At 37.5% G+C, this 144,179-nt stretch overlaps 1 protein-coding gene across 13 annotated transcripts; it reads left to right on the forward strand.

Moving 5' to 3' along the window:
* Positions 1 to 11,315: 11,315 nt before the first annotated feature.
* LOC147914484 (uncharacterized) lies at positions 11,316 to 119,283 on the forward strand. Of its 13 annotated transcripts, none has more exons than XR_015555207.1 (9): positions 11,316 to 11,451; positions 58,387 to 58,520; positions 77,949 to 78,116; positions 80,330 to 80,434; positions 82,133 to 82,179; positions 96,959 to 97,021; positions 102,769 to 102,878; positions 116,166 to 116,276; positions 117,306 to 119,283. XR_015555207.1 is itself a non-coding variant. In XM_087443780.1 (6 exons), the coding sequence occupies exons 2-5, from the start codon at positions 43,558 to 43,560 to the stop codon at positions 116,266 to 116,268; spliced, it is 339 nt and encodes a 112-aa protein (XP_087299906.1). In that variant the 5' UTR covers positions 11,316 to 11,451; positions 43,537 to 43,557; the 3' UTR covers positions 116,269 to 116,276; positions 117,306 to 119,283. The 13 variants fall into 13 exon arrangements, 4 of the variants coding, with proteins under 4 accessions (XP_087299906.1, XP_087299904.1, XP_087299907.1 ...); XR_015555211.1 differs by lacking the exon at positions 11,316 to 11,451 and adding an exon at positions 55,653 to 56,763; XR_015555208.1 differs by lacking the exon at positions 77,949 to 78,116.
* The last annotated feature ends 24,896 nt before the right edge of the window (positions 119,284 to 144,179 follow it).

Here is a 144,179-nt window from a genome sequence, read left to right on the forward strand (position 1 = left end):
CCTTTCTTGGTGATTTACTCAAATACTCTGAAGTCTTTTTGGATCTCTGTCTTGCTCCATTATAAAAACTATTGCTCTTATGCAAAATTACAGTTTTAAGGAATAGATATCATGATAAAGGAAATGGAGATAGCTTGTAGAAGAGACATTCTAGATGGATCAGCCCTTAAATATTTGAATGATTGTCATTTGGAAGAAGGATTTGTAATCCAGCTAGCACTCAGTATTTGGTTATCATATGGCAAGTATTGTGCTCAGTGCCTCCACACTAACCGCCCCATTTAAGTTCAAATCAACATTACAATGCAGACACTACTGATGGTATTATCGCATTATCCCTGTTTTTCAGATAGAGAAATCCAGGCACAAAGCAGGTCAGTAATTTTCCTGAGGACACTCAGATACTAAGTGGTGGGGCCGGAATTTGAATCTGGGTATTCTGACCCCAGGACACTGATTTAAACACTCCATCCAACTCATTACTTCCTTTGTTTTATATGCCTCTGGTCAAGACAAGACACACTGACCAGTGGAAACCACAATAAGGCAGATGCAAGCTGAATATAAGGAAGAACTTTCTACTGATGAGATCTGTGTGGTAGAATGGAACGCTTTAGAAATGACAGATGTCCCCTTGGTCGATATTCAATTGGAGATGGAATGAAGACTCATTGGAAATGTTGCAGTGGATATTTTTACCTCGGGCCAAAGTTAAGCAATTTTTAAACCTGTTTTTTGTTCCTGTCCTGGAGTCTACGATACTATAAACAAAGTTTACATAGATATGTTTATTTCTAAACTTGCCAGCAAGAGTAGTTGTCTTTTAAGTGTCCTGCCACAAAGTGCCCCCTCTGCTCATCTTAACAGGATCTAGCCCTCAGTTTCTTTTATGAAAATCCATATTAGGCTAGCAAATGGTGTCTGAGCACGGAAGAAGAAAGATAGTGAACTTTAAAGCATGAAAAGAAGATGGAGAAAGAGAAGACTAAATGCAGAAAAATGAAAGAAACAGTGGATAAGCTTCTTCTCTTTCCAAATTAATAATTTAGAATTTCTTCTAAATTTATTAATTAAAATGGGTTATCTATATACAGATGCTTCTTAGTTTTGTCAGTCTTTAAAAATCAGAAACTAGTTCAAGAGGCAAAGTTTATTTGGGGACAAAGAATTGCAATTTGGGGAGCACAGATTCAGGTAGAAACCCAAATAGTGTCCCAATTACAGGAGACGTGCTCAGGGTTTTTATGGGAAAAAGGAGGAAGATTCATTGGTGTTGACAAGCTAAGCTACTCTTGGCTCTACATGATTGGTTATTGATTCTATCTTCAGAAAACCGCAATTGTCAGTCTTGTGATCAGGATGTCTGTTGTTCTGCTGACTTCTCAAACAATTGCTCATAAAACAATTGCTGTTTTGGCCCAGTCCAGAGGTTTGGCTCAGTCCAAGGTTCAAGAAACAAGACAAGCAAGGCTGTTCCTCTGGAATGGCTGCTCTGGCTCTGTTTTAAAATGGCTCCATTTATGTCAATTTTTCACATTTTCCCCTTTTGATCAATATGTTTCTCTGAAAACATTGCTGATCAACCATTTGAAAGCATTGTTGGTTGACTACTGGAATGTATTGTTGATCTGCCGCCAAAGGACCCTTGGTCCCTTGTCACCAGGAAGGCTCATTCCTGGTATGTCATATTTCACATAGGAAGGAAAGTGATTTCCTTAAGGGCCTCAGGTCAGGTTTGAGCAACAAGAGTGCCAAAACAGAGGAAGGCTTGTTGTCAAGTCTTATGAAATAAGCAAAGATTCCTTTAACTGGCCAAATAAATATTAGAAATCAATTCAAAATGTTGGGGTATGATCATTTGTGTGGAGTTTTTATAGCACCGTAAAAAGCAATAGAAACCGAGTCTTATAATGATGACAATTTCAAGAATCACAAGCAAGACACTAATTCCAAATTGTAGAATAGTTCTAAACCATGAGACTATACCTGAGAGTAGCCAACTAAACAGATTAAGATCTTTTGAGCCTTCTGTTTCTTAAAATAATTAGCATAAAATAATCCTCATGCTAAAGAGAGATGTTTGGGGTGGCAAAATTTTGTTTCCCCACGGTCCACCTTTGAAACTTCCTCAAGAAGTTTCTCAGTCCAGAAATTGAGTTGGCAGATTGTTCCATCTCATTGAACCAGTCTCTTCATCCTGACAATAGGTCAGTTCAGTTAAACTCATTTTAGCAAGCGGTGATGCAGGTGAGCTCCCAAAGTTAGGCCTATATTGTGTTAAGCAAGCAATCAATTATTTAATAAGAGGCATTTCTACAAAAACAAAAGAAAAACAAAGGTTGATGGTTAGAGTAAATTATAAATTAGTTTCTGATCCCAAGGGACAGCCGGTCAAGATTTCTAGATGTCAAGGTCAAAGCATCTTTTGTAATTTGAAATGTCTCTGATGATGTCATCAGTGTTCAAGTAAATTTTCTAAGTGGCTCATATAGCAAGAAGCATGAATATTGTCCAACAAGGGCTATTGTGGCAATTTCTCTGAACTTCATATCAAGTCATCTAGCTTTAGTTTACAGGGCTTCAGGAGGAAGAGTGGTTTTAGTTCTCAATGATTCCCAGTCAAAAAGATGAAAGAAAATTGGAAATGTTAGTTTAGAGCTTTGTAGCCAGGTAATGGAGGAAACTAGAAGAATCCAGAATTCAGTCCAGTTTACAGGTAGAAAATAAAACTTTAAAAATAATGAACAGCACTAGAATATAATATCCACAAAGGTGTATTATGAAACATAATTTTTCTCTAAAATCATCCTCATTTTTACCAAAGATAGCCAAATTAAGACTAATTTGTTTGTAAAATAAGTCTAGTATCAGTAAACTTGGCCTGATATTTACATAAGTAAAGCAAGAATAGCAATTGATCATATTCTCTTTTAATCTGCTTTGCTGGAACATTTCATAATGAATCTCCAGGTTGAATTTCTAACAGCCTCTTGAGGACAGGAAAGCCAAGCCAAGGACTTGTCATCTGACTCTGCCTGCAATACCTATAGATTTGGATAAATTTCTCTCTTCTCAAGGTCCTCAAAATATCTTGAGGTTCCTGGCCCTGCCAGGAAGTGACCTTCCTTATTCACCTGGTTGGGCTGTTGGATACCCTGTAAGAAAGGTACTAGGTCAGTTTTTCCAAGGGTCTCTAATAGCTCCATAGAGTAAATCTTAGTTCCTTAAAACTTTCTGGTCATATGTGAGTCTATGCATATCCCTCTCAAATATGATATTTCTGTCAAAGCCTGGGTATTATAACAAATATTTCCAATTGTATCCTGTTACAAGGAGAACAGATTCTTAGTGAACTTAGGTAAATAAATACATCACCATGAAAATAAGAATACTCATTAAGAGTTTCCAAATTCTGGAGGGATCAGGTAGGGAGAAAAAGATAAATGTTTTAAATCTGTTTGCAAAAGTATAATTTACCAAATTGCTCTAAGTCGTAGGTAGCTTAAGAGAAAAAGTGTCCTTAAATCTGGAAAACAAAACATTAAAAAAATTCAGCAAAGTTTTAAATAAAAAAAATCATAAAAATTATAATCATTCTCATCATTTCATTCCGTCCCATGTTACTGATTCTTGTTCTGCTTGAATTTAGTTTTTCCATTAGTTCTCTCAAGCCTTCCTGATGATTGGGGATAGTAGGGACAGTGATAATTCCAAGAAGTTTGCAAGGTCTTTGTTAAGAAGGCTCATATGATTTGCCCAGTGTAATGGATGTCTCGATCACTGGAGACAGTGGAAGGTATACTCCAAGTGGGAAACACATTTTCTAACAGTTTCTTGGCCACTGTGAGGACATCAGCTTTGCGTCAGGGGAAGGCTTTAATCTATCTAGAGAACATACGTATAATAACAACATATTGATAACCCATATTGTCAGTTGAACGAAATCCAGCTGCAGATGCTCGAAGGGTCCCGAAGGAGGCAGTCTGAGGCCTTCAGGGACAGAAATAGTTCTTAATGCACTATGGTGGGTAAAGGAAAAAATCTTTGCAAAAACCAAAAATTGACAGTGTTTTCCTATGTAATTTAACATGCCAAATAAGCCTAACTAGTTTAACAACTTTATTTAGAATTTGATTTTAGGAGTTTGTCAAAAATATCAGGAGGTTTTAAAACACTTGGTCAAATAGGATCATAGGTCACTGTGAAACAATACTTGGTTATGCATTTAACCATGGTGACAATTAAAGACTTTCAGACAAATACAAAAAGTCAAATAGTTGTAAGAAAAACCTCAGCTCTTGTAAGTAAAGACCTGATAAAGCAATATAGGAAATTATTTTCATAAAACATAAAATCCCTGTTTTTTTTTTTTAAAGATTTTATTTATTCATTTTTTTGCCCCCAAAGCCCCAGTAGATAGTTGTATGCCATAGGTTCACATCCTTCTACTTGCTGTACATGGGACTCGGCCTTGCGTTGGACAGAGAAGTGGTGCCTCGGGGCGCGCCCGGGATCCGAACCCAGGCCACCAGCATCAGAGCACGCACACTTAACCGCTAAGCCACGGAGCCGGCCCCTAAAATCCCTGTTTTTAGGCAGACTATTCAAAGGCAAAGAAAAATCTTTCATAATCTCTTTATCAAGATCATACTAAAAGCTCAAGAATTTGTCCTTTTAACAGAGAGAAAACCAAATTCTAATTTTGAACCAGCTTACTTTTGATGTCAAAACTCATTTACTTAACTAAATTCATTTCAATCTTAAGTGGCTTGACTGTGTAAAACTTTTTTTTCCAGTGTTCCTTTTTTACAAACCTTCTATAACTTTCTTTCTTACATTCAGAATTTGTCCTTTCCTTTTTTTCCATAACCAGTTTTACTTTAGGACAAAGTTACTTTCTTTTCCCTTAACAAAAACATCTCCATTCTTTATACCTTCTTTTACTGAAAACATACATTTTCTTGTGATATAAAGGTCTTAATATGGCACAACACATGTTTACTAATTGATCCAAACCTCTTTTAGTTTTTATGTAATAAGAAGCCAAAAGTAGATAAATGTGTGTTTAATAATTAGTGATCAATATTTTACCTTATATGGAAATGGTCTAGATAGTCAATAAATTTCCATCATTTGACTTAATTTAGCTAAACTTTAAGGTTTCAAGTTACTAAAAGATTTGGAAGTTATTTGTAAGTACATATATGACACATAATCATTTAACCTAAAAATTTTTTTTAAATTTTTTTGTTTATTGCAGTAACATTGGTTTATAACATTGTATAAATTTCAGGTGTACATCATTATACTTCTATTTCTGCATAGATTACATCATGTTCACCACCCAAATACTAATTACAACCCCTCACCACACACATGTACCGAATTATCCCTTTCACCATTCTCCCTCCCCCCGTCCCCTCTGGTAACCACCAATCCAATCTCTGTCCCTATGTGTTTGTTTATTGTTGTTATTGTCTACTACTTAATGAAGGAAATCATACGGTATTTGACCTTCTCCCTCTGACTTGCTTCACTTTGCATTATACCCTCAATGTCCATCCATGTTGTCACAAATGGCTGGATTTCATCGTTTCTTATGGCTGAGTAGTATTCCATTGTGTATATATACCACATCTTCTTTATCCATTCGTCCCTTGATGGGCACTTAGGTTGCTTCCAAGTCTTGGCTATTGTGATTAATGCTGCAATGAACACAGGGGTGCTTGTACCTTTACAAATTGGTGTTTTCAAGTTCTTTGGATAAATACCCAACAGTGGAATAGCTGGATCATATGGTAGTTCTATCCTTGATTTTTTGAGGAATCTCCATACTGTTTTCCATAGTGGCTGCACCAGTTTGCACTCCCACCAGCAGTGTATGAGAGTTGCCTTCTCTCCACATCCTCTCCAACACATGTTGTTTCCTGTCTTGTTAATTATAGCCATTCCGACGGGCGTGAGGTGATATCTCATTGTAGTTTTGATTTGCATGTCCCTGATAGTTAGTGATTTTGAACATCTTTTTATGTGTCTGTTGGCCACCTGTATATCTTCTTTGGAGAAATGTCTGTTCAGGTCTTTTGCCCATTTTTTAATTGGGTTGGTACTTTTTTTGTTGTTGAGATGCATGAGTACTTTATATATTTTGGAGATTAAGCCCTTATCAGATGTATGATTTACAAATATCTTCTCCCAATTGTTAGGTTGTCTTTTCGTTTTGTTGATGGTTTCCTTTGGTGTGCAGAAACTTTTTAGTTTGATGTAGTCCCATTTGTTTATTTTTTCTATTGTTTCTCTTGCCTGGTCAGACATGGTGTTTGAAAAGATGTTGCTAAGACTGATGTTGAAGAGCATACTGCCTATGTTTTCTTCTAGAAGTTTCACAGTTTCAGGTCTTACATTCAAATATTTAATCCATTTGGAGTTAATTTTTGTGTATGGTATAAGGTAAGGGTCTACTTTCACTTTTTTGCATGTGGCTATCCAGTTTCCCCAACACCATTTGTTGAAGAGACTTTCTTTTCCCCGTTGTATGTTCTTGGCTCCTTTGTCAAAGATTAGCTGTCCATAGATGTGTGGGTTTATTTCTGGGGTTTCAATTCTATTCCATTGATCTGTGTTTCTGTTTTTGTGCCAGTACCATGCTGTTTTGGTTACTATAGCTTTGTAGTATATTTTGAAATCAGGGAGTGTGATACCTCCAGCTTTGTTCTTTTTTCTCAGGATTCCTTTAGCTATTCGGGGTCTTTTGTTGTTCCCTATAAATTTTAGGATTCGTTGTTCTATTTCTGTGAAAAATGTTGTTGGAACTTTGATAGGGGCTGCATTGAATCTATAGATGGCTTTAGGAAGTATGGACATCTTAATTATGTTAATTCTTCCAATCCAAGAGCACGGAATATCTTTCCATTTCTTTGTGTCTTCTTCAATTTCTTTCAGAAAGGTTTTATAGTTTTCGGTGTACAGATCTTTCATCTCTTTGGTTAAGTTTATTCCTAGGTATTTTATTGTTTTTGTTGCAATTGTAAATGGGATGGTATTCTTAATTTCTCTCTCTGCTACTTCGTTGTTAGTGTACAGAAATGCAAATGATTTTTGTATGTTGATTTTGTATCTTGCAACTTTACCATATTCGTTTATTACTTCTAAAAGTTTTCTGGTGGATTCTTTAGGATTTTCTATATATAAAATCATGTCATCTGCAAATAGTGGCAGTTTCACTTCTTCCTTTCCAATTTGGATCCCTTTTATTTCTTTCTCTTGCCTGATTGCTCTGGCTAGGACTTCCAGTACTATGTTAAATAGGAGTGGTGACAGTGGGCATCCTTGTCTGGTTCCCGTTCTTAGAGGGATAGCTTTCAGTTTTTCACCATTGAGGATGGTATTAGCTGTGGGTTTCTCATATAAGGTCTTTATTATGTTGAGGTACTTTCCTTCTATACCCATTTTATTGAGAATTTTTATCATAAATGGATGCTGGATCTTGTCAAATTCTTTCTCTGCATCTATTGAGATGATCATGTGATTTTTATTCTTCATTTTATTAATGTGGTGTATTACATTGATTGATTTGCAAATGTTAAACCATCCCTGCATACCTGGAATAAATCCCACTTGATCATGGTGTATAATCTTTTTAATGTATTGTTGTATGCCATTTGCTAGTATTTTGTTGAGGATTTTTGCATCGATGTTCATCAGTGATATTGACCTGTAATTTTCTTTTTTCGTGTTGTCCTTGTCTGGTTTTGGTATCAGGGTAATGTCAGCTTTGTAGAATGAGTTAGGGAGCTTCCCCCCTCCTCAATTTTTTGGAAGAGTTTGAGAAAGATAGGTATTAAGTCTTCTTTGAATGTTTGATAGAATTCACCAGGGAAGCTGTCTGGTCCTGGACTTTTATTTTTGGGGAGGTTTGTGATTACTGTTTCAATCTCCTTACTGGTGATTGGTCTATTCAAATTCTCTACTTCTTCTTGATCCAGTTTTGGAAGGTTGTATGATTCTAAGAATTTATCCATTTCTTCCAGATTTTTGAAGTGGTTGGCATATAGCTTTTCATAGTATTCTCTTATAATCTTTTGTATTTCTGAGGTGTCTGTTGTAACCTCTCCTCTTTCATTTCTGATTTTACTTATTTGTGCCTTCTCTCTTTTTTTCTTGGTATGTCTAGCTAAAGGTTTGTCAATTTTGTTTATTTTTTCAAAGAATCAGCTCTTGGTTTTATTAATTTTTTCTATTGTTTTTTTGGTCTCTATTTCATTTATTTCTGCTCTGATTTTTATTATTTCCCTTCTTCTACTGATTTTGGGCTTTGTTTGTTCTTCTTTTTCAAGTTCCTTTAGGTGCATTGTTAGATTGTTTATTTGAGATTTTTCTTGTTTGTTGAGATAGGCCTGTATCGCTATAAACTTCCCTCTTAGAACCGCTTTTGCTGTATCCCATAAATTCTGGCATGTCGTATTTTCATTATCATTTGTCTCCAGGTATTTTTTGATTTCTTCGTTGACCCAGTCGTTGTTCAGTAGCATTTTGTTTAATTTCCAAGTATTTGTGGCTTTTCTAATTTTCTTCCTATAGTTGATTTCTAGTTTCATACCGTTGTGGTCAGAAAAGATGCTTGGTATTATTTCAATCTTCTTAAATTTATGGAGACTTGTTTTGTGGCCTAATATCTGATCAATCCTGGAGAATGTTCCATGTGCATTTGAAAAGAACGTGTATTCTTCGGTTTTGGGATGGAATGCTCTGTACATATCTACTAGGTCCATCTGTTCTAGTGTGTCGTATAAGGCCAATGTTTCCTTATTGATCTTCTGTTTGGATGATCTATCCGTTGGTGTAAGTGGAGTATTAAAGTCCCCAACTATTATTGTGTTCATGTCTATTTCTGTTTTTATGTCTGTTAATAATTGCTTTATATATTTAGGTGCACCTACATTGGGAGTGTAGATATTTACAAGTGCTATATCCTCTTGTTGGATTGTTCCCTTGATCATTATGTAATGTCCTTCTTTGTCTCTTTTTACAGTTTTCGTTTTAAAGTCTATTTTGTCTGATATGAGTACTGCTACCCCAGCTTTCTTTTCATTGCCATTTGCGTGGAGTATCTTTTTCCATCTCTTCACTTTCAGTTTGTGAGTGTCTTTAGGTCTGAAGTGTGTCTCTTGTATGCAGCATATATATGGGTCTTGTTTTTTCATCCAGTCAGCGACCCTATGCCTTTTAATTGGAGCATTTAGTCCCTTGACGTTTAAAGTAGCTATTGATAAGTATGTACTTACTGCCAATTTTTAACTTTTTGTTTTTTCTCAGTGTTTTAGTAGTCCTTCTCTGTTCCTTTCTTCTTCTATGCAGAATTGATGGTCACTTTAGTTTGACCTCTGTCTGAAAGCTCTACTCTTTAACTCCCCTCCTCCCTCCTTTTATGTTTTTGATATCACATCTAACCTCTTTTTTGTGCATTTGTATCCATTATGTTCTTATCATGGAAATAGATAATGTTTCCTATTTGTGGTCTTCTCTTTTCCCCTTAAATCAGTCCCTTTAACATTTCTTTAGCACTCCTTTCTTGGTGACAAACTCCGTTAATTTTTGCTTGTCTGGGAAATTTTGATCTCTCCTTCCATTTTGAATGATAACCTTGCTGGGTGGATTATTCTTGGCTGTAAGTTTTTTCCTTTTAGCACTTTAAATATATCATGCCATTCTCTTCTAGCCTGTAAGGTTTCTGCTGAGAAGTCAGCTGATAGCCTTATGGGGTTTCCTTTGTATGTAACTTGACATTCTCTTGCGGCTTTTAGGATTCTCTCTTATCTTTAATTCTGGACATTTTGATTATGATGTGTCTTGGTGTGGGCCTCTTTGGGTTTATCTTGTTTGGGGCTTTCTGTGCTTCCTGTACCTGGATGTCTGTTTCCTTCCTTAGGTTAGGGAAGTTTTCATCTATTAGTTCTTGAAATAGATTCTCTGCCCTCTGTCTCACTCTACTCCTTCCGGGACACCTATAACATGGATGTTAGTGCACTTGATGTTGTCCCAGAGGTCCCTTAGACTGTCCTCACTCTTTTGAATTCTTTTCTCTTTTACCTGTTCAGCTTGGGTAATTTCTTCTAGTCTTTTGTCCAGCTCTCAGATCCGTTCTTCTGTATCCTCTACTCTGCTTTTGAGTTCCTCTAATGAATTTTTCATTTCCACTATTGTATTCTTCATTTCTGATTGGTTCTTTTTTATATCTTCCATTTCTTTGTTGACATTCTCACTGAGTTCATCTATTCTTCTCCCCAGATCAGTGAGCATCGTTAACACTCTTAGTTTGAACTCTCTGTCGGGTAGGTTGCTCATTTCTGTTTCACTTAGTTCCTCTTCTGGGGTTTTGTTGTGTTCCTTTACTTGGAATGTATTCCTTTGCCTCCTCATTTTGCCTCTTTCCCTGTGCTTGTGTCTACGTATTAGGTAGGTCAGCTATGTCTCCTGCTCTTGGATAGGTGACCTTATATAAGTGATGCCTTAGGAGGCTTCCAGTGTGCTTCCCTCAGTTCTCAATGTTCCAGGGGTGACCCCTCTGTGGGCTACGTGTGTCTTTCTGTTGTGGCCTGTTTGCTCTCCCTGTAGGCGCCCAGGGAGGCCGAGTTATGCCCCTAGCCAGCTGTTGTAATGCTCAGCTGCTTGTAGTTGTTGTGGGCCCTTCAGTCTCTTTATCAGGTGTGGGGAGCCCCAGCACAGTTGGCTGCAAGTTCTAATACCACATTTGTGTTGCAGTATTTCTTTTAAGTGAGTAGGCCCCCACTGTGGCAGGTTGTTAGGCTCAGGGCCTTACAATTGCTGTAAGCCTCTAGCCTATTAGGTCTCTTGTCAGCTCTCTGAGGATTGCAGCTGGGTGGGGCTGGCCTCAGGCACAGGAGCACCCAATTAAATTTCAGGCTTTGGAAGGTGGGGCAAACCCCCTATGCGGGTCTTTGAGAAGCACAAGTCTTCTGCAGTTGACAAGCCCTGCCACCCACAGGTCCACACACACAGTCAACACAGTCCTGCCCCATGTGAGTGCCCCGACCTCCCCAAGTGGACCCAGTCTCTCCACGGCGGGAGCCCCACACACTCTGCCACCGCCCCACACTCTCCACCCGCTCCTTGTGCACACCCTGCCCTGCTCAAGTCAGCTCAGTTGCCAGGCTGCAGAGAATCCAGTCACCAATCTATGCAGGCCCACAAGTTGCCTGAGGGCTTGTTGTTGGGTGGGGCCAGTCTCTAGGGTGGGCTGCCTGCCCTGGCTGAGCTGGATTAAATCGGTGCTCTAGCAGGTGGGGCAGACCCTGGGCTAGCAGGCTCAGGGAGAACTCCAATGGCGTCTGTGTCAGCACGCCCATACCAGTCCCCAACAATGGCTGCCACCAATGTCCCAGTCCCTGGAGAGGTCTCACCTCTCACCGAGATGCACACAGGGACTACTAGGTGAGTCTCTTTTCACCACAGCACTGTGCACCTTTCTTTCTGCTGATTTTAGGATGCTTTCTGAAACGGGTGAGTTTGCGTGGGGGCCCTTTAAGAGCCTGTTTTAGTTTCTTTGTGAACCGGGTTTTCTGGGGGTGCTCCCCAATGTTTTAGTAGCAGGCACAGTCAGATATTATGCCTCTGGTCTCGATTGTGCTGGGCCCACACAATGCCCACCGCGGGGGCGCTCCCCGGCTCAGGGCCCCGCGCCTCCAGGGAGGGTGCGTACCTGTGAGCTGCTCCCGGCGGCCGTGAAGCTGGCGGCTTGTGAAGGCGGCGTTTTTCCTCTCCAGAAGGGAGTCTCTGCCTCTTCCACCTCAGTTAGGATTGTCCGTTGTTGCAGGAGTTCCTCTTATGCAGTTCTCAGTTCTGTCTCAGGGGTAATTTTTCCACGAGTAGTTGTAAATTGGCTGTGTCCACGGGAGGAGGTGAGTTCCGAGTCTGCTTACGCCGCCATCTTGACTTCCCCAATCTAACCTAAAATTTTTTATCTTGCATCTTACTTATTAACCTAAAAACTTTTTATCTTATATCCATTTTTTTTACTCATTCTTAATAATCATGTTTAGATTTAAAAAAACTTCATGAGACATTAGACAAAGTTAGCCATTAATTTCTTTTTTCTGACTAATTTTGTAACAGAGATAACATGAATTTGTTTTACTTTTAGTACACCTAGATAGAACAAAAATTTTATATTTAATGCTGATAACTCTAAAGATAGGTCTATTTTGATTAAACCGACAAACTGAAATTAGCTTTAATATCAAATATTTTCCTAGATCACATGATCCTGAAGTTCATTTGGGTTAGTTGCTACTATACTTTTGAGATTATACTTAATTTATGTAGTGCTTGTTTGTTTTTAAGCCAATTAAATAGATTTCTCTACAAATTAATTTTGATAATACTATCCAGATGTAGAAAAATATCACACATTTTCATCATACACATATAGAGACACACATACACAGAGACCCCACAGCTATTGTTTTAAAATTACTGCCATTAATCAGATACAGTAATACAAAACTTACTAGTTATGAAAGAATAGTTGGATCCAAATTTTGTTTTGGCAGCTGGAATAGAATGTACTTTATATTCTCAGGTGGCTAAAGCTTTTTACTATTTGTGGAGAAGACTTTTAAGATTTATATTTGCTCTAGACAAGTAATCCTTGGGCAAGAGAGCCTTTCTAGCAGCTTGTATTTTTAACATGGCCACTTTCTCCTTTTTTCTTGGGAATCTAGGAGGGTTTTGGATAAGAGTTCCCAGGAGGAGACATGGTAAAACTTTTACATCTCAAAGGCACAGGGAAGGAATGCAAATGCCTCCAAAAAGGACTTTGGTTTCTTAAGTCCTTGTAAGGTTTCTTACAAGCCCCTTGAGATGAATTGGTGAGGTTAGTTGTTTATCAAAGGACTTGACATATCTATCCAACCACATTTTCTCCAATTTGTGTCTTTCCCTCTGGGTACATAGTTTTATTTTAAGCCTAGTGGAGGGAAAGCCTAAAAAAAATTCCTGTCAGGAGTGGACTTTTGTTTACTGTGGTGTAGTCTTTTCTTTTAGGTACCTCTTATATCTTTAATTTTTCATTAGCTTTTTCCAACACGACTTTCAATGAAGCTATTTTGGAATTTTGAAGGCTTTGCTTTTAAGTGCACTTTTTAAATGCTCTTATCTAATGAGAACATTCCTTCTGATGGCCACTGTAGTTCCCCAGAAGGCTGGGAGCAGTTTGGTAAGACCCTAGCTGCAAATGGGATACAACCCACATTTCTGTCTGATCACATTTTGGGCCCACAACCTGATGGTCACCAAGCTAAACTTTCAGGACATGAAGCAAGCTTAGTGAGATTTTGCCATTTTTGTAAATATTTACAGCTTCTGGGCCCATAATTTTTAAACAGGTGTGCTGGAGGGTGGCACGCTTGACTCTTTAGAAATTAAAGATTGCATTCAATTAGTCTAGTCTGCAGTTCCCAAGTCTAGTGCGCAAAAAAGACAGGTTTTGAGTGTTCAAAGGGCCCCAAAGTGGCCACCGTAATTGTAAATTGTCTTTGGTATTGTTGGTTCACTGGGATAAAAATTTACAAAAGGAAGGACTATAGTTCTTAAACATAAAACCAGCTGGAGTTCTCAAAGGAGGGACTAATCCAGGAATCTTAGAAAATGAAAGTTCCATGTTAAAGAAGAGCGAGCAGCACAAGAAGACAATAGGGATGCTCCTACCAAGGGAAGCCCTCCAATTTAGTCAGAGCACTCACCAACCAGAGCACCCCCTGCCTGAGGGAAGCCCCTCAAAAACAATCTTGCTTTGAGACAACCATCTCTCAGGGAAACCCCTGTCTGATCCCAAAGGAAGGTGACAGACCTTAACCAAAAGGAGGGAGATCGAGACTAAGAGGACTCATGGCCAGAGGAGACAGCAGTCCATGGAAGCAGTGAGCACAAGGGGTTCATGTAGGTGCTGGAGGTGGGGGGGTAGTACCTGGTTCCAGGGGATGCTGGTCCACGAAGATGGGATCGCTTCTGGTCCCTTTTTCTGACACCATGCATGTTAACCTATAAAAATCAGAAACCAGTTCAACAGGAAAGTGTTTGTTTGGTATCAGAGAATTGCAATTTGGGGAGCACAGATTCAGGAAGAAATCCAATTAGTGTCCCAGTTACAGGAGAGGGGCTCAGAGTTTTTATTTAAAAAAAAGGAGGAAGATGAGATAAGATGTTTTTAAGAAGATTCATTGGTGCTGACAAGCTAACCTACTCTTGGCTCTACACGATTTGTTATTGATTCTGTTTTCAGAAAACCACGATTGTCAGTCTTGTGATCGGGGTGTCCGTTCCCCCTCTGATTTCTCAAACAATTGCTTGTAAAATAATTGCTGTTTTGGCTCACTCCAAAGCTTTGACCCAGTGCAAGGTTCAAGGATCAAAATAGAGCAGGGCAGTTCCTCTGGAATAGCTGCTCTGGCTCTATTTTAAAATGGCTCCACTTATGTCAATTTTTCAGTTTATAAACATATTAGCTTTCAAAAAGCAGTTTAAGTTCATTTGTTTTTAAGTTCAAAGTGACTAAGTCAGGTTCAAGTCAAGAATATATTTTTATGAAATAGGTTAGTAAATGAGTTTTTCAAAGGTTTAGAATTTTGCATATTTCATCCCGAGGATGTCTTTTTTATCAGGGATCTTTTTATAAAATAAATCAGTTTGTGCATTTTGCTGCTAACACACACTGCTACATACATACACTACTTGAGCCCATGATACCAGATACCAGTTATACTTGTGACGAAAATTTTATCAATGGTATTATACCTGATCAGCTTTAAATTTCTCTAACTCCTATATTTCTCCCGAATTAACAATAGGTTTTTTCATTTTGTGAATTGCTATCACTTGTGATTGTCAATTGCTTGGACACAGAATTTTTCACAAGTGATATGATTTGCACTTTATCCTTTAGAAATATTCTTACAGTTGAAACACTCATCCTATATGTCTGTACAGTATTTTTCATTTTCTTATCACTTTCATTTAAAAATATATCTATTTTTATTTTCATCATAATCATATGTCCCTTTTTTTTTTTGGTGAGGAAGATTAGCCCTGAACTAACATCCATTGTCAATACTCCTCTTTTTGCTGAGGAAGATTGGCCCTGGGCTAATATCCGTGCAGATCTTCCTCCGCTTTATATGGGCCGCCACCAGAGCATGGCTTGACAAGTGGTGCGTAGGTCCGTACCCGGGATATGAACCTCAGGCTGCCAAAGTGGAGTGTGCAAACTTAACCACTAGGCCACCAGGACAGCCCTCATATGTCCCTTTGTACTGGCATTTAAGCCTCTCATTTCCTTTTTTACTTAATTGGAACAGATGGTGGATCAGTCAAGATAGTTCAATTTATGTTGTAGTAACAAAAAATGTCAAAATCTCAATGATTTGACACAACTAAAGTTACTTAGTTGCTCATGTTACATGTCTCTTGTGGGTCGATGGTGGAGGTGGGGATCTGCTCCACCATGTCATTTCTCACTATCCTCCACTGGCTCCATTTCACATGATGCTTCAGAGGAAAAGGGGGAAGAATTGATCACTGGCAGTTAAATTCTTCCCCTCCAAATGGCATGAGTTACTTTCCCTCACATTTTATTGGCCAAATCAAGGCACATCACCACTCTTAACTTCAAGGAGGTGGGGAAGTCCAGTCCTTTGTGTACTTATAAATAGAGAAGAACAAGCTCTCGGTAAACATTGATAATAGTCTACCATACACTGGGATTTTACTTTTCTTAAACACTCAAATCTAAGCATGAGCACATAACACATGCATTGGCAGGTAAACATGCAAGGTTATGGCTGGGACTAAAATGACCACACTTACAATCTGTGGATGACAGGCAGAGTTGATGTACTTTGCTCTAAATGGAGACTTGGTGTGTATCTGTGAGGGTACTTTAGTTGAAAATACATTGTCTTCAGTAACACGAGGCAGGCATGGCCTCCTCTGCATGACCTTCAGATTTCCCGTGATCCACACCTGTCTCAGGAGAGCTGGTTGGTCAGGTCAGCGTGACCTCAGAGAAACTTCCCTGCTGCTTTCTGGCTGCTCAGAAGGGTGAACCTAGGCCCACTCTGTGAAGCTGACAGGAAAGCAATGAAGAAGACATTACCGATTTTACTAAAATAATAATTATTTTTAAAAGGCTTTGGCCCAGTGGCATGAGGTTAAATTCTTGGCCTTAACATCACAAATTCAGAAATGGCTGCATTTACCTTTTGTTAGTTTAAAATAAATAATCCTCCAGACCAATGTTTAGGGGTGGGTCAAAATGGTGTTTATAGAGCCTTCAAGGGCTCTGAAAACTTCCTGTAAATGTGTTTATTTTAAAAGTACTTAAACTTAGACATTAGTTGTAGCCCTACCCCATTTTCCCAAACATTCAGACACTGTTTTCATACAATGTAAACCTCTAATTTGCTGAGATTGTTAAAAGTTAACAAGCATGGAAGAGATAAACTGTGGAAAGAAGTTACCTCACTTTTATTTCTGCAGAGATTTGAATATTGTTTCTGAAGTCCTTAAACACAGGGATGCCCAGTTAGAATCAAGCTCTCCTCCCTCCCTCCCGTCCTGTTTTCTCACTTCCTCTCTTGCTTTCTCTCGCTTTCTGTCTCTCTCTTTCTCTCATGCTACCTTTCTCACTCTCTTTTTACTACTCTTGTTTTCTTTTTATCTTCTTTCATTCTTTGAATTAACAAGAGATAAACAGCTCTTTCTGAAGTGAAATGTTTAGCTTAGCATCCTAGCACTTAACCTTATATTATTTGACTAATATTCTCTGGAGAATGATTTGAGCATTACAGAAATATATGGAAGGTACTCACACTAAATTGTTCCTGTCTTTAATTAGATAATGATTATGTGATTTGTAATTTGAAAAAAAACTTGAAATGTAAGCAATAATTAATTAAAAGTTTACTATTTCTTTTTTTTTCCTTTGAACTTCCTATTTCTTGGGAAGGAGATAGGATATAATTTTGTACTGTTAAATAAATCCTGGCGGGAGCTGGACTTAATATGAAGGACAATCACGTAGGTTAATCAAGTGACACTTTGTAAACTCCTCTCACCAGGTTGCCTCAGCATCCTTGCTGATTCAGGTAGCCCTTTTCTATGACATGACTGCTTTCTCAACTTAGTCTTCTCAATTTCCTAATCTTTCTGGCATAAAACAGATCTCACTGAAGGTTAACTTTCTTTCTCTATGTAATTTCCTAAAAGAATTTTTTTTTTCTCAAGTTATACAAATAATTTCTGTTCACTAACAGGAAGTAAATACATTTTTAAAGCGAAAAGAAATACAGCTTCTGAATGGCCCAATTATAATCAAAATAAATTCTAGCACATTTCCACCAGATGGCACCCGCCTTTTGAACTTTGGAAAGAGACTCTGAAGGCTGAGGAAAACCACTCTCATTTTAGAATTGGGATTGGTTCTACAAAACTTCCAGTCAATGGAAGTGAATCAATAGAAGATAATACTTAACCTATTCAAAGATGCTTCCAAAATAAAATGCACAATTAAATAATATGTTTAATTTGGGAAAAATTAAGTCTATGCAAATAAAGCCAATCCCAGTTTAACCTGAACTCCCCAGGACTTAAGTTCCACTAAGTTTTAATTTTGATATGATCTTTTTAACCAGCTTTCATTCTGAGTGCCTCCTTTAACTTTTAAGAATGCATAGCAATCAGAGTATATTTAGCAACTAAGTGTCCTAAATGAAGACTTGATTTAATTTGTAAATCAATCGTCAACTTGCCAGTCAAAAATTCCTTGGTAAACCCTTTAACATGTTGTCTAAAACCATGGGGTTGGCTGTGTGGGTCTTCCAGGCTAAACAACATGGGGCCAATCTTCCTGTCCGTGAAGATTTTAGAATCTCTAACTCTCACACTGTCCTTGCTGCTCCTCTTCGGTGGCCTTTTCGTGTGGATCAGAACACAACATACCCTACCAGATGTTACCCCAACACAATCAGTCAGCAGAAAAGCATCCGGTTTCACTAAAGACATTAATTTTTACTGAGTAGGATCAAAATTTGATGATGTCTTTTGCTTTCTTTGGAGTTTTATTCACTGATGATAAACAAGCATGCGGAGAACTCAGGAAGAGGTCTTTGACGTTTCGAGAGAACAAGAGCAAGTGAGAGACATCCATCTAAAAATATACATTTGAGGCTACAAGACAAGGCTTCTTGTAGTTCTTGCTGCTCATATGTGATAGCCTATGTCTCAAGGTTGGTAAATTCAGTAAATGTATTGAAGACTTTTGGGAGGGGGGAGTATAAAACATTCTAACTTAGCTGGAGCTAGGAAGTTTTTCAAAAATCACTTCTTGGGCCGGCCCCGTGGCTTAGCGGTTAAGTGCGTGCGCTCCGCTACTGGCAGCCCGGGTTCGGATCCTGGGCGCGCACCAACGCACTGCTTCTCTGGCCATGCGGAGACCGAGTCCCACATACAGCAACTAGACGGATGTGCAACTACGACACACAACTATCTACTGGGGCTTTGGGGGCAAAAAAAAAGGAGGAGGATTGGCAATAGATGTTAGCTCAGAGCCGGTCTTCCTCAGCAAAAAGAGGAGGATTAGCATGGATGTTAGCTCAGGCTAATCTTCCTCAAAAAAAAAAAGAAAAAATCACTTCTATGACACTTACCATATACTTGCTTAAAAGTGAGATCTTCATGTTTTCCCACGATCCTCTACACATGGATGCTGGGTTTGATAGTAATTTTTTCTCATCTCTGAATTTGCTCAAGACTAAAGTAATTAATATCTCATCTTATAAGATGAAATGGAATGAAAGAAATTTATGGTTTTTGTAGTGGTATTCTTTCTTCAACTATTAAGTTATTTATTTTCTCCTAGTATAGCTCATATTTGAGAAAAATGTCACAAAATTTGATTTCTAAAAGGAAAGTATCAATTGTAATATTTGATGGGCTCATAGAAGATGTATTTCTGATAAAGTACCTAGAAAATTCTATGGGAAACATTATTTGCTTCTGCCATAATAAGAACATCTTAACAATCTGTCCACATGATTGCCAGATTTAACAAATAAAAATACGAGATGCTCAGTTAAGTTTGAATTTCAAATAAGTAATACACAAGTTTTTAGTATAAGCATATCCCAGGCAATATTTGGACATACTTATATTTTTAAAAAAGAACTATTTGTGGTTTATCTGAAATTCAGATTTAACTGGGTGTCCTGTACTTTGTCTGGCGACTCCACCTGGTCGGTGACTCTTCTAGGTGTGATGCTCCTCCACAGTTGCCACAGCAAGGACTGTGGAAAACCTTCCACACAGACGTGTCCCTCAGACCATTTGACCTTTCTGTTAGCATCTTACCCTCCCAGTGGGGGCTCCTAGTCTTAAGAAATGAACCACTGTAATTTGCTGTCCTTAGGAAGATTCCATGCTAATTTCATTTGGAATCGTGGAGCCAAAGTGGTAGAAAGCTGCCGGAGTGGTTCCTGGATTTCCCTAAGAGTGTCCCCAGAAGAAGAGTTAGTGCCTGCAGTAGCTCTCCAAACTTCAGCTCCCAGGGTTGCATTAAATACACTCCCTGAGACCCTGGGTTGTGAGTATTCAGTCTAACCTTCATTTTTATCTTACCGAGCAAGAAACAGACCTGGGAAGAAGATAACTAGCATATGTTCATCATATTTTTACCTGTCCCCTCCACACCCCCTTCCTTGCAATGGAGAACGGCTACAGAGAGTATAAATTTATCCTGCCAGTCACAGAGAGTTTGTCTGGGAAGAGTTATGAAACCAATCCTGTATTGTTTCTTTTCCCTATTAGCAGAGGAAATAGCATGGGCCTTAGGCATGTATTCAAATGTGCATCCTGGTTCTCACATCTGTTTATCTCGCTCAAGGTAACCTATAAACCTTCTTTCAGAAATATTGCAAAATAAATCTTTCTTGAGAAAGAGGATAAAGGAAAACTATAGCATTAAAAACCTCCCTTATAGCAGACTTATAAATATTTAACTTTGCTTTAATATATACTTTTAAAAATATCTGACAGTCAGTTATGCGTATAGCATTATATTCAGCATTACTAGGTGTAATGGGTATACAAAGATAGATAATCAGAATTCTTACCTCACCTGAGGTTATGATCTAACAGGAAAGGCTGGTCTATGGATCAGTTAAGCAGTGATGCAAAGTAGTGTATGCACAAGAGTCACTGTCAGTCCTGGAAGAACAAATGTACCCAGTTCACTGAAGCAGGAAGTCCAAGGCTGAGTGGACCTGGAGGGGTGGACTCCATGTGAATCAGTGAGTGGGATGGAAAACAGCATGAAGGAAGCCTGAGGAAGAGAAGGGGCACTTGAAGGTCAATGAGAACTAGGTCTAGATGGAGGAGAGGACCCCTGTTGAGGCAAATGTGGAGAAAATTTGCACAAGAATAATGATGCAATATTACAGCAAGGTAAGGAGTTTGTACGTGGTCCTCTTGGCCATGAGGAGCTATTGGAGATTTTTGAGTTATGGAATGACATGATCAAAGTGCTCTGGCCACAATCCGTAAGTTGCAGAGGAGGGAAAAAGACGGATTTTGTACAGTGTAGGTATGAGGTGGTTGTGCACACTCACTTAGTGTTAGTCTGAAAGCCAACAAAAGATTTCTTAATGCCTGTAAATCAGTAAATGTAAAACACACACAAAGGTACACAGACATGCATATAACATGCGTGTGAAGCGTACTCTCTGCTTCCCAAATTATTCTCCACTATGCTATAGTCCCCAGGAGAAGCACGCTGAAAGCTGAAGGAGTTTCTTACGTTATCTCTGTTCCTTCACGTGACTGCGTCTAGGTTGAGCTGTACATCATGTTCATACTGTTTTCTGATGTTCCATCATCACTGTATTGCAAAGGGGGAGGGTGGGGGACTACAGCCCTTCTTGTACAGGAAGAGTTTTTTATTTTTATTTTTAATTCTGCAAGGCTTCATGATTATAAATAAATTAAAACCAGAAAGAGTGGTCTCTCTTTGTTTGACATAATTAAAAATGTCTTCCAAGTGACATGGTTAAGTGTTAAAGGAAATTCTAGCTGCAGTCAATTCCAGAACAATTCCTAAAGACTTTAGGAATGCAAAACCCATTTGTTGTATGCAAGTGGAAAATAAGTTTTATTTTTTTAAAAACATATGCATTTTAAAGAAAAAGCAAATAAATACAGCATGGTGAGGTCTCTGATGCTTTCAGTATAAAAAGAGATTATATGGTAAATAACACACAGATTTGGAGCTTGGTTCTAACTAGTTTTTCCTGTGTTGTAAAAAATAGTTCCAGAGTCCTGAGAGAAAACAGAATGGGACTAATGTTATTCTTAAAAAATCTTTGACATTCCAAAACAGATTTCCTGTGACTGTAGTACCCATAACTTGTTTTTATTACTGCTTGCAGGTTAATCTTGATTTTTATTGTTGTCTTCACTCCAAAGTCCTCTAGGCTATGTCTCCACAATGAAATCAAAAGTAGAGATGGAAACTGGATTAATCCACATACTTGCCTCAAATCTCTTATGGCTTTGGCTAATCAAGAAGTCTATCTCTGTATTAGTCGGGGTTCTTTAGAGAAACAGAACTCATGAGATATATTGGCACTGGGGGAACCAATGGTATAAGTCCCAGTCCAAGTGGAAAGGTGTGAGAACCAGGAGCTCTGATGTCTGATGGCAGAAAATGGATATCTCAGCTCATTAGGTGGAGAAAGGGAATTTGCCCTTTCCATGTCTTTTTGTTCCATTCGAGCCCTCAATGAATTGGATGACATCTGTTCGCATTGTTGAGTGCAGTTGCCTTTACTCAATCTACAGATTCATGTGTTAATCTCTTCCAGAAATACCCTCACAGACACACCCAGAAATAATGCTTTACCAGCTATCTGGGTGTCCCTTAGCTCAGTCAAGTTGACACATAAAATTAACCACCACAATCTCAATGGCCTTAGCGTGTGAGCAGATAATTCAAATATGGCTCAAATAGTGATCTTTCAGAAGACATTTAACACTCCTTCTGTCCCGAAATAGCATTCAACTGTATGCCAACTTATATTTGGAAGTGGTGTGGAAGACAAAGATTTAGTTAGTCCATTATGTATGTACTTACCATTCTGATACGTGCTATGAAGGAAAATTGTAGAATGCTATTAGAAAATCAAGCAGGAGAAAATTTATATATGCTTGGGGATTCCCTGAGGAAGTGATATGTAAGCTGAAATTGAAAGACTGATCAGTTCTAGCTAAAGAAGATGAGGAGCAGGAAAGGAAGCCTGCCAGGCAGAGGACCTGAAGCCAGAGGAAGCTAGCACATGAGGAATGAGTAGGGTAACCCAGTGCTGCTGGGACTCAGAAACACTAGTGGATTACAGAGTTTTTCACAATTATTCATTCTGTATCTGCCCTTGGATGCCTCCTTGCTCCACTGACTTTGAGTCTTGGCCATATGACATTCTTTGAACCATGGATACGAGTGGACATGACATTTTTTATGTGTGAACTAAAGCTTTAAATGCAATGGTATGGGTTGGCTGGGGCCTTCTTTTTCCTTCTCTCTGCACTGATAACACAGCATGCACTGGAGAGGACTGATCCCTGTGGCCTTCATCCCCAAATGTGAAGACAGTGGTGAGAATCATATTTCCCCCACAGCCTGGAGAAGAGTCACAGAGATTTAGCTGGCCCAGAGTTGACATGTAATGTGAGTGACACCTTTTTTAAGCATTAAGGACCCTTCTATCCAGGAACAAGAGTCAATGGGCAGCCAGAGCACATATCTGCTATTTCTTGTGATGACTAAAGGCAATCACTGTTCTAAAAGCTCAACACTAGGGGCTTCTGTATCCAGTGCTAGTTGGATGGAGGTCAAGGGCCCCCAGGGAGTCGTAACAGATGGGACAGGACCCTTGTCTTTCAACGGCAGTGGAAGGACATCAGATCAAAGTGTTTACACCCTCTAAAGTCCTCAGACCTCACCCAGTTTTTGTCTCTGGTGACAATCAAATCATGAAGTCATCATAATGGCAAATAGTGTCTCTTGCTCAATGAAAAATAATTGGAGTGTATTACCTTTCTGTAATGATATGAATAGGACAAATAAAAAAAAATTGTCAAAGTAGATCTGGCTATTTAGTTAAATGAGAAGAGAAATGTGGAAGGCCAGTATTTTCTGAAAAGCCTTGTTATTCATCAAGTTCCATTTGGTATTCGTTGGCGGGAAGAACAAGAAAGATGTATCGAATTCCCTACTGTTGAACTTAGTGGTATCTCAATAACATCATCAGGGCATGGCTTTTTTGTCTCCACACTCATCTGGCCTGATATGAGGAAGCTACTAATCCATTTTTCATGTCTAAATAATTTCCAAAATGACTTAATATTTTTGTTTATATTCCCAGATTTTCTCAGTCAGTTCCCCTGTATTTCAGACTGTGTGTATATACGATGCCAAAGCACCTAGTAAATTCAGTGAAAAAGCTCCACACATTTGTCCTGTCTTTGAGTGTGGTTTTGACAAAAAGCCTTGTTGATTGATGATGGCTCTTGTTCCAGTCTACTGAGCACTTGTGTAGACATCACCTCTTATCCTGCCAAAAGACAGTTTGGGGAATTTTTTCTTGACTTAAATGATTTTTCAATGTCCACTATGTAGGTATAGACAATTTCCTCATAATGCCTGGCTTGTAGATAATGAAGGAAAAATTCACTCTAATCATCATAATATTTGGAAATATCCAGACAATTTGTTGCATTTTTCTCTTTATATTCAATAATTTTGTATTGATTAGATGTTCACATATTCGTATATAAATTCTTAGTAAAACAAAGCTGTGAAATAAACTAATTTTCTCATAATGGAATAACCAGAATTTTTAAGTATATAGAAATTAAAGCACTAAAATCCATCATCACGTCTAAAATGCTTTTCAAGTGGTAAAATCATCACTAAACCATGAAAAGATACATTCTTAACTGTTGATTATCAGACCTAAATAGGTTACTAACAAAAATGTTAAGATTAACAGCTTTCGGTTTCTGATTTTACATGTAAGATTTCTCCTATTTTTTTTAAGAAAAATAATTCTTTGGTGAGAAATGTCTTCTCTGAAGAATATTAGCTTACTTCCTGAGGATATATTAGGTAGTTCTTAATGCCTTTTTTCATTTCCTTCTCTTGAGTTATGGGGTCTCAAATCTGATGCTTAACATTTATACTCTTGAAATTTGAGGCTAGTGAGATATAATTATTTCTTATCCAAACTCTCTGAAGTTAGTACCTGCTGAGCTTTGTGGGACAATGTTTTAGTGAGGCAGCGATGCACAGGATGGAGTCTTCCACATTGAACTCTGGGGAAGGTGCCCATTCTCCCTAGTTTAGTGGAACCACTGCAATAAACACTTGGGGGTAAGAATAAGAGAGAAAGGATTGAATGGAAATTTCCAAGACTTTGCTAGCAATAAAATGTTTTAATGAGGACATTTTCCAGAGTTATCTGATTCTTGGGTACAGTAAATTCTCTGGTAGAATTCTATGGAAAATAGTCTACAGTAGTAAGGGTTTGTGTTAATGGGCTCTGGAACAGAGGCAACAAAATGTTCTCTCTCTCTCTTTTTGGTTTGTTCCAAGCGTAATCTTTAGTCAGAATTCTTGCTCCTGACTTCACCCCTGAGTCTGTTTTGAGAGTGGGCTTAATGAAAACTTAACATTTTTTTGCTTATGTTTTTGATTGCTGGAGATATCCTATAGATGAATAATACTTGAGGCAGTAAAAATAAAAGTTCTTGGTTCTGTGTGAGCAAGGTAACTTTTCCTCACTATTTTCAGGAATTATTCTTTACCATCTCGAAGTCCATTTTTTTTCCAGAAATGTTTTTTTGAAAATATAAACAAATCATGTCAAGGATGTTGTAAAGTCATGTCTGAGGAACGCAAAAGCAAGTAAGTGTCTTGATTCTGGCTCCTTGGGAATATGAGTAAGAGGGGGAGCAAAGGATGAGTCACTTTTGTCGTCCAAAAAACTGAAAACTTACTGAACATTTTCAAAAACAGCAAGTGTCATTGAAATTTCTGAGAATATGTAATGGAATTTATATGCTCTGGTTTTTTAAGAAATATACATTTATTGCATATATTTAGAAAATACAGGAAAGGAAAAAGAAGAAACTATCCAGTCAAAATCTCACAGAGATAAATAATGTTAACATTTTGGATTTTTTTCTTTTAAATTTTTTTTTCATGAAATTCTTTAAAAGTTTCAATACTTATACCCTTAAAATCCTAGGAGATGAATAATATTAGGGTAATTTTTATTTTATTTTATTTTTTAAAGTAAAACAAACACTTTTTTTGTACCATTATCTTTGGTTTAGTGCTTCTTTGAGAATGATGCTTGATTTATTTCTCTTAAGGGTGGACTTTTTAAGAAGAAACTATACCCAAATTTTTTTAAGTATGCTATTTCTTTAGATACAGAATTTTGAATCTCAATCCAATATTTCTAATAAACTCAGAGCTATGAAGACAGGATTCTCTTGTATTTGTCTTTTTAAGAGGAAGACAACGGTGGAGCAAATTAACATTGAGAATGAAATACGAACACTCAGAATTCTGCATAAACGTTTTTTATTCAGGATTATTCCACGGGCTTCAATATTTTCTTAAAATCGTCATGAATCTTAGACTTCATTGGATCATTCCAGACGTCAGCTTTTTCACCATCAATGTGAAGAATCATTGACCCAAGATATCTACTCCCTTTCCTTTTGGGACAGGTCAGAGGGGGAGGTGAGAAGAGGGGCCAAGTGCTATTGAGTCTAGCACTTCAGTCCAGTTATCACTGTTTTTTTCAGGGACCAAAGAGGGAACTTTTAATTGCAGCCAACTCTCTCAAAATACTTGTTTTGGGTGACAAAGGGAAATAAAATGAGCGTGCATGAGTCACTCTACATTCCTTAAAGTTTCTTGCAAAACAATATTCCTAAGGAGGGGAGGTAGTATCATCTTTATCTTGAAAGAACACACCTTAAGTAATCGAATTATAGTGTGAAAGTTTAAGACATTTCAATTTAATCAGGGGTTCTAGCATAGCCTCTCGTGTAGTGAGGATCCGCCACAGCAAAGTAGCAGAAGTTCTGGAGTTTATGGTACACTCCTGAGAAATCCAGCTGTCGGTGGCAGCTTGAGACTTCTGTACCCAAAGCTCCACTGTCGTGTTGATGCCGTGGTTTCTAAGGGGGAAGAAGAAAGGGCTTTTGACCAGCGCCAGGCACTTTTCCCTTGAAAAAGATGTGCAAAAGTTGGGTTAGGGAGTAATAGAGTTTATTGGAAATGCTTCATTGAGGAGCCTCGTGAACCAAGCCAGAGCCTGCCCCCATCATTTCCCTGAAGAAATAGTCCTCGAAGGAGAGGCAATCTTGAGTTTGAGAAGGTTTCTTTCTATGCAGGCTCAGAATGTGCTCTGCAGGACAGTCATTGGGTAGCTTCATATTAGTAAATTAGTTGTCCGCTTCAGCTGATGTAATTATTTACATGCTTTATAATTGGATATACCAACTATTAAAGAGTAATACAATTGTCAGAGTGTCATGAATTGATTAGAAGGAAGAGATTTAGGAAAACTAAATGATGAGACCCATTTTAGATAGTTTCTGCACAAAAAGTAGAAACGCAATCAAAAGAAAGAAAGTGTGGTTGAAAAGTACCTTGTGCAAGTCTATATAGAATAGACGTTTCCTAAATTGGATGAAAATAGATGTGTCAGTTTCCGTTCCCCATTAGCCTGGAAAAATCAGACATATCACAAGAAAGAAAAGTTTAGACTTTGGGATAGGCTAAAACTCGTAGTATTACAATTTAAATTTTTATTTTATCAGCAAATTTTTTAAAAGGAAAAGGGACAACAATGAAGCTGATCTTTTCTCTTAGGGAATAAGGCTTCCCATACTATTTTTCATAGTTTTGAAAAGGTGAAAACTGTTTTTCTAATATACTTAGTAAATTTCTGGTCAAATTTAATAAAGAGAAAGTATCGTTTTTCTTATTAGACAGCTGTTAGCCATTAAAATAATGGACTTTGAACTTCAATCTTTAAAACGTGCAAATATTTATACATCTGCAACTTAGGAAAAATGTTTTTACAACGCTGCTTAACAAAAACTTTTAATCTTTGCTTTATTTTTATATTATTGTAACATTTCAGGTATCTTTTAAGAGAGAGTTTAAGCTTCCAGCTTACAATAATATTGATTGTGTCCAGCCAAAATCTGAGGTAGCTTAGTGATTAAAGATCACTTAGTCAAAGCTGGCTACTGTGTATTTGACTGTTATCTTTTCGGGCATGTTCTTATTATAGCTTCATTTATTCACAAAAAATTATGAAGTGTTATATTATCAATTGAAAATTTGACATTTTTATATGAAATAGAAAATTTTAAATTATCTAATAATCTTGATTTGACTAGAGAGTCAACAGAGATGGTCCATTAGAATCACATTTTTGTATCACCCATTACTTAGAGTCTATCTTTTCACTCATTTATTAAACCTTCTGTAATGCCCACCAGGGGCCAGACACGATGTTAGGAGATATGCTTACAGAGATAACAAGAAATAGTCCTTGTCCCTAAGCAGTTGAGAATAAATTATAGTAATACGGTATTATAAGTGCTATAATAAGTATCTGCAGAGGATGTCATTGGAGTAGAGGGTGAGACAGAACAAGGGTATTCAGTGCAATTTGGGTACGGAGGTAAGGACACAGTTCTAAGAAAAGATGACAATCTGATATTTGGATGCTGAGTATACAATTTCTGTTGTGGCTGAAGGCCAGACTCATCTTTTCCATGCTAGAACAGGCATTTATACATTTAACATGTGTTTTGTTTACATCTGGGTGCCCTTCCTCTAGACTCTTCCCTTGATTAGTCTTCCTGTTTACCTCTGATCATATAATTAGCGAATTTCAAAACTAACAGGTATTTCATCCCTCATCTATCTCAATTGTTCTCAAATTTTGTTGTGCATCAGGATGACCTGGACAGATTGTTAAAACATAGATTGCTGAGCCCACCTGAAGGTATCTGATTCAGTAGGTCTGGGGTGAAGATTAACAATTTGCAATTTTAAATTCCCAGGTGATACTGATGGTACTGGTTCATGGACCATACTTGGCCCATTAGCAGAATCAGCTGGGAATGTTTTAAAAATGTGGACTCCTGGGGTTCACTCCTAGAGATTCAAATTTAGTTGAACTTGGGTAGTGTAGAGGAGGAAGATAATTCTCTACCCTCTAGGTCCTTCTGGCTGGTCTAAGAATTAAATTGACATGAGATAGAATAACAGGAGAAAAAATCAAACAAAGTTTAATAACATATGTACATGGGAGAAACCCAGAAAAACTGAGCAACTCAGCCGGAATCGCCAAAGCCACCACCTTAAATGCCATTTTCAGCTAAAGACAAAGGAAGATGTTGGGGGTAGTGCTTTGGAGCTTCAAAGCGGAGGAAAGTGATTCACATGGAGATGGAAAAGCAAATGTTTGGTAGACAGAACTTTGACAAGAATGGGCTTAGCAAGGACCCTTACAGTCTACCGATACCCAGAGTTATCTGTGGTCATGGCCTGTCCTGGGCACAGGCCTTCTGTCTTAAATTCTTTTAGACAGTTAGGGGGAAGGTCAAAGTTTCTTTCAGAGTGTCTTGTTCTTAACCAAAGAGACACATTTTGGGGTGGCCAACTCTGATCCCCCACAGTAGGAACAAGGAATCTGTATTTTTAATATATCTCCACAGTCAATTCTGATTATCAATGGAGTTTGGGATCCCCTGACGTAGTCCAGTTCTCTCTTTTCACAAAGATAAAACTGAGATGTAGAAAAGTTCTGAAAATTCAGCAAGATTATGTAATTAACAAGGAGCAGAGCAAGCTCTCTTTCTCACTATACTTCAAATTTCTTTTCCCTTCAAGAAATCATAATGAGGATTCATTCTCTATTGAATCAAGTCAATACTTTTATCATAACATTCAATGTTTTCTAGAATCTCTTCCCTGTAACCTATTGTCCCAATGATTAGTCATGGCTACAGTTAGGCCAGCCCCAAATCAATGAACCAGAAAAAAGTGTCTACTATATTATATTGGAGGGGGTCAGTGCATTCAAACTAGGAAAACTCAGTCCCCTCTCCCAAGGAACTTCCAGATAAGTAGCAGACATCACATTCCCAAGCATGCACAAATCCACACCCACACACAATGGTGATAGGGACAGAGTCACAGTTAGTTCTATTGAAGAAAGATAAAGTATCAGAGGAGCTTCAGCATGACAAAACAAATATTTATATAGATCTATTTGCCAGACAAGACTGCACTAGCTTTTTAGGGATGCAGAAAGTATTAGGACTTAGCTTTCTACCTAAGGAAATCATGATAAAACTATGCAAAACTCAGCTGACTCTACACTGTAACATAATTAATCTATAAAAGTGGCATGAAGAAAATGCTATCAGAAGATAAAAGTGGGAGTGACTAATTCAGCTGGAATATGTGGAAGTGCTCACAGAAAGGGTGGTAGAAAGGGCATTTACACACGTTGTTTAAATTTGGATACTTTTCCTGCAGTCTCTCCTCTTGATTAGTCTTGACTTGGCCAGGTGAAGGAGGAGGCAGAGAAAAAGCACAAAGGTGAACCTACAACATGGACTTTTTCAAAAATAGGGAATAGACTGATAGGTTGAGAACACAAAGCATGTGGTATCAGAATAGTATTCATGAAGGTGAATTTGAGCTTTGAAGGATGCATAGAATTTGGTAAATAATACTAACTTTTGCATACATTATTAATTATACTAATTCTTTTTTGAATTCTTCCCTCTTTATTTCCAAACTACAGAAAATTTGACCCATTCCTCAGGTTCAAATCAAGGCCTTTAAAAGGCACATGTGTGTGGTGATGGATTGTAATTAGTCTTTGGGTGGTGAACGTGATGTAATCTACACAGAAATCGAAATATAATGATGTACAATAAACCAATGTTACTGCAATAAAAAAAGTAAAAAATAAGATAAAGAACATCTATAATAAAGCTAAAAAAAAATATTCCTACATTGGTGTTTTTCAACCCCATCTGAGCATCACAGTTACATCTGGTGCTTAAAAAAGTGTAAAAGCTCTGGCCCCACTTGAGAAGTTTTGATTCTGAAAGAATCAGTTCACGATGCCTGATGGTGGACCCCTGGGATTTCTAACTGGTAGTTTTTCACAGCTCATTCTCATCTGAACCACTGGCCTGCTGAGTGCCCAAACCCAGGATGAGTTAATATATAACTGCTGCATTGAATGTTTCTCTGCAACCTAGATGCTTAAGTGAGGTCTCTTCACAATTTTATTTCATTTATACCAGGAAGATAGTTTTAAGGTACATACTTACTCTGAGATCCTAACAGGTCAAACAAGGGAAGAATTTCCTACACAAACATTTTGGGGATAAAGAAACAATGTCTATTTATCTGCTCATGTCCACGCACATGCTTCCATCAAAAAATGCTATCCTGCTGTACTCATTTGGATATAATAAAACAAGGATTCTAAATGTACACCATTTTAAAGCCAATATTATTCATACATAACTCTAAGGAAAATTTTAACTCATCATCTAAATTGAACCAAATTGTTCAAATTGCATAAATATTACAAAAGACCTTGGGAAATAAAAATGTCTAATTGATCCCTATTGGGTCTTGAGGAATTAGTTGTCATCGAGTGTTGCTGCATTTCTAAATTCTGTGCTTTTGACACTCACATTAGTCATAGAACTTTGTGTAGATGGATATGCGGTTAGAGAAGTTGTTGATGATTTGTTTTTCTTTGACCGTTTAGTAAGCATTTTTAATGAATACAGTTTGAATTATTTGTGTGCCCTCACAGGCCATAATGAACTCATCATTTCAAAATATAAATAAAATATTTTTATTTCTGAGACATGATGTTCTGAAGAGTCAAATCCCATAGCTGTCTATTTAATTAGATCTTGCTGGATTGCAATTTTATTTTTAGGCGTTACGTTAGCTCAATATTCAAGGTCAATATAGATATGACTAAGAAAATGTGTTTTCTCACGGACAAAACATGTGACCTTAGAGGGCAAAACAAAAGATATTCAAAATATGATGAAGTTTTAAAATATTTTATAATTAATTTTCTTCTGAGTACTACAGACACTACACTCCCCACCCCTCCCATCCTTCCATGAAAGAAAATGTAAGCACATATGATACACAAGGACTAATATTTTGGGATTTATATAAAAATAGTAGAGTATAAAATGCTATTCCAAAGTATAATGTTTATAAGCTGTATCATCTGTATGAATCATTTCCTCTCTGTTCATAGTGTGTACCTTTTCATCTTACTATGTGAAAAACATACAACTTGTATATCAGGTATCATATTTCAATGTCATGTTTTTAAAAATGAGATTTAGTATGGTATTTGCATTTTAAAATCAACATAGGCAGAAATGAATAGAGACTAAGGTATTTTATAAAGTGACAATAATAGGCAATATTGTTATATGCAAACTAGAAATACTACCTCATATGTGTGTGGTGATGAGGACTGAAAAATAATGGAAGAATTCTATTCTGACCCAACTCGGGTAATTTATTAGGAACAGCTAATTTGATACTCACCACTACTCTACAGTAGATATTTTTATCTCTACCTTACAAATGAAGAACTTGAAGGACAGAGTTTAAGTAATTTAACTCTGTTGAGTAAGTGGCAGAGCTGGTACTTGAACCTAGGTGATAGACTCCGGAGTTTCTGATCTTAGTCACCATGCTATACTGGGAGAAGAATTTGCATATATGACTCTTGACACTAAGTTTCAGGCTGGGAGTGAGAAAGCCCCTTATAAGATGGAAGGGTAAATTGTGCAGCTATGTAATGTTGAGCAAATTATTTTAATACTCTGCCTGCTACATGAGAAAGTTCATTTGCTAAAGTAGAAAAAAATGTGTTTAAATTAAAAAGAAATAAAATATATTGCCTATGAATTTTTAATATAGTGGAAAGATCATTGAACTTAGAATCAGGAATTCTGAACTCTAGACCCCTTCTATCTTTGTCTAGACCCGTGCTCTAACTGTGCTCAAAAACACCCTGGGACACAGGTGGTGAACTCATAGGGGTACCATGAGGTCTTTGAACATTTTTCAAGGGAAACACAGTGACACTTGATGTCTGTTGGACACTGTACAAACTACTAGCTCAAGGTAGTTCACAGGTTTGGCATTATGTCACACCACATTCCCTTCAATTACGTCATATTTTGTGAATCTTCAACAGTCACTGTGATCAGAAGCAAGTAGCACGTGAAAACCAGTGTGGCACAGGGATGAGGGTGCGGTCTACAACCTGATGCCAAGGTTGGAGAACCATGCAGAGCCCAGATGCAGCACATAGCCCATTAATAAGTCATTTGATTAGGAATGAAATAAAAAAAAGAATGCAATAAAGATGCTATTGTTTTCTTTCAATTAATATGTATAATTTTGTTTAAATGGCCACTGAGTTGTTAGAGCATAAATGATTTATTAAGTTGTTTGGATGTAACTATTTAATAAACAGAACAGGTAGGTATTTATTTTGTACTAGGAGTGTCATAAAAAAAACTTGCTGAGAACCTAAGGGCTCTGTGAACTGAGAAAGTTTAGGAAAGTCTGGAGTAGATATTTGGTTTTTGGTATATCGAAGTATTTTTTTCTTGGCTTCAGTTTTCTTATCTGAGAAATAAAAGGACCAGAGGAGGTGGTCTCAAATTCTAGTCTAATTCTAACACAAGACAGAGGGCAATGTAGGCGACACTTTGACAACTCCATACCCCATTCACCTTCATACTTAAACAATATCTTAAATTGGGAAAAACACAGAATGTAGCTATTCTGTTTAATGATTTTATAAATGTATTTTAAACCAAATCTTTTAAAACAAAATAACAGTTGGATGTAAATGAGTTAATCATTTTACAAATATATCCCACCCACCTCTTTACTCTTTAGAGCTCATGGTTTTTTGTTTTTTGGCTTTAGGTGTTTTCTCCACTTGTTAACATTGAATTAGAAAAGTTCCAGAGTAAGTGAAAATCTGTACTTTTAAATATTGGAAAATCTAGGGTGTCTGAACTATCTAAGAAAATACTGTCCCATGAAAATTTCAAATCAAAAACAAGTAGCCCACTGTTTTCAATAAATATTCTGGCTAATAAACACACCACAATTGTGTTCTTTTATTTTGCCAACTTACACAAGGAAATGCCCATTTAGAAAGTCTTTGAATGTGTTTTTATAAAAAATAATACTTGTTACACGAAAAAGTATTAGATTCTTTTTAGGCCTCTCTCAAATAATTACTGATTGATTCTTTATTTGAGGTGTAATAGGTTTAGATTTACTTGGTTGGCATGCTTTTTGGGTGCTTTTGGCTAAAAATATGGGCAAAAAATATGTGTTATATGACATCCAAACGATCATCACATTTGATTTTATTGGCAACACCTAAAAGAAAGAAAATTGCAAAATATTTGTGAGATACATTCTTGGGTTAGTGAATATAGAAATACAGAAAGAAATCTTTTATTTTGGACAACTGTGTAGTGGCAGAATGGCTCTATGAATGGAATGTGAGCTTTGCATAGTACATGTTTAATGAATGTTTGTTGAATTAAAACAACGAAAAAAAAAATCCCCCAAATTGCCACCCATTGATTTAGTTCTATAGTAACGTGCATACACAGGAACAAGTAATTCAAATCCTTTCTTGGTCATATGGCCACAGAGATGGTTCATAGTTGATTAGTTTAAATAAAAGTTGTGGAATATTTCAGCAAATACATCAGAGTTTCTTTCCTTTTTTAATAGTGAAAGATTTCCTCAATGAATAAATATAGAAAATGTATTTTCTATACATTTACATGGTATCTAAAACATATACCACGTGTGTGTGTGTATATATATATACACACACAATGGAATATTATTTAGCCTTAAAAAAGAAGGAAATCTTGCCATTTGTGACAATGTGTATGAACCCAGAAGACACTATGCTAAGTGAAATAAGCCAGACATAGAAGGACAAATACTACATGATACTGCTTATTTGAGGAATCCGAGTCAAACGCGTAGAAGTAGAGAGTAAAATGGTGGTTGCCTGGGGCTGGGTGGAGGGGGAAATGGGGAGGTACTAATCAAAGGGTACAAAGTTTCAGTTATACAAGATAAATAAGTCCTAGAGATCTACTATATAACATAGTGACTATAGTTAACAATATTGTGTCATATACTTAAAAATTTGAGAGAATAAATCTTATGTTAAGTGTTTGATCACAAAATAAGTAATAAAGAGGGCACAGGGAAACTTTTGGAAGTGATGGATATGTTCATGGCATAGATTGTGGGGCGCTTTCACAGGTCTGTACTTATCTCCAAAGTCATCAGTTACATACATCCAATATATACAGTATTTTGTATGTCAATCATACCTCAATAAAGCAGCTTTTAAAAAGATTTCCTCTAAGTATCAAATAGAACACTTGGTGCTTTAAAATAAAAATGAAAACTTATTTATAAATAGATAAAATGTTAGAGATCATTTATTATTTCCAAACAAAATTTGCATAGGGCCTTGGTGGGATCACAATAAGGGCATCAACCCTGGAGACAAACCAGCAATTGGTTGTTTTTTACAGGTGAACTGAAGTGGCAGTAGCGGTTCTGCCTGTTTCTGTGAGCAGTCTACTCAGGTGTTGGAGTACATTTGTTTCAAATACTTAGATGGCTATAAATTGATTTAAATAAGTGTATCAGTTACTTATTGCTGCTGTAACAAATGACCACAACTTAGTGGCTTACACAATACAAATTTATGATCTTACAGTTTTGGAGGTCAGAATTCTCAGTGGGCTAAAATCAAGGTGTCAGCAGGGCTGTGTTCCTTCTGGGGCTCTAGAGGACAGTCTATTTCCCTGCCTTTTCCAACTTCTAGAGGTTGTCCTCATGCCTTGGCTGTGGCCTTCTTCCATCTTAAAAGCCAGCAATCATCACCTCACTCTGACCTCTGCTTCTGTAGTCACATCTTCTTCTCTGACTCTCCTGCCTCTTTCTTTCCCCTGTAAGTACTCTTGTGATTACATTGGTCCCACCTGGATCTGCACAGTCTCTTTTTCCACATAAGGTAACGTCTTTGGGGGTGGGGGAGGGGTATTATTCTGCTCATCACATTAAGGTATGCCTTGTTTTATCCAACAAAGGATTTTAGGAGGCAGTATGAATATTCTATGAAGGCTCTAAGTTTAGTAGATTATCTCTCCTTATTTGACAAATAATTCAGGATAATTTTGGTAGAATAATTATAAATCATACACTAATCAGATATTAACACATATTTCTTTAAATGCAGTTATAAGTTACAGCAAGGAAGTGAAATGATGAGACTCGTAGTATAAAAAATTTTCTACAATTTGAAAATAGTTTTTTTTTTGTGTGAGGAAGACCAGCCCTGAGATAACATCCGATGCCAATCCTCCTCTTTTTTTTGCTGAGGAAGATTGACCCTGAGCTAACATCCATGCCCATCCTCCTCTACTTTATATGGGATGCCGCCACAGCATGGCTTGACAAGTGGTGTGTCAGTGCGCGCCAGGGAACCAAACCTGCGAACCCTGGGCTGCCGAAGCGGAGTGTGCGCACTTAACCACTTGCACCACCAGGCTGGCCCCTGAAAATAGTTTTTAAATTCAAAGTTTGTATTAGGTTTCTGTTTACCTGAATACCTGAAATAAACCTAAAGAACATTCACAAATATTTTTTTTACCCTTTCTCCTTTTTTTTTTTAATTGATGTTTTAATAGTTTTTAACATTGTGAAATTTTGGGTTGTACATTTTTGTTTGTCCATCACCATATATATGACTCCCTTCACCCCTTGTGCCCACCCCCCTCCCCCCACCCCCATTGCCCCTGGTAACCACAATACAGTTTTCTCTGTCCATGTGTTGGTTTATATTCCACATATGAGTGAGATCATACAGTGTTTGTCTTTCTCCTTCTGGCTTACTTCACTTAACATAATACCCTCAAGGCCCATCCATGTTGTTGCAAATGGGACAATTTTGTCTTTTTTTATGGCTGAGTAGTATTCCATTGTATATATATACCACATCTTCTTGATCCAATCATCAGTCAAGGGACACTTAGGTTGCTTCCACTTCTTGGCTATGGTGAATAATGCTGCAATGAACATAGGGGTGCATAAGCCTCTTTGGATTGTTGATTTCAGGTGCGTTGGATAGATTCCCAGTAGTGGGACGGCTGGATCATAGGGCATCTCTATTTTTAATTCTTTGAGGAATCTCCATACCGTTTTCTGTAGAGGCTGCACCAGTTTGCATTCCCACCAGCTGTGTATGAGGGTTCCTGTTTCTCCACATCCTCTCCAACATTTGTTGTTTTTGTCTTGGTGATTATAGCCATTCTAACGGGTGTGAGGTGAAATCTTAGTGTTGTTTTGATTTGCATTTCCCTGATGATTAATGATGTTGACCATCTTTTCATGCGCCTATTGGCCATCTGTATATCTTCTTTGGATAAGTGTCTGTTCATTTCCTCTGCCCATTTTTTGATTGGGTTGCTTGTTTTGTTGTTGTTCAGTTGTGTGAGTTCTTTATATATTATGGAGATCAACCCCTTGTCAGATGTATGTTTTGCAAATATTCTCTCCCAGCTGGTGGGTTGTCTGTTCATCTTGACTCTGGTTTCGTTTGTCTTGTAGAAGCTCTTTAATCTGATAAAGTCCCACTTGTTTATTTTTTCTTTAGTTTCCCTAGTCTGTGTAGGCATGTCATCTGAAAAGATTCCTTTATGACCAATGTCAAATAGTGTGTTGCCTATATTTTCTTCTATGAATTTTATAGTTTCAGCTTCTCACCTTCAGGTCTTTGATCCATTTTGAGTTAATTTTCGTGAATGGTGATAGCAGATGGTCCACTTTCATTCTTTTGCATGTGGCTGTCCAGTTTTCCCAACACAATTTATTGAAGAGACTTTCCTTTCTCCATTGTATGTTCTTTGCTCCTTTGTCAAAAATTAGCTGTCCGTATATGTGTGGTTTTATTTCTGGGCTTTCAATTCTGTTTCATTGATCTGTGTGTCTGTTTTTGTACCAGTACCATGCTGTTTTGATATCTATTGCTTTGTAGTATGTTTTGAAGTCAGGGATTGTGATGCCTCCTGCTTTGTTCTTTTTTCTTAGGATTGCTTTAGCTATTCAGGGTCTTTTGTTGCCCCACATGAATTTTAGTATTCCTTTTTCTATTTCCGTGAAGAATGTCATTGGGATTCTGATTGGGATTGCATTGAATCTGTAGATTTCTTTAGGTAATATACACATTTTAATTATGTTTATTCTTCCAATCCATTTGCTTGGGATATCTTTCCATTTCTTTATGTCATCATCGATTTGTTTCAATAATTTCTTGTAGTTCTCATTGTATAAGTCATTCACATCCTTGGTAAGATTTATTCCTAGGTATTTTATTCTTTTTGATGCAATTGTAAATGGTATTATCTTTTTGAGCTCTCTTTCTGTTAGTTCATTATTAGCATACAGAAATGCAACTGATTTTTGTAGATTGATTTTGTACCCTGTAACTTTGCTGTAGTTGTTGATTATTTCTAATAGTTTTTCAATGGATTCTTTAGGGTTTTCTATATATAAAGTCATGTCATCTGCAAATAGTGAGAGTTACACATCTTTGTTACCTATTTGGATTCCTTTTATTTCTTTTTCTTGCCTAATTGCTCTGGCCAAAACCTCCAGTACTATGTTGAACAGGAGTGGTGAGAGTGGGCAGCCCTGCCTTGTTCCTGTTCTCAGAGAAATGGCTTTCAGTCTTTCCCCGTTGAGTATGATGTTGGCTGTGGGTTTGTCATAAATAGCCTTTATTATGTTGAGGTACTTTCCTTCTATTCCCATTTTGTTGAGAGTTTTTATCATAAGTGGATGTTGTATCTTGTCAAATGTCTTCTTTGTGTCTATTGAGATGACCATGTGGTTTTTATTCTTTGTTTTGTTGATGTGATGTATCACATTGATTGATTTGTGGATGTTGAACCATCCTTGCGTCCCTGGTATAAATCCCACTTGATCATGGTGTATGATCTTTTTAATGTATTGCTGTATTTGGTTTGCCAATATTTTGTTGAGGATTTTTGCATCTATGTTCATCAGCGATATTGGCCTGTAGTTTTCTTTCTTTGTAGTGTCTTTGTCTGGCTTTGATATCAGGGTGATGTTGGCCTCACAGAATGATTTAGGAAGTGTTCCATCTTCTTCTATTTTTTGGAACAGTTTGAGAAGTATGGGTATTGAATCTTCTTTGAATATTTGGTAAAATTCACCGGAGAAGCCTTCTGGTCATGGACTTTTATTTTTTGGGAAGTTTTTGATTACTATTTCAATCTCTTTAATTGTGATTGGTCTATTCAGTTTCTCCATTTCTTCTTGGTTCAGTTTTGGGAGGTTGTATGAGTCTAAGAATTTATCCATTTCTTCTAGAGTGTCCAATTTGTTGGCATATAATTTCTCATAGTATTCTCTTATAATCCTCTGTATTTCCGTGGTATCCGTTGTAATTTCTCCTCTTTCATTTCTAATTTTATTTACTTGAGGCTTTTCTCTTGTTTTCTTAGTAAGCCTGGCTAAGGGTTCGTCAATTTTGTTTATCTTCTCAAAGAACCAACTCTTTGTTTCATTAATCCCTTTCTACTGTTTTTTTGGTCTCAATTTCATTTATTTCTGCTCTGATTTTTATTATTTCTCTCCTTCTGCTGGCTTTGGGCTTTGTTTGTTCTTCTTTTTCTAGTTCTCTTAGGTGTAATTTAAGGTTGCTTATTTGGGCTTTTTCTTGTTTGTTAAGGGTGGGCTTGTATCGCTATGAGTTTCCCTCCCAGGACTGCTTTTGCTGCATCCCATGTGGTTTGGTATGGCATATTTTCATTTTCATTTGTTTCCAGATAGTTTTTGATTTCTCCTTTAATTTCATCAATGATCCATTGGTTGTTCAGTAGCATGTTGTTTAATCTCCACATTTTTGTCACTTTCCCAGTTTTTTTTTTCATGATTCATTTCCAGTTTCATAGCATTATGGTCTGAAAAGATGCTTGTTATTATTTCAATCTTCTTATGTTTATTGAGGCTTGCTTTGTTTCCCAACATATGGTCTATCCTTAAGAATGTTCCATGTGTGCTTGAGAAGAATGTGTAGTCAGCTGTTTTTGGATGGAGTGCTCTGTATATGTCTACTAGGTCCATCTTGTCCAGTTTTTCATTTAAGTCTAATATTTCTGTATTAACTTTTTGTCTGGATGATCTATCCATTGATGTAAGTGGGGTATTAAGATCCCATACTATTATTGTGTTGTTGTTAATGTCTCTTTTTAGGTTTGTTAATAGTTGCTTTATGTACATTGCTGCTCCTATGTTGGGTGCATATATATTTAAAAGTGATATGTCTTCTTGGTGGAGTGTCCCTTTTATCATTATATATTTCCTTTCTTTGTCTTTCTTAACCTGTTTTATCTTGAGGTCTACTTTGTCTGATATGAGTATAGCAACACCTGCTTTCTTTTGTTTGCCATTAGCTTGGAGTATTGTCTTCCATCCTTTCACTCTGAGCCTGTGCTTGTCTTTAGAGCTGAGATGTGTTTCCTGGAGGCAGCATATTGTTGGGTCTTGCTTTTTAATCCATCCTGCCACTCTGTATCTTTTGATTGGAGAGTTCAATCCATTTACATTTAGGGTCATTATTGATATATGAGGGCTTAATGTCACTGTTTTGTCACTTATTTTCTGGTTCTTTTGCGTTTCCTTTGTTTCTTGTGCCATTTGTTTCGGACTGCCAATTCAGTTTGGTTGTTCTGTCTTATGACTCTTCTAGTTTTCTCTTTGTTTATCATATGTGATTTTGTTTTGATTGTTTACTGGTTACCTTGAGGTTTGTGTAAAAAATCTTGTGTATGAGATAGTCCATTATCTGATGGCCTCCTATTTCCTTATACTAAGTCAATTCAATCACTTTCCTCTTCCCCTTCTAAGTCGTTCTTGTTATACCTTATTCTATCTTGTGTTGTGGGTGTGTGTTTACAGTGATGACGTTAAATTTATTTTTGGTGAATTCCTTCCTTTGATATTTGATTTTGGTATTTAAATGGTTGCTAACCTATTCCAGTAAAGATCTGCTATTTTTCTGAGTTTATCTACCTATTTTTCTCCTTGCTCCAAGCTTTGTATTCCCTTTCTCTTCTTTTTTTCAGGCCTGAGGGCCTTCTTGAGCATTTCTTGTAGTGGGGGTCTTGTGGCCATGAACTCCCTTAGCTTTTGTTTATCTGGGAGAGTTACTATTTCTCCATCATATTTGAAGGATATTTTTGCTGGATAGAGTATTCTTGGCTGAAAGTTTTTGTCTTTCAGTATTTTGAACATATCATTCCAATCTCTCCTAGCCTGTAAAGTTTCTGTTGAGAAATCCGCTGAGAACCTGATGGGAGTTCCTTTTTACATTATTTTTTGTTTTTGTCTAGCTGCCCTCAATATTGTTTCTTTGTCATTGACTCTGGCTAGCCTTACCACTAGGTGTCGTGGAGTGGGCCTCTGCCTGTTGACATAATTAGGTGACCTGTTGGCTTTGCTTACTGGTATTTCCTGCTCCTTCCCCAGATTTGGGAAGTTCTCAGCTATTATTTCCTTGAATAGGCTCTCTGTTCCTCTTTCCCTCTCCTCTCCCTCAGGAATACCTATAATTCTTATGTTACATTTCCTAATAAAGTTGGATATTTCTCAGAGACTTTCTTCATTTCTTTTTAGTCTTAGTTATCTCTCCTCTTCCATCTGGAGCATATCTGTATTCCTATCCTCTAAAATGCTAATTCTTTCCTCCATATTGTCAGCTCTGTTCTTTAAAGATTCCAGGTTCTCCTTTATCTCCTCCATTGTGTTCTTCATCTCCATCAGCACTGATTGGTTTTTCTTTATGATTTCAATCTCTTTTGTGAAGAAACTCCTAATCTCATTGAATTGTTTGTACTGTCTCGTATTTTGTTGAGTTTTTTTATGATAGCTATTTTGAAATCTCTGTCATTTAGGTTATGGATTTCTTTGTCTTCAGGGTTAGTTTCTGGGTGCTTGTCATTTTCCTTCTTGTCTGGTGATTTCATGTACCTTTGCATTGTGGTTCCTGTATTGGCTTTGTTTTTCCTCATCCTGGAAATCTCTGGTTGCAATTTCCACCCTCTGCCACTGTGTGGGGGTAAAGGGCTGTGTAATCTGAGCCCCCTGTGCTCTGCCATGGTTTTTTGCTGCCATCCGTGCAGGTTGCTTGTTCTGGTCTGGTCGGCTGAGCTGCTGGGTCCGGTTTGCGGGGAGGGGGGTCTCTCTCTCTTGCCCACTGGGTCCCTGGCATGGGGGGCTTCTCATTCACCCCTCGTTATCCGCCCTCTGGGGTGCTCAGATGTTGATGGCACCCCGTAGCAGTTCTGAGTCCTCTGTGCAGGAGTTTCCCACTGGCTGAGAGAGCCCAAAGAGCTATGGTTTCCCACAGAGGGCTGCCCCTCCCCCTCTCTGGGAGCCTCACAGACGGGGATCACTGATCTGATGGGGAAGGAGAGGAGTTCTCCTTACCTCTCCTCACTTCCTCAGGTGGCCCAGCACGTTCCACTCTCAGATATGCAGCAGTGTGGATCTTTCCAATCTTGCTTTTCACTGTCTAGGATTCCATTGTTGGTCTGTGATTGTTCCTTTTGTTGTATCTTATAGGGGAAGGGTTTATGGGAAAGCTCACTCTGCCATGATGCTGACGTCACTCCCATTTACAAATATTTTTATAGTAAATAAGCAAGATGAATAAATGGCCCTGATTAGAAGTCAATTCTTATCTATAAAGATGGAGCACATCTTTAGCTTGTGTTCCAGGAAGAAAGCTCTTTTGTACCATTAAAAGGGCTTAAAGTACCCCATCTATTGGCATAGCAGATAGTGCTTGTTGATTTCACATGGAGATTCAGCTGCCGAGAACACAGTACCGTTAGAGAGGACCAGCTGTTTGCTCGCACAAGAAAAGCAGGAGGACAGCATTGTTTAGAACAGAGGCTCTCAGACCTTAACATGGATAAATATTACCTGGGGAATCTTAATAAACTGCAGATTCTGATTCAAATCTGGGGAGTCCTAAGATTCTGGGTTTCTTACGAGGTTCCAAGTGATACTGGAGGTATTGGTCTTTGAACCACACTTTGCATAGCAGGGTCATAGTACATTCTCGAGAGGAGCAAAGGCTACTACAGAAATCTCTTGATAAAAACATGGTTCTTAACACATTACTTTGAGTAAGCACTTAAGTGAAAACCAAAAATTTTGTGAGTACTAATAAGAAACAAGAAATGGACACCTCTGTAAAGATCAGGTGGGAGATATGGTATCATCGTTCTTCAGTGATGAAGAATTGAAGCTCTGTTTAATTAGAATCCTCTGTATAAACTTTCTAGTCAATTGTGAATAGGAACATATGGTGAAAGAATATTGCTCACATTATAATGTATGAATTACTTATTCTCAATAGATCAATTTTTTTTGGTGTAAAGACTACCTTAAATTATTGTTATATATATAGTTGACACCATTGGTTGGTTTTATTTCTGGAATCAAGTTTTGGTACCCAGAGCAGGAAAAAGCAGGTGAGCCCTTGCCCTTAACAATTTCGTTCTTATTTTTGTAGGTTATTACAGAGCTCTGTATTTACACTTGATATTTTTTCTCTCACTTGAAAATAATCACATAATAAACAAGCAAATAATACAGTTTCAGGCAATTAAAATGATGCAGGGAAAAAGGATGGAGAGTGAGGGAATCGTGTTGAGCAGAGATTGGTTGAAGTCAGACAAGTGTCTCGGGTAAAACTTCTAGGCTGAGAGGAAGAGCAGGTGTAAAGACCTTGGTCAAGAGTGCAGCTGGGCTTACTTGAGGAATGATCGAGTTGGTGTCACTGGAGTGGCACGAGTGAAGAGGAGCGTGGAGGAGACAACTTGGAACAGTTGTGGGGCCAGATGATGCAGCACTTCGTGTGCTCTGACGTCGAGAAGGTTGGATTTTATCACAGGTGCGATGAGAAATAGTAGAACAGTAACAGAGGTAAAAGGAACACATTAATGACTACAAATCAATGGCCTCCTGTTATTTGACCTCCTCTCTCCCTGTTCCCCATGAGGGCACCTATCCTTCTATTTTCTATTTATTTATTTCATCACCCATCTCCCCATATGAAATGTTAGGTCCTTAAATTTTCATATTGCTCATCACTGTATCCCCAGTGCCCAGAACACTGCCTAACCTCTGATAATTCCCTATAGGTGAGTAGGACTTGTTGGTTGATGTGTCTGAGGAGAAGATACAAAATGGAAGAATCCAAGGTAACAGGTATTTTTTTATTTGATAAAATGGATAAAAAATGGCACAATATACCACAGCTGAAAAAAATGGTGAAGTCAGAAAGACAAATTCAGTTTAGAAAGAAAAAAAAATGAATTTAACTTGAAATGTATTAAGATGAGGATGATGGTAAAATATTCAAGGGGGAAATGTCCTGTAGCCATTTGGAGAGGCAAGACTCCTGTGGTGAATCTCATTCCCACTGCACACCAGTTCCACGTGGTTTAATAGGTGTTCTGCCAAAGAAAAGTCACGACGGTAGCATCTACTCACAGGATCCTTCTTTCGTCCCTTTCTTGACCTTGGTACTTCTTGAGGTCTTGTTTTAGTTTATATTAGCTGTTTTTAGTATGTCCTCACAGCTGATTTTCTTCATTATAATGATGATTTATTGTAATGATTATCTTATCTCAAAATCTATATATTTTTGTATTCATTTTAATGAATTGTGTGTAAATTTTTAGCATATTCTTTTAACTAATTTCTAATTTTATTTAAAATTTGTGTTTTATCTTTTATTATTCTTCAAGAAAAAGCAAACATAGCACATAGGTGTATGACAGGTATTTGAGAGGAACACCTTGGGAATTACCATATCCTGCAGAACAGAGGTCTGATATTTAGAGTCTCCCATCCCCGCTATGATCAGTCAGCTTTCTGTAGTTCTCCTAGCCTACTAGTTCCAGTCCTGGAAAAATAAATATGAATTATTGTAACGGTGCTGTCTTTTTGTATCTCATCTTTTCTGTTCTAAATAATACTGGGCCTTATAGACTAAGTTCTGTCCCTCCAAAATTTATATGTTGAAGCCTTAACCACAGTGTGCCTGGATTTGGAGATAAGGCCTTAAAGGAGGTAATTAAGGTTAAATGAGGTCATAAGGTGGGCCGTAATTCAACATGACTGACATCTTTATAAGAAGAGAAAGTGACACCAGGGACGCGCACACACGGAGCAGAGGCCACGTGAGGGCAAAGGGAGAAGGCGGTCGCCTGCAAGCCAAGGAGAAAGGCCTTAGGAGAAACCAAACTGCCAACACCTTCATCTTGGACGTCCAGCCTCCACAACTGTGAGAAATAAATTTCCTTTGTTTAAGTCGCATGGTCTGTGGTATTTTGTTATAGCAGCCCTAGCAGACTAACACAGCAGGTTCTAGACTTTCACTGCTGTATGTTCAGCTTGCTGTGCACACATAGCTTCCTCTCCTGATCCAACGGGCAGAAATAGACACACGACTCTGCCTAACATAAGGGGGCCAATGAGTGTAGCGTGCCCAAAGGAGTGCAGAATGGGGTATTGGGCAGTGCTAGTGATGTGTGCCACACGCCCAGTTGTTAGTTGTTTCTCCTAATGGATTACATTGATTCTCACGCTCTTCATATTGCCTCTCTAAGACCCAGGGCTCGCACTGACTTGTACCCACATTTGATTTCACTCTTTCCGCTTGTAGAATGTAAGTTGTTCATAACGGGCTATTCAGTACCACTGTTATATAGGTGACCTGCTCTAGGAAGCCTATTTCTCAACACAAATTTGTTCATATTCAGGAGATTTAAATTAAAATTACTGTAAGAACTTGTGCTTAATTAATAAAGGTACAGAGAGCTACATATTATACACACACACATTTCTCTGTTCTGAGACTGAAAGGGCATAAAAGAAAAGAAATGCCAGTAGCAACAAGCACACCTAGTGCCCAGGTCTTGGTGTCTAACACTATTCTCCAATAAAAGGAACCAGGACTCCTTGCAGAAATTGCTGATTCTGGGGCAGGAAGTATACAAGATGAGCCTGGAGCAACTAACTTGAAAGAAAGAAATCCACAATGATGGGGCTGATGAGGGTATGTCAAAAGAACAACAGGAGCCAAGTGAAGGAGCTCTCAATGGCCAGACGAGAACAGTTTGAGCAACAAAATAAACAAAATAGTTTTAGATTGTAACTCACAGTATAAAATGAATATCTATGAATCCATACTGTTGTAAATAAATTATTAAGTAAATTAATACATTAAGAAGAAGGGAAAAATCTCCTATGCAGAATTCCACATAAATTATGTAGATGCTCTGCCCTAAAGGAGGAAAGCAAAAGTCCCCACTTCTTAAGCGTGGGGTGTGCATAACAACTTTATTACAAAGAATACAACATGGAAAGGGGGAAAAAAGAGTAACTTAATAGTGGAGAAACCTAACAAATACAACCTCAGCCAGGTGATCAAGGTCAACATCAACAATCACAAATTATGTTGATGGTATGTAGCCTCGAGATGATGTGACAAAAATGACACTCTACCTCTGTAATATTCCTTTCCAAAACCTATATAGCCCCAGGCTAATTGTGAGAAAAACACGATTCTGGAGAGGGGCATCCTACAGTATATCTGACCAGTACTCCTCAAACGTTCAAGGTCATCAGAAACAAGGCAAGTCTGAGAAACTGTCACAGCCAAGAGGAGGCAAGAAAAAGGATATTACATAAAAACTAAGGAAATCGGAATAAACTATGGATTTTAGATAATAATAATATATCAATATTGGTTTATTAATTGTAATAAATGTAATATACAGTAAGATGTTAATAATAGGGGAAACTACTATTTTTACTATCTGTACAAATATTCTGTAAATCAAAAACTGTTCTTTAAAAAGTATATTAATAATAAAAAATGATTGGGAGAAGAAGTTTTAACTACTGATTGCATCCTATGCCCTAGGACCATGCTAGGAGCTTTACTAATCTTAGCTCAGAAAACATCTGCCTATCCTAAGTGAATGCAATCTTCTAGAATGTTGCTAAATGAGACATTTATGTTAGGAAACAAAGTCCCATATGTTCAAAGCTTTAGAACTCTTTTCTCTTGCCATACAGCAAATTGATGTGGGTATAGATAAGAACAGGTAAAATAATTTAATCGTACTTAAGGTTAGAACTATGATTTTTAATTTCCTGGCACATGTAAGAGGAACTTTTTTCTTTTGATGCTGATTTAGCGAACTTCTAAATAAATATGGTGTATCATGGCAGTTATATTATTTCTGCCAGAGTGCATGCAAATTTTTTAGATATCTGGTCTCAATTTGACAATCTTTTGAACTTTATGTGTCTTCTCTGCACCATCACCTGACGTAATAATTTCAAGAGATATGATACTTGTATTGGTAATGTTTCTACTATATCTCACTCATAAAAAATAAATCTTGACTAGGGATAAATGTATTCCCTAGGACCATTAATGGGGTATTGTGTAAATCAAAGAGGAAGATAAAAACACCTGACTAAATTTATGAGCTGAATCTACTAATGTTGAGTGGCTGCCAAGTGTTCCTCAGTGTCCCCCATAACACCGCTTCCATGTGATTTAATAGGTATTCTGCTAAAAACTGTGTGTAAGTTTGGGAAAAGCTAGATTTAAGTAAATTAAATGGAATATTTTCTCCAAGACTGCTCATAAGCTACTAATGCATTTTGTGATTCTTCAAGTTGTATAATGTACCAAGCTTTTTTGGCCACAAAACCTATCTTCAAAGAAAACATCATTATTCTAAGAAACTAGTTTCTATGGAACTCCAATTAGGAAACCTTGGTCTAGGTCAATGTTTCTCAAAGGGTAGTCTTGTGATAAGCAGCACTGGCATCAATTGGGAAATTTTTAGAAATGGACATTATTGTGCACTACCTGAGACCTTCTGTATCAGAAACTGTTGGGTTGGAGCCCAGTGATCTGTGTTTTAACAAGTCTTCCAGGTGCTGCTGATGCATGCTAAAATTTGAGCACCATTAATCTAGGAGAACCTCACATCTTGAACCAATGCTGTTGATTGCTTAATGTCTTTACTATGGTGGTTCTCCTTCAAAAGACTGATATCTTCAAATAGGCCAAAAGCCATTACTGCACTCTGACTTTCAAAAGAGCTGTATATGAGTCGTTAGTACTTAGTTGTGAGTTCCAATGCTTAGATATTGGATCAGTGGGATATATTGATTAAAAAATCTAAGATGAACCAAAAGAGTTCTTTGATTCTATAAGTACTTAATTCCTGTTCAGTGTGGAATAAATGAAGAAGTCCTATTTCTTTAGGTAGGACATGAGAGAAGGATGACATTATGGAAAAAGATATAAATACTATGTTGTGAACTGTGAGAAACAGCTTTTATTTCAAGGTCCAGATTTACTTCAGTAAGATAAAGAAGGTAAAACAGAATGGCAATGTAAAGTCTGTATGGTTAGGCATCACATATAGAGTAGTTAAGAGCATGGGCTCTGGGTCCGGATTGCTTGGGTTTGAAACCCAACTCTACCATGGGCAAATTATTTAATCTCTATGCTTTAGTTTTCTTGTCTTTAAAATGGGATAATAATAGTACCTATCTCATAGGATGCTATAAAAATGAAATAAATGAGTTAATATATTTTTTGATGTTTTCTTTCTTCCCGGTTTTATTGATGTGTGATTGACAAATAAAAATCGCATATGTTTAAGGCGTCCAATGCAACGTTTTGATATACATATACTTTGTGAAATGATTACCAACAATCAAACTAATTAATATATCCATCACCTTGAATACTCACGTAGTTACCTTTTTTTTTATGTGTGGTGAGAACACTTGAGATCCACTCTCCTAGCAAATTTCAAGTATTCAACACATTATTTACTATAGTCACTATGCTGTGCATTCAGTCTCCAGAACTGGTTCACCTTATAACTAAAAGTTTGTACCCATTGACCAGCATCTCTTCATTTCTCCCACCCCTCAGCCCCTAGTAACCACCATTCTACTCTCTGTTGCTATGAGTTCAACTTTTCTTAGATTCCACATATGAGTGAGATCAAGCAGTATTTGCCTTTCTGTGTCTGGCTTACTTCTCTTAGCATAATGTCCTCCTGGTTCATCCATGTTGTTGCAAATGGCAGGATTTCTTTCTTTTTTTTAAGGCTGAATAGTGTTGCATTGTATATATATATACTACGTATTCTTTATCTGTTTATTTGCTGATACTCAGGTTTTCCATATCTTGGCTGCTATGAGTAACACTGCAGTAAACATAAGAGTGCAGATATCTCTTCAAAATAGTGATTTTGTTTCCTTTGGATATACACCAGGAAGTGGGATTGCCAGATCATATGGTAGTTTTATTTTGTAATTTTTTGAGGAAACTCCATACTGTTTTCCATTAATGGCTGTACCAATTTACATTCCCATCAACAGTGCAGAAGTGTTTCCTGGTCTCCACATTCTTGCCAACACTTGTTATCTTTTGTCTTTTTGATAATAGCCATTCTAATAGATATGAAATGATATCTCACTGTGGTTTTGATTTGCATTTCCACGATGATTAGTGATACTGAGCATCTTTTCATATACCTGTTGGCCAATTGTATGTCTTCTTTGGAAAAATGTCTATTCGAATTCTCTCATCTTTTAGTTGGATTTTGTTTTTGCTATTGAGTTGTATGAGTTCTTATATGTTTTGAACATTAAACCCATATCAGATATATAGTTTGCAAATATGCTCTAATCCTTAGGTTGCCTTTGCATTTTTCTGATTGTTTCCTTTGCGGTGCAGAAGCTTTTTGGTTTGATGTATTCCCACTTATTTATATTTGTTTTTGTTGCCTTTGCTTTTGGTGTCAAATTCAAAAAACCATTGCCAAGACCAATGTCAAGGAGCTCTTCTCCTATAATTTCCTCTAGGAGTTTTAGAGTTTCAGGTCTTACATTCAAATTTTTAATCCATTTGAAGTTGATCTTTGTGTAAAATAGGTGTCCAATTTCATTCTTCTGCATGTAGATATCCAGTTTTCCCAACACCGTTTATTGAAGAGACTATCCTTTCCCCATAGTGTATTCTTGATGGTGCCTTTTCAAACATTAGTTGACTGTATATGTGTGGGTTTATTTCTGGGCTACCTATTCTGTTTCATGAGACTATGTGTCTGTTTTTATGCCAGTATCATACTGTTTTTCTTATTATAGCTTTGTAATGTAATATGCAATTAGGAACTGTGATGTCTCCATCTTTGTTCTTGCAAGATTGCTTTGGTTATAGGGGTCTTTTGTGGTTCTGTACAAATTTTAGGATTGTTTTTTCTATTTGTGTGAAAACTGCCATTGGAATTTTGATAGGGATTGCATTGAATCTGTAGATGGCTTTGAGTAGTATGGACTTTTTATTCTTCCAATAAGTTAATTCTCCAAACCATGAACATGAGATATCTTTCTATTTATTTGTGTCTTCTTCCCTTTCTTCCATCAACATTTTATATTTTTCAGTATACAAGTATTTCACCTCTTTGATTAAATTTATTCTTAAGTATTGTTTTTGATGTTATTGTAAGTGGGATTGTTTATTAGCTGTCCTTTTGTACAGTTAGTTGTTAGTGTATAGAAATGCAACTGAATTTTGTACATTGATTTTGTATCCCGTGACTTAATTGAATTCATTTATTTATTCATAACAGTTTTTTGGTGAAGTCTTTAGGGTTCTCTCTATATAAGATTATGTCATCTGCAAACTAAGAAAATTTTACTTTTTCCTTTCCAATTTAGATGACTTTTATTTCTTTTTATTGCCTAATTGTCGTGGCTAGGACTTCCAGTATTATGTTGAATAGAAGTAGTGAGATTGGGCACTTTGTCTTGTTCCTGATCTTAGAGAAAAGATTTCACCTTTTTACTGTTTAGTATGATAAGAGCTGTGGGCTTGCTATATGTGGCCTTTACTATGTTGAGATATGTTCTTTCTATATGCAATTTCTTAAGAGTTTATATCATGAAAGGATGTTGAATTTTGTCAAATGTTTTTTCTGTGTCTATTTGGATGATCATATGATTTTATCCTTCATTCTTGTTAATGAGGTGTATCACATTTATTAATTTGTGGATGTTGAACCATTCTTGCATCTCAAGGATGAATCCCACTTGATAATGGTGTATGATCCTTTTAATATGCTGTTGTATTTCTTTTGCTAAAGTTTGTTGAGGATTTTTGCAACTATTTTCATCAGGGATATTGGCTTGTAATTTTCTTTTCTTATAGTGTCCTTGTCTGGCTCTGGTATCAGGGTAATGCTGGCCTTGCAAAATGAGTTTGAAGTGCTCCCTCCTCTTCAATTTTTTGGAAGAATTTGAGAAGGATTGGTATTAATTATTTTTTAAATGTTTGGTAGAATTCACCAGTGAAACCATCTGGTCATGGGCTAGTAATTGCTTCTATCTCTTTACTCATTATTGGTCTGTTCAGATTTTCTGTTGCTTCATGATTCAGTCTTGGTAGGTTGTATGTTTCCAGGAATTTATCCATTTCTTCTAGGTTGTCTTATTTGTTTGTTCATAGTAATATGACCCTTTGTATTTCTGTGGTGTCGCTTAAGTGTCTCCTCTTTGATTTCTGATTCTATTTATTTGAATCTTCTTTTTTTTCTTAGTTTAGCTAAGGGTTTGTCAATTTTGTTTATATTTTCAGAAAAAAACACTCAGTTTTACTGATCTTTTCTATTGCTCTTCTAAAATCTATTTCATTTATTTTTGCTGTGACCTTTCGTATTTTCTTCCTTTTGCTAACTTTGGACTTAATCTTTTCTTCCTTTTCTAGTTGCGTTAGGTGTAAAGTTAGATTGTTTATTAGAGATCTTTCTTTTTTATTAATATGGGCATTTATTACCGTGAACTTTCCTCTTAGAACTGTCTTTGTTGTATCCTATATGTTTTTCAATGATATATTTCCATTTTTATTTCCTTCAAGATTTTTTTTTTTTGTTCTTTTTTGATTTCTTTTTGGACTCTAATTGGTTGTTAAGGAGCATGTTGTTTAATTTACATATTTGTGAATTTTCCAATTTTATTCCTGTTTTTGATTTCTATTTCATACCCTTATGTTCAGAAAAGATACTTAAGGGGCTGGCCCCATGGCCTAGTGGTTAAGTTTGGTGCACTCTGCTTTGGCAGCCTGGGCATGGACCTACAGCACTCATCGGCGGCCATGCTCTGGTGGCTACCCACATACAAAGTAGAGGAAGATTGACACAGATGTTAGCTCAGGGTGAAGCTTCCTAAAGTGAAAAAGGAAGATTGACAACGGATGTTAGCTCAGGACAAACCTTCCTCTACAATAACAACAACAACAACAGAAAAGATACTTGATATGATGTGAATCTTCGAAATCTGTTAAGACTTGTTTTGTGACCTGATATATAATCTATCCTGGTGAATTTTCTATGTGCTTGAGAAGAATGTGTATCTGCTGTTGTTTGGCAGATTGTTCTGTGTATACCTATTAGGTCCATTTGATCTAAGGTGCAGTTCAAGTCCTACACTTCCTTATTGATTTTCTGTCTGGATGATTTATCCATTATTGAAAGGGAAATATTATATCCTCCATTATTATTATATTGTTGTCTATTTCCCTCTTCAGATCTGTTAATATTTACTTTATATATTTAGGTGATCCAATGTTTGGTGCATAGATATCTACAATTGTTATATTCTCTTGATGAATTGACCCCTTTATCAAAATACAGAGACCTTCTTTGTTTCTTTTTGCCATTTTGGCTTAAATTTTATTTTGTCTGATATAAGTATAGCTACCCTGCTCTCCTTCTGTTTCCATTTGTATGGAATTTCTTTTTTCATTTCTTCACTTTCAGCCAATGTTTCTCCTTAAAACTGAAGTGAGTCTCTTGTAAAGAACATATAGTTGTGCCACCGTTTTCTTTTTAAATCATTCAGCCACTCTCTGTCTTTTGATTGGAGAATTGGATCCATTTGCATTTAAATTAATTATTGATAAAGACTTACTCATGCAATGTTGTTAATTGTTTTCTGTTTTGTAGTTGCTTTCTTCCTCTCTTTCTATCTTCCTTTGTAAACTATTGATTATTTGTAGTGGCATGCTTTGATTCCTTTCTCTTTATGTTTTGTGTATCTACTATAGATTTTTGCTTTGTGGTTACCATGAGGCTTACAAGAAACATGTTATAGATATAAGTCTATTTTAAGCTGATAACTTTGATAGCATACAAAAACTTTACTTTCTTCTCCCACATTTTATGTTTTTGATGTCACACTTTACATATTTTTATATTGTGTATCAATTAACAAATAATTATAGCTATAATTATTTTTAATACTTTAGTCTCTTAACATTTATACTAGAATTATAAGTGATTTATGTACCACCATTAGAGTATTCTGATTTTGTCTATATACTTACCTTTATCAGTGAGTTTTATACTTTCCTGTTTTCACATTACTTTCACATTACTTATGTTAGCTTCCTTTCATTTTAGCTTGAAGAACTCCCTTTAGCATTTCTTGTAATGCATGTTTAGGGGTGATGTACTCCCTCATATTTTGTTAGTATGGGAAAGACTTTCTCTCTCCTCATTTCTGAAGAACAGCTTTGCTGATTAAAGTATTCTTGGCTGCTAGTTTTTATCTTTTAGTACTTTGAATATATCATCCCATTCTCTCCCAGATTGCAAGGTTTCTGCTGATAATTCTGCTGATAGCCTTATGGGGATTCCCTTGTGTGTGAAAAGTCTCGTCACCTGCTGCTTTTAAAATTCTCTCTTTGTCTTGATTTTTGACAATTTGATTATAATGTATTTCAGTGAAATCTTCTTTGAATTGAACTTGTTTGGGGAGCTTTAAACTTCAGGTTCCTGAATCTTCCATATCTCTCCCCAGATTTGGGAAGTTTTCAGACATTATTTCTTGAAATAAGCTTTTTGTTCCTTTCTCTCTCTCTGCATCTTTCTGTGACTCCCATGATGTGCATTTTAGTCTTATTTATGATGTCCCCATAGATCATGTAGGCTTTCTTCATTTCTTTCATTCTTTTTTTTTTCCTCCTTTGACTGGATAATTTCAAATGACTTCTCTTCAAGTTCACAGGTTCTTTCTTCTCTTTGATCAAGTTACTGTTGACAATCTTTATTGTATTTTTCACTTTATTCATCATATTCTTCAGTTCCAGAATTTTTCTTTGGATCTTTTGTTATTATTTCTGTCTCTCCGTTGAACTTATTATTTTGTTCATGTACTATTTTTCCAGTTTCTTTGAGTTGTCTATATATGTTCTCTGGTAGATCACTGAGCTTCTTAATACAATTATTTTGAGTTCTTTTTCAGGTAATTCTTGGCAATTTCTTTGACTTCTGTTACTGGAAAATTATTGTTTCCTTTGGTGGTGTCATGTTTCCCTGATTTTTTTGTGCGTTTCTTGAAGTCTTATGCTGCTGTCTTTGCATTTGAAGAAGCACTCACATCCTCCAGTCTTTACTGTAACTTCAGGAGAGACATACCTTCACCAGTTAGCCTGCTAGGGACTCTTAGGCTCTCTCAGACCTTTTGTAGGGGTGCACCCATTCCTCACCTCTTGTGGGGTGGGGGAATTCTTAAGATTGTATGCCTTCTTTCAATCCTGCAATGCCAGGCTGGGTGGTGAGAGCCATCCCATTTGTTTTCCCTTGGGTGGTGCCCTAAAATGCTCAAGTTTGTGTGCTTTCTCCCAATCCTCCAGAATACGGCTGGCTTTCTGTGCTTGCTTTGCAAGCTGTCTGTAAAGGCTTTCACTGGACATCATGCAGGGGCATGCATGGGGAGCTGGCCACAGGATGTGTGAGGCACACACAGCATAGGGTTGTCTGTGGACCAATTGAGGGGATCTGCAGGCAAGGTGTTCCCAGAGGCTCATGGGTGGGCTTCCTTATAAATTCTGTGAAGCAGTTAGTAAGATCCACAGTTATTTGATGGTTTTGAACCTTTTTGCTATGCTTCCAGCTTCTCCCAACCCCTCACCCATGCCTATCACCTCAGTATTGTAGGTGGGGCATGAAAGAAGTGGGCCTCTTGGGCAGTGTCCCGTATGGCTGGAGAAGGTGGGTTCTCATACACTATGCTTTCATTTTCACCTAAGGGAGAAACTGCAGGCAGAGTGGTCTCTCTTGGCACTGAGCTGTGCTACCTTGGAGAATGGATGATGCAGATAAGTAAAACTGTTCTTCTTACCCTCCTCAATGTGTCTATTCACAATTTTTTTTGCTTCAAAAGTGTACTGGCACTTCTCTGCTGGACTCCCAGACTCCCATAAAAGTATTCTCATCCATGGGTGATTGTCAAGATCGATGTTCTGTGGGGGAAATGATGATTAAAAAAACTCCTATGCTGCCGTCTTACTCTAAATTAATAGTTTTTAGTATTTAAAACAGTACGTAAGTTTAGTATTAATAAAATTGTTAATAATTAATTTAATTAATCAAAAATTAAGTTAATAAAAATCAGATATAAATAATATTGATTCCAATCTTCTATCTATGATTACATGAAGGTTCTCTTTTATTATTATAACAAAGATGAAAGTTTTATATCTTTATTATATTTTTATGTATTTTATATTAAAAATGATTGAGGAAGCCATAAAATTGTATGTTGTAATCTGGGTTCCTCATTCATTCATTCATTAACTCCATAAATTTGTATTAAGTGCATACTATTTAAAAGTTAGTTTTCTTGATCTCAAAATCATCAAGACTTGACTGATGTAAACAATTTTTAATCAATTGGTTCAGAACTTAATGAAATGAATTTCTCTTCTGAATTATTTTTATACAATCTGATTTAATATTTTAATCTTTTTTTAGGTAAGTTATGTTTCTCTAAGTATGTTGTTTCCACATTTACTAATCAGAGAAAACTACTGATTTTTAAGAAATAGGATTGAAAAATATGAAGCAGAAAGATAATGAGTTATAATTTAATTAAGAATATGTATGTTTGTTAAATAATAACTTGAGACAAAAAACACATTTTTGGTCAGAAGCTCAACTTTAAAGTGTGCTTGGAGTCACAAAATTCATCCATCCATGTGGAAATCATTTAAAAATTGTGCATCCAGTTTTAGCCAATCATTTATTGAAATCTCTTTTAAGAGCAGCACTAAAAAATAGTTTTAAGATGAAGTTCAAGTAATAAACTAAACATAAAACAAAATTCATATTACTTTTAAATTAATTTTAGTCTTTTATTAGATTCTAAATTTGAATATAAAAATTTACATATATATGCTCTAATTTGATATTCAATGCTAAATGCTTTTATTCAACTAATAATTAAATATGGGCCACACAGCTATAAAAGCAAAGAACACATAAGTATTGTCCCTTAAAATTCCTATTTTTATTTTTGGAGCTTGACTAAGATCTTATTTCCACATTGCCTAGAATAGTCAGTTTGTTCACATTATTTATTATGACTACTCTCTATTTTTTATTTCCTGTTAATATCTTTCATCTTTTTTGTTAAATAAAGGTTTTCCTTTCTGAACACACATCTACCCCCTCACCCATAAGTAACCATTCACCCTACTTTTTAGAATATTTGGTAAAACAGTTACTGTTTACATAACTTTGGGGTTCTGCCTTTGTTGGTGGATATAAAAGTGATTTGTGGGTGTTTTGTGCGGTTTTGACTTTTGTGCATATCTTTCTTGTTAACTCTTTGCCTTTCATGACCAGATCTCTAGAGTTCTATGTTAACTCTGCATTTTTACATCTGCATTTTCATCAATCTCTCTTTGTCAAGTGTAATAATGATTAGCATTCCTTGAAATAGTCTTGCAGTGTTACTTGACTGTTTCAGGTATGAATGCCCCACGTCCAAATGTGTTATTCGGCTGTAAGAAGGCAGAAGTTATACTCTGAGAATAGTCTATGCTGGTCAATTTTGTAGAATGAATGAACTACACTCAGAGTTTTTCGAATAGCAGATGAAAGATAAGAGCATGGCTTTTTGGGGCCAACATATTTCTATTTACCTAACAAACTGTTGAATAATGTTTACTGTATTTACTATGTACTGACTATGTGCTTTATACATGTTAACTCATTTGATTTTTTTTTTGTGAGGAGATCAGCCCTGTGCTGTATCTCTAAAAATGTATTTTTAACACCTCTATATCTTTCATTTATCCAGGGTCTGGGAGAGCTTGCTGATTTGCATAATGGGTTGTCAGTCAAGGTTGATTAGGGCAAGGATGAGAACAACCTAATCTGAAAACTTAAAGTAAAAGTACTGGTGGGTCAACAAGAAAGCCAAAAGTGGCCCAGCGAAGAGAGACTCGGCATGCCCAGAGGGCACAGCCCTAGGTGACGATTAAATCAGTCATGCACAGCACTTCTGCCCCTCACCTCTCCTTTCTCAGATTCCAGCCCTGTAAAGATCTCAAATGGCAGTTGGAGATTCGGGAAATTGCTGAAAGAGAAAACTCTACACCATGGCTCTCTTTCCTAATAGTGTTCAAAGGGGAAGGCAGCCAGAAACGGCATAGGGAGACAATTTAAATGAACGTTAGAATTCTGATATTATGTGAGAATGGACTTTTTATTACCTTGAAAAAAGAGACTCGTAGTGACCAGGAAAGCTATAATACTGCCCCAAATTTTATCTAAAGATAAGAGTAAATCTTGGAGAAGATTTGCAAGGACAGTGGTAGGAAATAACAAAATCGCTTTCTTCTTTTGTACGCTACTGTATCCAACTCATACAATAAACTAGTAGCTTACAACTGAATTAATTATATCCTTATTTAATTTACAATTTCTTTGTAGTCAGAGAGTAAGGTAAATATTACTTTTTACAAGCTTTGAGGTGTTATAAGCAAGGAAGACTTAATGCTCGGAGCAAAATTCATGCCAGGTACAGGGAATTAGCCCTAGTTCTGAGAGTTGACATCTTTCTTTGGTACCAGGGGTTGAAACTTATTCCCATGTATACTATGTCGATATCAAATATATTCATGATGTGTTCATGTTATTAGTGAGTAGACTTAATGGAAATCCAGCTTTTCCTGGGTTAATACAAAAGCCACGTTAAGAAGTTGTTGCAATAATTCAGGAATAAGAGATAAGTACCCAAGCAAAGGTGTAATTAATGAAAAAAGAAAGGAAGAAATATATCCGAGAGATATTTTGCAGGAAAAACTACAATACTCAGTTACCAATTGATAAAGAGATTAAGGAGAAGAAATAGTCCAAAATGACTTCAAAATTTCAAGATTTCGTGGTCAAGTGTGTAGCAAGAAGGCTTGTTTTAGCCTATAAATTCATGTACAGGAAAAATAATAATTTTGTTTCTACAACAGCTTAATTTATATTTCCTGACCATATTATGCTCTGGAGTGCTTTGCAATGCCAAGGGTTTGGGGGTCGAGTGTTATGTGAGTAGGGGCCTCATTCTTGGTCGTCACCTATTGGTGTCAGCATCGGCAAAGGCAACTACATTTCCCTGTGATCTTCTCCCAATCACTGCTATTCCCTTTTCTTTCTGTGTGAAAGACCACCAGGACTAATAGGGTGCACTGCTCTGTTCACACTGTTCTTGGTAACATAAGAAATTAAACTTTTCTGCCTCCCTGTAGCTCAGTAGAATGCACAGTGATGACAAGACTCTATAATCATAAGGGTCCCTACAAGAAACAAATGACACACTGAAATTAATGGATTTCAAGGAGAGTTTATTTAGACAAGAATTCATTACAAAATTGTGGTGAATGTAAAGAGACCACAAGGGATAGTGCAGGTACACAGAGCTAGCAGCAGACCCTAAAAGGGAGGGGATGAAGCTGCTACCAGAACCTGGGAGAAACGAAGGGTGACTTGGAAGGAGGAATGATCATTCAAGGAATGCAGCCAACTAAGGTAACTCTTCAGGAAGGGCTTTAAGAGAATAAATATCCTTATTTCACTTGTTTCCTTCATTTTCTTCTGCAGTCCTTGATGGCCAAACCCCGCTGGAAGCCAGCAGGAAAAGAACAGGACAGAGAAGGGAGAAGAGAGAATCTGGAGGGGCAAATGGACAGTATCTGCATGAGATATCAGATATGTCTGCGAAGATATCACTTTTGGTAATTTTTTCTCTATTGATTTAATACTATGCTGAGTACAAGGTTTGTCTGTTTTATCATACTTGCCATTTGCTAGGCTTTATTGGAGACAAGAGCCCTTTCCTATTAGATTCTTCAAAACTATCTGAGGTTCCTTGTCTGGGCTTGGTATGTCAAGGGTGGTTCATTTCTTCTTAGGGACAAACGAATATCTAAACTACTTTCACTCTGCTTTTTTTTTTTTTTTTTTTGTGAAGAAGATCAGCCCTGAGCTAACATCCATGCTAATCCTCCTCTTTTTGTTGAGGAAGACCGGCTCTAAACTAACATCTATTGCCAATCCTCCTCCTTTTTTTTTCCCCAAAGCCCCAGTAGATAGTTGTGTGTCATAGTTGCGCATCCTCCTAGTTGCTGTATGTGGGACATGGCCTCAGCATGGCCGGGCAAGCGGTGCGTTGGTGCATGGCCCCGAAATCTGAACCTGGGCCGCCAGTAGCGGAGCATGGGCACTTAACTGCTAAGCCACAGAGCCAGCCCCCACTCTGCTCTTTTAACTTTCTTCACTCCCTCTACTTATAAGCTTTTATTTCTGACCAGTTCTTATTACTACCATCTGATGATTATTAAAAAGTAAGCAAGCATCAATTAGCTCCAGATGCACACATTACAATTACACCAGAGAAACATGACAGGGTTAGACAAAACAAACCCAGGATGGTAACAGAGGTGGGGGATCTGAATTGAGGCTACATGGAAAGCAGGGCCTCAAGTCAAAACATCTGAGTACAAAGCCATTGTACTTGGATCTGGCGTTTAAATAATTTTGTTGCTTCAGAGATGCACAGACCTATACCCTGGGCTATGTGCACTGGATCTGTACTGAATTTTAGCAAATACGTTACTTTTCATACTTACTCCCTACCACTCCTTTTCCCCACAAAGACCTCTTATTTGGGTGGTCATCAAAACCACATGTTCTCTGTGTTTAGGACCCAGAGGATTCTCTCATATACCTTTTAGTACTTCAATGTCCAATAGTAAAAATTAGCAGAAAACTCTAGCAATCAACAACAGCAACAACAACAGCAGAGAGGAGTGACCACTGAGAATTAAAACCCATCAGGGATGAAGGTGTATATTATTCTACTGGGTAAAGAATTGAGTCTAGGTGGTTTCCTTCCTGAGAACAAGAGAAACATTGAATGGGTAGTAGAAGAAAGAAATGATAAAATACCAACTACAGCTTTGCTCTGTTGCACACTAGTGGCAATGATTGTGCCTCAGTGCACACTAGTGAAACGTTGATTAAAAGTGGTGTTACCAAGAATTCTTGTCTCTCTTCTCTCTTTTCTAATCTCAGGGGGAAAGCTTTCAATATTTCACCATTAAATATGTTTGCTATAGGTTGTTTTTAAGAAAGTCTTGATCAGATTGAGGAAGGTCTCTTCTATTCCTAGTTTGCTAAGAGTTTTTGAGATAAATGGGTATTAAATTTTGTCAAATATTTTTATTCTGTAAATACTGAGATGATCATATATCTTTTCTTTTTTTTGATGTTTATGTGGTGAATTACATTTTTTGTTTTTTTTAGTGTTAATCCAATCTTACATTCCTGGGCTTATTCCTCATGGTTGGGTTATGTTCTTTTTATATATCACTGCTTTCAATTTGCTAATATTTTGTTCAGCATTTTAGTATTTTTGTTCACATGAGCGATGAGTCTGCAAGTCCTTTCTAATAATCTCCTTTTCAAGTTTGTGTATCATGAAAAAGTTTGGGAAGTGTTTGTATCTTTTCCTGTTCTCTGGAAGAGATTGTGCAAGATCGATGTTATGTTTTTCTTAAATGAAAGAATTACACGGAAGAATTCACCAGTGACGCTATCTGGGTCTAAGACTTCCTTTGTCTTAGACAAAAGGGACTTAAGTACAGATTCTATTTCTTTAACTGATGTCAGGATATTTAAATTTTTTATTTCTTCTTGTTTTGGTAATTTGTATTTTTCAAGGATTTTGTCTGTTTTATCTATGTTTTCTATTGGCCTAAAGGTGTTTATAATATATTCTGATTGTCTTCTTAAATGACTTTCTGAATGAAGAATTTTGTGTTACACAAGAAGACCCAGATGAATTATTAAGTACTGCATTTCCTTTTATTTGTATAAATTAAAACAAATCTTAGTGTCCAAAAAAAAAATGTTTTTTATGTGTAGATATGTGCCCTTTTACAGTTCTGATGATTTCTATCTTTCTCTTTTTCCTGATCAGTCTTGTTAGGGATTTTTCAACATTATTAGTCTTTTGAAAGAACCAACTCTGATTGTTGATTTTTCTCTGTTTATACATTGATTTCTGCTGTTATATTTATTACTTCTTTTTTATACTCTCTTTGAGTTTGGTTTTCTATTCTTTTTCTAGGTGCCTGAGTTGCATGCCTAGAGGATTGATGTTCAACTCTAAAGCATTACCTTTTCTTTTAAGCACTACTTTAGATACATTACACCATTTTCAATATGTCCTAACTTCATTATAATTCAACTCCAATTAAATTTTAAATTTTGCTTACATATATTCATTTATATCTGGACCATTTACAATAGTATTTCTTAAATATACAAATATTTGGCAATTTTCCAGTTATCTTTTTGTCTTTTTTATTTCTAGCTTAATTCCATTGTGCTCAGAGAACATATTAGGGATGATTTCAATCTTTAAAATTTGTCAAGACTTTGTTGAATCCTCATTAACAGCATTAATTTTGGTTAATGACTCATGTGTCTTAAATTGGGTCATTGTTAGATGCAATGTTATATATATGCTAATTAGATGAAATATATGAATTGTGTTTTTAGATTTATATCCCTACTGCTTTTTGGTCTGCTTGTTTCATAATCTGTTAAGAAAAGTATAAAATGTCTCATATGATTTTGGATATGTCTGTTGTTGTTCTCATTCTGTCAATTTTTTCCTTTGTATACTTTCAAGCTAGTATATTTTCGAGAGCACACATAGATTTAGAACTGTTTTATCTTCCTGGTGGATTAACCACATCATGTTGGTTGTGTTATAACGAAATGTCTATCCTTACCTCTAATAATGCTTTATTACTTAAAATATTCATTGTCTGATAAGATAGCTATACCAACTTTCTTTTGGTTGGCTTATGCATACTATGTATTTTTCCATTCTTTGACAGTCATGCATGGCTTAATGATGGGGATACATTCTGAGAAATGCATCATTAGGCAATGTCATCGTTGTGCAAGCATCATAGAGTGTACTTACACAAACCTAGGTGATATAGCCTGCTATGTACTTAGGCTCTACAGCACTGATCTTACGAGACCTCCACCATATTTGTGGGCTGTCACTGATAGAAACATTGTTATAGGGCACATGACTATACTTTAAAAGTTTCTGTCTTTATACTAAAGATTTGTCTCTTGTATGCAGCATATAGTTTTTTCTTAATCTAGTCTGAAAACACTAATATTTTAAGTTCAGCATTTAGTCCCTTTATATTTAATATAATTATTGATACAGCTGGGTATCTATCTACTGTCGTATTATGTGTTTTCTATTTGACCCACTTGTTTTATGTTCTGTTTTCTCTGCTTTGTTTCCTTCTTTTGGATTAATGAAATACATTTTATTTTTTCATTTTTCTACTTAATTTATTAGTGACACTTTTAGAAAACTAGTCTTTCCTTTAGTTGTTACTAAATTATACAACATCCATCCTTGCCCTATAACAAATTACCATTTCTACTTTTATAATAGTGCTAAAACTCTAGAACACTTTAACTACATTTACTAGTATTCTGTTTTTGCATTATTGGCATATGTTTTATTTCTACATATGTTTTAAACTACATTAGACATTATATTATATTTTCTTAATCAAATCTGTTTATATTTACCCACACGTTTATGCCTTCAACTTCTCTTCATTTCTTCTTACATTTCTATGGTTCCATGTACAATGATGTTATTTCTGCCTGAAGAACTTCCGTTATTGCATGTCTGATGGAGACAAGTTCTATCAGTTTTGTTTGTCTGAAAACATCTTTAATTTGTCTTCATTTCTCAAGGATACTTTTACTGGGAATAGAATTCAAGGTGTCAGTTATTTTCTTTCAGTAACTAAAGATGTAATTTCATTGTTTTCTGGCTTTCATTCTTTCTGTTAAGAAATCATTTTAATGTCATACAACAATGTATATTTTTCCTTTTTGAAAAACGTTTTTCTCTTTGGATTTCTGTGATCTTACTATAATATATCTTGTGATTTTATTTTTATTTCTCTTGCCTAGGGTTTGCAGAGTCCCTTGACTTTATGACTTGACATCTAATAACAGTTTTGAAAATTCTCAGCCATTGTTTCTTTAAATATTGCTTCAGCCCAAACCTTGCCTTTTTTGTCCTTCTTTCTAGTACCACAGTTATAGACCTTTTCACTGTGACCCTTTATCTCTTCTTCATTTTCTCTTCTATTAGGTTCTGTGCTGCAGTTTGGATACATGCCGTTCATCTGTCTTGTTCATTAATCCTTTCTGTGGTATCCAATCTGATGTTAAACTTGTATTTTGTATTCTTAATTTCAGATATCTTATTTTTCAGTTCTAGAATTTTAAATTTATTCTTTTTTTATAGATTTCACTGTTCTGTGTAATTATTCATATTTATTTGTCTTTCCCATCATTTCCTCTAATTTTTAGACCAAATTTACTCTAACTTTTTTCAAGTCCTTTCCTACTAACTCCAATATCTTGATCGACTATGAGCCAGTTTTCACTGCCTCTGTGTGAGTTTCTTTTTCCTTTGATGTTTAATCCCATAGTTTTGTTTCTTGGCATCTTTATTAATTTTTTATTGAATACATACATTGCATATAAAAAATTCAGGTGATATTATGTCCAATAGAGAGGATCACCATTTCCTGTACTAGGCACAAGAGTGAGGTGCTATGACTAAACCCAATTTTAACAGTATTGCAGTTTTATAAAGACTCTACCTCTGGTTCATCTCTTGTCCTAGAGCATGCTGCTATAAGACTTGCAACTGAGATCTTACTTGATCTTTGTTTTCTCAGAACCAAGATATTGGAGAAAACTCTCCTTTCTACTGTATAGATTTTCAGCTTTAACTTTTGATTTCCTATCCTGTGCAGCTTTAAAATTCACTACATGTCTAACCGGGGATACTGGCTGTGTGTTTCAGAACTTTGAATAGTACAATTTCATTACACTCATCCCAAATGACTCACGAAGGTCTGTTGGTTTCCCTCTGCCTCATAACAACATCCTTCCAGGGGCAAAGCCTTGATTCTCAGACTCTAGCTGCACCCAGAATCTGCAAGTGACCCAGGAGAAAAACTGGATGCAGTCAGTGTACTCTTCCCCCTAGTAGTTGCATATTTCTCTTCCTCTGCTCACAGAGGTCTCTCCTCCTGAAGGGTATTTGTATCCTCAGAATGAAAAGACTACAGAAATTTCTCCTTTGATTTTCAGAAGTTCTGTTTTAGCTCTTTATCTTTTCATCCTGAACAGCTTCAACTCTGACAAATATTTTGAAGGGGAAACCTGCCTTTGTGCAGAGACCCACCACGCCTCTAGTTTTGTCATTCTGGCACTTGGGAACACAAAAAGTTCTACTGGTTTCTCTATTCCCTATCTAAAGTGCTCTATCAGGGGCTAAATTTAAATTCTCAGAGAACATCTTTGCTCCAAACTGGTGTATGCTTCCGTGGAAAAGCAGCTGTGGATCTTCAGATCACCTTGTAGTGTTCCCTCATCCCTGGATTTTTAGTTCCTCTAGTCTTCAGTGATTCCACAGCTCTCAGGTAGCTTTAAACACATGAGTTTTGTATTTCATCCAGGCTTTAATTGTCCTCTGTTGGAAATGTTGGTCTACCACAAACTACTCCATATAACTTAGCAGTAGAATTTTCCTCTATTGGACTTTTATCTCCCCTAGGGCAGGCAAACCTAGCATCAATTTATCAAGGATTCTTCCAAGGTAGTATTTCCTATTGCTGGGCATGGACATATTTTGGGAGCTATCACCACTGTCTGTCCTCTTGCCCTCACAGATTCACATCTGTCCCACATGAAAAATACATTGACCCCATTGCAAGGTCCCCAAAAGTCTCAACCCATTACAGCATAAACTCAAGTTAAAAATCTCATTTAAGCCTCATTAGTTCCAAAGCACCAAATATCATTATCAATATCATCTAAATAGTGTATAAATGAAGCTCTGGGTATAGTTCATCCTGGGGAAAATTTCCTCTCAGTGTATGGACCTTTGAATCAATAAAACAAATTATCTGCTCCCAAAATACAATGGTGGGACAGGCATAGGCTAACAGCTATTGACATTCACATTAAAAAAAGAAGAAAGTAGAATGAAAAAAAGAAGAAACAGAGTCGTGTTCCTAAGAAATTTCAAAATCCAACTAGGAAAACTCCGTTAGGCTTTAAGACCTGGGAATACTCCTCTGTGGCTCACTGTTCCATTTGCTGGGCCCATGGCTCTCTCCACTGTGTCTGCAGCTCTACCCTCAGATTATCTTTCCTTTTTCATGAAGGGCAACATTTGTTTGAAGCTGATTTTTTTTGAAGGCAATATTTTTATCAGCCTGTTTTCTGCCTGCAGATTTTGGAAGTTTTATAGACTTTTTTAATTTCAACCTTTCTCCATCTTTTTCAGTCCAAGTTGGCAGTGTTTCTGCTGATATATCTTCTCAAAAATCTTGTAGATCTCCCATGTATATCACAGGCAATCACTCATTAGAAGAAAGGATCCTTCCCAGATTTTTCCTGAATAATTCCTTCTCTATTCTTTGATTCTGTTGAGACAGCTGAAGGGATCCATAAGGCATATGCTTAATCTCTTCACAGTCTTCTGTGAGAATGAATATTCTGATACTTTAATCCTTCTGAGGTCACAGTATAAGGTTTCACACTTTTGGGTTTCTCTTGAGAGGACATTTTCCTAACAGTGAATCTCACAATTTTAACATATTTTGCAATCTGGGTGGGCTGAGGATTCCCCAAGTTATCAAATCCAGATTCCTCTTTGCCTAAAAAATTCCTTCCTCAATCTATTTATTTCCTCTCACATTTTATTATAAGCAGCAAGGAGAAAGTGGGCTGGACCTTCAATACTTTGCTTGGAAATCTCCTCAGCTAAATATACATGGCATCCATTACAAGTTCTGTTTTCCACATAACTGCAGAACTTAATTCAGCTAAACTTTTTGCCTCTATATAACAAGGATCCCCTTCCTTCTAGTTTCAAATAACATGTTCCTAACTTCCTTCTGAGCCTTCACCAGCACACTTTTAATGTTCATATTTCTACCAACAGACTGTTTATGATGATTTGGGTATTCTCTAAGATGATATAGGGTTTATCTACCATGCCCCTTACTTCATTCTGAGCCCTCACCAGCAGTGTCTTTAACTATATTTCTTCCAACAGTGTGTTCAATGCAATCTAGACTTTTTCTGTCATGCTCCCACAAATTCTGACAGTTTCTACCCATTATCTAATTCCAAAGCTAATTCTACATATTTAGGTATTTTTCACTCAGTACCAAAATCTGTTTTAGTTTCCTATTGCCCTGATAACAAATTAACACAAATTTAGTGCCTTAAAACAGCACAAGTTAATAATCTGGAGGCCAGAAATCCAAAATGGGTCAGCAGGGCCGCACTCCTTTTGGAGACTCTAGGGGAGACTCTGTTTGCTGATGTCTCCAGCTTCCAGAGGCTGCCTGCATTCCTTGGCTTGTGGTGCCTCCCTCCACATTCAAAGCCAGAAACAGTATCTTCTGGCTCTGAACCTCTGTTCCGTCATAACACCTTTTCTAACTCTAATCCTCCTGTCTCCTTTTTAATCACAAGTGCTGTTGTGATTACATTGTGCCCACCAGGATAATCTTCCCATCTCAAGATCCTTAACTGAGTCACATTTGCCTTTTGACATGTGAGGTAACATATTCACAGGTTCTGGGGGTTAGGATGTGGACATCGTTGAGTGGTCTTTATTTTTTCTAATATATGCACCTAATTTGTGGGCATGAATTTCAAGCCCTGAGTCCTACAGGATTTTGAATTTTTACATTTAAAGCTCTTTTTTTTCCACTTAAGTTATTGTTTATGTTCTGAAATGCTAAATCCAAGGCTGACTTTTTTTCTTAGTGTTTCTGCTGTGGCCTTGCTTTCCTTAGGTAAAACTGGCAGAAAGCCCGAGGTGCTAGAAGGGCCATGGAGTACCATGGGAATGGGGATTGGACACATCTTTCGATACCTCAACACACCCCACTGTATTTGCATTTTTTTTGATGCTGTAATATCCTAATCTTCTCTACAAATTGTCTACTCTTTACCTTTTATATTGAAGAAGTTGAAGTACTTCTCCAGAATAGTGTTAGCTAAACTAATAGAATCATATAGTAGGAGACTTCTATTAGCTGTTGAACAAAATAAAGGGGAAGAATGCTTTCATTACAAAGTGATCTCTGGGGTACAGTGCCTGAAAAAATAGACAAGAAAGGCAACCAAATCTCACTGTCTAGTCTGTTCTGATAACATACTTGAGCAGCTATATGCTTGATGCATAACTTTGACATTTAATATTTCTACCAATTTATGGTACTGCTGGGTAACAGCCCTGTACTTTTACTTAGGTTTAGCATGCACAGCTGGTTACGATGCAGTGAGGTTCTTACACTTAGTCTAACATCTCCTTTTTTCACATAAAAAGTCACTCTCTGGAAGGATTCTTTTTTTAACTGAGGCAAGCTCCTTTGCAGAAAAATGAAAATAAAATTTTGACACCTTTGTGCAAATGATCTAAAAAGATTGCTTAAAATGCCTTTCGGGGGAAATCAACTGTGTAAAGCTACTTAGAAAAAGCATTTTAAGCCTTCTAGAGATTATGTAATTTGGCGCCGATGAGGGAACAGATATGTAAAGTCAGTGGTTTTTTGTGATCCCTGGAGGTCTGAGGATTTCTTGCAGGGGCTTCAGAGATGGCTTCAAAGAGTGAAGGGCCAAGCCAGCAAGTCTTCAACCAGAGTGCTCTGTCTTATCTGATTTATGTGTTGGTTCTGGATACCCTTGCTTGAACAAAGGCTTTTTTTTGGCTAAAACAATTGGATAGGAATGGAGTCAAAAAATTTGACCTAAATTCTAGTCAGTGAGGGGCAGGGCCAGGACTAGAACCTACTCATTTTATTCCTTTGCTTAAACCCCTTCAATGTCTCCCTGTCAACTTCAAAATAAAATATATGCTGTTTTACCACGGCGTGCACATTCCTACTGACCTGACTCTTCTCTGCCTCTTTATTTCTTGCTCTTCAGTCTTCTTAATGCCCTGAAGACTACCCACAAGTCATGTATTATATCTGGAGTGCTTGTCCCTGCCCTCCTGTTACCCGGCAATCTTCGTAACCTTTGAGATTCTTCACTTCCTCCTTCCCTGATTATCTTCTCAAGGTTTAGGGCTCTCGTCTATACTCCCATTGAACCCTGTATGTGCTCTATTACAGGACTTTTAATAATGCATTGCAATTGTTGGTTTGTCTTTTTCACCCAACTAAGTTGTTCACGGTATGTTTTCTAAAGCTTTCATCTCTGTCCCTGGTGCTCAGCATAGGGATTGGGCCAGTGTGATAATCAAACAGGTACATGCCAATTTCACTCTTTCTCCTCTGTACCAGTCTATGCAGCAACATTCCTGGGGCATGAGGAATTAGAATGGTCACCTGAGCTGGCACTAGGAGTCCCTGGGGTACTAGCAACTGGATTCAGAAGGCAGCACCAGGGAGGAAAGAAATGACACCAACGGCATCAAAAAGACTCTATAAATACACTTATTAGTTATTAATTAAATAACTAGGCTCCTGTTTAAGTGTCTTCTCTATAGCTCCAGGCACTATTCTAAGTACTATGGATACAGCAGTGAAACATAGAGACAAATATTTACCTCGAAGCATCCATCCTAGTGAGGGATAGATAATCAGCAATTACTTATATAATATCACAGAAGGCAGTAATAAAACTTCTGAAGAAAAGTAAAGCAGGGTGAGGGAGATAGAGAGTAAATAAGAAAAGAGGTTGTTCTTTTATAGAGGGATATTAAGAAAGACCTCCCTAACAAAGTGAAGGATGAGAACTGAATAAGGTCTGAAGAAAGTGAGATTGAGCCATGCTGGTATTTGTGGGGAGACTGCTCCAGGCAGTTCAAAGGCCCTGAGGCAGAAGAGTGCTTCATATGTTTGAGGAAGAGGAAGGAAACTAGTGTCAGTGTGGCTGCAACATAGTAGACAAATAGAGGAGGAGGAGATGAGGTCAGATAGGCTACAGAACGTGATCTAATAAATCATGGGAAGAATTTTGGTTCTTATTCTGGATGCAATGGGAAATCATTGTGGCATTTTGACCAGAGTTTTATTCTGATCTGATTTTGAGTGTTTAGGGGATCTCTGCATGATAGTAGAATATAGGGAGGCAGAGGCAAAGGGAAGCAGACCAGTTATGAGTCTATCGTAATAACGCAGGTAAGAGATGCTGGTGATTTAAACCAGAGAAGGAGTAGTGGACCTGGTGAGAAGTACTTGAATTCTGGATATACTTAGAAAGTATAGCTTGATCTGAGGTTGGATGGGATATAGAGTGTGAGAAAAGGGAGGAGAAAAATATGACCCTTGACCAATGGGAAGAACACAATTTCCATTACTAAAGTGGGGAAGACTGTTAGAGGAGCAGATTTTGGGAAGAAAGCAAAACTTGTTTTAGATACGTTGTTTGAGATGATTATTAGAAATCGAAGTGCAGATGTGAAAAATGCAGTTGAATACTTAAGGCTTCAGAGGCACATTCAGGCAGCAGTGATAAAGTCAGTAGTCACCAGAGTATGGAGAGTATTTACTGCCATGACTGGACGAGATCCATCTAGAAATAACTGTCAAATGAAGAGTTCTAAGGCCTGAGCCCTGGAGGCACTATATTGTTTAGGAGTCAGGAAGATGAACAGGAACCAGCAGAAGAGATTGAGAAGGAGAGGCCGGTGGGGAAAACTAGAAACAGTGGTGTCGCAGATGGAAAACGAAATAAATTTTCTAGAAGGAGGAAGTTGATCAACTGTTTTAAAAGTTGCTACATCACATAAAATGAGAACCAAGAATTGCCCGTTGGATTTGGCAACTTAGGGTTAATAAGTGAAGTAGTGTGAACAAAAGCTTCATTGGAGTGGATTCAAGAGAGAATTGGAAAGACATTAGGTCCTGAGAAGTTTTTCTATAAAATGTGGTGATTGAAAGGGAATTTGAGGTAAAGAGATTTTTTTCATTTTATTTTTTTAGTAATTTAAGTTGAGAGATAACCATAGCAGATATTTAACTCAGCCAACAGATCCTGATAGGCTGCTGGCTGAAGTCTTTGGTAACTGGATCTCTAAGGATGTAAGATACTGGACAGTTATATGTCAGTAGGGAGGGTAGTACTAGGCAAGCAATGGGGAGGATAAAGGGATTTCTGGGGCAGACACATTTTAAAAGAAATTCTTGGAAGGAAAAGCACTGATGACAAAAAAGCCCTCTGGCTTTTTTATTTTTTTACTTACCACTGCCTTCACAAGGGACCAGATTTCCCTCTATCTAGGTTTTCTAAAGATGCCAGGCTTTGGTGCATGTGAGCAGTGCTCCAGGCTGGACCAGCAGCAGCTGTAGGTGATCCCGAGGCACTCCGCAGGCGCTGCTGCTCTTCAAGCACACCATCAAGCAAGTCTTCAGTCTGAATTGAGGTTGAAAAACACTGGACTGATAGATTAAATCCCACAGACTTTAAATACAACCCACTAGCAGTCTTTCTAGGATTCCCTGATCTCTTTGGAATTTCTGTTTTTAATTAAAGATTTCAAAGACAATATTTTGCTTTTTAAATTAAACTTAGTGTCTCAAAACATTTTGGAAAAGAAAACACAAGTGTAAAGAGTTCACCTTCCTCAAGGTGACTTGAAAGCAGCACCCAGGAACATCTTGTCCTCATGGTAGAGGTGGGACATTACCCATCCCGATCCCTGATACGGCATGTTAGGCAAACGTGGTGTGGTCTCGGAGACTTCTGTGCCTGTCTGCCTCCTCTTGTTCCTTTCATCCTCTGGCTGCACCATTATCTTGGCCTCTTGCCACTTTATTGCACCAACACCTGCTTCTTCCCTCTTGCTTGTGTCATTTAGCCATCGGGCACGTGGTTCCAGCTTTCCCTGCTCTTAACTCACGTCAGCGCTCTGATTTCCTTCTCTAGACCAAGGGGAGACTGGTGCCAGTCTTGGGGTTAAGGGTGTGAACCCGGAATTCTTAACAACTTGTCTGGGATTTCTGAGGTGGTTATGATGTAGGCAGACCAGAGTTGGGAGATATAGACAGGACAAAGCTGAAGGGCCTGGAGCCCTGGAGACAGGGTGTGGGAAGTAGAAAGGCGGGACTCTAAGGAACTTTCTGATCCCACAGGCCCACAGAGCGGCTCCTTTGAATGTGGCTGCCCAAGCCTGCCCTTAGAGTTCAAAAGAACATCTTCAAAGTAAATACTATCAACCATCATTCAACTCTTCCCTTAAATGCCCTAAATTTACCTGTTCTATCATCTTGCTCACAGATAGATGCTATTTTGGAATGCAAAATGATGAAGCAATTTTGCTCTAAGTAAACAAATAAAGTATTTGTCTTTTTAGTTTTTTCCATGTAAAAAAGGATCTACAAGGCATGCTCTCCTTGAAGCAACGCATTTCTAAATATATAATTTTGTATCTAGTTTGCAGCAGACATATTGGGTTACAAATTTACTCTAAAATTAGGCTAGGTGGCTTCTTCAAGCATCAGTAATTGCATCTTACTAACAGTTCTCAAATCTTTTTGACTATGACTCATTTGAATAAGGCAAATAATTCACCAGCTACTTATGTTGCATTGTTTTATTTGCTAGTGAAAAAGAATTGGAGACAATAAAAGTAAAATGAGGCAAAATGATAAAAGAGAAATCTAACAATAATTCTATAGCTATCTAGTAGCAATTGATAACCACTAACAATGGAATAAAATTCACTGATAACAAAAGATTCATTCCCCACATTTTGAAAAATCCTGTTATCTGAGAATTTGAATGCCAAACATGAATTGTGTGGTAAGTGATGCGTGGTGTCAGAATCCTTAGTAGACTACACAATGTGACACCTCAGTAAGTTCTAGTTTTAGTTTATATATAGTTTTTACAACTCATTTAGTTGGTTACTAGTAAGTAACCCTTAGTCTTTTAGTGCCTAGTAAGGTAACCAGCACATACTCCATAAATATTTGTTTAAAGAAATAAAAGAAAGAAAGGGTGAATAAATTAAAATGAAAGTCTTTGGAATTTTTAGTCTTTTACTAGTAAGAACCAAAGAAAAGACTTGGGTTGTATGTGGATTTTATTTTTACATGCAGTTTAGCTAAGTCAGGGAAAGCACTGAATTACAATGTTGATTAAAATATGTCTCAGGTTAGGTTCCTTGGGAAGTGGACTCTGAGATGGACTTGAACACTCAGGATTTTATTCAGGACTAGCCTGGGATCAACACTTGTGATAGGGAGGACAGGAAGCAGGATTAGAAAGAAGGAAAAGTCAAGTTGTGAGGCAGACCCTTGTCCTTACATAGCTTTAAATATCATCTGTGTGCTGACAACTCCCAAGATTTTAACTCTCCAACCTAGAACTCTCCTGTATATCAGATTTGTCTATCCAAATGCCTACTTGACATCATTTGACTATGCAATAATCATCTCAAACTTATAATTTCCAAAACCAAACTGGTCTCTTTTCATCCTCCAAACCTGCTTCACCTGAAGCTTTCCTCACCTCATGTAGTAGCATTCCATCTTTCTAGTTGTTCAGGTAAAGTCTGTGGAGTTATATTTAAGTACTGCTCAAATATAATTCTCATATTCACATTCAATCTGCCATCATCAAATGACATAATCAAAATCCACCAAGAATTTGACTACCTCTCACTACCTCCACTACAACCACCAAGGTGACAACCATCACCATTTCTTGCCTGAATTACTGCAAAAAACCATCTACTATGTCTTCCTGGTTCTACTCTGGCACCCTAGAATCTATTCTCAATAGAGCAGCCAGAGTGATTGTTTTAAAACATAACTTAGATTTTGTCAATCTTCTGTTTAAAAATCTGCACAGACTCTCATTTCGGCTCGAGAGCAATTCTTCAAATACACGTTTGGGCCACTGAATCATCTGGTGCTTGTTTAAATGCAAATTGCTGGGTCATATGCAGCAATTTCCCAAAGGTTTTCTATGCATAAGAAGAAACCTAGGAAAATTTCAAGGACGACGATGGACTAAATCTGTATCTGGAAAACAATGGAAGAGGAGAGCGAGCATCTGCACTTTGGAGGAAGCCAGCAGGTTGTTGTTCACAACCTTGCTGCTGAGAGCAGCAGGTGGCTGTGTGTGCTGGGCAGTCCCCACCTGCTTCAGAAGATTGCATCTGAGACCCTGTAAAGGCTGTGGATGTGCCAAACCATCTGTCAGGAGAATTAGACCTCCACAATGCTGGCAAGAGACTTGTACGACGCAGGCCATCAGCATACCCATAGGTCCATCGTAGGCATTCTTCATCAGTCCCACACAGGGCAGAGCACACTGCTAGGGCTGTGCTCCCCTTGCCCTTGAGGACTTGGAGGTCGAGCATAACCCATGCTCCAATATCTAGGTCAAGCCCACCGACTTGCCACTTTACATTTTTTTTTTTTTTTTCGTGAGGAGATCAGCCCTGTGCTAACATCCGCCAATCCTCCTCTTTTTTTTGCTGAGGAAGATGGCCCTGGGCTAACATCTGTGCCCATCTTCCTCCACTTTATATGGGACGCCGCCACAGCATGGCTTGCCAAGCAGTGCGTCGGTGCGCGCCGGGATCCGAACCAGCGAACCCCGGGCCACCGCAGCGGAGCGCGCGCACTTAACCGCTTGCGCCACCGGGAGGACCCCGCCACTTTACATTTTAACATCAGCTGAATAAGAACTGCAGCTGTTCATCCTCCCCCTTTTACTTCTAAGAAAAATGCTGTGTAAATGTGTGATATTTATAGTTAGTATATAGTATAGTTAGTACAATTTAAATTGTACAATTTGTGAATGACACATATTGCAATATGGTGTATATAGATCAAACCATTGGGTAGACTTGACATTGCTTCAATTTCCTTAGCATTAGAAAATACAGAGATTAAACATGTTGCAAAGTTTCTTTCCCTTCTCTTTCTTTTTCTATATATTTTTTAAGAAAATTGCAACTACTGGATTTTTGGCCATTACACATTCTCCAGTTTTATTTTGATTTTGCCACAATCGTAATTCACATGAGCAGCATATAATACATTGCTCTGAATGGCAAGGAAGTGCAACTTCTGAATGTGGTTAATACAGCAGTTGAAAGTCCTTTGCCAAGAGACATTCCTCAGAGAAACTGTCTGTTCCTTTTCCTTGAAAATGTCTCCCGAAGAATGCTAACTTTAGTATATGCCAAGACCCATTGAAAGTGTCCATACCTGAGGGTTCTTTAGAAAAGTCTAATTAATGTGCATCAAGAGTGGCCTAATGCAGAGATTGTCATAACTAAAAAAATGTAGGAATTATTGGCTTCTTTTTGGAAATGATTTTCAAATAGTTAACTTAAAGGGAAACTTGTTTTACTAGCAGTACAGTTCTATAAGGAAAAACTTCAAACATTTAGCCCCTAAGTTAATAATTTTCTGAAGTTTGAAAGGTTGCATATTAATATAATGTTATAGCAAATAAAGAAGATGTATTCCATGGTAACGTCTAATGTCGAATGTTAGCTATGCATTTAGGAATGCCCTTCCTGGTGCTATTTAAAATATTTAGCTTAATTATATTACTATACATTCTATAGTATTTCATTTAATATCAATTGGTTGTGAGTTAGAAAATTTCTTAAAAATTCTAAACTACATTAGTAATATGTTATAAGCATTTTTTTCTAAATTGTTTGTGTTCTGTGAATTAAATAATACCTAGTTTGTTTTTCTGTAACTCTCTACATAAAAGATATGCAAAATAGGTAAAGATTGTCTCAATTTCTCCGTATATTCTGGAAGCATAGTTCACTTGAGAGTTTTCTCTCCAGCCGTTGTAAAAGCTTTTATTTTATGGGAAAAGGACCTTTTCCATTGTATAGTATAAGATATAGCATTATATTAAAAAGGAGTGTTGTTATAGATTTCCGAGTATAGGTCAGATGCAAAAAATTAAATTATAGCATATAGATACAGCATAATTAAATTATATAATATATATTTAGAATTAAATTATAGCATGCAGCTTATAGCGTGATGATTAAACATGAAACAGAAGCTAAATGACTGAAGCAGACTGTTCACTTCTTCGGCTGGGCCTCACTGCTGATCTGAGTGGCAGCAATCTGGGAGTAATGCTTCTGCTCTACAGTTCAGAACGATCTTAACCAACACAGTGTTGGCTCCAGTTTGTCAAGGGTGTTTAGATAGAAACAATCATCTTGTTTTCTTGGATTGGATTCTGGGTGAGACATCTTAAAGAAAGACGAAGATCAAAACAAGGGGCATTTTACTTCCTTCCTCATCTGACTTTACAGAGAATAAGACTTCTTATTCCAACGGCTATGCCACATTCTGCAAGCTACTAAAACCACAACCATAAACTCTTAAAATTTCATATCACAAGCACAGCAGGTAAAGCTTCATGATGAAAATTTATAAGGAGGCGGCTTGTGTGTTAAAATAACAATAATAAAAACAAAAACAAAACTCTGTACCGCTTTTTTTAGAAAGAAAAAAAATCCCTTTGTGTAGAACCCTTTTTAAAGAGATTCCTTTCAAAGGAAATGTCTTGCACATTGCAGAGGCTAGATAATAACTGTGGTTTGTATAAATAGAATCAGCGTTAATTAGGGCTGAGGAAGTTTTTTGGGCACAAAAAGCAGTGTGGAGGGAAGGACACAGGAGGTCATGTGAGGAGATCTTGGTCCTGGCCCAGACCCTGCCACTAGGCAGCTGTGTATCCTAGAGGCATTCACATAAATCTCTGGGCCTAAATGACTTAAGAAATTCTTTTTATGTGTATCATTTTGGGGATTATAAATTTTTTAGAAAACACATTTCTTATTTAGCTAGATATTTGCATGTGCAAACCAACCAGCTTTATAGAAACTTAGCTTCTTCCCTGCATCAAATGATTTCTTCAGTGGTGGAGGAAGGGGAACCCAATTACTGGAAAACTGCTAACGTAACTGCATTTGAAGCAATTTTGCCAATATCCTAATGACACCTTTCATAAAAAGACCTATACACTATTAATAGAGAATATCTGCAAGTTAAACCATGAATTTTTAAGTTCAAACACCAAAATAGTCCTTTAAAATAAATATATGTGCATATAATGGAAAGAATAGTTGTATGATGATACAATGTCAAATTAGCTTTGAGTACTAACCAATTGGATGAAAACATGGAAATTATCCTTGGAAAAGATAGAAAAAGCTAACTCATTTACTGGAACTGAGAGGAAGTCTATGTACTTGATAATATTTATTTTCACATAAACAATTGAATAGTTGTTTAAGAATTCATATGGTAGTAAGAAGTCCACAGGATACTTGCCAAATCATTAACATTTTTCAAACTTTTCTGTCTTTAATGCTTCCATTTTCTGCTGTAATTTCTAAATCTGATGGCATGAAGAGTGATTTAACAGAAGACTAGATAAAGCTCTACGTACTCCAGAGACCACGGTTCTGAGAAGGAACAGAGCCCTGAATATATAGAGAGCACACATTTGTTGTTACTAAGAAAGAGAATAACTAAAACAAACAACCATTTGCCTGTGTTATATACTTTTATTTTTTATTGTTATTTTCTTCTTATGAAATTAATTAGTAATTGTTAAAAAATGTTAACATCTTAGAAATGTTTGTCACAGAAAGTGAGAGCCCCCTATAATCTCAACCCTTGAAGAAACCTCTTAGCAGATTAGCAGGTTCGTGTACCGGCCTCCCAGAATTTTCCCCTATGCATATATTAACACATACAGTGCATTACTCAATCATTTACATACTGGGCCATGGGGAGAGATGAAAGATAATTGTTCAGGTTAGCTAAACAAATCTGAGTAGTACTTAAAATTCATTGCATATAACAACAACTGCAACAAAACAGATAATTACATGTTACCTTTAAAATACTTTAATAGTAATAATAGTTAACGTTTACTGAGGATTTACTATTTTATTATGTACAGTTATTGTGCTAAGTGCTTTATATGACTAATCTCATTTAATCCTTACTACCACCAGATGAGAAAGGTACTAATACTATCCCCTCTTTTATTTTGGGAAAATGTAATTTGCACATTAGGCACTTGAAATCCTAGGATACAGAAGGACACCCTAGTCTGTGTAGCCAGAGAGCATGGGCAGAGTCTCCATGCTTTCCCACCAGTCTCACACTCAGAGCGCAGAGCTGTTTTGCTTCAGGCTCTAGTCCCATTTTGCAATTCACAAAGTTCATCATTCTTCTACATGCCGTTTCTTGAATAGACTATAAATTTCCTTTGTTGAATCTTCAAAATTTCTCTATGATCTCTCTGCAACCAAATTCACTCACCCGAAGCTCAGATGACTTCCCGCGTTCCAGACAAATCAAGCCGCTCGGCAGCTTAGTGCACTCCGTGGCCTCCAAGCATCCCTCACTCACGTCACCCTCTCATCTGTCCCCTTCTCCTCCCTCTGTCTCCACCTGCCACAAACCTAGTGACTCTCCAGGGACAGCTCAGTTAATAAGGCATTTGCCAAGCAGTCTTTGATCACCTTGATGGAAGTGCGCTCTCTTTCCAGACTCCCACAGCACTTTGCTTTCACTCTCCTATGATATTTATCACACATTACCTTGTTTTAGGATAATTTGTTCATGCCTCATTTATACTCTAGTCTAGAGTCAAGCTTTTTGCAATCCCATCTCAAAAATCCCCTGTTGGTCTACTACAACTATTTCACTAACACGTGCTTGATAAAAGCTTGTTTAATTCCATTGCCTGCCCATAGGTTGTAGAACACATTAGGACAAATGAGTCTGAAGTAAAGAGGAATAATCTTGTCCTAGAGTTTATTTTGTGACATATGAAGACAATTGAATGGTGGAGGAGCTGACGGTGGAATATCTGTAAGGAAATTATTCTTCTAGACTTTTATGATGGTGAACTAGACTATATTGTTCTGGGAGACAATTATTAAGGAGAAAATTTGAGATATTTTGTATGGACACTAGTAGCATGATTAAAAATAGGGAGAAACATGAGATGGCATGATTTTCCTCATATTATATTCAAAGGCGGTGAGCAGGACACTGAAGACACTGAATGACACTGAATGCTGATGGCAACATCTAGAAGTCCAGAAAAGGCTTGTGCAGAGAGGCCAGGAGCAATACCCTGGCCATGTTGAATCATGGGAGTCACCATAAAATTGCTGATCAAAAATGTGCTCTAAACAGTGCAAGGTATGGCCTGATTGAGTTGAAAAGGTCTGGGATAGTGTCATATCAGCTAAAATCAATAGCATAAATCATTTGTAAATGTGGGGAGTGAATGTTTTAAATCACAGCATTTTAGAATGGTAGAGACCACAGCAATCTTCTAAAGCCTTCACCAACAGCTTCAATTGCCTGATGAGGCCAGAGAGGAGGTTTAGTACAGTTCAGGTCAATTCAATTGAGTGTCTGTTCTGTGACAGATGTGATTCTGGAAACTGGGCATATAAAAATGGAACAAACTCTATCCCTCTGCCCTTGATGTGAGACAGGCATATTAACAGCTAAAGTGAAAGCAAAATAGAGTTATGATGAGAGCAAGCAAGGCCTGTTATGGGATTACAGAATTGAAGGCAGGCTCTAGCTTTCGGATGATAGGAGCTGGTGCTCAAGAAAGACCCCTTGGGAGAGCTAATACCTCAATCGGATCTTGAAGTATTAACAGGAAGCAAGAAGTGGAGTAGGGAGGGACAGGTAGGGGGCATAGGCCACATGAAACAGAATCATGGATTTGGGAGACTGTAAGCAGTTCTGTGTAGCTGAAATATACAATGCACAGTGAGCGGGTAGACAGTGGGTTGAGCAGTAGCAGGGGCTAGGCAGGCCTAGTCTGACACCTGATGGCCTGGATGACACTGTGAGGTGACGGCGAAGCCTTACGGGGTTTTAATCTTGAAGATTCATATTTCAGTATCCTACATGGGGGCGATAAATAAGAAGTCCCTGTGCTTGGAGCGTTCCTTCAGTCCAGGGCAGTGTCCTCCGCAGCAGTCTCCCTCCTCCCGGGTCTGTTCTCCTTGGAAGGGGCCCCAGCATGAGGGGAGGTGGACTGCAGTGTGACAAAGTGCTGCTCGCTGTCCGTGAAGTGGCTTAGTTACGCTCGGGGTGGGAGTGGGCAGGAGGCCCGGATGGCGGGCCCTCTGCGTGGGCGTTTTCTCTGCTGCACAGCTTATTCCTGCTGTCCTCTGGAGGAAGGCAGCCTCAGTATCTCAGTCATGGCTCCCTCGCGCCCTGAGGCCCGAGCAGATCTTTGCAACCAGACAACAGCTCTGTCAGGGCCCATGGACAGCTTTGGGGGCAGGCCGGCCCAGGAGGTCTCCACCGGACTGGTCTGGTATCTGCCACCTCACAAACCCCAAACCCTTCAACATTCTCCTCTTGCCACTCTGCTTCCCCTTGGGCTGGGTAGATATTGTTTACACCCGAGATCACGGCAGCCTGATCCGTTCTGCTGCTTCGTTTTCTTCGGCCTGTGCAGTGACGTGTGTGTGTTGTTTGTTATCAATATTTAGAAATTGAAAGATTTTATATAAAAGTCTGAATTTTGGATTCGTTTAAAAAAAAGACAATCTGGCGTCACCTGGCAGCCATTCAGGCTGGAGCTGAGTAGCGGCCACCCTTTACCCTGGGCTTGTGCTTGCCCAGTCACCCTGGCCCCACCTGGACCACTTTACCCTCTTTTTATAGATTTACTTGTCCATCTGATCTCTGAAGACGTCTGAGATTGTGTCCCCTGCTTAATTTACGCCTCCCAAAACCCAAAGGGCTTTATAAACCTGCCCCCTAAACAATCAGGACTGTGTGACCTACCTTTATTTTTCTGAAGAATGCTAGTCTAATTATTTTGAGTGTTTTTACCCTTTAAGGAAGAATATCCATAGTGAGAGTAATACCACAAATACAAACATGGCTTCCATATTGGGAATATATAAATTAATATAATTCACTGTATTAATGGATGCAAAAGAAAATTACATGATAATCTCCATATATGTGGAAAAGTTTGATAAAATTTAATATACATTTCCAGTAAAGAATTTCAATAAAATAAGAATACATTAATACTTTATTAACTTGTTAAAATATATTTCAACATAATAGCCAGCATGATGCTTCATAGGCTACACTAGAAGCATTCTCATTAAGGTGAAGAAGAAGACAGTGAGGTTCTTTATGCCAATTGTATTGTATCCATTCTCTTTTCCTTTCATTTAGTAATAGAAAGCCCCCAAGGGGTCACATGATTGCTCAGCTCAGTCTGCATTTTCTAGCTTCATTGCTAGGTGTGGTTGTGACCGTGTGACTAAGTTTTATCCAATGAGTAGAATGATGTGTCCAATTTCCAGGTAGCCTCCTTGAAGACAAAACTGTTTGTTCTGGACTTGCTTTTCTCTTCCTCTTAGTTGGGAAGTGTTGGTGAATAGAACAGCCCCTTTTGGAAGCAGAGATAGAAGCAACATATTGAGAATAGCCCAGGCCTGGGTCACTCACTTTTGGATTTCTACATGGTAAGGAAATAAACTTCTATCTTATTTAGACCACTGCAGTTTTGCCTCTTTCTTTTATAATAGCTTAGTCTATACCTTTATTAATACAGCCTCTATTATTCAACATTGTTCAGGAGGTGCTGTCTAAAATAAGTGGATAAGAAAAATAGTATAAAATTTTAAGTAGGTAAAACTATCTTCTTTGCAGATTACGTAACTCTATACATGGAAAACCCAAGAGAATCCATTGAAAGATCAGTATAAATGGGACAATTTACTAAATCTCCTGAGTAAAAAATAATATAAAAGTGCCAATAGCCTTTCTGTTTACAAACATCAACAAGTTACAAAATATAATGAAAGTTTCCATTTACAATAATAACAAAAATACACCTAGAATAAAGTTAATAAGAAATACATATGTGTATGTATACACATATATACATATATATACACAGTATAAGCCATGAAATCTAATACAGACTCTGATAGTGACTAGTAAAGCTAATAGTGATTTGATATCTATCATCATCCATTTTAAAAATATATTAAAAATCTCATCTCAGATAATTCATATCACTTCTTTTTCTCTTTAAATACATATTTTCATTCTACTCCTCCTATAAACTTTTACCTGTGTGTATATACTTGACAGTGTTTATTGACTACTTATTATATTTGTCTGCTACAAAATTATGTACGTAAATTGAAATTGTTTAAAAAATATTTTCTATGAACATAAGATTCTAATTATTAAAAATTTTTCTTCTCAATTTGTTTATCACTAAAATTGTTAGGGGTACATAACTGATATAACTATTTATAGATATGAAAGGTAAAAAAAAATATTGGAAATATACCTCCTAATAAGATAGATGGAGCTTTTTTCCCAAATAATTTCTGGATTCATGGATGAATTTTACTTATTTCTGGAATGACTCAGCATTTATTATCAATTTGATTCCAATATTTTCTGTTCACAGTTTCAATCAATGATAAATCTTGTTAAAATAAGCAAATAGTCTGTGGGAATGGAAGTTTTGTTATAGCAATGTCGCTCAATTCTTCAGATGCCTTCTGAGCTTTATGCCAAAAACCCACCAGCTGAGAGCTCCTTAGTCCCTCTGTCAGTTGTGTCAAGGGCAAAGTATTGGAAACTCCTTAATTTGTAAAAGTCATTAGAATCACCATTTTCTCAACACCTATATCAATATTATAAATTGTCTCTTTGGCAACTTTGGGGATTCTTACGCCTCAGACAAGGACTGTGATAAAAATCCAGGTAAGTGAGGAGTGAATGTCTTTTTTTTAAAAAAGTAGGGGGAACCTATTTTGAAAGGAAGCTCCTTGAGTCTTAGACAAATATGTAGGGAAGAGGAGGCACCAGCTATGTACAGGTGGAGGCACCAGAAACGGACTCCCTTAAAACGATTTTTGCATGGGTATTCCTTAGAAAGACTTCAGGTACCCAGGACTACATCAGCTCAGCCTGAAGAGTCTTCTTTTCAATCAAATAATATTTTATATATATCTTCCCATCCCGAATACCAGAAGTTAGAAAGTGCATCTTGGAAACATCTGGAGAAGGCTTATTTTATGTACTATTTTTAGGAAAGCTCTAAGTGTTAGTGTTTATTTCACATTATGTTGTTGTTATGTGCTTTTCTTTTTCTTTTTACCAGTTCCTTCATGTTAGCAAACTTTGCTTCTTTCTTTCAGAGTTATCTTTACTCTTTGTCATATGATGGCACATGGAAAGCTGACAGGTGAAGGAACAAGTACTATTTCCTGATCAACCATCTCCCAACAGGAGCGCAGCTATGACCCCAGTGCCCAGAATGCACAGGCCCCTCCAACAGGAAAGCAGCCAGACCTTTTCTGTTTTCACCATGGCAGTGTCTCAGATGCATCATGTTTCAATTTCAAACCTCTAATTTCTAGATTCTTAGTTTTAAAATTGAAGTCTTTTTTTTTTTTTTAGTTTTAAAACTTAAAAGAAATCACCAAAGCATTGTTAGTATCCCAAGAATGTGTGTGTGTGTGTGATGGAGAAATAAGGGACTTTCTGTTAATAACACCGACATGACTGTTTGTTGGTTGAACAACATGACAGTATTGTTGGCAGAGCACAATACACGTGGAAAGAAATTATGACACTAACACCAGGTGCTGGAAGTGACTTGGTAATAAATGTAGGAGAAAGCCAATTTTTAAATAAAGCCAGAAATAAACATATCATTGTATATGTATCATCTTGAAATACCCAGAAATTCAGGATGTGGATAAAAACTTACAGTCATCTTATATGTCAAGAAGTAGAATAAGGAAATGCAATCTTTATCTCCTTCATATAGGGAGAGAAATCAGATAAAAACAAAACAAAACAATGTATTCACTCTCTTCCAAAGTACTTATGCATTTGACAATACCTAATCTATTTTCTTTCCAGTAGAGAGCAGTCAAAGCCCATGATGCTCTCATAAAATCCATGCCTCAGAATAACAGGCACATGGCTGTTAACACGGGATCATCTCATCCAGGTCCTAGCTGAGTAAGAGCCCTCTAGAACACTGGCCCAGTGTCCTTTCCTGTATACCACATTCCTTCTCATACTCATCTTTTATATTAAGTAAAACATTTACATATCAATTTATATGGAAGTTCATTTGGACACAAATAAAGACATGTGTCAAGCTGTGGTCAATTGCCATGCTTTAAAAACTCTGTAGGAACATCAACTACAGTGTTGGAAGAAGTTGTTAATATAGGGACAAACTCACAGCACGAGGGTAGGGTACCCTTAGAATTCCTGGAAAGAATACCCTACGTGCCACCAGACAAGCAAGCCTCATAATTACCAGCAGCTCACGCATGACATCCTGACAGCAATGTTAGTGAAATACAGGGATTTTGACTGGTAGACAAACTAAGGAAAAATTAAACCAAGAATCACCAACAGAAGATGAGGTGGTGTGAAGGCATATGCATGGGTGCTCACCAAATTCCCTCTCTGTCACCTTCTCTTGTTCTTCCAGTGTTCCCAAGGAGATTAAAATATGGAGAGATGCCACCTAGTTATACAGCTAGAAAGGACATCTCACTGCTTTTCTTAGTTATCTGTCGTTTTTGTTATTGTAAGAAACATTTGAGTGCAGGTCATTTCTGCTTCTCAGATGCAACATGTGCCCAGAAAATAGTTCTGAAAGAGGACTGCAAGAGGCAGCATCTTAAAAATGCACATACTGTCCTGTTCTCTGTTTAGCCTCATTGACAGAACCCAATCTGTGACTGAGTACATGTGACTGGGAACGAAGAATGAGGTGTAATAGGAAAGTGGCCAAATGAAGAATCTTAGTATATATATTTTGTTTGAGGGGGCCCCTGAAAAACATGTCCGTCTTTCTTCTTTATAAAATTAAAGTGCACAAGGGTAGATTCACAGAGTACGTTAAAATGCTGTCTCCATGTGTGCATCAGTGACACTATTGATTCATCGTCAATAAGGCAATGAGTGTAAGGTGATTTTTTCCGGTAGTGATGTTGTCACTGGATGGCTGCACTCTTTGATTTGGCCATCCATACAACCAAAGCCACACGCTTTCACTGGTAGACAGGAGTTAGGTATGCAGTTTGTGGCCAGGAAGCAGACTGGAGCTAACCATCCCACACGTGGTGGGCTTGAAGGCCAGCCTGATGGGCTTGACTCTTGCCACTGAACTAGTACATCACAGAGACTACTGTTAAGAATCATTTGATTCCCACTATTGACAACCTCTTGTACTTTCCTTTAAATGTATGCATTCATTGAAGTTCAAAGTTTTGTCACTGAGGAATTAAAAATATTTGAATTTGGTTGTAATGTTTTTCTTAAAGTATCAAGATTCCTCAACAAATGAAATAAAAGCTATTTTTTGAGTAAGTTGGTAGATATTTTTCCATCTATTATGAAATTTACTAAAAATTTCATTTTCTTGGGCAGTATCTATTAATTAAAAACAATTACTTTTTACAATTATAATTGAGTCATACTCTAGGTTGATTAGTAACCACATTAGTTTTATTTTAGAAACAATACCGAGATACATGGCATCATGTCTCCTTGTCTTTACACTTCAATTAGACAATGTAATATAGTGACAAGAACTTGGAATTTAGAGTTGGGAGATCTTGTTCTCATCCAAATCCTGTAATCTAAGGACCTTTGTGCTCTTGACACACCATGTCATCCACTGCACAAATAAGAAACCTTGGCTAGTATGTAGAGAAATAGGGCAGATTGAGTCCTAAGTATCCGTAGTGACAAGCAGTGGCTTTGGTGATTTCAGCTCCCCTCCATCTATTCTTTGATTTGGATAATGAATAATTTTCCTCTGACTTCGTTTAAAATGCTATACACATGAAGCCTTAAAACAAGTCCTGCAGCCCCTCCTTCCAATCAGATTACTCCCCTGAGCCATTTCTCCAGAGAAATAATTCTGAGCATAAAAGTGATGGTGGCGTTCAACAGGCAAGGCCATATTCCAAACCTCAGCTGGGGTTTAGAGTTAAGCTTTGGGGTGATCAGCCCAACTCAGGAGAGGATGAATGTATAGTCTTGTTGTGAAATGACACGGATCTAGGCCAGGCGGGGGCTCTGAGACAAAGATAAGGAATAGAGCCAAAAGACACCTCAAGGAGGCAGATGGTGGGATTTGGTCCATATGAGAACATATGGCACAGTGAGAGGAAAATAGGCACAATGATTGCACATTTTCTGGTCTATGAAGGGACTCATTTTGTGGAGGAGAAAGAGGAATCCAACTATAGATATGTTGAGGTCTGAGTGGCCCTATGGTATCTGATACAGGATGTTCTTTAGATATCTTCAGACATGGGTTGAAATGCAGGTCAGAGATTAAAACTGGAGATATAGATTTAAGTGTAAATGAAAGATAACATTGCTCATCCTTATCTTTTCTCTTACCACCATATTTGCAAATCTCATTGCTCCTTTTACAACAAGGGGATTTGGATTTTTGCCATTACTTTTAGTTCAATCTGTTGCAGTGTTTCAACAGTTAACAACATTTTCCATAGCTTAGGCCTCCTAAACCTGAACATGCATATGCCTACAGGTGGTTCAAGGAGATATGTTTCCATCACTATCAAGCAGGCTGTGCTCTTCTTTCTGCCCTCAGAAGTTCTTGCAAAGCTTCATGGCAAGTCTGGCTGGTATTGGAAGTTTAATGGGAATAAAATCCACAAAAAATAAACAAATCTCTTTTATACATTGTATAAGCAAAACAATGAAATAAATGAAAGAATTTTTAAAATTTTCCAAAAGCAATTTATGCCACTGTCCAGATTTGATTATATTTAGTCTCCTCTGGGAGTCTATATTTTGCATTTAAGTGGTATGAATAGTTTGTTTATTCTTTCCAGGAAATATTTGATGAGCTCTACTATGTTCCATGTAATTTTCTAAGTGCTAGGGAAAGAGTGGAGAATAAGATAGATAATACCCCAATTTACATAGTGGGGGTGTAGATAGGCAAAACACATGTGAACCAATAAATGGAAGGTGATTTTAGATGGAGTTATGGCTATGAAGAATATGATGGGGTATTGTAATAAAGGGTTATAAGGATGTTGGGTTTAACTTGGAATGCGTAGTCAATGAGGAGGTGAGTTTGGCACTTAGAGCTAAAAGACAAGAATGTATTAGCAATGTGAGGACGTGGGGTCAGCATTCCAGGGAAAGTGAGACAAAGTTAGCTGTTTAAGGAACATAAAGACAACGTGGCTGTAAGAGTGGTGGGAGGAGGAGAGAGGCGGGAGACAGGGCTGCAGAGGGAGATGGAGACAGGTCAGGTGGGGCCTTGTGGGCCCTGGAAGATTGTCTGGATTTCATCCGCAGTGCAGTGGGGATTCATGCACAAGAGTGAAGTGTTGTGATAATTGTAATTAATCACGCTTTCTGTAGCAATACTGTTGCTTTTCACCATGTGTGCTTCTACATGTCTCTTCTTTTTTTTGTGAGGAAGATCAGCCCTGAGCTAACATCCACGCCAATCCTCTTCCTTTTTTTCCCTTTTTCTCCCCAAAGCCCCAGCAGATAGTTGTACGTCACAGTTGCACATCCTTCTAGTTGCTGTACGTGGGATGCCAGCTCAGCATGGCCGGACAAGTGGTACATTGGTGCGCGCCTGGGATCCGAACTCCCGCTGCCAGTAGTGGAGTGTGCACTCTTAACCACTAAGCCACGGGCTGGCCCCCTCCACATTTCCATTTAAATTAAACAGTCTCTATGTTCTAGAATGTTTATGTTAGAGTACCCCAACATCGGGGTGGAAATACACATATTCTAGAATATTAAAGCTACGCAGGAGATGTGGTCGATCCTCACAGTGCATATAAGCTTGCACATGAGTGCATGTTCTGTAGACCCAGCGAGACTGTGTGGGAGAGAGTTCGTCTTTGCCAGGCAGAGTAGTACCATAAAGACAGAGACAAGTCAAGATGAACATGTTTTCATTGAATGGTGTATTGCTGACCAATCTCTCTCAAACACCCAAAGCCATAAATGGGTATTTTTAAAACTATAATCTGGGCATGAATGTGAATTAAATTCGTTTTTTAAAGCTGGCTCTTGGAATATGTAGGACAATTTTAAATGTTGGGAAAACATCAATTCAGTATTTTCATTTGATTTCACTTCATTTAGATGGACTCTAATACGATTTCCACAAATGATTTGACAATATCCTCCCTTTAAAAAACAACAACAAGGGGCCAGCCCAGTGGCGCAGGCGGCTGGGTGCGTGCGCTCCACTGCGGCAGCCCGGGGTTGGCCGGTTCGGATCCCAGGCGCGCACCAGTGCACTGCTTGGCAAGCCATGCTGTGGTGGCGTCCCATATGGAGTGGAGGAGGATGGGCATGGATGTTGGCCCGGGGCCAGTCTTCCTCAGTAAAAAAAAAAAAAAAAGAGGAGGATTGGCAGATGTTAGCACAGGGCTGATCTCCTCACAAAACAACAACAACAACAAAAGAACCACTCTACCCTTTTCTTCTCTTTTGCGTTGAGTTGGAGCTGACATCTTCCATTTGAATTTGGACACTTTCCATTTGAAAACAAACTGTGCAGAGGTTGTGCTCTCTTTTCGGAAGCATAGAGAGAATTTTACGTGTCCATGACCATGCTGAGCATGTATGGGGTTCCTGGATCTTGAGGAATCTGCCTGGTAGCCTCCGTGAGTAGGAAGAATGTTCGTCAGGGCCATCTTCTCACCTTCTTCAGCCCAGACAGGAAAACAAGATGGGTCTTATATCCTGGGAGTTGTATTTATGGAGAGTTCTCTGCTTGGATTCTCAACAACCTTGAGGCGAAAGCATGAAGGGAAGAAAATGACTATTCATTAGGCTCTCTATTCTCAGTAATCAGCTCAGAATAGCTCTGAATGGAACCTAAAATGTGGAGAGTATAATCAGACCAGTCTGAACAAGAATTATATCATAAATAATGTCTCCTAAAATTCATCTGTTAAGTTAGAGCCTTTGTTTCATACATATGTTTGTGTTTGTGTGTGTGTGTGTGTATGTATTTATAAATATATAGATATATTTTTGATTCTCATTATTCCCAGTAGTTATGTTCTGTGGAATTGCTGTGCACACTGAATTGGTGAATACTGAACCACTGTTCCTAGAGGAAACATGGGGTTAGGTTCCCATGAACTTCTGGTTACATTTTTGTTGACTGATCAACACATAATCTTGTTTTATGTGTTTTTCTTTTTAGACACCTTATTTAGTATATATTATTGGTTCATTAACACTGAACTCAGGGCCAATAGCGTTAAAACTCATGCCTTGAATGACATTTGCCTGACACACATATTTTCTCCACAAGGTGCATCACAGTCTCGTTCTACTTGGAAACACTAGATAACACTTCAGTGCCACTCTTGGTGTCCATTTTAAACAGCAGATTCACCAAGGAAAAGCACAAAAATTCGAAAAATATGGCACTAAATAGATCATGAAAAGAATGTTTGTTAATAGTATGAGAGCTGAAACAAGAAGGCAGAGAGAATAGTCTTGTTTAGCCTCAGCTGGGAATGTGCACATTGGGCAACTCAAATTTTTTGTTACTCTGTTCATATATGTGAATGAGGGCAAAAGGGCCAGGAGTATTGATTTTGCCATTACAAATACATTTTAGAGAGGAGGTAAATTCTCAAATATGGAATCCTTGAATAATGAAGGTTGACTGTATATACATATACACATGTAATTCTTTGCTATTGTATCCAATTTTTCCGTTAGTGCTATGTGGGGAAAAGATCTTTTTGTTTTGACACTTTCTCTGCATCATTTTCTAAAAGTAATACTGATAATGATTGTTGTAAACACATAGTCTGAAGGAAACCTTTCATCCTTACTTGGAAGTTGACATTCTATTTTTTCTAATCAAAATGAAAAGTATCAAAAATCAGTGAAAGAAGAGCCAGAAAGTATCAGTTCCCATAAGCAAATGAACTAAGTTTGCAAGAATGTTTTTTCTCATAATCTGGGAGAGAAATATCTCCAGAAGATTTTTCCAGTAGGAAATAAGAGCATATTGATTTTTGAATCCCACTCATAACTATTGAGAATTTAATGCAACTGAAGACAACTTGCTTTTTTTTTGACTTGGTGGTTATTTTTTCTCTTGAAATACAAATATGATTTCATCCTCTATAAATCAATAAAGCTTGAGTTGGTCATTTTTTAAAGCTTTGTAAAAGGAAATTGCATCATAATAGTAGTCTTCAGATAAATAAGAAGTGCTCATTCCTTAATGTCAGCATTTAAACCACAAATTAAATATCAAGATCTCTCTTGTTTTCATTTCATTGTAAAGTTATGAAAAAAAAGTCAGAATGATCCAAACCAAAGAAACAAAAATAAATCCAGAAAACTACATATTCAATTGTTTTTATGAAGACAGTACATGGAAATATGCTTAGGAAGAAATAAGTTGGTGGAAACATGTAATTTTGACTTGTAAATTTGCAAATGAAAACCAACATAGATCATAATCACAAAACATAATTCACTTTAGTTGGAAATAACCATCACTTTATGGGACTATTTGAGCAGAAAGCTTGTACCGTGAAGCATGGTATACTGAAAACCTTGATTGATTCTCAGGGGAGTGGGATCCCAGGCCCGACTCTGCTACTAATTAGCAGTGTGCACTTGGGTCGAACATTTCGGTCCTCAGGTTTTGGCTTTCTCAGCAGTGAAATTTGGAGTTTGGACTATATGTTCTTTAATTCCTCTCTCAGCTCTAAAATTTTCTGAGGCTCCAGTACAAAATACCTACAGTAGGCATTTGTTTATCTGAATTCCAGAATATTGCTCAAGAGTTTATTGCAACCACAACAAAGTCATAGACTAATTCTTTAAAAATTATGACTGTGTCAATCATATAATTTATCATAAAACTGGGACATTTTTGAGAATGCTAAAATAATTAAAAATATATAAGCTTTTGTAATATATATATATATTCATTGACTGACATTGTTTTTATTATATTGGTGGACCTATAAAACAGTTCTTTTCAAAAACTATGTTCAAAAACAAAATTATTTTCTGAAAAATATTTTATACATAAAAGCAATGTAAAACAATTCTTTGCTTACCTTAATTTTTAAAATAGCATAAGTGGAAGAGTTATTCTTGATCCATATTCAACAGCTTTAGTCAGTTTTTTAAAATCTATCTCTAATACCATGTCACTGGCTTTTTCCCCAATGAATGTATTTTTTATTGCAATATAGTCTTATTATTTTTTTCATGAAATTACATGAAGCAAATTGTTGCCAAATTCTCATTTCTAATTTTTTGTATTTAAATATTTCAGTCCAAATATTTTCACAGGTACTGTTTTATAATTTAAACTTTTATTTAGGCACCTCAACAAATATTTTTACAAGAAAATAATCAAAGTAAATTCCTCTATTTATAATCCTTCTGACTTTTGCCCAATTTAGATGCTGCAAAATCATAAGAATATACATGTATCCAGGTGAATATAGAAACTGTATCAAAAGATTTCCTCATGTCAAGATACTCCAGAGTGAAATTATAAAATTTCAAAATTAAATTTTGTGCACTTTTGAGTTGTCATCATTTAATTCATTCAGTTCCTCCCGTGTTTTTGTAGGGGTAAATTGTGATGTCTTCCCAGCTGAAAGCTTAGTTTTCAAGAAATGCAATGCACTAAAAGCTTTCATTGTTATTTTTTTTGGTAATCCATTTATTGAATAATTTGATCAAAGTTTTCCAACTAATTTTGAACATGGTGCAATAGAAATATAAAGGACTCACAAAATGTTCCATCCGAGTTGTAGGACACGGTGGTTTACAGAATAATTCTTCAAAGTTCCAAACATTTTTACCAGGCTAAAGAAATTTTTTTTATATTCAACATCTGCTTTGTAACAAGATTTTGAGGTATTGTCACTCTGCAAAAATATATAGAAATGTTGTAAATTTGGACAACTACAGTTTCTATTTATATTGATAGAACTTTGAGCACAATTGTGAATTATGTACGTGCTTCAATCGATTCCAAGTATATTTCTGCTGTTTTTATTTCTTAGTAAAAGAATAGTATTTGTACTATTATACTCTGCTCCAACAAAATTAATGTTTGTATTATCACTGTAGAAAACAAATAATTTTATCTTCTGTGTTAAACTTTTTAAATGAATTAACAACAGCATTTATAATAATAATGTCAGATAGTTTACCTTTAAGAGAATGAATTTCCAAATACACTGCTTTTGGTCCATGATGACACTGAGTGTTGTTTTAAACTTTTTTTCATGTTTTATCTGTCTGTGAAGGGTTTCCCTCTGCTGAGGGAGCTTAGACATTAATGGCAGTTGTTTCAGTTTCCTGTGGGTAAAAAACAACAAAAACAAACGAAAAAACAACTTAGAATTTGGAATGCACAAAATTAATTTAGAAGAACAGTCCTTTTGATCTGAATGAAAAAGTCATGCTTCTAGAGAAATATGTAAACATATCTTCCACTATGCATATTAAATCATCTTTTGGCCTGGTTACTGTTAAAAGAAACTCACACTTAAAACAGATATCCATGCTTCTTCAGCATATTTGTATCTTTTGGTTTGCAGAAGTGATATTGTTATGACCTTTATGGTGGATAGTAAATGTTAGCAAACGTTTTATGTATGTGACACAATTTTCATAAACTTTCTTGAGAAATAGAAACTCTACACTTAATTTTTCATTTAATATATTCTTTCCTTTTGCGGACGTCATTGTTGTAGAAAAAGTTTATTAAAAAATAAAAACATATTACAAAGAGTAAAATAAAGAAATCATTTTAGATTTGCATCACACAGTGAATGATGAACAGCATAGCAAAGCATTCAGATTATCCTCTCTGTGTCCTCTGACAGCACTCGGCCTCTATTTCTTCCACATGTTTTATGTATCTCCACCCTCTAATTACTCTGTATGTTTCCCACTGACCCTACCAACTGACGGCCTAAGGAATTCATGCACCTGGAAGGATGAAGCACCAATTGTGGCACACCAAGTTCAATTTCCTCCTATAATGACCTGAGAGGAGGAGTGAGTGAGCAGTCCCTAGCCTCTCCTGCACAGTGCACTGGCATTTTATCAGTAAGCACACTGCAAGCTGTCCTGGAAAGGGAGGTGTTAGTTCCTCACATCAGGAAATAGTTGAGAAAAGAAAGATGGTAGATTCTGGTAGTCTTTAAGATCTCTGTGTACTTCATGTGTGTCTTACACACAACTAGAAAAGAGAGACCCTGGCAGAAGTTAGAACTGCCAAGTGGAGTACCATGAAACCCATTAAAGCTGGCATACATCGTTACCCTAAAAATGACTAAGCTTATGGGGACTTGACCTTATTGGAAGTTTGAGAACTATGGCAATTCTTAAAAGCAGTTCTTTAACATTTTGCTCTTTGTATCTGTTTTTGTGTGATTCTTGATCATGGTCATAGGCAAAAAAAACGAAACAACTTACAGAGTAGTGTTCTTACAAGACTGAGGTAAGAATTGTATGTGCAGGAAATGAGCACTTTCTTACACCAATCAGGTCTTAAACAAATGGTATTTACCTTTAAACCTTTCTACCTTGCTGGGTAGTTTCCTTAAATTGTTAGCAATTCATTCATTTATCCAAATCACACTAGAGTATCTTATCCTAAATATAACACTGTAATCCCTCGCACTACAGACCAGACCAAAATTAACCAGACATGGACCTTACCTGCAAGAACCTTACATTCTGGAAGGAAAGATAAAACATATATTTTATATTTACACATGGGCACACACACACAATAGTACCTGGCTCATTGATTTTCTTTTTATCACTACTCATGTCATCAGTTTGCTGTTGGCTGCCTCCTTTATGGTCTACCTGATGCCTTGGTCTCCACAGTTGACTTCCTTTACTCCAGCGACGTTTTTTCTCCAACCACCCATTCTCATGGTATTTCCTGTACCTCTGAATCATTAATGGCTATGTAAATTTCAAAATCTCAGTTTCAGGAATTGAGTCTCTGGCCACTACCTCGTATCCATTTGGCTAACTTATTCTAGTACTCTTTCAACCCCTCCAGGAACCCCACCCCTTTGCCTCTCTTTTTCTACACAGCATCCTCTTTATAGTTCAGTTTCCTCCTTACTCACATTGAAGTCCTTGATTCCATGGTCCATTCCTAGAATCACTTTATGTAAGCAGTCTTTCTCCTGTCTCACTTTACTATATTAACCCAGAGAAGTCCCAACCTTCGACTCAACTTGCTGGAGAAAATAACTCTTTTCAGCGGTCTCACGTTAAATTAATGACCACAAATCCCAGATGGTCTCCGGCACTGCCTAGTAGTTCTTCTTCATGCTTTCACTAAATTTCCCTTCCCAGTTCTAAGAAAGTTATTCAAGACTTCTTTCTTTTCTTTTCTTCACACCACTCCCAATTCTGACACATGACCTCAGACCACACATCACTGATGAGCTGTAGACACACTGACAAGACCCACCTCATCTCACCACCACGTCTTCAAACTAACCTTCATCTATTCCAAGATACTTTGCTTCACCTTCTGTTAAGATAAGAAGAGTCTGTGATCCTGCCCAAGGACAAACACCCACCTCTTGTCTACTCAAGAACTTTGCTCACATCCATATCGTGTCTTGCTCTCTTTCTCAATTTCAATTTCTCCCTATAGTGGGTGGTTTCTAATAGCATATAAAAATGCCTTAGTATCTTTTGCTTAAAAAAATACTTATTTTAAATCCTTCCATCATCCCATAACTCTACACTTCATAGGAAAAACTTCTCAAAAAGATTGCTTACTCTTTTGTTTTCTTTTCTTCCCTCTTTATTTTACTCCAATCAGGCTTTCTTCACCAATCCACAAAATTAGCCATTTCCAAGGTAACCAATGGCTTCTATCTGTCCTGGCAAGTCCATCGATCATGCTCTGTCCTCCTCTTACTTGATTGTTCAACAACGTTTGACACAATGAACAGCCTCTCCTTGAAACATTTTCTTGTCTTGGCTACACCACAGTCTCCCGGGTTCCTTTCTACTCTGCTGACTCCTCCTCTTCATTCTCCCATGCTGTTTCCTTGTTTTTGGCCACACCTTCAATGCAGAAGTGCCCTTTCTGCTCAATTCAGAGCCCTCTTCCTTTTCTGTGTCACAGAAAGAGTTTTTGACATTGCATCAGAATCATCTGGAGCATTTGTCAAACCCAGAGTGTTGGGTTCCACCCTCAGAGTTTCTTATTTGGTAGGTCTGGGGTGAGGCCCAAGAATTTGCATTTATAACGAATTTCCAAGTGATGGCTGGTGCTGCTGGGCCAGGGACCTCTCTTTGAGAACACCTGGTTTAGAGAATAAACTAAGCCAAACACTTCGGAATTGGCTGGGCTTTCAACCGTACTTTCACCTTTTATGATCTGTGCAACACTGGGCAAATTATTTAGCTTTTATATTCCTCGGTTTGCTCATTTGTAAAATAAAGATAATATGGTTGCTAGTTCAGGTGTGGTGAGAGTTAACTGGATAATCACACAGCTACAATACTTTTCCAAAAACTGTTCTTCCTGATTATATTCTTCTCTCTCTAAAATCTATTTACTGAAAAGTGGCAGGGATGTGCTTTTAAAGATACATATCACGTTGGAATCACACTCCTTCCCCCATCTGTCTTTCAGGTGACCCAGAATAAAATGTATGCCCCATTTCAGATTGCAGTCTCCTGGTTCACGCAGTCTTCATGCTCCTACCATACTGGTCTTCTTCTCTAGGGAATGTTCCCATTACCCATTACGGCATAGCAAACTTCTCCAAAATTTAGTGGCTTAAAACAACAATCATCTTATGGTTTCTCACAAGTTTGTGAGTGAGGAGTTCCAGAGCTTGGCTGGGGGATTCTTCTTCTGTCCATGGTGTATTCAACTGGCTGCTGGCTTGCGGAGGTCCAAAATAGTTTTCCTCGTATGTCTGGAGCCCTGAGTGGGTGGGTGGGCAGGAAGACTATGCTCAGCAGGGCCTCTTTCCATTTGCCTCTCCTTGTAGTCTCAGGTCCCCTTCCTATGTCCTCTCCAGGAGGGTTAACAGAGGTTACATGTCTGCTAAGGGCTCTAAGAGACCAGGTAGAAGTTGCCAGTTCTCTGAGAGCCTAGCCTGAAACTGGCACAGCCTCACTTCTAACATACTCTTTTGGTGAAAGCAGCTGCAAGCCTGCCCAGATTCAAGGGGAGGGAAAATAGATGCCACCTTGCAATGGAAAAGTGTCTAAGAATTTTCCACCTTCTTTAATTCCCATAGGAGAACTCCAAGATCATTCCTACTAAGTGCCTTTCACTCTCCTTCTTTCCTTCAGGAATTCTGCCTCCAAATTTTTCCATGGCTGACACCTTCAAATCTCAGCTCAGCCATCACCTCCCCATTTTAGAAAAGCTTTTCTGACCACCTTATCTAAACGTACTTCCTCCCACTGTCATTATGTAGTCCATCACCTGTTTTATTTTCTTCTGAAATTACCTTATTTATGATCTGCTGCCTCCCGCTGGAATGTCAACTCCACAAGAGTAGAAACTTCATCTTCCTTGTCAACACTGTGGTTCCAGAGACCAGAATGGTGCTTGACACATAGAATTTTCTCAATAAATATTTTCTGAATGAATAAATTAATTATGAATATATGATTCATTCATACATGTATAAAGAAAAATTTATAATGACCATAAAACCAGTTTTGGTATTACTATCTGCACTTAAACTTTCTGAGTATAAGGTGTTTATGTATATAAAGACTTATTTTTTTCTCTAAATTGATTCCCTTTTGATTATAGGTAAAACTGACCTATCAGGCAAGATTTTTGCAGTTATATAATGGTACCTTTTTCTCCATTTTGAGATGCATTCATTTGAATGACACTTTTACATAGAATTACTTTCTGCTTGAGGGATAAGGGATCTTTAGGAAAATTATACAAACTTTTACTCCCTTTTCAAAAACAATGTCATAAATTTAAAACCAAGTTAAAATTAACATTAAGAGCCACCTATACCTACTAGGCTTTCAAATTTCTTCTTGCTGTGTTAAAAAAAAACTCATTAGGTTCAGTAAAGAAACTCAGTCTTTCGTTGTAATAGATAGTTCTTGAAAAGCAGTATGAATTAAATGAAAGAGATTGGAAAGTGGCTTCATGTTTTTTCAATATAAATAAGCATTTGATGATTTCTGAGAAAATAAATTTAGATTTCATAGAACCAAAAATGTTTGGAAAACGTTTTAAGTTGCTTAGTCCAACAAGCATCTAATTTCACATTTCCTTTAGTACATCCAACATTTTCAAGATTTTCTAAACAAGCAAGTAATAATTTTCAGAGTAAATTTATAAATAGGAATATTTTTTAAGTTCAAGACCAAACATTGGTAAACAGAGGGATAAATCATTTTTTACTTTGTGATATAGCCAAAGTCATGGCAAAACACTAACCTTTTGTGAGTTTGTTAAAGAAATAGATTCAAAGTTGGGTTTTTGTGGAGTTTTTTTGGCTCCTCTAGTGGACTTTGCCTTCCCTTATTCAATCTTTACTCCATTGTAAGTGCTCACAATAGTCTGCCTTGCAAATGGGGCTCTGGTCTGCACATAGTCAAGACTCAGTACTTATTAATTCAATTGAACAATTATAAAGATAACTACAAAGGTTTATTGTGTTTGTAACAAAACTTATCTATATGCATGTGCCAATACTAGCCAATGTAGCATTAAAACGTTATGTGTATTTTCTTTATTTTCCCCAGTTTTTCCCTGTCTTTATTCCTTTGAATCAGGAAAAGAATGATGAAGTAAAAAGGTCTGAAAGCAAGAAGTATAGGAACAAATGTAGAATAAGGGAAGAGAAAAATTAAAGCTAAGTGCAATAAAAGAAAGTGGGTAATGGGCCTCAGTAGTAAAATACTCATGCCAAATATTCACTTCTCTCTAGGATTTACTATGTGTTGTCTCCATTCATGTTCCTGGTTTCCTATTTTGCAAATGAAGGAGCTGAGTAAGTATTCTTGAAACATCTTTACAGCTGGGGTCCACTCCTGTCATGATTCCTGAGCTTGCTGGTCCTAGCTATTGCAGTTTTAAGGTCCCCAAGAAGAGAATGACGCTGTGTCATCATAGACACATCACGTTAATTTTGGTTTACTAATTATTGATAAATCGACTAGCTGGTTTATGCTAAGTACTGTATTCAGTACTCTAGGAAAAGCAAAATAAATATAATGGCCTCTGTCTAAAGAGTTGTCAGTCTAGTGAAAAAGTAAAGATTAGTTTATAGATACTAGATAATACAGGACATAGTTTGTGGATTGACTGTGGAAAATGAGCATTGAGATTTATCTATTTGGGGTATGGTATATATAGTATATGGGAACCAACCAAGAGGAGAGCACAGTAGGGAGAAATGGGGTACAGGATATTGGAATAAACAGGGGAATATTGGGGAAATAGAAGAAATTGGCAGTAAGAGAGAGTCAATAGGATCCCAGAAAATTCGAGCTGAAAGAGACATTAACAGGCATATAGTAAACTTTCACTCCCCACCATTTCTTTTTTAACAGATCATAAGATCTCAGACTTGAAGGGGAACTAAGTCATCTTATCCTTTCATTTTTCTGATCTCATAAAACATTCTCAGCAAACAGACATCTGGTTATGTTAGTTTGCTAGGGATGCCATGCAAAGTACCAGAGACTGGTACAAAAAATTTGTTTTTCTCACAATTCTGGAGGCTAGAAGTCTGAGATCAAGGTGTTGGCAGGGTTGGACTTTTTCTAAGGCTTCTCTCGGGGCTTGTAGATGGCTGTCTTCCTCTGGTATCTGCACATGGTCTCCCCTTTTTGCCTCTTTGTCTCTTAATCTCCTCTTCTTGTAAGGAAGGACCCCCAGTCATATTAGACTAGGGCCCACCCTAATGACCTTGTTTTAATTCCTTAAAGGAAGGCCCTGTCTCCAAATACAGTCTTATTCTGAGGTACACGGGACATCAACTTATGAATTTTGGGGGGACAAAATTCAGCCCGTAATACCAGTCTTAACTTGATTATGGAGAACTTTAACACTTAGACATGTTTTTCTAATTTTAATGGATCCTAAACTTCCTCTGTGTGGCTTATACTTAGTGATTCTCTCTCTACCATTTCTACAGTGTCCATCTGGGCCAGGTGCCGTGACAGGCATGTCTGTGGGGAGGGATTCTTGTCACAGGGAAATAGAAGTTCATCGAATTGGGATGAAATGTGTTGAGACAGTGAGTAATTGACCTAGAATTTAGATCTGATTACAAATGACGGACATATTTTTTTTTCAAGAACACGTCTAAAGACTTTTGCAATATGATAAGCCCTCACATCTCCACTGAATCTTCTGTTGTTTTGAGTGATTTTCAGGTAAAGAAGATCCTTGATGTTTGGAACTTATGTCAGGATGTGTCCAAATATGAGCAACTTTAAAAAACACACAGACCTTTCTTGCTTACATGGTTTTCTGTTATAGGTTTATGTCGGGCTATTCACAGGAGATGCTGAATCGGCCCAGATTGGGGTCATGGGTACATTCTGCTCGATACATTTAGAACTTGGATCAACCCATATCTCTAATTTTGTTAATATCTTCTGACTTATTTCGCTCTTTCTCTTGGGCTCCTCAGTCTGCTTTTTCCTCTTCTGTTTCCCCCTTTTCACTTCTTTTATAATTTGTCTGTCTTTACTAAGTTACCTTGATGTTTAACTTTAGTTTTAACATTAAATCCTTCTTTTTGATGAGTCTGTGAGACAGATTTGAAACATGACATACAACACAAATGCCAAAAATTCAGGAGATTTCCATAAAAAAATGAGTGAGATGATTTTAAGGCAGATATGACCATATTCTTGAGAGTTATTTCCATAATGTTCAAAAATTAAAGCAGAATTTATAATGAGATTGAAAAAAGCTGTGTAAAAATGATAATAAATTACAGAGGAAAAAATTATCAATTTATATGTAATAGCTTTCTATAAACAGACAAATTAAAATTATTTTCTAAGCTGAGTGAGACTATTTCTCTTAGTACAGAACACTAAGATACGTTGTGCCTAAGTAGCATCTGCTTAGTCAAGAATTAGTGCAAGAAGGGGCTGGCCCTGTGGCCGAGTGGCTAAAGTTCTGTGCACTCCACTTTGGCGGCCCAGGTTTGTGAGTTTGGATCCAGGCACAGACCTACACCACTCATCAGCCATGCTGTGGCAGTGACCCATGTACAAAGTAAAGGAAGATTCACACAGGTGTTAGCTCAGGGCAAGTCTTTCTCAGCAAAAAACAAAAAAAGAGTTATTGCAAGATGATTTAAGCAAATGATAGGATTGTGCACTGGCTACAGAGGCTAATTCAGCTCCATAAAAGATTCCCTGAGCCAAAGCTGGATTCCTCTTAAGTACTGGGCCAGCAGGTTCTTAGATGGGCTTTTCTGCCCTTGAGTTAATTGATATAATGTAATTGATTTCTTAGCCAGAAGCCAAGATTATTTCTAAGACAGGAGACAGAATCATGATCTCTTTCAAATTAATTTATAAATCAAGATTATAACTTTCTCAGTGGACTAAGGATTAGAAGCTTTGAGTTTCTATATGAAGTTTGTAAGTACTTTTCAAAAGGAACATACATCTTCCCTGTATCTCAGTATTTTCATCTCTGGAATGGGCATATTTCTCTAAGGAATGTCTTCTGATCTTTAAAACTTTAAAGTAGCACAGTTGAGGTAAGTGCTTAGAGAGGAAAAATAGGGAAGGGAAGTAGGTGGGCAGGGAGGAAAAAAAAGACAGAGGGAGAAAGGAAACAGGTGAGTTTCAAAAAGAATTTATCTATGGAAATAGAGATTTCTCTAAACAGGGATTTGCACATTCCACTTAAATGTCATCTTTTTATAAAATTAAAACATTTGTCTATTTTCAGCAGCTACCAAGAGAACACTAAATAATTGGATATGGTTGCTTAAAATTCATGAGAAATGTTTAGGGGGACAGGAGGCAGGTGATATAGCGGGCAGTTTGAGGACTAATACATGAGATGAATCAACAGCCTGTAACCCTATAACTCAACTCCACGAAGTCCAGGGCGATCCTTGTTCTTTTCATTCTTGATCAGGCTGAACCTTGACTGCGAAAGCTCCCTAAATCCAGTCTCAGCGAGAAGGGTGCAACCGGGACCTTGAAGGGCACTCTGTAAGCACAAAGGCATGAAGGGCTTGACGCATCAAAACCAGAAAATACTTGAATCTAATTTTCAGGTGTACAAGAGGCCAATGTAACATTAGCATTACAAGAAATGGAAAAAGTGAGATGTACTGCAGAATTCTGGATGGACTTTAAGCATGTGATGGATGAATGGAGAAGGGCAGCCAAGGAGCTGTTCAGTGATGACTGCAGCTGAAGCCAGAATCTTGGCAGCCGACAAGTGAAAACATCAGCAGATTTTGAACAGATTAAACAAACCCCAGTGAAAGGATAGATCTGGTGATAACGTTTCCCTGATACTGGTGATAAACTGGGTCACTCAGGTTCTGGATGTCTGAATGAAGACTAAGAAGGAGAATATCTGAAAATCAGTTATTTGTTTTTGATGTTGTCTTTTTTGTAATTAACAGAGACATGATCATTTCTCTGCTAAGCATCATTTTTCTTGGCTCCCCTGTCTACTAAATTAAAATGAACTTCCTAGCATGCAATTATAAGCCCTCCACGATCTGGCTGCTCTGAGCTGCCTTCCCAGTTCTTCATCTGACTGTCACCCACCCAGCCACCCTTTTCTCCAGCACACGGACCTCCTCGCTGCTCACTGGGGAGCCCTGTCGCTGTCCACCTCTGGCCACTTCCTTGCTCATAGCGGCTGCTTCATTTCCCGTGTCTTCCTGTCTCTTTCTGCCTAAATCCTAATCACCATTTGAGACCTTTTGCACGAAGTCTTCCTTGATTCTTCTCAAAAGAAGATGACGACTCTGATTATAAGACTTTGGTTTCTGATTATAGCACCTTAGAAATGATCCGGCATGCTTCCTACTGACAGACTTTGTGCAGCTGTCAGTCTCTCCAAATGGGCTGTATTTTGCATAAGGCATGACTTGCCTTGTTTCTCTCTCCATCCCCAAATGCATAATCAGCATGTCTGTCTGATTTTTGCTTCAATTGATGTGGAAGGTTTTTGGTTTAGGAGATGACAATTTAAATTGGAAGAACAAGAAGCTCCCGTTACTATTATGGATTTGAGTTGTCATGCTGTAATTGTAGCAAGCGCCAAAATATTAAGCACACATAGTGATAGCAATGTTTCCAAAACCTTGGAAGGGAGAATGGGGTGTATGTGTGCATCTGTAATTTAAAAAATTTATCTTAGCCTTTTTCTTGACATTTTATACAATAAAAATGGTTGTGTAAAGCACAAAATGAGCTGAGCAACACAGATTGACAGTGTTACTGCTTGGGGTGAGCTATGAATCTTCTTGTGCTTCTGTCTCCCGCGCCGTGGGATAAAGCTGCTGCAGCAGACGTGATCCCCAAGCTGCAGCTCGGCTTTGTGACCCCACGATTCCATTGAACTGCAAACTCATTCAAGTAGCAACTTAAGAGTCACATTCACCTTTTTGGTATGGCATCATACATCCACTCGTGTCTATCAGGCATCCTTGATTAGAGGGGTGTGGTGAGGAAGAGTCATGGCTGGACACATGGAGGATGACAAGCAGGCCCCACCTAATAGTCCCTGGGAGGATAAGGGTCATCCTCAGCTCTCGAGGCACTGACTGAGAGACATGCAGGGTGCTCAAGTTAGGCAAGGGAAATGCTCTGGGCTGGCACTAAGGGACGCCTAATTGTCCTATGTCTTAGCCAGCTCAGGCTGCTATAACCAAGTACAATAGACTGGGGGGCTTAAACAACAGACATTGATTTCTCTTGATTCTGGGGGCTGGGAAGTCCCAGATCAAGGTGCTGGCAGATCTGGTTCCTGGTGGGGACTCTCTTTCTGGCTTGCAGAGAGCCCCTTTTCGCTGTGTCCTCACAGAGTGGAGAGAGAGTTCTGGTCTCTCTTCCTCTTCTTGCAAGGCACTAATCCCATCATAAGGGCCCCACCCTTATGACCTCATCTAAACCCAATAACTTCCCAAATGCCCCATTTCCAAACGCCATCACGTTGGGGGTTAGGACTCCAACATATGCATTTTGGGGTGACACAAACCTTTAGTCCATAACATTCCATGATCACTGTTTGGATGAGTCTGAGTCCCAGGGCCAGGGGGCTATAATTAAGACAAACAAAAGCCAGGTTACAGAGGAAGTGTCGTGCAAAGCCAGGAGCCCAGGATGGAGCCGCTTTGTCTTCTGCCCAGATGGCAGTAAGGACGGCAGCAGCAGGTTACCCCCTATCATCCTGAGACTGGTTGCTCTAGCACAGCAACCAGTGAGTCAAGAGGCCGGGTAGGATTGTGGAGGTACACTGGAGTTCAGAACCTCCCCATTCACCTGCCTCACTTTGGGCCAGAGACTCAGCAAGAAAGAGGCTCAACTCTCCAACAAGTGTGCAGCTCCAGAAAGCAAAGAAAAAGGAAAATTGAACTTATTTTTTATTAACTTTTTAATCGACTGATTTGATTTTTCTCCTGCTCAATTATTCATCTGTTCTGGTAGCATTTAGGGACATTAATAAGAGAACGTCATAGAGATGATTTTAAGGCTGCTTCCAGCTCTAATTTTCCATATCTTTACATACAAATAGAATTTAACAGAAGAGGAGCAAAGAGGGAGCAGTTGGGCTCCCGGCAGCAGAGTTAAATGTACTACAGCTGCGCAACTTTGTCTCTACAAGTGGGCCCAGTAACGAGGGAGGTGAGTTAATGGAAGGCTGTACAGAAGAGAAGAGCCTTGTGCGCACTACAGTCTAACACCTGATAGTTATTTGCTTCTATATTCAGCAAAATGTACGTATTTGGAATATGAGTTTTAAAAGACTGTTTTTTTGTTTTTTTTTTAAGAAAGCTCTTATGTACCTGAAAGATAAAAAGACCTCACTTTGGAGGAAAAATGCCTAAGTACCTGCATACCGCCTGCAGTGCGTATGCTTCTAAAACTTAAAAAATAAACAGACTCCCAGGAGATTAAAGACCTAAGGAAAACTCACTTTCCCCCAAAACAACGCAGTGTCATTGTATTTTTATTCTTGGTCCCATGTTTGACTTGATTTGTGATTTACCATTTGTAAAGAATTTAGATGTCCTGCCTGGACGCCCAGAAGTTGTTTTCCGTTTTCTAGAGTGAGCATGTGAAATGTTCTTTAAAGCCCACATTTTGCTTTTAAATCTTACCCGGTGGTTTCAGTTCTACAGAGGTCAGATTTCAACCCAAATCCTTGGACTTCCAGGCCTGGAAACCTTGTAGCAGGCTCTGTTTCTGTTTCCATCTCCTGAAAAAGTTGTCTCTGCAGACAGAGGTTTGGCATCTGTATACCTCCCTCACATATTATATATTACTTATGGAACTTGGAGAAATCTAAAATGCCTCCTAGATGGAAAACAGGGGATGGATGAGAATCCCTGGATATCTGCATTCAAATGTTTACTATTTCTCCATTCTTGAAGTTAAAATTTAGAAATTAAAACTGAAATCAGATGTTTTAAAGAGGGTTAGGACACAATGTATTTACATGGCTAGTGAATTTATTATGGAATTTCTGAACTAATTTTAAGACCTGTGCTACATTTAAAGTAAGTTTTCTGAATGATTAGAATTTTTTGTGGTCATCCCAAGTCTCTTCGAGATATAGTATAGTCCTATATTTTTGCCACATTAGGTCACAACTCAATTTGTTATGGCTATCTTGGCTCTCTGGTGATAAACTACTGGATTCGAAACTCCTCGAGGCCATACCTAGTCGTGGTTGAGTGTGACTTCGAGCCGTAGAGCCTATGCAGCGTATTGCATAGAGTACTTTCGTGATCTGATGGTAAGCCCTGAAAAAGTCAATCGTGTCTATGATCGGAAATGAAAAGAATATTATAAATTATTGCAAAGAGTATATTCAATTTCTTAGAAGGCATAATTTTATTTCCATTTCCTGTCTTTATTAAGTTTTGTTATTTAATATTTTATTTATCTTCAGAATTCTTTACTGGAGAAAAGAATTCAAAATCACTATGAGTCTTACTTTAGGAGAAAGAAAACATGCAGAAAAATAATTCTATGTCTTTTTGTTTCCTTTTTATTCCAGTAAATTAATTTTTATGAATATGTATAAAATAATGCATATTTAGGATAGAACATACATAATGTTTTGTAATAATTTTAAACTTCCAGTATCTGTATTTTATGCCCTTTCTTAGCTCTATCTTAATCTTTTTTAAATTACGCTAATTTAAATTTGTGCATGTTATTGTAAACTTATTTTTTATTCAATGTCTGTGTTCTCAAATTAATTATGTATTCTACTTTTTTGTTTTCAATTCATTTATTCATTCAGTTATCTTTATTCATTCCTTCTTCTTTCTTTACATTTTCTGTTTTATATTTTTGTTATCTAGATCCCAGCATTTTTTAAATAACAAAAACATTTAAGGCTATGAATTTGGTTTTGAGAAAACCTTTAACTATATTTTTTTATATAAAGTGTTTTTTTATAATTATTTTCTAAATATTGTATAATTGCAGCATCATTTCCTATTGCCTCCAAAAGCTCTTTGTGTAAGATTTCATTATTTTTGAAAATTTAGTTTCCATGTGGTTAGTCCTTTATATTCTAATTTATTTTTACACACTTGCTCTGTGTACTGCTACTTTGTTTCTACTGAAATTTCTTGTATTTTTTAATATTATTCCTCAATTTTAATGCTATAGTATCCATAAAGGTTGATCACTGCAGTAGACATATTTATAGGTTTTAATAAAATAATATTTTAAAAATCTCATCCTTGCTTATTTCTCCTGAATCCTGCTTTACCAGTTATTCCTCCTGAGATTCCTGTTTTATTTTAGTGTGTATTTTCTTCATGTGTATTTTCACAATCTTTTACTTTTAAACTTCCAAATAACTTACTTTAGGTGTGGTAGTTTTAAAAAGCCTATGGGGGCTGGCCCAGTGGCGTAGCTGTTAAGTTCACACTTTCTGCTTCAATGGCCAGGGGTTTGCAAGTTCTGATCCTGAGTGTGGACCTATTCACCACTCATCAAGCCGTGCTGTGGCAGGCGTCCCACATATAAAGCAGAGAAAGATGAGCACGGTGTTAGCCCAGGGCCAGTCTTCCTCAGCAAAAAGAGGAGGATTAGCAATGGTTGTTAGCTCAGGGCTAATATTCTTCACCAAAAAAAAAAAAAAAAAAAGTCTATGGTTAGATTTTTTTTTTTTGCATCCAGTCTAAGAGTCTTTGTCATTTGGTAGAGAAATTAAAACATTTGTATATATTGTGGTAACAGATTTATCAATTTTTACCAATATCAGCTTCCATGATTTTTACACTCCCTGTTTGTTCCCTGTATTGTATCTTTAATCTTATGAACTTTTTCTTTTTGAAGAGGAAGATCGTCGCTGAACTAACATCTGTGCCCATCTTCCTCCATTTTGTATCTGGGACGCTGCCACAGCATGGCTTGATGAACAGTGTGTAGGTGCGTGCCCGAGATCCAAACCTGCGAACCCTGGGCCAATGAAGCGGAGTGCACAAACTTAACCACTACGCCACCAGGCCGGCACTGAGCTAAGCTTTTTCTTTCTTACTTTTTATTTTATTTATTTATTTTTTCCAACTCCTACTTTTATCCAATTTTTTTTTTTAATTTTTTGTTTATTGCAGTAACATTGGTTTATAACATTGTATACATTTCAGGTGTACATCATTATACTTCTATGTCTACATAGATTACATCATGTTCATCACCCAAATAGTAGTTACAACCCATCACCACACACATGTGCCGAATTATCTCTTTCACCCTCCTCCCTCTCCCCTTCCCCTCTGGTAACCACCAATCCAATCTCCGTCTCTATATGTTTATTTATTGTTGTTATTATCTACTACTTAATGAAGGAAATCATATGGTATTTAACCTTCTGCCTCTGACTTATTTCACTTTGCATAATACCCTCGATGTCCATCCATGTTGTCACAAATGGCTGGATTTCATCATTTCTTATGGCTGAGTAGTATTCCATTGTGTATATATACCACAGCTTCTTTATCCATTCGTCACTTGATGGGCACTTAGGTAATAGTGCCAACTCTTGGCTATTGTGAATAACACTGCAATGAACACAGGGGTGCATGTATCTTTACGCATTGGTGTTTTCAAGTTCTTTGGATAAATACCCAACAGTGGAATAGCTGGATCATATGGTAGTTCTAGCCTTGATTTTTTGAGGAATCTCCATACTGTTTTCCTTAGTGGCTGCACCAGTTTGCACTCCCACCAGCAGTGTATGAGTGTTCCCTTCTCTCCACATCCTCTCCAACACATGTTGTTTCCTGTCTTGTTAATTATAGTCATTCTGATGGGCGTGGGGTGATATCTCATTGTAGTTTTGATTTGCATTTCCCTGATAGTTAGTGATTTTGAACATCTTTTTATGTGTCTGTTGGCCACCTGTATATCTTCTTTGGAGAAATGTCTGTTCAGGTCTTTTGCCCATTTTTTAATTGGCTTGGTAATTTTTTTGTTGTTGAGATGCATGAGTTCTTTATATATTTTGGAGATTAAGCCCTTATCAGATGTATGGTTTGCAAATATCTTCTCCCAATTGTTAGGTTGTCTTTTCGTTTTGTTGATGGTTTCCTTTGCTGTGCAGAAACTTTTTAGTTTGATGTAGTCCCATTTGTTTACTTTTTCTATTGTTTCTCTTGCCCGGTCAGACATGGTGTTTGAAAAGATGTTGCTAAGACCGATGTTGAAGAGCATACTGCCTATGTTTTCTTCTAGAAGTTACACAGTTTCAGGTCTTACATTCAAATCTTTAATCCATTTGGAGTTAATTTTTATGTATGGTGTAAGGTAAGGGTCTACTTTCACTTTTTTGCATGTGGCTATCCAGTTTCCCCAACACCATTTGTTGAAGAGACTTTCTTTTCCCCGTTGTATGTTCTTGGCTCCTTTGTCAAAGATTAGCTGTCCATAGATGTGTGGGTTTATTTCTGGGGCTTCAATTCTATTCCATTGATCTGTGTGTCTGTTTTTGTGCCAGTACCATGCTGTTTTGGTTACTATAGCTTTGTAGTATATTTTGAAATCAGGGAGTTTGATACCTCCAGCTTTGTTCTTTTTTCTCAGGATTCCTTTAGCTATTCGGGGTCTTTTGTTGTTCCCTATAAATTTTAGGATTCGTTGTTCTATTTCTGTGAAAAATGTTGTTGGAACTTTGATAGGGATTGCATTGAATCTATAGATGGCTTTAGGAAGTATGGACATCTTAACTATGTTAATTCTTCCAATCCAAGAGCACGGAATATCTTTCCATTTCTTTGTGTCTTCTTCAATTTCTTTCAGAAATGTTTTATAGTTTTTGGTGTACAGATCTTTCACCTCTTTGGTTAAGTTTATTCATGGGTATTTTGTTCTTTTTGTTGCAATTGTAAATGGAATTGTATTCTTAATTTGTCTTTCTGCAACTTTGTTGTTAGTGTATAGAAATGCAACTGATTTTTGTATGGTGATTTTGTATCCTGCAACATTACCGTATTCGTTTATTATTTCTAAAAGTCTTCTGCTGGATTCTTTAGGGTTTTCTATATATAAAATCATGTCGTCTGCAAATAGTGACAGTTTCACTTCTTCCTTTCCAATTTGGATCCCTTTTATTTCTTTCTCTTGCCTGATTGCTCTGGCTAGGACTTCCAGTACTATGTTAAATAGGAGTGGTGACAGTGGGCATCCTTATCTGGTTCCTGTTCTTAGAGTGATAGCTTTCAGTTTTTCACCATTGAGGATGATATTAGCTGTGAGTTTGTCATATATGGCCTTTATTATGTTGAGGTACTTTCCTTCTATACCCATTTTATTGAGAATTTTTATCATAAATGGATGCTGTATCTTGTCAAATGCTTTCTCTGCATCTATTGAGATGATCATGCGATTTTTATTCTTCATTTTATTAATGTGGTGTATTACGTTGATTGATTTGCAAATGTTGAACCATCCCTGCATACCTGGAATAAATCCCACTTGATCATGGTGTATAATCTTTTTAATGTATTGTTGTATGTGATTTGCTAGTATTTTGTAGAGGATTTATGCATCGATGTTCACCAGTGATATTGGCCTGTAATTTTCTTTTTTTGTGTTGTCCTAGTCTGGTTTTGGTATCAGGGTAATGTCGGCTTCATAGAATGAGTTAGGGAGCTTCCCCCCTCCTCAATTTTTTGGAAGAATTTGAGAAGGATAGGTATTAAGTCTTCTTTGAATGTTTGGTAGAATTCACCAGGAAAGCTGTCTGGTCCTGGACTTTTATTTTTGAGGAGGTTTTTGGTTAGTTTCGATCTCCTTACTGGTGATTGGTCTATTCAAATTCTCTACTTCTGGGGCCAGCCCTGTGGCTTAGTGGTTAAGTGCGCGTGCTCCACTACTGGTGGCCCGGGTTCGGATCCTGGGTGCGCACCGGTGGACTGCTTCTCTGGCCATGCTGAGGCCGCGTCCCACATACAGCAACTAGCAGGATGTGCAGCTATGACATACAACTATCTACTGGGGCTTTGGGGGAAAAAAAGGAGGAGGATTGGCAATAGATGTTAGCTCAGGGCCGGTCTTCCTCAGCAAAAAGAGGAGGATTAGCATGGATGTGAGCTCAGGGCTGATCTTCCTCACAAAAAAAAAAATTCTCTACTTCTTCTTAATCCAGTTTTGGAAGGTTGAATGATTCTAAGAATTTATCCATATCTTCCAGATTGTCGAATTGCTTGGCATATAGCTTATCATAGTAGTCTCCTATAATCTTTTGTATTTCTGAGGTGTCCGCTGTAATTTCTCCTCTTTCATTTCTGATTTTACTTATTTGTGCCTTCTCTCTTTTTTTCTTGGTGAGTCTAGCTAAAGGTTTGTCAATTTTGTTTATCTTTTCAAAGAACCAGCTCTTGGTTTTATTAATTTTTTCTATTGTTTTTTTAGTCTCTATTTCATTTATTTCTCTTTTGATTTTTATTATTTCCCTTCTTCTACTGATTTTGGGCTTTGTTTGTTCTTCTTTTTCCAGTTCCTTTAGGTGCATTGTTAGATTGTTTATTTGAGATTTTTCTTGTTTCTTGAGATAGGCCTGTATTGCTATAAACTTCCCTCTTAGAACCGCTTTTGCTGTATCCCATAAATTCTGCCATGTCATATTTTCATTTTCATTTGTCTCCAGGTATTTTTTGATTTCTTCTTTGATTTCTTCGTTGACCAAGTCATTGTTCAGTAGCATTTTGTTTAATCTCCATGTATTTGTGGCTTTTCTGATTTTCTTCCTATAGTTGATTTCTAGTTTCATACCGTTGTTGTCAGAAACGTTGCTTGGTATTATTTCAATCTTCTTAAATTTATGGGGACTTGTTTTGTGGCCTAATATCTGATCAATCCTGGAGAATGTTCCATGTGCATTTGAAAAGAACGTGTATTCTTCAGTTTTTGGATGGAATGCTCTGTATATATCTACTAGGTCCATCTGTTCTAGTGTGTCATTTAAGACCACTGTTTCCTTATAGATCTTCTGTTTGGATGATCTATCCGTTGGTGCAAGTGGAGTGTTAAAGTTCCCTACTATTATTGTGTTACTGTCTATTTCTGTTTTTATGTCTGTTAATAATTGCTTTATATATTTAGGTGCACCTACATTGCGTCTGTAGATATTTACAAGTGTTATATCCTCTTGTTGGATTGTTCCCTTGATCACTTGATCATTACGTAATGCCCTTCTTTGTCTCTTTTTACAGTTTTTGTTTTAAAGTCTATTTTGTCTGATATGAGTACTGCTACCCCAGCTTTCTTTTCTTTGCCATTTGCATGGAATATCTTTTTCCATCCCTTCACTTTCAGTTTGTGAGTGTCTTTAGGTCTGAAGTGTCTCTCTTGTATTCAGCATATATATGGGTCTTGTTTTTTTATCCAGTCAGCCACCTTATGCCTTTTAATCGGAGCATTTAGTCCATTGACGTTTAAAGTAGCTATTGATAAGTATGTACTTTCTGCCATATTTTTAACTTTTTTTTTCTCAGTGTTTTAGTAGTCCTTCTCTGTTCCTTTCTCCTTCTATACAGAATTGATGTTCTCTTTAGTTTGACCTCTGTCTGAAAGCTCTACTCTTTAACTCCCCTCCTCCCTCCTTTTATGTTTTTGATATCACATCTAACCTCTTTTTTGTGCATTTGTATCCATTACGTTCTTATCATGGAAATAGATAATTTTTCCTATTTGTGGTCTTCTCTTTTCCCCTTAAATCAGTCCCTTTAACATTTCTCGTAGCACTGGTTTCTTGGTGACAAACTCCTTTAATTTTTGCTTGTCTGGGAAATTTTTGATCTCTCCTTCCATTTTGAATGATAACCTTGCTGGGTGGATTATTCTTGGCTGTAAGTTTTTTCCTTTTAGCACTTTAAATATATCGTGCCACTCTCTTCTAGCCTGTAAGGTTTCTGCTGAGAAGTCAGCTGATAGCCTTATGCGGTTTCCTTTGTATGTAACTTGTCTTTCTCTTGGGGCTTTTAGGATTCTCTCTTTATCTTTAATTCTGGACATTTTGATTATGATGTGTCTTGGTGTGGGCCTCTTTGGGTTTATCTTGTTTAGGGCTCTCTGTGCTTCCTGTACCTGGATGTCTGTTTCCTTCCTTAGGTTAGGGAAGTTTTCATCTATTAGTTCTTGAAATAGATTCTCTGCCCCTTTGTCTCGCTCTTCTCCTTCCGGGACACCTATAACACAGATGTTGGTGTGCTTGATGTTGTCCCAGAGGTCCCTTAGACTGTCCTCACTCTTTTGAATTCTTTTCTCTTTTACCTGTTCAGCTTGGGTAATTTCTTCTAGTCTTTCATCCAGCTCACAGATCCGTTCTTCTGTATCCTCTACTCTGCTTTAGAGTCCCTCTAGTGAATTTTTCATTTCCAGTATTGTATTCTTCATTTCTGATTGGTTCTTTTTTATATCTTCCATTTCTTTGTTGACATTCTCACTGAGCTCATCTATTCTTCTCCCCAGATCAGTGAGCATCCTTAACACTCTTAGTTTGAAGTCTCTGTCGGGTAGGTTGCTCATTTCTGTTTCACTTAGTTCTTCTTCTGGGGTTTTGTCCTGTTCCCTTACTTGGAATGTATTCCTTTGCCTCCTCATTTTGCCTCTTTCCCTGTGCTTGTGTCTACGTATTAGGTAGGTCAGCTACGTCTCCTGCTTTTGGATAGGTGACCTTATATAAGTGATGCCTTAGCAGGCCTGTAGTGTGTTTCCCTCAGCTCTCAATGTTCCAGGGGTGACCCCTATGTGGGCTACATGTGTCCTTCTGTTGTGGCCTGTTTGCTCTCCCTGTAGGCGCCCAGGGAGGCCGAGTTATGATCCTGGCCAGCTGTTGTAATGCTCAGCTGCTTGTAGTTGTTGTGGGCCCTTCAGTCTCTTTATCAGGTGTGGGGAGCCCCAGCACAGTTGGCTGCAAGTTCTAATACCACATTTGTGTTGCAGTATTTTTTTTAAGCGAGTAGGCCCCCAGCGTGGCAGGTTGTTAGGCTCAGGGCCTTACAATTGCTATAAGCCTCCAGCCTATAGGTCTCTTGTCAGCTCTCTGAGGATTGCAGCTGGGTGGGGCTGGCCTCAGGCACAGGAGCACCCAATTGTTTCAGGCTTTGGAAGGTGGGGCAAACCCTCTATGTGGGTCTTTGAGAAGCACAAGTCTTCTGCAGTTGACAAGCCCTGCCACCCACAGGTCCACACACACAGTCAACACAGTCCTGTCCTGTGTGCATGCCCCAACCTCCCGAAGCGGACCCAGTCTCTCCACGGCAGGAGCCCCACACACTCCACCACTGCGCCACACTCTCCACCCACTCCTTGTGCATGCCCTGCCCCTCTGAAGTGGGCTAAGTTGCCAGGCTGCAGAGAATCCAGTCACCAATCTATGCAGGCCCACAAGTTGCCTGAGGGCTTGTTGTTGGGTGGGGCCAGTGTCTAGGGTGGGCTGCCTGCCCTGGCTGAGCTGGATTAAATTGGCACTCTAGTGGGTGGAGCAGACCCTGGGCTAGCAGGCCCCAGGGAGAACTCCAATGGCGTCTGTGTCAGCACGCCCACACCAGGCCACTAGAATGGCCACCGCCAACGTCCCAGTCCCTGGAGAGGTCTCACCTCTCACTGAGATGCACTCAGGGCCTATCAGGTGAGTCTCTTTTCACCAAAGCACTGTGAACCTTTCTTTCTGGTGATTTTAGGTTGCTTTCTGAAACGGTTGAGTTTGTGCATGGGCCCTTTAAAAGCCGGTTTTAATTTCTTTGTGAACCTGCTTTTCTGGGGGTACTCCCCAATGTTTTAGTAGCAGGTGAAGTCCGATATTATGCCACTCATCTCGATTGTGCTGGGTCCACAAAATGCCCACAGCGGGGGCGCTCCCTGGCTCAGAGCCCCACTCCTCCAGGGAGGGCTGCATACCTTTGGGCTGCTCCAGGGCGGCTGTGAAGCTGGCAGCTTGTGAAGGCGGCATTTTTTTCTCTCCAGAAGGGAGTCTCTGCCTCCTCCACCTCAATTAGGATTGTCCGTTGTTGCAGGATTTCCTCTTATCCAGTTTTCAGTTCTGTCTCAGGGGTAATTTTTCCACGAGTAGTTGTAAATTGGCTGTGTCCACGGGAGGAGGTGAGTTCAGAGTCTGTTTATGCTGCCATCTTGACTTCTCTCCCTTTCTTTCTCTTTTAAAGTTTTCCAATAGTAGCGTAGAAGAAATTAATTTATTTTGTTTCTATTCTTTGTTACCCACAAATGTTTGAAAAATGTATTATACTAATCTTTCACTTATTACCTGATTCTTATTTCATTTATTATTTGAGGATGTTATCATCCCTGTATTTCTCATCTGTTTTCTCTATTCTTTTTCTTTTTCTTTCTTTCTTTCTTTTTTTTTTTTTTGCTGAGGAAGATTGGCCCTGAGGTAACATCTTTGCCGATCCTCCTCTATTTTGCATGTGGGTTGCCATCAGAGCATGGCCACCCACGAGTGGTGTAGGTCCATGTCCATGATCCAAACCTGCGCCGCTGAAGTGGAGCATGCTGAACTTAACCAAGAGGCCACAGAGCTGGCCCCTGTTTTTCCTATTCTTTCAGTCTAATCTCACATTTGACATAAAATTTTCAATTAAATTACTGAGTTTTGCAATTTATGTCTTCTCTTACAACATTTTTTAAATATTTGAATAATTTTGTAATTATATTCACAGAAACTATTTAGTTTAAATTCCATAATTGAGTAGTTTTAATGGTCAGTACACCTGTGAGAAATATTTTTAGCTTGAGCCCACAGCTAGAATATTTCCTTAGTCCTTATATATTGGATAATGCTTATCTTTTTCTTCTTAAATAAAAAACAGAATTTTTGAGTAAAAAAAAATATTGGTTTATAAACGTTTTCACTCAAAAATCTATAGTCATTGATCAGTTTCAATTTTTTATGTAATAAAGAATAAAGATGAAGATGTCTTAGATTTTTTTTTTACTAACATTTTGTATTTTTCTGGCCTGACTGCCTATATTTCTTATTTTCTTTGAAATAATAATTAAAAAGAATTAGATTAAGACTGGGACACTGAATAGACTATACCTCTAACACTATGATAGGGAATCAAATTATTCTCATCCAAGTTGTGGAATCTTATACTAAAGAAAATAAAGATCAGTCAAGAAAGAGTAAAAGGTATAATTCAGCAGCATTGTGTATAGCCAGCTGCCCTTTATCACAAGCCTGGAAATGTACTAAAGTGGTCCAAGAGAAGACTGAAGGGAATAGTCTGCATCTCCCTGATTGATGGATTCGTGCCCTGACCCACGGGTGCCAGGCTGTATTGCTGGGTGCTGGATGCTCATTCCTCAGAGAGTTAATAATGTAATAGATGGAGAAACACCTATAACAAGAGTAAAAGGAAGAAAAAGTGTTGTCAGTGTGACAGTAAAAGCCTGCTGAGGATACCAATAGACCAGGAAGGGAAGAGCAGGGTCGTTTCTGAATGAGCAGGTCACAGGCCTCGGGAAACTAGTGACCATGCCTGAGGTTCACGCAGCAGTCCCGCCTGCTAAGAGAAGCGCTGCCCCGGGGAAGCCCAGGAATGTTTGTTCTCTGGGGACTTAATTCATGCAATACCGTCACTGAGGGACTGGGTCACACAGTTAGGGAAAACATGTTTTCTTTTTTTTGGGTCTTTGGATACAAGTTATACCCAAATTTCCAAAGGGACAGAGGGCAGAGGAAGGCAAGACTCGTGTTTGCCGTATGAAACCAGAAATAAAATAATTTAAAAATGTTTTCTTTGCAGTAACTTTTTGTTTTACTCATTTTTATTGTAAGAATCTGCCAATTTTAAGAAAACATTTATTGGAATTATTAGTGAGAGGAGAAAATGTCTATGTGAAATCTTTTTTAGTGAAAAAGAACTCAACTGAACATTAACTGGATCACTCCATCTGCTTAAAAGCACAGGTAAAAGTATACAAATTATGGCATAATAATTTAAAATTTGAAATTATTCTTTTTGTTTTCATAAACATTATGTCCAATTAACTAGCCCCAAAAGTTAAACCACATGTAAGCATCTATCCTTTTGCTCTGTCCTCTCTGCTCCATCCTTCCTCAAACCTGGGGCACGGATTCAGTGCTTCCCTGTGTCAATGGCCTTCAGTCCTGGCTGTGTGTTCCCAAGACCTGGAAGCTTTCTAAACACTGGAGCCTGCTCCCCCACACTTCCATAAAAAAAAAAAGACTCTAGTTTAACAGGTCTGCTATGAGACCTGGCACTGGCATTAAAAAAGAAAAATCCTCCTATTGAAGATGTAATGTATAGCCACTGACCTATTAAGAACCACTAACACTTAGGAAGGAATCAAATTCCTCCCAGAAAAAGGAAAAAGAAGGATGGTGATATGATGTAATTTTATAATTTTTTTAAATATCTAGGGATTAATACCACTATTACTACTCTCAGTACTATAATTAACACTGACACTTCCTTTATACCTAAGGTTAGAGACTGTGAGGGATATTAAGTTATACAAGATGTGGTGGGTTTTTTTTTTCTCAAGGAGTTTATATCTATCAGGGGATAAATGTGAAAAAAACCTTTTATACTACATTTAATTATATCATATTATGTAATATTATATTATGTGGTACTATTATGTGCTATTATAGTATGTGATATATTATGTGAAATATTATATTATATCATATTATGTGTTACGAGAGTAGTATTTACCAAGTGCCATTGTAATACAGCAGTGAATCCAGTTCAAGGGGTAGAGGTGAGGTTGAATGAATGCTCCAGAAATGAAAGGGGACTTCCAGTTGGACTTTTTCTTTTATTTATTTATTTTATTTTCTTCCCCCAAAGCCCCAGTAGATAGTTGTATGTCATAGCTGCACATCCTGCTAGTTGCTGTATGTGGGACTCGGCCTCAGCATGGCCGGAGAAGCAGTGCGTCAGTGTGCACCCGGGATCTGAACCCGGGCCGTCAGGAGCAGAGCGCGGGCACTTAACCGCTAAGCCACGGGGCCGGCCCCCAGTTGGACTTTATTGGTTATACTTTTCTAACTAGAAACAGGGGCAGTTGGGGGAGGGTGAGTGCTAGCACTCCAGATGGAGACAGCAACTCTGTGTTTTATCCGTCTTCCTAATGGGGAAATTGAGGCCTAGACACATTAGATGGTTTACCAAAGACTGTTATTTGGTGTCAGACCCAACATTCCCTCCGTCTTTTTAAAAAAAAAAAATAATTTGGTTTAGTGGTCTTTTCAGGGTACTATGTCACCAAAGAACTGGGCACCTCCCAGGTATCAGGAAACTCTTCTCTACTTGCCAATTTTTCTAACCTTTAAAAATATACATAATTTTTCAGGAAATACAGAGAAATAGATGACATTTTATGGGGATATGTTGCTCTTGTTAAGATGAGCAATTTAAAAAACAAGTCAATAATCAATACTATCGTTCTTTCAAGAAAAGAGAAGCTGACGCTGAGAAATAACTTGTGGTTGGGAGCTGCAGCTTACCTTACAGTGCCTGAAATTGTGCTTACCCTAGAGAAGATGAAATACATTTAAATCCGCATGTAAGCAAACAGCTTTTCAAATTCTCTTTTCTATATAAGGTCTTATTCAGTGAAATAATACTATTTAGGTCTCTGTACAAATTGTAGGAGAAATTGGCCTAGAACTGATTCCAGTGCCAGACTCTAAAATGAATAATATCTTGAACTTATTTTTTGACTTTTAAAAATGTGTCCATTGTTTTATTGGAGTAGATTAACTCTTTGAAGAAAAAAGGCAGCCATTTACTTCAAATAAGGAAGAAAATTATGCATTAAAAATGATCACTATTACAGAATTAGTTGTAGAATATTTGAAATGAAGTGTGTGTACTCTGGGTGGGTACATTGTGAAGAGTGGGTTTTGTAGCTGATCTTTTGATGATATTTGGGTTTAAATCCAAGATTCATCACTATCTATATAAAACCTGGGTGAGCGTTTAAAATTTCTAAGCCTTTCTCCTCATCCTTAATGAGAATTATTTTGAGGATTTAAATCCATGCCCAGCATGTAGTTAGAACTTAAGAAAGATCATGTATGCAAAGCTATATTTCTCTTCTCCTTTGGTTTGTTTTCTGAGCCTCTGGAAGAAGGTTCTGGTACCAGTTTCTGTTACAACTTGAGGCTTATGAAGGGAAAAAGTTCAGTAATGACTCCTTTTCTGTGACCTACCGAACTGAGATTCACAACTAACTCGCAAAACCATCTCTGTGTTGGTTTGCACTATGGAAGCATTGCTGATGCCCCATATTCTAAAGGTCTGTGTGCTCTGGGCACCAATGGCGTGACTACAACTGTACGTTTGGTCAAATTTAAACATGTATTTAAAGCAATGTCTGAAAGAGTGATTTAATACTTGCCTTTGTAAATACAACAGAAGACATTCACTAAAAATGGCTGATCCACTTTGTAGATGAATAACTACACATTAATTACTATAGTGTTTTAAGCATAACCATAAATAGCAAAACATATTTTAAAAGCTGCATAGTGGGGTTTCGATATAAATTTATCCTTCTTCCTGTCTAAAATTGGTAAAACCTCTGTTTCAGCATAATAGTGAATGCTATTCACTGAACCCCTGGTATAATAATGAATGCTGTTCACTGAGACCGCTGGTATAAGAGTGAATGCTGTTCACTGAGACCGCTGGTATAAGAGTGGATGCTGTTCACTGAGACCACTGGTATAAGAGTGGATGCTGTTCACTGAGACCACTGGCATGACGGTGGATGCTGTTCACTGAGACCACTGGCATGACGGTGGATGCTGTTCACTGAGACCACTGGCATGACGGTGGATGCTGTTCACTGAGACCACTGGCATGACGGTGGATGCTGTTCACTGAGACCACTGGCATGACGGTGGATGCTGTTCACTGAGACCACTGGCATGACGGTGGATGCTGTTCACTGAGACCACTGGCATGACGGTGGATGCTGTTCACTGAGACCACTGGCATGACGGTGGATGCTGTTCACTGAGACCACTGGCATGACGGTGGATGCTGTTCACTGAGACCACTGGCATGACGGTGGATGCTGTTCACTGAGACCACTGGCATGACGGTGGATGCTGTTCACTGAGACCACTGGTATAATGGTGGTCTTGTTTTGCTTCTGGAAAGACTGCAGCTGTGCTTCTTCCTCACTCTTCTCAGTTTGGACGATGCTCTGCTTGTGTCCCACAACTACTGTTCCTCTTTCCAGGCTGTGCTGAAGTCCCTTTCTTATAATCACTCATTCACTAAATTTGTATTGAGTGCCTATTGTGTATCAGGCACTATTCTAGCTATTGGAATACAGTGTAAAAATCAATGGCACGATTCCTGCATCCATAGGCTTTTCTAGAGCAGGAGACAGAAAACACAATCCACCTGTCGTGGCTTCAGGCAGCGCTCAGCACTGCCTGGGGAAGCAAATACCGTAAGGAGTTGGAGAGAGAGCGGTGAGGTGCTGTTCTTCAGTGGGTGTTTGGAGGACTCTCTGAAGAGACACTACTTGATAGAGACCTGCTGAAAGATCTGGAGGTTTAAGGCAAACTACAGAGAAGTTTTACTCTTTATCTGCAATTGCCTTAGATTTCAAAGAATGCTTATCAAATATCAGACAAAAAATAGTTGCTTTCTAAAATACATTGTGTAAAACTTTCATAGCAGTACTTATGACTGAACAGTGGCTTCTCTCTCTCTATTTGCCCTCTCCCTCTACTCTCTCTTTCCCTGCTGTCTCTTCCTCATCCTCTCTCTCCTCCCTCTCGCCCTTCTTTTTTCCCTCCCTTCTTTCCTTCTCTTCCCTTTGCTTCCCTTTCGTTCGCTTCCCTTCTCTCTTACATTTCTCTGGCTCCTATAGTCTGGGAATTCATTGGTTATCCATTTCGTGACTCCTGTTTATAGGATTCATCAACAGTAAAGGAAGGATTCTAAAGGTACGGTGGAAGAGACTGAAATATTTATTTCAGAAGTAACCGATATAGGATATAAATCTAATTATACATATTATCTAATTATAAATATTTTTACTGGCCATTGTTTTGATACATTTTGGATTAAACTCAAAGGAAATTTTAGTTTTGAAGCTATAGGAAATATCCATGAAAAAGAAGAATAAAAGCAAATTTCTGCACAAATTCTAATATTTCTAAAGGTTATCTACAGAAACTCTAGATATTTGTTTTCCCACAATGTAAACAAAATAGATTTATCTTTTCTACCCACTGTGACTATATTGATTTAACAAATATAGAAAAAGTCTATATATCAGAAAAATGTTGTTTATTTTCCTATACTGATTCTGTCAAGCCCACTTCTAACTGTGTTCATTTGGAGGCAAAATAACTACACAAAATATGAAAAGTTCGGTAGGAAATTTAGTAGCCTGCAAAGTAGATAAATACTAATATTTATTGCATATCTGACATGCACACAATAACCTTTCTGTAGCGTTTACCAGAGGGGAAGGGGGGAAGGAGGAGGGTGAAAGGGATAATTCGGTACATGTGTGTGGTGATGGGTTGTAATTAGTATTTTGGTGGTGAACATGATGTAATCTATTCAGAAATAGAAGTACGATGATGTACACCTGAAATTTTTACAATGTTATAAACCAATGTTACTGCAATAAATAAACAAATAGAGAAGTGGAAAAAAAAAATTAGCAAGTAATTTTCCATGACATCCTCATGTTATCATATTGTCTCATATAAGCACACACAGCAATCCCTTTACTCACTGCAAAGACACTGAACGAGAGCGCAAACTAGAAAATGAAGTGAATGGTTTTTGATATTTTAAATACTTTATTGTCTTTCATCTTCGGATCTTGCAAAGTTTTAAAGTACACGTTTAATAAAGAAATAAAAAATTATTTTGAGCAACCAAAAGACAAATCTAAGAGGTTATCCTTCCCTCTGCTTTACAAATGAGCAGTTTTGAGGGGTAACTTTCTCAAGTTTAATTTAGGTATCAGCCCCAAAAACGTCAGGATTTTTAGAATGTTTCCAGATTATAAACACCATGCTCTGTTCCTTATAGTAATACATATTCTCCCTAGAAAAACAAGCAAGCATGGACGCTATGCATGGAGGAGACAGGAGGTGACGTGAAAGACTAAATCAGCCAACTGCTCTTTTCCTAGAATTGACCCCAGATGCAGATAAGTATTCAGAGTTTCCATCAAAGTAGTGTTTTAAATTTAGATGGTGAAACTTTATGCAAAATCAAATGTTATGTTGATTCCCATTTTCTACAAATTAAGATAAGGGAATTTCTGGTTTTCTATACTCCATTCATGATCTACTAAAGGCATTAAGAACACAATATTGAATTTTACTGTGGACTATTCCATTTTCACAATGACACCAATTCTTTAGCCTAATATTTAAATGCCAGATTAGTCTCTAGAAATGAAATCCTTGGTTAATGTAAGAAATTACTTAATTAATTTTATATAAATTACCTTTATTTTCCATTGCAATGTAACTTAATCAAACAAAAAGGATGACACATTTAATCCTTTTGCAAAACTCACTGTTCATTATGCAGATATGTTTCTGTTTTGATCTTGTTTATAAGATATGTATCTTATTACAATCTTCTTATTGAGAATCTTATCTGATTCTCAATTATTAAAGCTTTAAAAGATTTTAATTTTAAAAACATTATTTCTCTTGCCATATATCATTTATTCTATCATCATTTTTAAATGAAAACTATGTGTTTTCAATAATAATCACTGTTTAAAAGAATTATTTGGTTCTTATTCATGTACCATAATTTTTTATATTCTGGGAAACAATCAGCTATAAAATGTACCACTGAAACGATGATAGATTAAGTATACCAAACTCTTTTAAGGCAAATCCCACTTGCAGATATGCTAAAATGTGCATTTTTAAAATTTAGGAAATATGGTGTATTTCTGCTTGAGGACTTTCGATAACTGGGCTAATTTGAGTTGGCAAAAACTCTGGAAACTGTCATTTTTAAAATATATCTGGGATTCTCAGAATTAGTGAAAATCTCAAGTGATTTTCACTTAACACGTGGATATGTGTTAAAAGGTCTCCTCGCTTTCTCTCTCGGTCCACCAAGTGAGAAATATTAAAAGATTTTTCACAACCCTTTTATAACCCTGTTTCCTTCTTGATAAATAATAAACATAAAATATGATGCTAACCCTTCTGCTCCCCACCTCCAAAGATTTGGTACATCCTAGGGGAAGTATATCTTTATTTGACAAGGGTTTTTTTAGCTTTAATTTTCATAGATTGCATAATGAATATTATATTACCTTGAATATCGCCTCAGAGTCACAGCTTTGTGAAGGTATGTACTCTGTTAATGCTTCTCTGGCCAGTCGCTAATGCTATCCTGACAAGCAGTAGGTATTTAATAAATATTTATTGAATTAATACGTTAAAAAGGACCATTGTTCTTTTTTATGATGATTCATACACATATTAATATTTTGAATATAAGCATAAAAGGAATGTTAGAAAGAGAGAGCAGAAATGAGTGCAGATAGGGGCAGCAATTTATAACTTACAAGTCTTGGTCCTCCCGGTGAGTCATTCTGTGACATTATGAAACCTCCATTGCTGTATTTTCTTCTCTTCATATTTCAAGTGTTGGAGTTGTTTAGAATTTGACAGCACTTTTTGTTTTCCACATGCTTTGCAAATATTTTCTCCTCCTCCCATCCCTTTGGACTTGGTAAACTAAAACAATCTCATCAGCAAAAGTAGTGGGTTGAGTGTTGGTGGTACTGCTGCCTTCCTCTGGGAAGAATGGAAATGAGAAGGAGGCTTCTATAGCTCCCCTCTCTCCACCAGATACAAAGTGCTTCCACAGGGTGAATTAGGAGCAAGTCCATCTTCCTCTAAAAAGGGGACAGTGCACAAGTTCTAACGGTGCTTCTCAGCCTCTGAGGTCCAGTGAGAAAGCAAGAGAGGGAAGGGTGGGATACCTTTCTCTTCAGAGGGGTTTTGAAGCGGAGGGTAAAAAAGAGTGGTCTGAGTCACTCCACACTCCCGCAAATCTGCAAGAATCTGGGTCCTTTTTGTCTAGTCATAGGAGAATTAGTCCTTCTGTCAACATATACTGCTCTCCAGACACCGTGCTAAGTAGAAGAATTAACCACAGCCTCTGCCTGTGAGGAGCTCTTAAGTTGCTAAACAACCATCACATACAGTGGAAAGTGATGAATATCACAAAAGAAGTACACACAAAATGCTCTGGGAGTTCCCAGAAGGAAGAAAGGGCTTTTTGTTGGACAGTTATGGAGGTTGGTGGCCTGGTGCTGGATTAGAATTATGGAATAGATGCACAGATATAAAAATTATGATGCAGAGAATTTCAGGCGCCGGTATAGCATAAGCGAAAACATCCTCTTCTATTTGGTTGGAGTCTATGAAATTAATAAGGTGTAAATTTTTTAAATGTCAATATCAGGTGCTTTTTTACTAGCTTAAGCGAAAGTTATTAAATTATTGTCTCAACTTCAAATTCATGTTCCCATCCTTGATTTCTGCCGCGGGGGCGGGCTCCGCGTTCAGTTCTGCCAGTAGGGGCGTGAGACCGAGACGCCAAGCTTGGAGGAGGGTCACAGGACTTCTCCTCCCGTTTGGTTTTCGGCTGCTTGCCGTTTCTATGAGCAGCACCCAGTATTGTGTCCCCTCCGCCAGAGGCAGCTTCTTCTGAGGCATTAGCAGGATCCAGTTTGCAGTTCCTCCAACACCTGCAGAACTAGCCTCCTCCTTCCCCCTTCGAGACACGGCTAGCCAATGCCCGTTCCTCGGGTTTCTGGGTCGCAGCCCCTGCACCCTCCTCCGAGCTCAGCCCAGCGTCAGCCGAGCAGATCTCCCCTCACCCCAGGCCTGCCTTCCTCGGGCTGCTCCTCCAACCTCGTCCCTTAGTTCCTCCAGCCCCGGGGCTCTACCTACGTCCTAGAATTACTGCCTCCAGGATCGTTTAGTGTTCTTTTCTCCTATTCTCTCAGTAATCTAGATAAAACTTTATACTAAATTAACAATCTTTATTTAAATTTTCTCTCTTCAAATTACTGATATGGTTTTTGTCTCTTGACTAGATCCTGAGTGACACATAAATGAATTATATATAAACTATGATGTTGTCAATTCCCACTTCACAAAATTCTATTAAATGATCAGTAGGGAATTCTTAGTTATTTATTTCTATATTTACAAAAAAGTGTTAAAAACATGCATCAAGAAAACGAAAAAATGGGCTATTATAATCGTTCATTGTTTATTAAAATGTATATAGTACTTATTATTTTTTTCTGTATCACATTTCTGGGGTCAAGAAAGTATAAGAAGAGCACAATACACTAAGATTAATCGTCTTAAAGCGTTTTGAAATTTTTCACACATGCTTCCTGTACCCTTCTCCATTTGACTCCCGTATACCTTGACTAAAGTGCTGCTTGAACCTGGGTGTCTGTGGGCATGGGTGTCCAATCGGCAGCAGGGAGATGGAGGGGAGCGCAGAGCCTCTCTCGCCTCATCTTCCCAACCCCACTACCCACTTCATAGGCCTGGGTAAGAGGAGATCTGCCCAGGGAGACCACTCAGCAGAGGAACTGCACATTTGTTGGGGCACATTTCCTCCAGGCCAAAAATATGGATTCTTGTGCCCAAATAATATTTTATACATTTTAATATATATATTCTCATTTTAGTCATGGTTCATAAATAAATTTATTTTCTTTGGGAATCATAAATAGCATAACATCTCCTAAGTATTTTTTTACCTAATCTGGGTATACACTATTTGACTATTATATTCAAGCTTCTGAGTCCAGAGTGAGAAAAACTAGTAAGCAGATCTCATTAAAAATTTCATTTATCAAGTGGGACTTTATCAGATTAAAAAGCTTCTACAAGACGAATGAAACCAGAATCAAGATGAACAGACAGCCCACCAGCTGGGAGAAAATATTTTAAAACATATATCTGACAAGGGGTTAATCTCCATAATATGTAAAGAACTCACACAACTGAACAACAGAAAAACAAACAACCTGGTCAAAAAATGGGCAGAGGAAATGAACAGACACTTCTCCAAAGAAGATATACAGATGGCCAATAGGCACATGAAAAGTTGTTCAACATCACTAATCATCAGGGGAATGCAAATCAAACCAACACTAAGATATCACCTCACGCCCTTTAGAATGGCTATAATCACCAAGACAAAAAACAACAAATGTTGGAGAGGATGTGGAGAAACAGGAACCCTCATACACGGCTGGTGGGAATGCAAACTGGTGCAGCCTCTATGGAAAACGGTATGGAGATTCCTCAAAGAATTAAAAATAAAAATACCCTATGATCCAGCTATCCCACTACTGGGAATCTATCCAATGAACCTGAAATCAACAACCCGAGGAGGCTTATGCACTCCTATGTTCATTGCAGCGTTATTCACTATAGCCAAGAAATGGAAGCAACCCAAGTGTCCCTTGACTGATGATTGGATCAAGAAGATGTGGTACATATATATAATGGAATACTACTCAGCCATAAAAAAAGACAAAATTGTCCCATTTGCAACAACATGGATGGGCCTGGAGGGTCTTATGTTAAGTGATATAAGCGAGAAAGAGAAAGACAAACACTGTATGATCTCACTCATATGTGGAATATAAACCAACACATGGACAGGGAAAACTGTATTGTGGTTAACAGGGGCAATGGGGGTAGGGGGTGGGCACAAGGGGTGAAGGGAGACATATATATGGTTATGGACAAGCAAAAATGTACAACCCAAAATTTCACAATGTTATAAACTATTAAAACATCAATAAAAAATTTCATTTTATCCATTGTTTTGGTATACTATAGTACCTGTAATTTTCAGGTGCTTTGGAAGAAAATGCTCACTAAATCATATTTATCTTGCTTTGGAGACGATGAAAAGTTAAAATTATCTATTTATGTGTACTTCATTATTTGCAAGTAGCTATGCAATTATATCTATTTTATTAGGGAAATTTGGGGTAAACGTGAAGTTGCTAAGTGAACACCATGAAAACATTCAATCAAACTACACGATTATAAAAGAATGGGGGCCGGCCCCATGGCTTAGCGGTTAAGTGTGCGCGCTCTGCTACTGGCCGCCCGGGTTCAGATCCTGGATGCGCACCGACGCACCGCTTCTCCGGCCATGCTGAGGCCACGTCCCACATACAGCAACTAGAAGAATGTGCAGCTATGACATACAACTATCTACTGGGGCTTTGGGGGAAAAAAAAGGAGGAGGATTGGCAATAGATGTTAGCGCAGAGCCGGTCTTCCTCAGCAAAAAGAGGAGGATTAGCACGGATGTTAGCTCAGGGCTGATCTTCCTCACACACACACACAAAAAAATCCAATGAGATAAAAGAATGGGTGTTACTTTCTTACAAATAATTTTTACTTGTAATGTACTCAAATGTATGTAATTCAAGTAAATAAAAGGAGTTTTGCAGCTGTCTGATCCTTCTTAAGCAAAGGTAGTCAATGTCAAAATCTTACTACCATCTGCATTAGTCTTTTTTGCTGCTATACCAAGATGCCATAAACTTAATGGCTTAAAACAACACAAATTTCTTCTCTATGGTTCTATAAGTCGAAAGTGTGACCTGGGTCTCACTGGTCTAAAAATCCAGGTATTAGGAGGCCTATGTTCCTTTCTGTAGGCTGTCTTGGGGAGAATCTATCCCTTGACTGTCCCAACTTCTAGAGGCTGCCCTCATGCCTCGGCTTGTGAACCCCTCCCTGCATCTTCAAAGCCAGCAACATTGCGTCTCCTTGCACCTGACCCTTCTTATATTGTCACATCTCTTTCTGATCACAGATGGGAAAGATTCTCCACTCTTAAAGACGTGTGTGATTGGATTGGGCCTGCTGGATAATCCAAAATAATCTCTCTGTCTCAATGTCCTTAACTTTAATCGTGTCTGTAAAGTCCCCTGTGCCATGGAAGGAAACATGTTCCTATTACTGAGGATTAGGACGTGGGCCTCTGTGGAGGTCACTGGTCAGCCTCCCACATCTGCTGACTCATGTTTTGCTTTAGCTCCAATGTAGAAGCCCCATGTCAGAAAGAAGATGGCAGCTGCTCAAACACAGAGACCGTTTACTGTTTAACCTGTTTAATGCTGTGATTCTGAGCTGAGAAGCGATGCTGAAGTGGGGAGGAAAATGGTTCAGATTCACTTGAGAGAATTTTTAAACTCCAAACATACTGTTTCCAACAAAACCAAGAATTTGGTCTAAAACCCTAACCCCATTATCTATTCTCATTCTCCCACAGAACACACTTTCATGAGCCCCTATTACTAGCAGGATTTTGTTATGGTCATGTTTGGGGGATAGAAAAAAGAGATGAGAACCATTGTTTGACTTCCTTGGTACTGTTAACTCGGGCTCAATTTAGAAAGGATAGAAGAAATCTCACTCAACAAAGAACTTGTTTGCTATGTTTCTGTCTTTCAAAGTGATCTAAGTAAATATTTTGAAAGCTTGAAAGTCTTGTGACTATTTACTACTGTGTTCTTTGTTTTGTTTAGTCTCCTTAGATAAGCCAAATCACTGACATTTGTATTACTAAAGCCCTTTCTTAAAGTTTATTAACAAGTTGCTTTACATTGTGTCTCTGAATGGAGGCAGGGCAAGGTCAGTCATTTACAGATAATTGGGCTAATGAAATAATGGCAAAATTTTCTGAAAACGCCCTCTTGTTAAACATGATAGGAATTCCAGAAACACTTTAATTGATTCTGGGACCCAATTAATGATTCAGATTCCTCTTCCAGTGTGGGTTTTTCCTCCACACCACCAGTTCTCTGACATCAGCTGGGTGTTCTACAATTTAACCCAATTCTGACACTCTCTACCTGGAGATAGTGTCAGATCCCACAGGTTAGGGGTTCAGTCCTACAAGACTGCCCCCTCACTTTTGATGCCAATTGCAAGCCCAGGTTACCACCTGTGCTTCTGACCTACCAGCTGTAAATTGGAGATTTCAACGACACTCTCCTTGTGTTCAATTAATTTGCCAGAGCAGCTCACAGAACTCAGAAAAACATTTTACTTACTAGATTGCTGGTTTATTATAAGAGGATATAACTTGGGAACAGCCAGATGGAAGAAATTCATAGGGCAAGGTGTGCAGCAAGGGGAGTGGAGCTTCCACACTCTCTGAGTGCATCACCGTCCCCAAATCTCCACGTGTTCACCAACCCAGAAGCTCTTTGAACCCCATCCTTTTGGGTTTTTGTAGAGGCTTCATTACATAGGCATGATTGATTATTTTCTCCCATTCAGTAAGTTGTCTTTTTGCTTTCTTGATAGTATCCTTTGATGCACAAAATTTCTTAATTTTAATGTTGTCCAATTTATCTATTTCTTCTTTCATTGCCTGTGCTTTTGGTGTTTATATCCATGAACATGAGATGTTTTTCCATTTATTTAGGTCTCTTTAATTTCTTTCAACAATATTTTGTCGTTTACAGTGTACAAGTCTTTCACCTCCATGGTTAGATGGATTCTTTTAGGTACTATTGTAGATGAAATTGCTTTCTTAATTTCCTTTTCAGAGTATTCATTGCCGAAGTAAAGACACACAACTGATTTTTGTGTATTGATCTTGTACCCTGCAACTTTAGTAAATTCAGTTATCACCTCTAATAGTTTTCATGTGGATTCTTTAGAATTGTTTATATAAGGTCTTACCCCTGGTCTGTTCTCCAACACTGTAATTTCATCATTTCAAGAATGTCATATAAATGGAATCACACAGTATGTAATCTTTTGAGACTGGCTTTTTTCACAGCATAAAGCCCTTGAGATCCAGCCAAGTTGTTATGTGTATCAGTAGTTAATTCCTTTTAATTAATGAATATTTTTCCATTGTATGACCATATCAGTTTGTCTATTCATTTGTTGAAGAGTATTTGTGTTGTTTCCAGTTTTGGGCAATTACGGATAAAGCTGCAATGCACATTCAGGTACAGATCTTTGTGTGAACATAAGTTTTATTTCTTTAAGATTAATACCCAGAATTACAATTTCTGGGTCTTATGGAAGTGTATATTTAGCTTCATAAGAAACTACCTTTTATTTTTCAGAATGGCTGTATCATTTTATGTTCTCATCAGCAGTCGTGAATGATCCAATTACTCCTCAATAGCACTTGATATAGTTGGTATTTTTATTTTAGCTACTATAGTTGGAGTGTATCTCATAGTGGTTTTAATTTCCAATTCTGTAACAGCTAATGAAGTTTAACATCTTTTCACGTGCTTATTTCCCGTTGGTTTGTATTCTTTGATGAAGAGTATTTTCACGTCTTTTGACATTTCTAATTGGATTGTTTGTTTTCCTACTGTTGGGTTTAGAGAGTTCTTCATACACTGAGATACAAATTCTTCATCAGATATATGATTTGTAAATTTTTTTCCACTTTATTTCTTGTCATCTAATAATATAGGAGGCTATATCATAGAGGAAAAATTTTTAATTCTTTAATTTTGATGAAATCTAATTTTTCTTTTTTTTTATGTATAGTGATTTAGATGTCTGAGTATTGTGATAGTCATGTCTAAGAACTCTTTGCCTAGTCCCATGTCTCAAAGATTTTCTCCTGTGTTTTCTTCTAAAAGTTTTATACTTTTCCACTTTTCCAGGGGATCTATGATCTATTTTGAGTTAATTTTTTACAGTGTGTGAGATTTAGGTCTAGGTTTGTTTGTTTGTTTTTTGCCTGTGGAATTCTAATTGTTCCAACATGATTTGTTGAAAAGTCTATCCTTTCTCCACTGAATTGCTTTGTATTTTTGTCAAAAATCAAAAGCAGACCTACTTGTGTAGGTCTATTTCTGGACTCTATTTTGTTCCATTGATCCATGTGTCTATCCCTTTACCAATTCCACATTTTTTTGGTTGCTGTAGCTGAATAATAAGTCGTAATATCAGATGGTGTGATTCCTTCAACTTCATTCTTTTTTTTTTAAATATTGTTTTACTCTTTTCTAGTCCCTTCATCTTTCCATATAAATTTTAGAATCTACTTTTCAATATCTCCAAAAAAGTTTGCTGGAATTTTGATAGACACTGTTTGTACCTGTAAGTAAATTTAGGGAAAATTCACCTCTTATTATGTTGAGTCTTCTAATCCGTGAACACAGTGTCTCTCCATTTATTTAGGACTTGTTTAATTTCTTTTAGCAGCACTTTGTAGTTTTCAGCATACAGACTACGCACATGTTTTATTAGGCCTGCCTCTAACTATTTCTTTTCTTTTTAAGCTATTATAGATGGTATTGCCTTTTAAATTGGGTTTCTGGTTATTCATTGCTCATATATAGAAATATACTTAATCTTTTAGATTAAATATACTTAATCTTTGTAGATCGACCCTGTATCCTGTGACCTTGCTACATCCTACTTGTTATATTTAGGAGATTTTTCTTTTGTTTTTGGTGGGTTCCTTGGGATTTTCTACACAGGCAATCACATCATCTTCAAATAGGGATGGTTTTATTTCTTCCTTTCTAGTCTATGTCTTTTGTTTCTTTTTCCTGACTTAATGAACTTACTAGGATTTCTATTACTATATTGAATTGCAGTAATTGGAGTGGAATCCTTACTTTTTTCCAGAGTTTAGGGGAAAAGTATTCAGTTTTATACCATTAAATATGATATTAGCTGCACATTATTTTATAGATGCTCTTTCTTAGCTTGAGAAAGTTTTTTTCTCTCCCTAGTTTGTTAAGAGTTTTTATTATGAATGGGTATTAGATTTTGTCAAATGCTTTTCCTACATCAATTGATATCCTGTGGCTTTTATTCTTTTAGACTGTTTGTATAGTGATTACAGTGATTATTTTCAAATAAGTCTTGCATTCCTGGAATAATCCTCATTTGGTCATGTTATATTATTTGTTTTATATATTAGAAGATGAGATTTACTAGTGTTTTGTTGAGGATTTTGTGTCTATGTTCATGAGAGATATTATAGTTTTCTCTGCTTGTTCTCTTTTTGTGTAGTTTTGGCATTAGGATAATGCTGGACACATAAAATGAGTTGGGAAGCGTTCTCTCTTATTTTGAGGAAGAGATTGACAGAATTGATTTTATTTCTTCCTTAAATGTTCTGTAGAATTCACCAATAAAACCATATGGGCCTGGAGTTTCTCTTTTTGAAGACTTTAACTACAAATGTAATATATTTAATAGATATAGGACTATTAAGGTTATCTAGCTCTTCTTGAGTGTATTTTGGTGGTTTCTATCTTTCAAGAAATCGATCCAGTTCATCTAAGTTTTTGAATTTATGGATGTCAAGTTGTTTGTAGTATTTTCTTATTATCTTTTTAATGTCTGTAGGGTCTATAATGGCATCCCTTATTTCATTACTGATATTAGTGATTCGTGTCTTTTTTTTTGATTACTTTATTGAGGTCATATTGGCTTAGAACATTGTGTAAATTTCAAGTGTACATCACTATATTTCAGCTTCTATATAGACTGCATTATGTTCACCACCAACAGTCCAGTTTTTATTCATGACCATACATATGTGCTCCTTTACCACTTTCACCCTCTCCCTACCCCCTTCTCCTCTGGTAACCACTAATCTATTCTCCTTATCAATATGTTTGTTTATCTTCCACATGTGAGTGAAATAATACAATATTTGTCTTTCTCTGTCTGACTATTTTTGCTCAGCATAATACCCTCAAGGTCCATCCATGCTGTCAAAAATGCCATGATTTTGTCTTTTTTACTGCTGAGTAGTATTCCATTGCATATATATACCACATCTTAGTATCCATTCATCACTTGATGGGCACTTGGGTTGCTTTCACATCTTGGCTATCATGAATAATGCTGTGATAAACATAGGGATGCATAAATCTTTTTGAATTGTTGATTTCAAGTTCTTTGGATAAATACCCCAGTAGTGGGATGGTTGGATCATATAATGTTTCTATTTTTAATTTTTTGAGAAAATTTTTTTCAATAGTGGCTGCACCAGTTTGCATTCCCACCAGCAGTGTATGAGGGTTCCCTTTTCTTGACATTCTCTCCATCACTTCTTATTTCTTGTCTTGTTAATAGACATTCTAACATGCGTAAGGTGATATCTCATTGTAGTTTTGATTTGCGTTTCCCTAGGAATTAGTGATGGTGAACATCTTTTCATGTGCTTGTTGGGCATCTGTATCTCTACTTTGGAAAAATATCTATACATATCCTTTGCGCATCTTTTCTTTTTGTGAGGAAGTGTCACCCTGCACTAACATCTGTTGCCAGTCTTCCTCTTTTTGCTTGAAGAGGATTTGACCTGAGCTAACATCTGTGGCCAATCTTCCTCTATTATGTATATGGGTCACAGCCACTGCACAGCTGATATGTGGTGTACTTTTCACACCCAGGATTTGAACCTGAGAATTGGGGCCGCGAAAGTAGGGTGCACCAAACATAACCACTATGCCACCAGGCTAGCGCTCTCTGCACATTTTTTGATCAGGTTGTTCATTTTGTTGTTGTTGAGTTGTATGAGTTCTTTATACATTTTGGAAACTAATCTCTTGTTGGATATATAATTTACAAATATTTTCTCCCAGTTGGTCAGTTGTCTTTTCTTTTTCTTCATGGTTTTCTTTGCTGTGAAGAAGCTTTTTAGTCTGATGTAGTCTCATTTGTTTATTTTTTCTTTTGTTTCCCTCACCTGAGTAGACATGGTATTTGCAAAGATACTGCTAGGAGTGATGTCAAAGAGTATACTGTCTATATTTTCTTCTAAGAGTTTTTTGGTTTCAGGTCTTACATTCAAGTCTTTAATCCATTTTGAGTTAATTTTTGTGTCTGGTGTAAGATAATGGTCTATTTTCATTCTTTTGCATGTGGCTGTCCAGTTTTCCCAGCACCATTTATTGAAAAGATTTTCCTTTCTCCATTGTATGTTCTTGGCTCCTCTGTCAAAGATTAGCTGTCCATAGATGTGTGGATTTATTTCTGGGCTCTTGATTCTCTTCCATTGATCTGTATGTCTGTTTTTCTGCCAGTACCATGCTGTTTTAGATTACTATAGCTTTATATTATATTTTGAATTCAGGGAGTGTGATACCTCCAACTTTGTTCTTTTTTCTCCAGATTGCTTTGGCTGTTCGGGGTCTTTTGTTTTCCTGTGTAAACTGTAGGATTCTTTGTTCTATTTCCATGAAGAATGTCACTGAGATTGCATTGAATATGTAAATTGCTTTAGGTAATATGGACATTTTGACTATGCTTATTCTTCCATTTCTTTGTGTCTTCAATTTCTTTCAAAAATGTGCTATAGTTTTCAGTGTATAGGTCTTTCATCCCTTTGGTTAAATTTATTCCCAGATATTTTATTCTTTTTATTGCAATTGTAAATGGGATTGTATTCTTGATTTCTCTTTCTGCTAGTTTGTTGTTAGTGTACAGAAATGAAACTGATTTTTGCATGTTGATTTTGCACTCTGAAACTTTGCTGTATTCATTGATTGTTTCTCTGAGTTTTTTGGTGGATTCTTTAGGGTTTTCTATATATAGAATCATGTCATCCACAAATAGTGAGAGTTTTACTTCTTCCTTTCCTATTTGCTTATTTGTTTTACTTCTTCCTTTTAATTTCCTTTTCTTGACTGATTACTCTTGCTAAGACTTCCAGTACTATGTTGAATAAGAGTGGAAAGAGTGGTCATCCTTGTCTTGTTCCTGTACTCAGAGGAATAGTTTTCAGTTTTTCACTGTGGGTATGATGTTTGTCACATATGGTCTTTATTATGTTGTGATACTTTCCTTATATATACATTTTATTGATAGTTTTTTTAATCATAAATGGATGTTGGATCTTGTCAAATGTTTCCTTTGCATCTACTGAGATAATCATGTGATTTTTATTTTTCATTTTGTTATTGTGGTGTATCACACTGATTGATTTGTGGATATTGAACCATCCCTGCGTCCCTGGAATAAATCCCACTTGATTGTGGTGTATGATCCTTGTAATGTATTGTTGTATTCGATTAGCTAATATTTTGTGAGGATTTTTGCATCTATGTTCATCAGTGATACTGGCCTGTAATTTTCCTTTCTTGCATTGTCCTTGTCTGGTTTTGGTACCAGGGTAATGTTGGCCTTGTAGTAAGAGTAAGGAAGTTTCCCCTCCTCTTCAATTTTTTGGAATAGTTTGAGAAGGATAAGTACTACATCTTTGAATGTTTGCTATAATTCTCCAGAGAAGGCTTCTGGTCCTAGAATTTTGTTTTTTGGGAGATTTTTGATTACTGTTTCAGTCTCTTTACTTGTGATTAGTCTATTCAGATTCTCTATTTTTTCTTGATTCAGTTTTGGGAAGTCATGTGATTCTAAGAATTTATCCACTTCTTCTAGGTTATCCAATTATTGGCATATATCTTTTCATACTATTCTCTTATAATCCTTTATATTTCTGTAGTGTCCATTGCAATTTCTCCTCTTTCATTTCTGATTTTATTTATTTGAGCCTTCTCTCTTCTCTTCTTAATGAATCTGGCTAAGGGGTTGTCAGTTTTGTTTATCTTCTCAAAGCACCATCTCTTAGTATCATTGACCTTTCTTTTTTTTTTATCTCTATTTCGTTTATTTATGCTCTGATTTTTATTATTTCCTTCCTTCTATTGACTTGAGCTTTGTTCTTCTTTTTCTAGTTCTTTTAGGTAAGATTGCTTATTTTAGATTTGGTTGTTTCTTGAGGTAGGCCTGTAGTGTTATAAATTTCCCTCTTAGTACCACTTTTGCCATATCCTATAAGTTTTGGTATTTTATGGTTTCATTTTCATTTGTCTCCAGGTATTTTTTGATTTCTTTATTGATCCAATAGTTGTTCAGTACATGTTGTTTGGTCTCCACGTATTTGTGCCTTTTCCAGCTTTCTTCTTGTACTTGATTTCTAGTTTCACACCAATGTGTTTGGAAAAGATGCTTGATATATTTCAATCTTCTTAAATTTATTGAGGCTCGTTTTGTTTCTCAACATATAGTCTACCTTTGGGAGTGTTCCATCTGCACTTGAGAAAATGTGTATTCTGTTGTTTTTGGATGGAATGTTCTCTATATATCTATTAAGTTCATCTGGTCTAGTGTTTCATTTAAGATCACTGTTTCTTTGTTGACTTTCTGTCCAGATCTGTCCCTTGATGTAAGTGGGAATAAAGCTCCCCTGCTATTATTGTGTTGCTGTCGACTTCTCCCTCTGGTCTGTTAATAGCTGCTTTATATAATTTGTTGCTCCTGTGTTAGGTGCATATATGTTAATAAGTGTTATGCCTTCTTCCTGAAATATCCCTTTTATTATTGTATAATGCCCATCTTTGTCTCTTGCTATCTCTTGTAGCTTGAAGACTGTTATGTCTGACATAAGTATGGCTATAGTCACTTTCTTTTGCTTGCCATTTGCTTGGAGTATCACCTTCCATCCCTTCACTCGGAGTCTATGTTTGTCTTTAGAGCTGAGATGTGTTTTCTGGAGGCAGCATATTGTTGGTTCTTGTTTTTTAATCCATCCAGCCACTCTGTGTCTTTTGATTGGTGAATTCAACTATTTACATTTAGAGTGATTATTGATATATGCGGGCTTGATACTGCCTTTTTATATTTTATTTTCCAGTTGTTCTATGCTTCCATTGTTTCTTTTTCCTTGTATTTCTGACTGTCATTTCAGTTAGGTGGTTTTCTGTGATGGTATTCTCTTTATTTAATATTTGTGTCTCTGCTCTGACTTTTTGTTTAGTGACTACCATGAGGTTTGTATAAAAGATCTCAAAGATGAGACAGTCCATTTTCTGATAGCCTCTTATCTCCATTAGCCTATGCATAGTCCATCCTTTTCCTCTTCCCCTTGTATGTTCTTGTTGTCACAAATTATTCTTTCTTGTGTTGTGAGTTTGTGACCAAATTGAAGTGGTGATAGTTATTTTTAATATTTTCTTTCCCTTTATCTTTTATGTTATAATTTATTGTTTACTAACCTATTCTGATATGGAGCTGCAATTTTCTGATTTTGTCTGTCTATTTATCTCCTTGCTGAAAGTTTTATCAATCTTTACCTTTTTGTTTCAAGTAGGAGGGCTCCTTTCAATGTTTCTTGTAAGGCAGATCTAGCAGCGATGAGCTCCCTCAGCTTTTGTTTGTCTGGGAAAGCCTTTATTTATTCCACATATCTGAAGGACAATTTCACTGGATAGACTATTCTTGGCTGATAGTTTTTGTCTTTCAGTATTTTGAATATATCATTCCACTTTCTCCTAGACTATAGGGATTGTTCTGAGAAATCCTCTGAAAGCCTGATGTGTGTTCCCTTGTAGGTTATTTTCTTCTCTTTTACTGCCCTCAATATTTTTTCTTTGATATTGACTTTTGAAAGTTTTAATATTATATGCCTTGGAGAAGGTCTTTTTGCTTTGATGTAATTGGGAGTTCTATTAGCCTCATGTACTTGCATGTCCAGTTCCTTCCCCAGTTTTGGAAGTTCTCATCTATTATTTCTTAGAATAAACTCTCTGCTCCTTTATCCCTCCCTTCTCCCTCTAGGATACCTATAATCCTTATGTTACTTTTCCTAATTGATAGTTCTCTAAATATTTCTTTATTTTTTTAAAATCTTAGTTCTCTGTCCTCCATCTGAATCATTTCTAGATTTCTATCTTTGAGCTCACTAATTCTCTCTTTCATATGGTCTGCTCTATTTTTAATGATTTCTACATTATTTTTCATCTCATTAATTGGATTGTTCATCTCCAAAATTTCTGTATTTTTTTTTTTTAGAGTTCAAATCTCTTTGGTAAAGTATTCCATCTGTTCATTAATTTTATTCCTTAGCTCATTGAACTGTTTTTCTCAGTTTTCTTGTAACTCATTGAATTTCTTCATGACAGCTGTTTTGAATTCTCTGTCAATTAGATTGTAATATTCTGTGATTTCAAGTTTGGTTTCTAGAGAGCTGTCATTTTCCTTCTGTTTTGCTGTGTTACTGTGGTTCTTCATGGCATTTGATGAGTTTTCCTCTGCTGTTGCATTTGTGGTAGTAACCAGCTTTCTTATTTGGATATGGCTTTGGTTATTTTGATTCTGAGCTGCTTCTGGTTGTATTTGAGAGCCTGCGCTTTCCACTCTGCTGCCTCTGCCAGAAGTGTTGTCAGTGCCCTCCTGTGCTGCTTGTGCCACTAGTGCTTGTTGCTTATGATGTCACTTTAGTCTCATGTGTTAACACCAGGGTCACCAGGCTATGAGCACTTATACTGCTTCTGGGATCACCTGGGTCTTGTTTTCCTCCACTGGCTCTCTGCGGGCTCGCCTTGGATTCAATTGTTGCTGCCCTGTGTTCCACCTGTGCTGCTGCTCCTTGGTTGTCTGGGGGTGCTGGTTGCACCACTGCCAGGGTGCTGGGGTCATAGGTGTTGCTATTGCTGCTGGGGGCCCAGGGACCTGGGGAATTGTATGCAACCTCTGCTGCTGGTCGGGCTGGTGTTGTGGGGGCCACCACTGGGGGCTGGGTTACCTATTCTGCTGTGGTTCCTGAAGCCTCTGGTCACAGGTTCCACCTGCCACCCTTAGGGAGGGGCAAGAGCTAAGCAGGGAGATGTTTTTGTCATTGTTCACTGTGCAGCCTCAGGTCTCTGAAGATAGCCAGTGTGTTTTGAAAACTTAGGTCTGGGAACCCTGCCCTAGCTGGGAAAATCCAGGTTTTGTATACTATCCCTACTGGGGATGGAAAGACCTGGCCACTTCCAGGGGATGGGGAGCAGGTGTACACACTGGATCTGCTGGGAGACAGGCAGGGAAGAAGCCGGCCCACCTTCTCTGCCTCTGCCAGGACTGCTCACAGGTGAGCAGACTGTCTCCCTTGGGAGATGGGCAGGGAGCAAGCTATGCCTGTTTTCTCACAGGTATAAGGGCAAGTCTGAGGATCTGCACCCTGGATTGCTGCTGCCAGGGGAGGGGAAGAGGGCTGCTCCCCTAGTTTCACTGCACCCTGGGGGTCCAGTCCACCCACCTTCAGATGTATAGATGCATGGCTCTCCTCAGTACCCTATTGTGCTGTGTAGAGATTCTCTGTTGGTCAATGGATGTCCAATTGGTTGTAACTTAGAGGGGAGAGAAAAAGGGAACAACTCACTCTGCCATAATGCTTATGTCACTCTCTTTTTTTATTTTTGTCCTTTTGCTAGAGGTTTATAAATATTATTAGTATTTTCCAAGAACCAGCTTTAGTTTATTCATTTTCTCTATTGTTTTTCTGTTTTCAATTACATTGATTTTGCTTTTACATATATTATGTCTTTCCTTCTGCATAATTTTAAGTTTATTTTGCTCTTCATTTTTTAACTCAATGCAAAAGCTACATTATTTATTTGAAAACATTCTGTTTTCTAATATAAGCTCATAGTGCTATAAATTTCTTTCAATCCTTTGCTTTGGCTGCATCCTATAGATTTTGATATGTTGTATTTTAATTTTCATTCAGTTGAATAAATTTAGTTTTCTTTGAGACTTCCTCTTTGATCCATAGGTTCTTTAAAAGTGTGCTATTTAATTTCTAAGTATTTAGAAATTTTCTTGTTATGTTATTTTCCCACAAGCCACTGAGATTTTGTTAATTACTTTTTCTAGTTTATTTTCTTTCTGTTGCTCAGATTGGATAATTTCTATCAATATATCTTAAATTTCTGTCATCTTTATTCTGTTATTAAGCCCATCTAGTGACTCTTTTTATTTTTCATTTCTATAATTCCATTTTGTTCATTATATCTTTGATTTATTTGCTGAGACTTTCTTTCTTTTTTTTTTTTCATTTATTTCAAGAGTGTTTGTAATTGCTTGTTGAAGCATTTCTATGAGAGCTAATTTAAAATTGTTGTCAGATAATTACAACATCTGTGCCATCTCAGTGTTTGTGTATGTTGATCATTTTTTCTCCTTCTAATTGAGATTATCTGATTCTTGGTACAATGGGTAATTTTGAATTGTCTTGCGGGCATTTTCAATATTATGTTATGAGTCTCTGGTTTCTACTTAAATGTCCTATTTTAGCAGACAGTCAAGAAGTTTAGTTTAGAATACACCTTATGGCCCACTTTGTAGGCCGTGATTCAAAAAGTAATTTAATTTTCAGAGACTTTTCTGTGCTACTGTGATCTACTCTGTGTGCTATGCAGAGGGTAATTTGAAACCTGAGTGGTTTTCTATACTGTAGTTCAATTCTCAAATCGTTTCCTGTATGGATTCTGGTGAGTTTCACACAAAGGCTGCTTGGAATGTTCTCAGGATTTAAATACACAGATTTAAAGAATCCGTTAATCCAGCTCCCTCTTCTCTGTAGTTTTGCCCTACTCTCTAGTTCAAAGAGACTAGAGTGCCACCTATTTGCTGTTGTTCACATAGTGCAAGCAGGTATGGTTGACAGCGCTCCACCTCACAGTCCCCACAGAGCCCACTGGGGAGAAGGAAGGGCATGGCATCTGCTCACAGTACTCTAGGGTGAGTATGGTCAACAACACTGTACCCTCCATGCTTCTCAGCACCTGGTCAGGAGGAAGAGTTGTCTCTGCTCCCATTATTGCAGGGTGGGGATGGTTGACAAGGCTCCATCCTACAGTCTCCACTAGTGGAGAATGCCTAGTGGGGAGTGGGAGAGGTTGGCTTGGCTAAAAATTTCTATTCTGCAGAGCTGACTTCTTCCTGGTCCTGAAGCTATGTCTTTTTTATGCTTCTGCCTATCCTACTTTTTCTTTCACTATCCATTGCTTCTTTTCTTGGCCAACTCCTATTTCTCCTTTAAGATTTAGGTAAGAGTTCACTGATGCTCCTGGGTTGCTACATATGCTCCTTCTTGCCAGTAATATCCCCTGTCTCTAACTGCATTTACTTCCTTATTTGTTTCTGTGCCTGTCACTCTGGTCAAGACTGAACTCTTCTCCTTTAGGGAGTTCATCACTGTAGCCCTAGTGCCTAATTTCCTGGTACATGGTAGGAACTTAATAAACAGTTTTTCAATAAATGAATTGAAGGAAGAAAAAAAGCTGTGTATTTATTCATAGTTCCTTCAATTAAATGACTGGAAAATTTCTTATTTTGTGCCTATTATATTCCAGATATCCTTCTTGGAACTAGGAATACAGAGGTGCTGAGCTTTAAAAAGGCCCTGCTTCTATAGAGCTTAAAATCCTGTGGGAGAAATGGACAGTAATGATACATGAATACACGAGCTTTATGATTAATAATGGATGTTGTCTGTGGTGAAGAAAATAAAACAGAGAAGTATGCTGAGAGAGAGGGTTAATTATATCAGATGTTGTGGAAAATCTTATTGAGAAGGGGACATTTGAGTTGAGACAGGAATTCTTAAAAAGAGCAGCTGAAAAGATCTTGGGAGACACAGTTCCAGGCTAAGAACCGCAAGGAGATTTACTAGTGTTTGTGTCAGAGCTCCATCTACCAGGTACACTGCCTTGCTATATGGAATTAATAATCCAGAGATGTCAGCATTGTATTGAAGCCATCTCAGTATCTCTCAGGGCTCCCAGTAGAGTATCTTACATGTAGCAGGTGCTCAGACTATCAGGAATTTCAAAATGGATTTATTTTTATTGTTTCAGAAATTCATGTCATATTAACTGTTTATTTCTTATGCCAAAAAACATTTTCATAAATGGATTTGTTTCTGAATTTCACTGCCATTATGGAGTTATCTTATCACATCATAATAAGTTTTGTATACTTCAGTATCCCTAGGTGCCAAAGAACATATTGCATTCAAAGAGTATTGTGTTCTATTTATGTTTGGGTATTCAATGCCTAGGATAATGCTAACCAAATAGAAGGTGTTTGTTAAACATACGCATGATTGGACTATTCAGATTAATTTTACTGGTATACTGGTTCTGCAATTATAGGAAAAGTAGTCCTTTTTCAATTTTATTATTTTCATAAATCCCCAAAGCAATGTTTTATGTTTTTTAATATAATATCAAATATAAACTCCATTAGAAATAATTTCAATGTCATGTAAAATACGTATACTTTCTTCACAGGTTCTTGGCATATTATAATTCTGTGACAAAAAAATTAAAATTATTCCTATTTTTCCCTTCATTGCTATTATTATGATGGTAAGTATTTTTTAATTGTTTTACTTATTTTCATAAAAATGCTTAGCAAATAACTGAAATATTACTGCTTTAAATTTCCATAACAGGAAAAGAAAAAATATATTTCTTACAATACTTGGTATTGTTGAGATTTATTTTCAAAAATCTTCTTTTCTGAGCAGCAGCAAAATTTGAGTCTCTCTCATCTGATGAAAGGCTTTTCCTTAGTTTATAAGCACAAAACACTGCAATATGCAACAACATTCCATGCTAGAGTTGGCATTCTTGGAATGTTTTTAGTATGGCAGTGAGGAATAGTATAAGCACACGCTTTGAAGTTGAGAATACCTGTTGTTAAATCTCAGCTCTAGTTAAGCTCTCAGAACCTCAGTAAAATGGAGACTATCACCTTTTACTTGCAGGATTATTGAATGAAAAATACACATCAAGCACCTATTCCACTGGCTTGCTTGAAACTGAAATGTGAGCCCATCAGCCTGGTGGAGGTGACCAGGAACAGAGAGACCAGACAAAGATGCCTTCTCACCTCCAACCAATCACAAAATCTGGCCCCCACTTCATATTTTATTCCTCCTTTCTCTTTCAACATCAGAAAGAGTAGGAGGAACAGGAGGTAAGTTAGTTAGATCAATCCCTTCTCCACACCAATGAAAGGACAAACCACTCTCCTTCCTACCTCCTTATTCCCCAAAAAACTTTAGTTTTCTTCATCTGTAAACTGGAAATAGTATTCTTCCTAGAAAGGTTGTGAGGATTGGATAATACAATATTTGCAATGTTTAGAGCAGTGCTAGGTCCATAGTAAGTCCTCAATAAATGTTAACTATCATCATCATTATCAATATTAATCCACTAAGTTGAGACTAGTTAATATACCTGTTATATTTGTAGGGTGAGCCAGGACTTAAGAATCTGTACTGTACAGCACTAATAAAATAAAATTAAAATTAAAAAATAATATTAAAAAACCCAGAAAACTTTTATATCTACAACAGCCCAAAACCTTGCACTTAAAAAAAAGTCATAAGGCCAAAGGAAAAGCTGTAGTGAAGATTCACTGAAGATGACATTTAAAAGTATCATTTGAAACTATAGAAAATCAAAAGTAAAGAAAATATCCTGAAAGAAACCAGAGGAAAAAAATACCTTAACTTTTGAGGAACAAAGGTAAAAATTACATTTAACTTCTCCTCAAAAATCATGTGAGCAAGAAGACAGTGGGACGAAATATTTAAAGTGTTGAGAAAAGGACTCTAGTTGTTTATCCCCCTCCTAATGGAGGAGGAAAGAGTGGTCCAAGAGAATCTCTCGCAGACCTTGGGGTTACCCTCGTGAAGCCCCCTCCTCCGCGTGCTGTGCATACTCTAGTGTGCCGTTGGGGCTAAGCTGTGCATGATGAGGAAATTCCTGGGAGAAGTTGACTTGTGTCTCTGGATTTAACCACATAAATGAACATGGCTAGGGAATGCTGCTTGCTCCGTGTATGGATATTTCCGAGGACAGAAGGCCGTATAGGAGTAGAGAAATAGGGATATTGGTTCCTGAGAAGAAAAGGAAGGAGGTGAAGCACCACGCCCAGGATTTTCTACAGTCCAGGAGGGGCGCAGCAGAGGACCTCAGATGTTCCCGTGGCTCCATTTGGAGAAACAGGGAAAGCAGAGAAGGCAGAAGAGTGGACGCCTGGACGGCACCCGGAGAGGACTGCTCCCTCCAGTGAGGGCTGTAGGTGTGGGTCTCTTGCCTTGCCGCTTCTCCACGGCCTTCACGAAGACCCCAGTTCCAGCCACACTAGCTACCCTTCTGCTCTTGAATGTACCACAATCTTCTGAGACTTAAGGCTTCTGTACTTGATATTCTATCTGTCAGGATTGCTCTGGTCCCCAAACTTTCACATGGCTTCCTACCATTCAGAGCATCTAAAATAGCCTCCTCATCTACCACCACTTTCTAACACATCTCCCTAATATTATCTTTATTACACATAGCACTATCTGTATTTATTTGTGAAGTTTTTATTGTCTGCCTCTACCTCCTAGATTATGTTTCATGAGAGTAGGAACATCGCCTATCTTATTCACCATTTAACTCCAGTGTTTAGAACACCACCTAGCAATAGTAGGTTCTCAATACATATTTCTTGTAAATTCTATAACATATTCATCATTCTCAGGCTCTGCTCTCAGTTCTAGGATTTGGATTTTGAAAGACTCTTTTAGTGCAATGCTGTTAATAAGCACACTAAAACTATACCTGGATAACTAATTAAAATATGAGATATTAAGTTTGGTCTATTTCATGGCAAACAAGTCATTTGAAGCATTGGAGACTTTTTTTGAAGTATAGAATTAACATCATTGACTGGATATTTTTACATCATAGTGACATAAAAGGACCACTATAGATTAAATAACTAGCTTGATTCATCTGTTTAGTGAAACTATTCAATTCTACTTTTAAAAATTTATTAAATTGTCCAAGTTAATACACTGAGGCATTTTAGTTAAACTAAGTATATCCGTGTAAATTCTTATTTCAAAGATTTAGAGTTGACAATGAAGTCTGGCCGAGTCTCATATTCACAGTAGTTACGTTCCATCAAGCTGCCTTGAACACTGAGTTACAGAACATGGAGCTGTGGCTCCGAGAGGAAATACAGGCTTAGTTTCCTGCGACCCTCCCACCAAAACAGTTTTGACAACTGACAGACACCTAACCTTGTTTCATGAGTGTGTTTGTTTAGAGACACCTTGTCTAATATACGTTGTTGCTGGCATGGCCCGCAGCACGATAACTCAACTCTGAACAACGCTGATCTAGCACACGTATGTTTCTCCGTATGGCCTGTCACAACCTTCTTGTGCTTAGAAACACTACCGGGCAGCTCAGCACCGTACTGGGGCGCCATTTTAAACAGTGAAATCACCAACAAAGAGCACAAAAATACAAAAACGAGGCACTAAATAGACTGTGTAAAGGACACACTTGTGTACAGCATGAGATCTGAAACAAGTTCAGCTGGGAAAGTGGGCATTGGCTGACTCCAAATTTTTACCACTCTGCACATGTCCGTGAATGACTGTGAAAATACTGGGTGTGTTGACTTGGGGATTACAAAGAAATTTTAGTAAGTAGGCAAACTGACAAATACAAAATGTATGGATAATGAAGATTGGCTGTATTCGAACTCTAAATCTAGGATCCTGCATACCATTGAGAAATGAAGACACACACCAGCAAACTACTCAAGAAAAGCACATAATTTGACAGCCACACTTGACATGTGTGATCATAGTTAGGTAACAAATATTACAATAATTTCAGGTACTAAGAACTTGGAAGATTTCTGTAAGGTCTCCAGCCAGAAGTCTTCCAATTCTTCAGTAACTTTTAATGGAAAAGAGTCCAAGGAATCCACAGGCAAGGTGGGGGTACGATTTCACACTCGTGAGTGTAAGGAAAATGTTCTTTTTTTTTTCTTTGTGAGGAAGATCAGCCCTGTGCTAACATCTGCCAATCCTCTTCTTTTTTTGCTGAGGAAGATTGGCCCTGGGCTAACATCTGTGCCCATCTTCCTCCACTTTATATGGGATGCCACCACAACATGGCTTGCCAAGCGGTGGGTCAGGGTGCACCGGGATCCGAACCGGCGAACCCCAGGCCGTGGCAGCAGAGCTCACGCACCCAACTGCTTGCGTCACCGGGCCGGACCCAGGAAAGTATTCTTAAGAACAGTAATGTCAGGGCGGGAATTTCTTAGTTACTTTAGATTTCTACTGGATAACTTTTATCAGTCAATATCAACAAAAAAAGAAAGTTAGTGAAGACAGATTTTTTCTTTCAAAATAAGAGAAAAAATAATTTGTAAATAAAATGCAAATAAAAAAGAACAAGTGTTCAGGAAGAAACTGCACAGGGCAACAATATAAGCCTAATGTCATCACTGAATAAAGAGACAAAGTTCACAATTTCTGATTACAGAAATTAACAAAAAGAGGCTCTGTTTGCTAATGATGAGAGAGCTTGGCATTCAGTGTTAAATGTCATAACCTTTGTCTCTCTTTTATTTTTCTGGTTTCAATTGGTACAGCATGTCATCTGTAGGAAATATCAATGCATTTGACTAAAAATAGAATTCTGAAAAGTGTTTTCTCTTGAATGTAAATTTAAAAACAGCTAGTCATTTTGAAAACTGAAGTCAAGGTCTTCATGCAGAACTTACCTTCATTAGAATTTCCAACA

This window comes from Ceratotherium simum, chromosome 19 (genome assembly GCF_057802395.1).
Source record: "Ceratotherium simum simum isolate JZ-2026a chromosome 19, ASM5780239v1, whole genome shotgun sequence".
Classification (NCBI taxonomy): Eukaryota; Metazoa; Chordata; class Mammalia; order Perissodactyla; family Rhinocerotidae; genus Ceratotherium; species Ceratotherium simum.

Bases quoted from the DNA above. Each gene is read 5' to 3' on its own strand.
- LOC147914484 (XM_087443778.1), top strand. From the start codon at position 11,394: ATGTCCCAGTCCCTGGAGAGGTCTCACCTCTCACCGAGATGCACACAG. The intron at 82,180-96,958 runs GTGAAGGAACAA...ACTTCTCTCTAG, and splicing joins GGCACATGGAAAGCTGACAG to GATTTACTATGTGTTGTCTC. The intron at 97,022-116,165 runs GTAAGTATTCTT...CGTTCTTTCAAG, and splicing joins TTTGCAAATGAAGGAGCTGA to AAAAGAGAAGCTGACGCTGA.